This window comes from Oncorhynchus clarkii, chromosome 12, assembly GCF_045791955.1.
Source record: "Oncorhynchus clarkii lewisi isolate Uvic-CL-2024 chromosome 12, UVic_Ocla_1.0, whole genome shotgun sequence".
Lineage (NCBI taxonomy): Eukaryota > Metazoa > Chordata > Actinopteri > Salmoniformes > Salmonidae > Oncorhynchus > Oncorhynchus clarkii.
The window spans coordinates 82,213,809-82,328,200 of record NC_092158.1 but is presented as its reverse complement, the minus strand read 5'-3'; the positions used below and the strand labels follow the sequence as shown (position 1 = coordinate 82,328,200).

General features: G+C 45.7%; 3 protein-coding genes across 7 annotated transcripts in view; all 3 read left to right on the top strand.

The window, feature by feature from the left end:
- LOC139422312 (synaptotagmin-C-like) overlaps nucleotides 1-20,655 on the top strand; it is a 52,077-nt gene extending 31,422 nt beyond the window's left edge. Inside the window, exons 6-13 of the mRNA XM_071173506.1 lie at nucleotides 6,178-6,360; nucleotides 8,910-9,036; nucleotides 9,615-9,833; nucleotides 13,183-13,303; nucleotides 14,497-14,668; nucleotides 17,162-17,291; nucleotides 17,771-17,861; nucleotides 18,332-20,655. Coding sequence (XP_071029607.1) covers nucleotides 6,178-6,360; nucleotides 8,910-9,036; nucleotides 9,615-9,833; nucleotides 13,183-13,303; nucleotides 14,497-14,668; nucleotides 17,162-17,291; nucleotides 17,771-17,857 — 1,039 coding nt within the window. The 3' untranslated portion in view covers nucleotides 17,858-17,861; nucleotides 18,332-20,655. The remainder of the gene's footprint in view (nucleotides 1-6,177; nucleotides 6,361-8,909; nucleotides 9,037-9,614; nucleotides 9,834-13,182; nucleotides 13,304-14,496; nucleotides 14,669-17,161; nucleotides 17,292-17,770; nucleotides 17,862-18,331) is intronic.
- Nucleotides 20,656-25,591: 4,936 nt separating this feature from the next.
- Nucleotides 25,592-41,247, top strand: LOC139421474 (mediator of RNA polymerase II transcription subunit 25-like). 5 transcript variants are annotated; one of them, XM_071172418.1, is made up of 20 exons: nucleotides 25,592-25,756; nucleotides 26,591-26,718; nucleotides 26,811-26,856; nucleotides 26,968-27,092; nucleotides 27,171-27,269; nucleotides 28,730-28,850; nucleotides 28,970-29,126; nucleotides 29,217-29,344; nucleotides 29,481-29,529; nucleotides 29,834-30,111; nucleotides 30,241-30,339; nucleotides 31,305-31,390; nucleotides 31,557-31,614; nucleotides 31,756-31,863; nucleotides 32,251-32,424; nucleotides 35,365-35,478; nucleotides 35,664-35,735; nucleotides 39,670-39,840; nucleotides 40,058-40,178; nucleotides 40,708-41,247. In XM_071172418.1, the coding sequence occupies exons 2-20, from the start codon at nucleotides 26,594-26,596 to the stop codon at nucleotides 40,812-40,814; spliced, it is 2,238 nt and encodes a 745-aa protein (XP_071028519.1). In that variant the 5' UTR covers nucleotides 25,592-25,756; nucleotides 26,591-26,593; the 3' UTR covers nucleotides 40,815-41,247. The 5 variants fall into 5 exon arrangements, with proteins under 5 accessions (XP_071028519.1, XP_071028520.1, XP_071028518.1 ...); XM_071172419.1 differs by having other exon boundaries at nucleotides 31,308-31,390; nucleotides 40,708-41,242; XM_071172417.1 differs by having other exon boundaries at nucleotides 29,454-29,529; nucleotides 31,308-31,390; nucleotides 40,708-41,242.
- Nucleotides 41,248-49,817: 8,570 nt separating this feature from the next.
- On the top strand, nucleotides 49,818-112,601 carry LOC139421509 (leucine-rich repeat-containing protein 4B-like). The gene is made up of 4 exons (XM_071172470.1): nucleotides 49,818-49,933; nucleotides 62,123-62,279; nucleotides 107,655-108,161; nucleotides 109,806-112,601. The coding sequence occupies exons 3-4, from the start codon at nucleotides 107,916-107,918 to the stop codon at nucleotides 111,753-111,755; spliced, it is 2,196 nt and encodes a 731-aa protein (XP_071028571.1). The 5' UTR covers nucleotides 49,818-49,933; nucleotides 62,123-62,279; nucleotides 107,655-107,915; the 3' UTR covers nucleotides 111,756-112,601.
- Nucleotides 112,602-114,392: the final 1,791 nt, after the last annotated feature.

Below are 114,392 nucleotides of genomic sequence, written 5' to 3'. Positions count from 1 at the left end.
AAAACCGCGACTCGTCAGTGAAGAGCACTTTTAGCCAGTCCTCTCTGGTCCAGCGACGGTGGGTTTGTGCCCATAGTTGTTTCCGGTGATGTCTGGTGAGGACCTGCCTTACAACAGCCCCCTGCCTACAAGCCCTCAGTCCAGCCTCTCTCAGCCTATTGTGGACAGTCTGAGGCCTGATGGAGGGATTGTGCGTTCCTGGTGTAACTTGGGCAGTTGCTGTTGCCATCCTGTACCTGTCCTGCAGGTGTGATGTTCGGATGTACCGATCCTGTGCAGGTGTTGTTACATGTGGTCTGCCACTGTGAGGACGATCAGCTGTCCGTCCTGTCTCCCTGTAGCGCTTAGGCAGTACGGATGTTGCAATTTATTGTCCTGGCCACATCTTCAGTCCTCATGCCTTCTTGCAGCATGCCTAAGGCACATTCACGCAGATGAGCAGGGACCCTGGGCATCTTTCTTTTGGTGTTTTTCAGTAGAGTCAGTAGAAAGGCGTCTTTAGTGTCCTAAGTTTTCAGAACTGTGACCTTAATTGCCTACCGTCTGTAAGCTGTAGTGTCTTAATGACCCTTCCACAGGTGCATGTTCATGAATTGTTTATGGTTCATTGAACAAGCATGGGAAACAGTGTTTAAACCCTTTACAATGAAGATCTGTGAAGTCATTTGGATTTAAGAATTATCTTTGAAAGACAGGGTCCTGAAAAAGGGACGTTTTTTTTCTGAGTTTATATCTATATCTATGGAAAGTATTCAGACCCCTTGACTTTTTCCACATTTTGTTATGTTACATCCTTATTCTAAAATGTATTAATAATTTTTTTGCCCTCATAAATCCTAACACAATACCTCATAATGACAAAGCGAAAACAGGTTTTTAGAAATGTTTGCAAATGTATTCAAAATAATAAACAGAAATACCTTATTTGCATAAGTATTCAGACCCTTTGCTATGAGACTCAAAATTGAGATCAGATGCATCCTGATTCCATTGATCATCCTTAAGATGTTTCTACAACTTGATTAGAGTCCACCTGTGGTAAATTCAATTGATTGGACATGATTAGGAAAGGCACACACCTGTCTATATAAGGTCCCACAGTTGACAGTGCATGTCAGAGTAAAAACCAAACCATCAGGTCGAAGGAATTGTCTGTAGAGCTCCGAGAGCTCCGTGTCCAGGCACAGATCTGAGGAATGGTACAAAATAATTTCTTCAGCATTGAAGGTCCTCAAGAACACAGTTTCCACCATTTTTAAATGGAAGAAGTTTGGAACCACCAAGACTCTTCCTAGAGCTGGCCTCCTTTCCAAACTGAGCAATTGGGGAAGATGGGCCTTGGTCAGGGAGGTGACTAAGAACCCGATGGTCACTTTGATAGAGCTCCAGAGTTATCCTTTGGAGATGGGAGAACCTTTCAGAAGGAAAACCATCTCTGCAGCACTCCACCAATCCAAGTGGCCAGACGGAAGCCACTCCTCAGTAAAAGGCACATAACACTTGGCGTTTGCCAAAAGACACCTAAAGACTCACAGACCATGAGAAACAAGACTCTCTGGTCTGATGAAACCAAGATTTAACTCTTTGGCCTGAATGCCAAGCATCACGTCTAGAAGAAACCTGGCACCATCCCTACTGTGAAGCATGGTGGTGGCAGCATTATGCTGTGGGAATGTTTTTCAGCAGCAGGGACTGGGAGACTAGTCAGGATCGAGGAAAAGATGAACGGAGCAAAGTACAGAAGTACAGAGAGATCCTTGATGAAAACCTGGGGCGATGGTTCACCTTCCAACCTTAAGCACACAGTCAAGACAATGCACGAGTGGCTTCGGGACAAGTCTTTGAATGTCCTTGAGTGGCCCAGTCAGAGCCCAGACTTGAACTCGATCGAACATCTCTGGAGAGACCTGAAAATAGCTGTGCAGCGATGCTCCCCATCCAACCCGACAGAGCTTGAGGATCTGCAGAGAAGAATGGGAGAAACTCACCAAATACAGATGTGCCAAGCTTGTAGTATCATACCTAGGAAGACTTGAGGCTGTAATCTCTGCCAAAGATGCTTCAACAGAGTACTGAGTAAAGGGTCTGAATACTAGTTTTTATTTTTTATATATAAATTTGAAAAAATGTCTAAACCTGTTTTTGCTTTGGAATTATGGGGTAGTGTGTGTAGATTGATGAGGGGAAAAAACAATTTAATCCATTTTAGAATAAGGCTGTAAAGTAACAGAATGTGGGGAAAAATCAGGGGGTCTAAATACTTTCCGAATGCACTGTGTATACAGTACCAGTCAAATGTTTGGACACACCTACTCATTCCAGGGTTTCTCTTTATTTTTACTATTTTCTACATTGTAGAATAATAGTGAAGGCATCAAAACTATGAAATAACACATATGGAATCATGTAGTAACCATAAAGTGTTAAACAAATCAAAATATATTTGATATTTGATATTCGTTAAAGTAGCCACCATTTGCCTTTGCACACTCTTGGCATTCTCTCAACCAGCTTCATGAGGTAGTCACCTGCATTTCAATTAAAAGGTGTGTCTTCTTAAAAGTTAATTTGTGGAATTTCTTTCCTTCTGAATGCGTTTGAGCCAAATCAGTTGTGTTGTGACAAGGTAGGGGTAGTATACAGAATTTAGCCCTATTTGGTAAAAGACCAAGTCCATATTATGGCAAGAACAGCTCTAATAAGCAAAGGGAAATGACAGCACATCATTACTTTAGGACATGAAGGTCAGTCAATGCGGAAAATTTCAAGGACTTTGAAAGTTTCTTCAAGTGCATTTGCACTATGATGAAACTGGCTCTCATGAGGACTGTCACAGGAAAGGAAGACGCAGAGTTACCTCTGCTGCAAAGGATAAGTTCATTGGAGTTACCAGCCTCAGAAATTGCAGCCCAAATAAATGCTTCAGAGTTCAAGTAACAGGCGCATCTCAACATCAACTGTTCAGAGGAGACTGTGTGAATTAGGCCTTCATGGTTGAATTGCTGCACAGAAACCACTACTCAAGGACACCAATAAGAAGAAGAGATTTATGAACATTTGAACATCTTGACCATGTTCTGTTATCTCCACCCGGCACAGCCAGAAGAGGACTGGCCACCCCACATAGCCTGGTTCCTCTCTAGGTTTCTTCCTAGGTTTTGGCCTTTCTAGGGAGTTTTTCCTAGCCGCCGTGCTTCTACACCTGCATTGCTTGCTGTTTGGGGTTTTAGGCTGGGTTTCTGTACAGCACTTTGAGATATCAGCTGATGTACGAAGGGCTATATAAATAAATTTGATTTGATTTGATTTGAAGAGACTTGCTTGGGCCAAGAAACATGAGCAATGGACAATTGGAAATCTGTCCTTTGGTCTGATGAGACCAAATTTGAGATTTTTGGTTCCAACCGCCATGTCTTTGTGAGAGTCAAAGTAGGTGAACAGATGATCTCCACATGTGTGGTTCCCAACGTGAAGTATGGAGGAGGAGGTGTGATGGTGTGGCGGTGCTTTGCAGGTGACACTTGTCTGTGATTTATTTAGAATTCAAGGAACACTTAACAATGGCATGGCTACCACAGCATTCTGCAGCGAAATGCCATCCCATCTGGTTTGCGCTTAGTGGGACTATCATTTATTTTTCATCAGGACAATGACCCAACACAGCTCCAGGCTGTGTAAGGGCTATTTGACCAATAAGGAGTGATGGAGTGCTGCATCAGATGACCTGGCCTCCACAATCACCCGATCTCAACCCACTTGAGATGGTTTGGGATGAGTTGGACCGCAGAGTGAAGGAAAAGCAGCCAACAAGTGCTAGGCTTATGTGTGAACTCCTTCAAGACTGTTGGAAAAGCATTCCTCATGAAGCTGGTTGAGAGAATGCTAAAAGTGTACAAAGCTGTCATCAAGGCAAAGGGTGGCTACTTTGAAGAATCTTAAATCTAAAATATATTTTGATTTGTTAACTCTTTTTTGGTTACTACATGATTCCCTATGTGTTATTTCATAGTTGTGATGTCTTCACTATTATTCTACAACGTAGAAAATAGTACAAATAAAGAAAACCCCTTGAATGAGTAGGTGTGTCCAAATGTTCAACTGGTACTGTATATATTATTAAGTATGTGATAATTATACTATAGATTATATTATATTATTTAAAGGTCATCACATTTCTGTGATTGGTTGTCTAGTATATACATTTTCTGAGTGTTATTCTGAGTATTAACCCTGTCTGTCTCTCCAGTGAATGTATGTCTGTGAATTAACCCCATCAATCTTTTTGTGTGTGTTAGTTTTTTACCACCCTGTTTCTATTTTTGATGTAAATGCCATGTTATAGAAGGGTCCAGACACCTTTTTTGTGATTTCACTTGTTTTTGGGAAATTTACCCCAAACATGCAAATCCATCCTGGTTGTGCAGTACGGGGGCCCTGAAAAAAGATGAAAAAAGGCTTGAAAAACACCCAAATACTAATAAGCTCTCAGTATAGTGATGCAGGTCTTTAGATGTGGTACACATGAAAATGTGTCATTACGAACATTATCCATAACGTTATATTCCATTTTGTTGCGACTCGAGCGATACTACGTCCATTCTACAGGCAACTGACAAAATAAAGGAAACACTTGAGTAAATGAGGGATACAAGGTATATTGAAAGCATGATTCCATATGTGTTATTTCATAGTTTTGATGTCTTCACTATTATTCTGCAATGTACTTCCACACAGTAGGTTCCAGGCATTTGTAGAACCATTGAAGCTGTTCTGGCGGCTCGTGGAAGTCCAGCGCCCTATTAAGACACTTTATTATGGAGTTTCCTTTAAATCAAATCAAATCAAATGTATTTATATAGCCCTTCGTACATCAGCTGATATATCAGTGCTGTACAGAAACCCAGCCTAAAACCCCAAACAGCAAGCAATGCAGGTGTATAAGCACGGTGACTAGGAAAAACTACCTAGAAAGGCCAAAACCTAGGAAGAAGCCTAGAGAGGAACCAGGCTATGAGGGGTGGCCAGTTCTCTTCTGGCTGTGCCGGGTGGAGATTATAACAGAACATGGCCAAGATGTTCAAATGTTCATAAATGACCAGCATGGTCAGATAATAATAATCACAGTAGTTGTCGAGGGTGCAACAAGTCAGCACCTCAGGGGTAAATGTCAGCTGGCTTTTCATAGCCGATCATTGAGAGTATCTCTACTGCTCCTGCTGTCTCTAGAGAGTTGAAAACAGCAGGTCTGGGACAGGTAGCACGTCCGGTGAACAGGTCAGGGTTCCATAGCCGCAGGCAGAACAGTGGAAGCTAGAGCAGCAGCACGGCCAGGTAGACTGGGGACAGCAAGGAGTCATCATGCCAGGTAGTCCTAGGGTTCAGGTCCTCTGAGAGAGAGAAAGAAAGAAAGAGAGAAAGATAGAATTAGAGAGAACATACTTAAATTCACACAGGACACTGGATAAGACAGGAGAAATACTCCAGATATAACAGACTGACCCTAGCCCCCCGACACCTAAACTACTGCAGCATAAATACTGGAGGCTGAGACAGGAGGGGTAGAGGCAGGGCCAAACAGGAAGGATATAACCCCAGCCACTTTGCCAAAGTACAGCCCCCACACCACTAGAGGGATATCTTCAACCACCAACTTACCATCCTGAGACAAGGCCGAGTATAGCTCACAAAGATCTCCGCCACGGCACAACCCAAGGGGGGGCGCCAACCCATTTAATTTGGCAGTTACCTATAGCAGCAGTCTAAACAGAGAATGGAACAGGTGGCTTGGGGAAATGGCTCGAGTAGCACAAAATGGAATATAACATTGCCGATAAAATTCGTAATGACACAATTTCATATGTACAACATCGAAAGACCTGCATCACTATACTGAGAACGTTTCCGTTTCTAAAAGGACGTATTTGGGTGTTTTTGGGGCCTTTGTTCATGTTTTATCAGGGACCCCCGTACTGCACAACGAGGATAATGAAGGGTTTTTCTGTTTGTGGTAAATCTCAAAAACAACTGAAATCACAAAAAAGGTGTCTGGACCCTTCTATAACATGCCATTTACTTCAAAAATTTAGATTTGGTTGTAAAAAAGAGAACTTCTCCTTTAACCCTGTCTGTCTCTTCAGTGAGTGTTAATGTGTCTATTAAGCCCTTCTCTCTCCCCAGGCCCAAGCCCATGACTCACCAGTTGTCCAGCCCTGATTTCCATGGTGAGGAGAAGAGCGAGCAGGTGACCAGCATTGGCCAAATCAAACCGGAACTCTACAGACTGCGTGGGGGCGACCAGGGGGAAGGGAAACCAGGGGACAATTGCGGCAAGATCAGCTTCCTCCTGCGCTACGCCTTCAAGTGAGTGAACCGATTCACTTAATTAATCCTCTTCACACCTCGGTCTGAGTGCACTGTTAAATATACATTACATTAAGGCTTAGACAGAGGATCAACAGCTGCTCTGTCATCACAGCTGAGATAAGGTACTTGCCCTAGAAACTCTATCATTGCAGTGTCAAGTATCACACAGTGGGCAGTTTTTATCACCAATATATACTTTTACATTATGGACTAAATAGTGTACACAAGATAGATAGATAGACATTGTTATTGTAATTGTCTAATTTTCCATACCTTGAGTGCATTATTCATGCATGCCCCCGTTGTAGGTTTTCTGCAGCACTGGCTCTGTTTATGTAAATGGTGGACTTGCCCCCCTCCGGAGGGTTGAAGATGGGAAGATGGAGGGAGAGATCAGGGGCACTGTAGTACAGTCTGCTAGGTCAATCTCAGTCTCAGTCTGTGGCACTGTGGCTGCCTGGTGGGGTCCTTTCTTTCTGCCGTCACACAAAGAAACATTACAATGGAGAAAGAAAGTGCTGATGTTTGAAAAACAAGGGAGAGAGAGGCAGTTAGGGTCATGAATTATATATGGTGAGCTACTTTAAACAGCAGACCCTGTCAACACATAATAACACCAGACTGTTATAGCACGAATTACAGACACACAGAATTAGAGGGAGAGGGAACGAGGGAGGGAGGGAGGGAGGGAGGGAGGGAGGGAGGGAGGGAGGGAGGGAGGGAGGGAGGGAGGGAGGGAGGGAGGGAGCTGTTGGTGTATCTGTACCTGTACCTACATGAATTTCTACCTCACGTCACAAGATCATTTGTTCTGCTCTGCTTTCTGACACACTGTGAATCCTTTTTAGAAAATCTAGAGAGAGAGGAGACAGACAGAGAGAGGGAGAGAGATAATGTGTCACCTTCTCTTCACACTGTTAGCACTGTGTGGGATAATTGTAATGTATTTACCATACATCAATGTTAACGTGCTAGACCCGAGCACATTTGGGGAATAGCAGTCAGGATAACAATGTCAATTTTCCCTCGGCCCTTTGGGAAATGTATTTTCTATTGACACTGTAGTTAAAAGCTGACACTAGTGCTGTGGGAATAGGGCGGTTTCCAGCCATTGAGGAATAGTATAGCGAATTTCCCTCTGACACATCAGTAATAGGTGTATTTTCTGCCGAGTGCTTCTGGGACCGTGTTAGTAGGCCGCCATTGTAACTAAGAATTTGTTCTTAACTGACTTGCCTAGTTAAATAAAGGTTAAATATATATATATATATATATATATATATATATATATATATATATATATATATATATATATATATATATTTTTTTTTTAAAGGTTGTCTTTTGTTCCTGCTCTTTGTTGTCTTGATGTTAAAACGGACATGTGAGAGTAGGAACACTACAGTGTTTGTTGTTGTAATGTGGTAATGTTGTTGAATGTGACATGCCATCAGGGCCAGCTTTTATACAGGACTCACCTGGCATTTTCAATTATGCTTTATAAAACTACACTGCTCATAGTCATAAGGACTACAGTTCCCAACACGTACTGACAGTGTGTATCGACTTCTAAGCGGAAATGATACTGGACTTAAAGTAAGTAGATAGACTTAAGAAATACTAATTGGACATGTTTCTCTGATTAACGTGTTTATCCAATTTAAATATAACTTCCTAATTTACTAATGACGGTATTAATCTTATCCCTGATTTGATGTGATTGTAGGATTGGCATGTTTACCTGATTTCCTTAATTGGACGTGATTGCATGATAAACATGAAATCTGATTGGATGCAATCGTGTCGTCAACAGGCTTATCTCAGTCCTGATTGGGCCAGATGATTAAACAGTGTGTTCGTCTGAGCTGCTATTGGCTATAGCCTGGTGGTGCTCTCTTCCCCAGAGTTCACGCTGTGCGCCTAAAGGCCCGTAATGAAGTGGTGACACGCTCGTTAACGCAGAAAGACAGGGTATAATGAGGTCTGATTAAAGGCCTGCCAGCCATCTTCACTCTCTTAATTAAATCCCTCATAAGTAGTTCTGCAGACAGACCACTGGACGTAGGCGGTTTAAATGTGTGTGTGCATGTGTATGTGCATGTGTATATGTGCAAGACTGTGTATGTGTGTGTGCGGGCGTGTGTGACCCAGACTGACCATAACACAGTGGAATAGCCTACTATGAGGAGTATTAATGGCTTGGCTTCTCTCCCTGGAACTGCTGGAGCCAATCTGTAGCTATGTAGCAATGGATTATGCTACTTGTAGAAGTTGCTCTCATTCACAGATCTACCTTCCTCACATTCCCCATTAGTAGGGAGTAAACCTTTAAATCAGTGTCACGGGCTGCTTCATCCTAGACCTCAATGGATCCCCATCGACCCACTCCATAGATACAACATACTCTCCTAACCACTAAACTGTCTCTCTATCTACTCTGTCGCCCTATGTCTGTCCAGCTAAGTTTGACATATAGATTGTGTTGTGTGTGTGTGTCCCAGACGGTGAGTCTAACATAGATTGTATATGTGTGTCCCCGTCTGCAGTACAGAGCAGCTAGTGGTGAAGATCCTGAAGGCTGTAGACCTGGCTGCCAAGGACGCCAACGGCTTCTCAGACCCCTATGTCAAGATCTACCTTCTGCCAGACAGGAAGAAGAAGTTCCAGACCAAGGTAACACATTTATCAAGCCTGATCCCAGATCTGTTTGTGCTGTCTTGCCAATGACCATAAATACCTTGGAAGAGTGCAAACAGATCTGGGATCAGGCTGTCATTTATTACACTTGTCAGTTTTCACACAAATTGAAGGCACAGTAAAATACTAACCCGACAAATGTGTAGTTTCACTCTGATGCCAATTGAGAAATGTGTTCAACTTGGAGTTCTGTGTGAATCATCCATTGATGTCACTCAGAGATTTGTGTATGCATTACCACAAGAGATTTGTGCGGAGTTTCATTGCCGTTTCTCAAGTTGGGATTTTATTCTAAATTACTGTCAGTAATTTATTATAATTTATAAATGCGTAGTCTCCTCCCTTACTCATTGGAATTATCTGATATTTCGTTCAGCCTAATATGAATAAATATGTTAGACTGTCTAGCAGACTCTCTTGCAGACTCTCTTGTTGACTCTTGTCCTCTCTCTCACTCTCTCCCCCTCTCCCTCTCCTTCCCCTTTCGCCCCCTTCACCTCTTTACCTCTATACCGCTCTCCCTCCTCAATTCCCCCCTCTCCTTTGACCCACAGGTCCACAGAAAGACCCTAAACCCTATCTTCAACGAGACGTTCCAGTTCGGTGTCCCCCTGGCAGAGCTGCACTCCCGGAAGCTACACTTCTCTGTCTACGACTTTGACCGCTTCTCCAGACACGACCTGATTGGCCAGGTGGTTGTGGACAACCTTCTGGACTTCAGCGAGGGCACAGGGGAAAAGCCTGTCTGGAGGGACATCGTGGAGGGCACTGCGGTGAGAGAGAGAGCCCATGCCTGACACCATAATGCCAATGCAATGCCACCACTATGTTACCATGATGACACCACTATACCACTATAATATCACCACCATGCCACTATAATGCCACCACTATGGCACTATAATGCCACCACTATGCCACTATAATGCCACTACAATGCCAACACTATGCCACTATAATGCTACCACAATACCACCACTATGCCACTATTATGCTACCACAATATTACCACTATGCCACTATAATGATACCACTATACCACCACTATGCCACTATAATGCCACTATAATGTCACCACTATACCACCACTATGCCACCAATATACCACTATAATGCTACCACTATGCCACCAATATACCACTCTAATGCTACCACTATACCACCACTATGCCACTACAATGCCAACACTATGTCACTATAATGCTACCACAATACCACCACTATGCCACTATAATGCCACCACTGTACAACCACTATGCCACTATAATGCTACCACTATACCACCACTATGCCACTATAATGCTACCACAATACCACCACTATGCCACTATAATGCTACCCCTATACCACCACTATGCCACTATAATGCTACCACTATACCACCACTATGCCACTATAATGCCACTATAATGCCACCACTGTACCACCACTATAATGCTACCACTATACCACCACTATGTCACTATAATGCTACCACAATACCACCACTATGCCACTATAATGCCACCCCTATACCACCACTATGCCACTATAATGCTACCACTATACCACCACTATGCCACTATAATGCCACTATAATGTCACCACTATACCACCACTATGCCACCAATATACCACTATAATGCTACCACTATGCCACCAATATACCACTCTAATGCTACCACTATACCACCACTATGCCACTACAATGCCAACACTATGTCACTATAATGCTACCACAATACCACCACTATGCCACTATAATGCCACCACTGTACCACCACTATGCCATTATAATGCCACCACTATACCACCACTATGTCACTATAATGTCACCACTATACCACCACTATGCCACTATAATGCTACCACTATACTACCACTATACCACTATAATGCCACCACTATGCCACTATAATGCCACCACTATACCACCACTATGCCACCAATATACCACTATAATACTAACACACTACCACCAATATGCCACTATAATGCCACCACTGTACCACCACTATACCACTATAATGCCACCGCTATGCCACTATAATTATACCACCACTATAATGCCACTATAATGCAGCCGCTGTGCCACTATAATGCCACCGCTATGCCACTATAATGACACTATAATGTCACCAGTATACTACCACTATGCCACCAATATACCACTATAATGCTACCACTATACCACCAATATGCCACTATAATGCCACCACTATGCAATTATAATGCCACCTCTATGCCCCTATAATGCCACCACTATTCCATTATAATGCTACCACAATACCACCACTATGCCACTATAATGCTACCACTATACCACCACTATGCCACTATAATGCCACTATAATGTCACCACTATACCACCACTATGCCACCAATATACCACTATAATGCTACCACTATACCACCAATATGCCACTATAATGCCACCACTATACCACCACTATGCCACTACAATGCCAACACTATGCCACTATAATGCTACCACTATACTACCACTATGCCACTATAATGCCGCCACTATAATGTCACCACTATACCACCACTATAACACCAATATACCATTATAATGCTACCACTATACCACCAATATGCCACTATAATGCCACCACTATATCACCACTATGCCACTATAATGCTACCACTATACTACCACTATGCCACTATAATGCCACCACTATACCACTATAATGCCACTATAATGTCACCACTATACCACCACTATGCCACTATAATGTCACCACTATACCACCACTATGCCACTATAATGTCACCACTATGCCACTATAATGCCACCACTGTGCCACCAGTATGCCACTATAATGCCACCGCTATGCCACTATAATTATAATGCCACTATAATACCACCACTATAATGCCACTATAATGTCACCACTATGCCACCAATATGCCACTATAATGCCACCACTGTACCACCACTATGCCACTATAATGCCACCGCTATGCCACTATAATGCCACCACTGTACCACCAGTATGCCACTATAATGCCACCGCTATGCCACTTTATTATAATGCCACTATAATACCACCACTATAATGCCACTATAATGTCACCACTATACCACCACGATGCCACCAATATGCCACTATAATGCCACCACTGTACCACCACTATGCCACTATAATGCCACCGCTATGCCACTATAATTATAATGCCACTATAATACCACCACTATAATGCCACCGCTATGCCACTATAATGTCACCGCTATGCCACTATAATGTCACCGCTATGCCACTATAATTATAATGGGACTATAATACCACCACTATAATGCCGCCGCTATGCCACTATAATGCCACCGCTATGCCACTATAATGCCGCTGCTATGCCACTATAATGCCATTGCTATGCCACTATAATGCCACCTCTATGCCACTATAATGCCACCTCTATGCCACTATAATGATGCCGCTATGCCACTATAATGCCACTGCTAAGCCACTATAATGCCACCTCTATGCCACTATAATGCCACCGCTATGCCACTATAATGCCATTGCTATGCCACCGCTATGCCACTATAATGCCATTGCTATGCCACCGCTATGCCACTATAATGCCACCGCTATGCCACTATAATGCCACCGCTATGTCACTATACTGCCACCGCTGTGCCACTATAATGCCACCTCTATGCCACTATAATGCCATTGCTATGCCACTATAATGCCACCGCTATGCCACTATAATGCCACCGCTATGCCACTATAATGCCACCGCTATGCCACTATACTGCCACTGCTATGCCACTATGCCACCACCATGACCACTGGCTGTGCCGAGTTAGGAGGAAGCAGGGGAGAGTGTTTAAATAGCGCAATTTAACTTTTATCTTCTCGGGGACATTTCATTAATGTACTGTGATGACAGTTGCCTTCAGTTTGAATATGCTGCCTGATTAGATTGTGACACCTGTCATGTCTCTGTGACAATTATCAATGATGCCTGCTTCATGGTTTAGCAAACCAAATGCAAGATGGTGGTCTCTTTTACAGACCCTCTGCTCTCAGCCTGTGGCTCTTTGGGTATTACTGGCTGAGTGTTTACCACACGTTTGCTGGGATCCCTGTTTGAACCCTGACCTCTGACCTCTGTGTGTGTGTTGTACAGGAGAAGGCTGACCTGGGGGAGCTGAACTTCTCTCTGTGTTACCTGCCCACGGCAGGTCGGCTCACTGCGACTGTCATCAAGGCCACCAACCTCAAAGCCATGGACCTCACCGGCTTCTCAGGTGACTTACCTACTGACCACAGCACACTGACCGCAGCACACTGACCGCAGCACACTGACCGCAGCACACTGACAACAGCACACTGACAACAGCACACTGACAACAGCACACTGTTCACAGCACTGGGGGTTGTGTCTTCTGTTAGAAACAGCCTGACAAGACTCACATCACACATTTTGTATTTCAACTATTATTTGAATGCAATTAGGCCTGCATAAACAGATGGAGCAAACACATCAATTGACTGAATTAATGAATATTTGAATATTGATGTTACATTCTGCAAATATTGCCCAAATAAATACTGTTCAACTGTTCCAAACACAACGAAGTGCCAAAAATCTGTTTTGTGGCAATGTTGGAAACACAAGCGGGCGGCAGGGTAGCCTAGTGGTTAGAGCATTGGACTAGTAACCCGAAGGTTGCAAGTTCAAACCCCCAAGCTGACAAGGTACAAATCTGTCGTTCTGCCCCTGAACAGGCAGTTAACCCACTGATCCTAGGCCATCATTGAAAATAAAAATTTGTTCTTAACTGACTTGCCTAGTTAAATAAAGGTAAAATAAAAAAATAAACAAGCAAATAGCAAAAGTCATAAACGTTGGAGTGCTGAAAACCGCAGCCAACAAACAACCAAACGCTTTAAACACAATCATGTCCTGGCCTGATTGATGGCTGGGACTCAGGTAGCTGGTGATGATTTAATTAATGAACGCCTAACTAAAGTAATTGAGTTATTAATCCTGCCTGTGAGGATGTGGTGATCCTGCATTACCACGGTTACTAGACTGACGAAATGACACGCTAAATTATGAGGCCACACCGTTATTATTGCTTTTAGGATTAGGAGATTATTAGAATGCCTAACGAAGGTATAAAACAATCCACCATAAAATCAAATGGTAACTCTCAGTGTTCTGTAAGTGCTACAATGGACTAGAGCGGCAGTTTGCATTCTGTGGTAATTGACGTGAATCCACCCGTTTTACTTTGGCCTTAATCCGCCTCGTCCAAGGGGCCTTGATTTGGATGTCTTTTATGTGCTAAAGACAGATGCCTGGACGTGGGAGTATAATTTGTTAATAGCCTGCTCAAGGGTTGTCTCTTATCTTTGTCCCTCTTTTCTTTCTTCCATTCTCTTCCTCTATTTCTTTCTCTCTCTCTCTCTCCCTCCCTCTTTCTCCTTCTCTCAGACCCATACGTGAAGGCTTCTCTGATATGTGACGGCCGCAGGCTAAAGAAGAGGAAGACCTCCATTAAGAAGAATACGTTGAACCCCACCTACAACGAGGCTCTAGTCTTTGACATCCCTCATGAGGACATCGACAGGGTGTCCATCATCATCGCTGTCATGGACTATGACTGGTAAGAAGAGACCTGGGCTGTTATTACTGGACAATGGGAGTTTTATAAGTTTGTGTGGGATGTGGATGTAATTGATACCATTATAATACTGACTATGTATTTGGATGGTTGCTGTTGTTAATTGTTATATGAGGGTAGGTCTGTTGTTAATTGTTAGATAAGGGTATGTCTGTTGTTAATTGTTAGATAAGGGTATGTCTGTTGTTAATTGTTAGAAGGGTATGTCTGTTGTTAATTGTTATATAAGGGTAGGTCTGTTAATTGTTAGATAAGGGTATGTCTGTTGTTAATTGTTAGATAAGGGTAGGTCTGTTAATTGTTAGATAAGGGTATGTCTGTTGTTAATTGTTAGATAAGGGTAGGTCTGTTAATTGTTAGATAAGGGTATGTCTGTTGTTAATTGTTAGATAAGGGTATGTCTGTTGTTGTTAGTTATTATTTTTATGGTGTGTAGCAAAGTTATTATAGCAAACTAAAACTAAAACAAAAACTAATTAAGACTAATCATCACTCAAAACCATTTAGTAAATTGAATTAAAATAATTAACAAACCCGTTTGAAAAATTAAAACTGTACTGCCTCCAAAACTAAATAGAATAAAAAACATCATGAATAATGTTTTTGGGGGGCAAAAATCGAACAGGGTTTTCAAGCTAAACTAATGATTGGTTGACAATAGAGCCTCCCACAATGCAGGTGATGACTGCAGGATGAAGTTGGTGAAGAGCAACTGCAGAAAGTTGCAGTCGACTGCAGTCCAAACTTCATGACCTTTGATCATATGATTTTTGTAAAGTTACATTGACATGTAGGCTCCTGTCTGACAGTTTTTATCACCAGAATGCAACACCTTAAAAGGCGGTGACCAACGATGGAGCTTCAACGCTCCTGGTTGTTGTGGAAATTGACCCACCACTACTGTTTACTTTGTGCATCTACGTCATCTCCCTGATTCTACCTTTTAAACCTAACCTAACCTATGACCTGACCCATCACCTTATGCATTACTGCCCCACAGTGGCAAGAAGTGACATTCCAAAAAACACAAAAACTTTATGCTTGTTTTTTATATAAAGTAAATAAAAAATAAGGTAAAGTAGATCTGAAAACTAACTGAAACAAAACTGAATTTCGAATAAAAATCTTAAAACTAATAGGAATATAAACAATAATAACCTTGTAGTTAGCACTCTGTTACATTGATAGACATTGTTATTGGGTTGGTATGTATTTAGTACTGGATCATGTGTAACGTAGGTTGATGGTGGTTATTATTTGGTTGGTGTGTAGTTAGCACTGTGTGGGTCTATTACGTTGATAGATGTTGGTGTGTAGTAGGATGGGTCATTCTGTTACCTTCAAATAACTGTCCAGTGTTAAATATGACCTATTATTAGTGAAAATATGAGTGAAATAGTTTTCATTCCAATTTTTAAAAAAAATATGTATGTTAAGAAGCTTTTCTGTGTTGGAATAGTGTGGGCGTACCCCAACAGAATGATGTGGGCGTATACCGGTCGTTAAAAATATCCTCCTCTAGACCGCTGATTGGCCAGCTCATCCTCCTCAGGGGTATGACACCATACTGTATGAGGAAGTAGCATGCATTTTGAAACGGTCTGTATGAGATACAAGTTTGAGGCGTTTTTTCTCAATTCATGCTTTGGCCACTAATACGAGTATAAGATGAATAAACACAATTATTTGGGTATGAGTTAGCAGAATATGAACTTTGAAAAGTGTGATTCTCACTGGACAGTTACTTTAATAGACATTGTTGTGTACTAGCATGGGTCAGTCTAAAACATTGCTAGACGTTATTTGGTTGGTGTGTAGTTAGTACTATGTGGGTCTGTACCGTTGATAGACGTTGTTATTTGGTTGGTGTGTAGCAGTGGTCTGATGAACACATAGCTGATTGTCCCTGTGAGTCAGACTCCTGGTGGATTCCTCCTGTTTTACATGAGGATGGGCGCCTCATGAATAAACATGGTTTATGCTAATGCTAATGGAAATAGTGTCTGGTGGTGAGACACTGTGTAACCATGCCAGTGTTTCTCTATCTGGCACTCACACCCTCCATCATCACACCATCGCCTGGCTGGTGTGTGTTTGTGTTTTCTTTATCTATTATTAAACCCATGTTGTAGGTTATAGTATCTCTATAGTTCTGTGTGTTTGTTTGTGTGTGTGTTATCTTTTATGCATTTAAAACCCAGGTTATAGCATCTCTATAGTTCTATGCTTGTGTATGTGTGTATGTTTATGTAGGATATGAATGTGCTCTCCATTTGTATTGAAACCTTTGTAATAGTCTCTGTATATTGTGCGCTCACTATAGAATATCCAACCTCTGTGGCCGCATTCATTTTCCCAGCATTCAAGGTTGATAAATGAGGCCTACTTTGCCTGTTCATCAGTCTCTCTCCCTCTCCGTCTCCCACCCCCCCTCCCCCCTCTCTCTCTCTCTGTACCTGGCTGTGTGTTGGTCAGTATTGGTCATAATGAGGTCATAGGAATGTGTCGTGTGGGCAGTGACGCTGAGGGTCCTGGGAGGGAGCACTGGACTGCCATGCTGGCCAACCCCCGCAAGCCCATAGACCACTGGCACCAGCTCGTCGAGGTAATTATGTGCATGATGTGATGTGTGTGTGTGTGTGTGTGTGTGTGTGTGTGTGAGTGAGTGCGTGACTACAGTGCTTTTTTGTGCAGGCCTGTGCTCTCATTCTATTTTCCTACTTCATGTATGTAATTGTACTTGGCCTTCTTTTCCCCTGTTCTAACTAGTCTTTGTTTTTCTATTCAGTCATTGTAAGTGACCACACAGTAGTCTGGGGGCCGTATGTATCAAGCGTCTCAGAGTAGGAGTGCTGATCAGTTTTTCCTTTTAGATCACATTGAATAAGATGAAACGGACAGGGGGGACCTGATCCTAGATCAGCACTCCTACTTTGAGATGCTTGAACAACAACTGGTCTGTCTATTCAACCACTCACCATATTTTTTATTAGTAATGAAATATCTATTTTAGCAGACATTTACCATTGTTATCTACAGTGTCTGTGTTGGTGATACTAACTCTGCTTTAATATATTTCTCCAGGAAAAACTTGTGGCCTCATTTGTGTCAAAGAGTCCCGCAGCCTCTCCCAAGCCTCACATCGTGGTGGACAGTCCTCACTCTGAGTAGAACTGTGAGTAGAACTCTTAGTTCAATGCTCTCACATGCAGTGCCAGGACCAGTGTTGGAGTCCTTTCCATTTCAATTCAGATAAATTAGTTGTATGATTTAGAAAACATCGTCATTATAAAGGACGGGCAATTTCTGCTTCATGAATTAGATTGAATTGATTTCCTGCATTGCCTTTATTGAAGTGGACCCCAACCCTGACACACAATTTTTCAATATTCCATAGCTTTCTGTGGAGGGACCTATATAACCACAGCTTTGTGATTATAACCTTGGTGAATGTGATCCAGCTGAGACTCAGAGGCTGTTAGATTAACGAGCTGTGAGGCAAGAGTATCTGTACCATCTAGATGTTATGTACCTCACCCCCTGACTTACTGTACTCTAAGGCTCTGTTCTCTGTTTATGAATCTTCTCATCCGCACTGTCTCTCCTGCTTTATCTCTCTCTCTCTCTTTTTCCTCTTCTCCCCAGGATATTATCATCTTTCCAGTTCCAGACTTTCCTTTCTTTCTGCTCATCTGTGAATAATTCTCTCCATCAAACAAAGAGAGATAAGGAGATACATCGACTGCTACTGCTGTTCTACTGCTACTGCTGAATATTCTAACTCCTGTCCTGTCGCAACGAAGCACAGGAATACAGAATCTACACTCTATACAAGCAACACTTAGAACTCTGACACACGCACGCACGCACGCGCACACACACACACACACACACACACACACACACACACACACACACACACACACACACACACACACACACAGTGCTTCAGGTTAGTGCCAGTAATTCATCCAGGAGGAGTGTGATGATGCACATTTCTCCCTCCAATCAAACCTGGTCCTAAGGTTTCTGCTCTGTATGGACTTCAAAAGACAAACTGTGTCAATGCTTTACTTTAGGCCATTACTATACAAGTGTAGGAGTTAGGAAACATCCATGTAGTGTTTCCAGCAGGACAAACATCAGTTGTGGAGACTCTAGTGGTTTGGGCCTACCTTCTGGATCTGGGCTTTTCTGGCTTCTTTTAGCTGGAGGAAGGAACCTTTGCCGGTCGTTATTATTGATGTCAGGGGAGGGAGAAATGTGGATGAACCCATCTGCTAAAGCATGTTACGTAACCTTGAAATGTGTCCCTTCGCCTCATTATTTTGTCACCTTCTTCATGGTGCTCATTAATGTGAATTTGCTTTTATTTTTCTATTTGTTTGGTTTTGGGGGTTTGTGTAATATAATCATCCAGAAAGGAATTTATCCATAGCATTTTTTTACGATCCACTAAGGATGTGATCGTGAGTACTTGAAGACCTGAACTATTTAAGCGCCTTGGGATGTTACAGGAATAGTGTTCCCTTGTTTGGACATACTGGCAGACTTTACCCCAGAGGACTCTACGGGGGAACTGTGATGAGGACGGACCTGCTCGGCTTGGAGTGCACTTACTGGAAATGTATCCTACAGGGAAGGATTTCACCATTATATCGAATTTTTCTATCATTCCAAGATTTTGTTTTTCGGAAAGACATTATTTAATTTGAAAAGATAAGAATTGTCTGCAGTCCATCATGTCTCCAACTGGACGACAACGTTAGAAGGACACACGCATTTGTGTTGCTTTGATTTGTGTGTATTTCTGTGTTTGTGTGTGTGTGTTTTGTATTCGTGTGCATCTGTGTGTGTGTATGCCTGTGTGTTTGTGTGTGTCACTGTGACCTTCTGTGTGACACGTTTCTGTGCTCATGACGTCCCTATCTTCTACCTGTCCTCATGGCCCCACACCATTCCTAGCATCCACAGACTGAAACTCCTGTCTTTGAACAAAATGTGTCTTCTGTCCTGTGTGTCTTAGAGGAACCATTTGTTGTAGGACCCATTGCACTTGGTGGGGAGTGGGATACTTATGATCCCTGAAGAACAGTCGGTCTCTCACAGAGATTAGAGTGTATTGTGTGTGTTGTTTCCCAGATCAGCTGTCCGTCACTCAAAAGTGCCCCCCCCCTGCCTGATCTAAGTAACTGTGTTGGTTGTGTACTACTTTTAGTAAATGTGTACTGTGTGTCTGAGGGGAACCAGTTGGCACCGTGATGTTAGATACGTTTTGATTACTTGAGGTAGAACTTTTGGGCTGAGTAATGACTCTTTTATGTCCCCTAGCAGTCCCTCCAAATGGGGAGACAGAGAGGGGGTAGCCATGTCCTTTATATTTTGTGAAATACGATGACCCCCTGTTTACGCTCTGCACTTCCTCTTTAAGCACCATGTGGCTACTGCCATGGGAGAACCATGTCTACCACCACTTCTGCTACTATAACCTCAACTAACAGTTAGCACTACTAATGCTATGGCTGCCATTTCCCCTTAAACGCATTCAGGGGGATCCAGTTACTATTCCAACTTCAGACCAAGGAAGTGCAGGGATGCTTACTGGTATGCTTGGAATGTACACTGATTAAAGCCGTATATCCCATATCATAGCCAGAAGTTTTCCATCTGGAACTGTATGTCTGCTCAGGTTGTTCTGGGAGGTCATTGATCTGCGTGTATAAGTAGATACTATAGTATTGATCCATTGGCCTATCTCCAGGCTCTATCTCTATCCCTCACAGTCCACATGATCCTCTGCCCCATAACACTGTGGTGTTAGCACTCACTCAGCACTGGAGGTTGCTAGTGTGCTCTCAGTATTACCCTCCACCTCTCTCTCTCTCTCTCTAAATATACCTTTCTCTTGCCCCTTTATCTCTTTCTATACCTCTCTCTCTCTCTCTAAATATACCTTTCTCTTGCCCCTTTATCTCTTTCTATACCTCTCTCTCTTTTTTTCTCTCTCTCTAAATATACCTTTCTCTTGCCCCTTTATCTCTTTCTATACCTCTCTCTCTTTTTCTCTCTCTCTCTCTCTCTCTCTCTCTCTCTCTCTCTAAATATACCTTTCTCTTGCCCCTTTATCTCTTTCTATGCCTGCCTGCAGCTCTCTGCCCCACTCTCTCTCTCTCTAAATATACCTTTCTCTTGCCCCTTTATCTCGTTCTATGCCTGCCTGCAGCTCTCTGCCTCTCTCTCTCTCTCTCTCTCTCTAAATATACCTTTCTCTTGCCCCTTTATCTCTTTCTATGCCTGCCTGCAGCTCTCTGCCCACTCTCTCTCTCTCTAAATATACCTTTCTCTTGCCCCTTTATCTCGTTCTATGCCTGCCTGCAGCTCTCTGCCTCTCTCTCTCTCTCTCTCTCTCTCTCTAAATATACCTTTCTCTTGCCCCTTTATCTCTTTCTATGCCTGCCTGCAGCTCTCTGCCTCTCTCTCTCTCTCTCTCTAAATATACCTTTCTCTTGCCCCTTTATCTCTTTCTATGCCTGCCTGCAGCTCTCTGCCCCTCTCTCTCTCTCTCAATATACCTTTCTCTTGCCCCTTTATCTCTTTCTATGCCTGCCTGCCTGCCGCTCTCTATCTCTCTCTCTCTCTCTCTCTCTCTCTCTCTCTCTCAATATACCTTTCTCTTTTCCCTTTATCTCTTTCTATGCCTGCCTGCAGCTCTCTGCCTCTCTCTCTCTCAATATACCTTTCTCTTGCCCCTTTATCTCTTTCTATGCCTGCCTGCCTGCCGCTCTCTCTCTCTCTCTCTCTCTCTCTCTCTCCCCTCTCTCTCTCTCAATATACCTTTCTCTTGCCCTATTATCTCTTTCTATGCCTGCCTGCCTGCCTCTCTCTCTCTCTCTCTCTCTCAATATACCTTTCTCTTTCCCCCTTTATCTCTTTCTATACCTGTCTCTCGGTCTCTTTGATTGCTTGTTCTCCCACTCTATTTCTGAAAACTCCCTTTTCCCCACTTCCCGCTCTCTCCACACAGCCATTCACCCCCTCTCTCCGCCTCCCTCCATCTTGCCCGCTCTCTCTGTGTGTAGGACTCCTCTCTCCTCTGTCTCTCTCAGTGTTAGTGCAGTTCTGAATGGACATTGGGAAACATGTGTGCATGCTTATATTAACATGAATGATGTCAACTTGATGCAATGAAAATTAAATAAGTGATGCTTTAAGCAAAACCTGACAATGAACTTGATATTAATACTACTAATGATGAAAATGGAGACCTAGCAATCGTTATCTCTGTAATCAAAACAATGATGATAAATAACATTGTTTATCCTGTATGTCTTCATTAAATAGTTATTCCTGATTTAATTTTAGATTCTTTAAAACAAATATAATTTCTTTAGAAGTTTCCTTTTTATATGGGTTAAACGGATAAATAGACATTTGAACAGAAGTGAGACATTCAGTCAGGATGCTTGTTTCAGCCAGAGAACTAGGGGGAGGAGGGTGAAGTGGAAGATGATGTAGGTGAATGTGTGGGAGATGGTGTGGCTGAAGCAATGATCATGGAAATAAAGGATATGTATCATCCAGCCTCATTCTGTGTGTGTTTGTTTATTAATCACTGTGTGTGAAGTAGTTGTGTGTGCGTGCATGCCTTGTGTATTATGTACGTATACAGTAGCCTACACACACACTGGACCTATATATATAGTGGGGCAAAAAAGTATTTAGTCAGCCACCAATTGTGCAAGTTCTCCCACTTAAAAATATGAGAGAGGCCTGTAATTTTCATCATAGGTACACTTCAACTATGACAGACAAAATTATTGCAGATTCAGTCTTCCCAGCCTGGTGCAGGTCTACAATTTTGTTTCTGGTGTCCTTTGACAGCTCTTTGGTCTTGGCCATAGTGGAGTTTGGAGTGTGACTGTTTGAGGTTGTGGACAGGTGTCTTTTATACTGATAACAAGTTCAAACAGGTGCCATTAATACAGGTAACGAGTGGAGGACAAGAAGCCTCTTAAAGAAGAAGTTACAGGTCTGTGAGAGCCAGAAATCTTGCTTGTTTGTAGATGACCAAATACTTATTTTCCACCATAATTTGCAAATAAATTCATTACAAATCCTACAATGTGATTTTCTGGATTTGTTCCCCTCATTTTGTCTGTCATAGTTGAAGTGTACCTATGATGAAAATTACAGGCCTCTTTCATATTTTTAAGTGGGAAAACTTGCACAATTGGTGGCTGACTAAAGACTTTTTTTCCCCATTGTATATATCTGTATCCATACTGTATTGAATCTTCTTTGAACCTATAGGACCTTCCTCTCTCTCTTTCCTACCGTGCATTATCGTCGTGTGTAATTATTTAGTCACTTTGTCATGAATTCTTTATTGTGTCCTCACTTTATCTAAATGCAAAGTGGAGTGCTGCTGCCTGCCTTGAGTGTGTCTTTCTCTGGTCTGCCACCTACTGTTGCTTTGTGAGTCTTTTCTAGTAGTCATATAAATGCCAGGGAAGTCATGCAGTGATTATACCCTTATGAACTGAGCATTATAGTCATGCCCACTATCAGCACACTGAAACTCTGCTACACCAACCAAGGGGGAAGTGTGTGTGTGCGCTTGCATGCACGTGTGTGTGTGACACAAAGAGAGAGGAGTAGGAAAGGATTAAGAGAGTGAGGGGGAATGACACAGAGAAAGGGGAAGGCAGGGAGTGGATGAGGAGATGAATTAAAAAGACAAGGAATGGAAGCGAAAGAGTGTGTGTGTGAGAGTGAGTGTGTTTGTGTGTGAGGGAGAGGCGGAGGAGAACAGGTCTGTATATAGACACACTTGTCTAGGGGCGAACGGGGCACCTGCAGCACTTTGACAGTGTGAGCAGCATGATAAAAGTTCAGAACAACACACACACATACACACAGAAGTGCAGAAGCACCAGTTAGCACTGCTACAACACCATGAACTGCTGAGAGGAGAGGGGGGTGGGGGCTGGAGGTGGGTGAAGGGGCCGGGGGAACTGCTGTCTCCATGGCAACGTTCCCACCGTGCAAAAAAAATAATTTAGTCGGAAAGACATTTCACTCAGTTCAGTGAGCTGAAAGAAGCAGAGAGGGAGGGGAGAGAGACTGGGGGAGGTGTGTGCAATACAATACATAGAACTGTTTCTATCACACTGGAGGGATTTATTAGGAAGCTGTCAGCTGCGCATTATTGCTAATATATTACTCATTACTATATATAATGGTAATGTATTCTGTTATCTCATTAAATATACATGTCATTGCTGTGGGTGAGCCTTTGGTGTTTTTGAATTTAGCAATGAAAGAAAGCAACGACACCATATAGATAAAGGGAATGTAAACCTCATATCTATGTGACAAAAATATAAATATTCACTGTGCGGTGTAAGACTCATCATATGCAATATATATAATATATATAATATGACTACACTTTTCAGTCCACTTTTATGCCTCCATAAACGTTCATAAATGTCACCCCAGAATTAGAAATAACCTCTGTGTGTGTGTGTGTGTGTGTGTTTATTTGTGTTTTGACCTAATACTGTTTTCCAAAATCAGTGTCAGTTATTTGTCATAACCCAGTTCTGTCTGTATGTCAGGTGTATCAGTGTGTTGGTGGTGATTACCTGTTGAGAACCAGATGGTCCCCTCTCTCCCAGCTGGAGGAGCCGGTCAAAAGAGGGATCGTCTATACTACACTCCCCCTGGAACAACCAGACAGGACAATCAAAGCACCTGATAGAGAAAAATGATCAAACCCCACAGAACAGTCCCCTAAAGCAATATGCCATTTCTCATCACCAAGAGGAAGTCAAAATACAACAGTGACTACATTTGTTTTCTGTCCACATCAGGAGTTGTAAGCTTTGCTAATTGCAGGAGAACTGCCAGTTCTGCCAATTGAATTTCAAAAGCAGTGACAAACTGCACTTCCCTCAGAGCTACAAAATACATCAAAGTCCCCTAGAAAGGGATGGACACCCGGTCCCTTATACCGGAATTCATTTGGCCACTGTGCTTAAGTCAGAATGAAAGGCTGCGTGGGTTTAATGAGTTTGGGACCCAAGGATAGCCTTGGGCACACTCCTGGCCCCGCACAAACCCTGCTAAGGTCACTGGGAGCCAGCGCCCATGATGTGGCCCTCACTTGCTGTTTGCCCATGGCCTAAATAGAACCGCTGCCTCTTTACCACGCCTTGCACTGCTTTAAATTGGCTTAAATGGATTCAGAACATTGTTTCTGTGGGATTGAGTTTGATGAGCTCTGATGCGGTTTGCTGTTCGCTGGGCTGTGCTGACTGGCTCACAGTGCCACAGGGGAATAGATTATATTGAAGGACGAGAGAAACACAGTGCCTGTTGCGTTCCGTTCACAGGTTTCGCTCGTGGCGCATTGTGTTGATTTGACAACAGGTTAGCTCGCTGAAGGCCGCCCCAGTAATTAGGAGCCGGGGTTAGGCAGAACCTGTAGGCCCATTTCACAACCTATGTAAACGTACAGGACGTATAGGTTTATGCTTGATGTAGTGGATACATGGACAAGGGGGGCTATAATCACTGATGTATCACTTCCTTGCCTGTTGTCTCTCAAATCATGCAGCTCACTGCCTTCAAGGCCTAGTCATTTTCTAAGACTGGCAGACTGTGCTGACATCTAGTGTAACAAGGCGGTATGGCATATATGGCAAATAAATAATATCTCATATATATTATATGTCTCTGTAATTTTACTGTAAATGTCATCAATTTGGTATACATGATAAGACTGTCACTGACTGTCAGTTACCGCTTAGGTTCCTAATGACAGCTAGAGAGGTCAATCAGTTCTTGATCAATTGCTCGGTTGTTGATTGAGCATCCCTTATGGTCCATTTTCAAGCCCAACCAGGCCTTAGATGTCGATAACAGAACGTTTGACTAGTAGTTTGTTTTCGGCACGGCCTACTTTGTGTGTCAAAATGACAATGGTTTCGTTTTATTAACTGTACAATTTAAGTATTTGGTCTCGTCTAAAACACAATTATTTGGCTAACGGCTAAATACCGCCAGGTGAGTAGCCCTCTAGCTAGCTGAACGCAATTAATGATTTGCTGATGGAAATCCGTTGGCTAGCATTGGCTTATGGCCACCTCGCTAATGCTATAATATCTACATGCCCACGGTTAATGGAATTTCTACTTCGCTTACTAAAGCTTTTATATTAGTCTATTAAAATGTTTGACATGTTAACCACTACCGTTAGCTGTATAACTTTATAGTGAATGGTAGAGTTGCTGGTCATTGATGTACAAAAGTTAGCGGGAGCTAAGCTAACGTTGGCTGACTGGGGGTGTGTGTTCATTACGCCGATTCTACCTTTTACTCCAAACGGAAAACGTTTTGCCACGAACAATAGTTTCTATTAGGTGAATTCAGTTAGGACCCTTCCCATTATTATTTTTTTGCTCCCGTTTGGTTCTTAAACGGTTTCCGTTGCAAGACGTAATGAACACACACACACACGTAACTAGGATGCTTTGACTGAGCATGATCAGTAGCCGTGTTCCATCAGTATACGTTTATTTATTGTTGTCCAGCTAAAAACGACAAAAGGAGTGTAGCTAATTATGCATTTTACGCCTGTCTAGTTCTAATCTTCTGCCTAATGCACTATGCCTGATTTGGTTATTTTTCAATATGGACAACTGATTCTGGACTGATGGACAACTTTCCATCTGCTATTCCATGCATATTGTTAAATAGTTAGCTATCATAACGTAAACCTAGGTAACATATCACACACAGTATGTTATGCATACCTGTCACAACCGGTAATCACAGGGAGAGCAACTTTTATTATGGCCCAGTAACTGATTCAACTAGTCAACTTTTTTCTCCATCTAGATCATGGACCTGCCCATTAAACCTGGCGCCAATCAAGTGGCAGACGTGGTGTTCGTCATCGAAGGAACTGCAAACCTCGGCCCCTATTTTGAATCCCTCAGAAAACATTACATACTACCTGCAATCGAGTAAGTGGACTTCAAATATACTTTTTGCTTCATTGGGTATGTACAATATCGCTCTGTGGAGTCCTGACTTGGTCCCTGTCCCATCATCACAGGTACTTCAATGGAGGCCCTCCAGCAGAGACAGACTTTGGAGGAGATGTGAGTCTTAATTCAACTTTGTTTTCTCCTTACGGTTATTACTATTTATTTAGTCTTTATTTAAGAAGGTATGAGAACAACAATGCCAATTCTCTTCTCCTCTTCTCTCAGTATGGAGGCACACAGTATGGTCTTGTTGTGTTCAACACAGTGGACTGTGCTCCTGAATCCTACGTCCAGTGTCACGCACCAACCAGCTCGGCCTTTGAGTTTGTCTCGTGGATTGACAGCATCCAGTAAGATTTGTTTTTGTAATGCCATTTAGAAGGACATGTTAATCTTCCTTGATCAATGTGTAACTTTGTCTCTGTCAGGTTCATGGGAGGAGGAGCAGAGAGCTGTAGTCTCATCGCAGAGGGTCTGTCTGTGGCCTTGCAGCTCTTTGATGACTTCAAAAAGATGAGGGAGCAAATGTGAGTTATTTTTTTATTACTAAACTCAGCAAAAAAAATAAACGTCCTCACTGTCAACTGTGTTTATTTTTAGCGAACTTAACATGTTATGTTCATACAAATATTTACACAAGATTCAACCACTGAGACATAAACTGAACAAGTTCCACAGACGGAAACAGAAATGGAATAACGTGTCCCTGAACAAAGGGGGGTCAAAACCAAATGTAACAGTCAGTATCTGGTGTGGCCACCAGCTGCATTAAGTACTGCAGTGCATCTCCTCATGGACTGCACCAATTGTGCTACTTCTTGCTGTGAGATGTTACCCCACTCTTTCACCAAGGCACCTGCAGGTTCCCTGACATTTCTGGGGGGAATAACCCTAGCCCTCACCCTCTGATCCCAGGTCCTCTCTTCGCTGGCCATGGCAGAACACTGACATTCCTGTCTTGCAGGAAATCACGCACAAAATGAGCAGTATGGCTGGCGTCATTTTCATGCTGGAGGGTCATGTCAGGATGAGCCTGCAGGAAGGGAGGAGGATGTCTTCCCTGTAACACACAGCGTTGAGATTGCCTGCAATGACAACAAACTCAGTCCGATGATGCTGTGACACACTGTCCCAGACCATGACGGACCCTCTCCCTCCAAATCGATCCCGCTCCAGAGTACAGGCCTCGGTGTAACGCTCATTCCTTCGACAACAAACGCGAATCCGACCATCACCCCTGGTGAGACAAAACCGTGACTCGTCAGTGAAGAGCACTTTTTGCCAGTCCTGTCTGGTCCAGCGACGGTGGGTTTGTGCCCATAGTTGTTGCCTATTATGGACAGTCTGAGCACTGATGGAGGGATTGTGCGTTCCTGGTGTAACTCGGGCAGTTGTTGCCATCCTGTATCTGTCCCGCAGGTGTGGTGATCGGATGTACCGATCCTGTGCAGGTGTTGTTACACGTGGTCTGCCACCGTGGCGATCAGCTGTCCGTCCTGTCTCCCTGTAGCGCTGTCTTAGGCATCTCACAGTACGGACATTGCAATTTATTGCCCTGGCCACATCTGCAGTCCTCATGCCTCCTTGCAGCATGCCTAAGGCACATTCACGCAGATGAGCAGAGACCCTGGGCATCTTTCTTTTGGTGTTTTTCAGAGTCAGTAGAAAGGCCTCTTTAGTGTCCTAACTTTTCAGAACTATGACCTTAATTGCCTACCGTCTGTAAGCTGTTAGTGTCTTAACGACCGTTCCACAGGTGCATGTTCATGAATTGTAAATGGTTCATTGAACAAGCATGGGAAACAGTGTTTAAACCCTTTACAATGAAGATTGTGAAGTTATTTGGATTTTTACGAATTATCTTTGAAAGACAGGGTCCTGAAAAAGGGACGTTTCTTTTGTTGCTGAGTTTAGTAGACACACACACACACACGCACACACACACACACACACACACTAGCATATGTCTCTTGTCTCTATTAATCAGAGGTCAGACACACAAAGTCTGTGTGCTGCTGTGTAACTCTCCGCCATACCTGCTCCCTGCCGTGGAGAGTGTCAGCTATACGGGCTGCACTGCAGACAATCTGGTCAAGATCATCAGAGATGTAAGTAACATAGCACCTCTCAGATAGACTACCCGCTGGGCCATTTTGGGGAATGATGTGACTTCTGTACTTATTAATGGCTGCTGATACCCCATAATAACCTTGTGCCTCTTCCTCAGAGAGGGATTCATTTTTCTGTGGTGTCGCCACGGAAACTGCCAGCGTTACGGGCGCTGTTCGACAGGGCGTCACCAGTCGGGGGACAGGTCGACCCCCACCCAGACTACAGCCAAGACCCCTTCCACATGATCCTGGTTAGGGGTATCTCACTTCCTGGTGAGGAGCAGCACTCAAAATACTTGACAGAGAACAGATTGATTGAAGTCAGTATCGGCCCATCAAATTCTAAAATGTTTCTTTCTCCAGTGTCATCAGGGGGAGGATCGGGCCCTCTCAAACCAATTCTACCCCCTCAACCCCTGCCTGTCAGTCAGCCTCCTCTTGGTCCCGCCTCGCAGGCTCCTCCACCAATAAGTACGGCCCATCCATATCAGGTACTGAAGATATGTTTTAACTTGGTAGCTTTTACCAGCCCATCAACATTGGATTGACAGGCTCTTAGCTGACACAGTGTTCTCTCTCCCTCTCTTGCTGCCCTGTCAGCCCCCACCTTCCCTTAACGCGGCCCAGGCAGCTGCACAGATGGCTGTAGAGGCAGCCAACAACCAGAAGAGTCGCTGTGAGTACCAATAGCCTGCATTCTTCTATCCTCTGTCACCAGTATGGTTGATCATCAGCCCAGGTTGATTGTTAGTCTATTACAGGTAGTCTATTACAGGGGTGTTCACCTCTTACCCTACGAGGTCCGGAGCCTGCAGGTTTTCTGTTCTACCTGATAATTAAATGCACCGGGTCAAAATCAGTCCCTGATTAGAGGGTTAGAATGGGGGGTGGACAGTACTGAACTGGCTTCGAAGTCCAGAGTTGAATATGAGGGGTCTATTATGTCTGTTACCTTTTCTTTTTTGGCATCCCCCATCCAGTCCCAGGCATGGTCAATCCTGGTCCCCCATTCAGCGGTCAGTCAACTCTCCCATCTGTAGCAGGAGTGAAGTTGGCTCCCTCCAGTCAGCCCAGCCTATCCACAGTCACCATAGTTTCCACACCCATGTTGCCTCAGCAACAAGCCCCTCCCCCGCAGCAGCAACAAGTCCAGCCGCCAGGACAATCACAGCCCAATCAGCAGCAGCCGGTGCCCCCTCAGCAGCAGCAGCAACCCCCAGCCAATCAGCAGACGCCCCCATCCTCACAGCCTGGCATGGTGAGGCCTGTCCATATGTTGCATCATCTTCCCACAATACTCCACATCAATATTAAACTTCTCTGCCTCCAGTCAAGTTGTCTTTCTCTCCATCTAACGCTTTCTCTTTCTCTCATTTTCTTCTGATAGCCTGGTGTGTCTGCAGCCCAGGCAAATCCGATTGGGGGACAGCAGCAAGGCGTTGCCAATAAGATTGTAGCATGGAGTGGGGTACTGGAGTGGCAAGAGGTGAGGGAAACTAGAACTTGGTGTAAACATGTTGCTGAAGAGGTCTATACGTCTTCTATTTGTGTGTTCAAGTCATCCTCTGACCTTGTAAAGGAATGTCATAAGGTCTGCAACAAAGCTATGCTTGGAACTGATTGAATCAACTGTCATTGATTATGACGTGAATAATCATACTATACCTTTGTGATGGATTTCACCTCAGGTCAAAGTGATGGAGTTACTTGACATGGTTGAACCTGTTGTAGGGGAACATGCATGTTAATGATCTAAAATACTAATCAACTCTGGAGATGTTTGTGTTTCCAAGCCATTTGAAAACCTGACTTGGTCAATAATCACTAAGTATTGACTGATTTGCACTACTACTTCTGTGATACCTGTTGACCATGAAACTCTATCACACAACAATGTGCAGCAAGCCTACACACTGTAACCAACACACAGTTAGACCACAACATCCCCAAACACATAGACAATAGACATAGTATTGCCACAGGTCACTAAAGTGCATCTGAAGTCACGTATCAATAGATGCAGCATTCAGGTTAGATTTGTATATCTTCCTTGTTCAGGTCTGGATATTGCTGGATCATATCTTAGTCTCCTCTAATCCACAAGAGTCCTCCCAAATGCTGTACAGTACACATATAAAGAACCCATACATCTGGTCTTTAATCCCAACACAATGCAGTAGTAATGGTCAACAGGGACTGCAGCAGAGCGGACCAATCTGGGATTGATCCCCTGAAGATGAACGCTGCTGCTTATTTTCCCGTAGGATTGGCGCCATCCATCCTCTTCACAATGTTCCACTGGCAGCACTGTTTTGCATGTTGGGTCATTTCTAACATGGAGGTTTTTATTCAAACGCTGTATGCTAACTTCCAAACCTCTCCTTCCATTTCTCCAAACATTCCTCTCCTCCCTCCCTACCTCCCCCACCCTCTCTCCATCCATCACTTCAGAAGCCCAAAGCCTCGTCTATGGATTCCAATACCAAACTCACTCGCTCCCTGCCCTGCCAGGTGCAAGTCAACCAAGGAGAGAACCTGTGAGTGTTTCACTGAAACTATCTTTGATATCATGCCAGTGTCAGCTGCACTGATTGGTCATTGTGTGTGTATTGCTATATGTATGGAGAGTTCTGATTGGCCATTGTGTGTATTGCTATATGTATGGAGACTTCTGATTGGTTTGTTCCCTGTTCTTCATGACAGAAATGCCGACCAGTGGCCACAGAAGCTCATCATGCAATTGATCCCACAACAGCTACTGGTGAGAGAACCCTCTCTGTGTGTGTGTGTGTGTGTGTGTGTGTGTGTGTGTGTGTGTGTGTGTGTGTGGTGTGTGTGTTCAGAAATTACTTGATGACATTGAGAATACAGACATCTAAATAAAGTCTTTCTCCCTCCCCAGACGACACTCGGCCCCCTCTTTAGAAACTCTAGAATGGTTCAGTTTCTCTTCACCAACAAAGATGTGGAGTCACTAAAAGGTCTTTATCGTATCATGGCCACTGGATTTGTAAGTCCAGCTCTTCTGCTTCACATGCTCTATTTTTGCTGCCATTTGTCCCTGTCCTTTTCTGTCTCAATATTCAATACAGTGGAGTCTCAACAATAGACATCAGCAGTTCCCTCCATTGTGCACTAGATGGACTAGGCAGATATAAATAGTCTGCAGTAACACTCTGAGAACACTAGAGGGGGCACCATGTTCATCATTTAGTAAAGGGCTACAGAGATTTTCAACGCTGTCAGGCGTCATAGAAAAACTGCATGCAGCCTGTGAGATTTACCCAGGTCCGATTGAATTCAGGTCAGGTTGACTGGTTTTGTGTCACTTGAACTATGACAAGGGCTGTGACAGACTGACAGACAGTTCTGACCTATGTCCCCCCTCTGGCTGCAGGCGGGGTGCGTCCACTTCCCCCACAGCGCCCCCTGTGAGGTGCGGGTGCTCATGCTGCTCTACTCCTCCAAGAAGAGGATTTTCATGGGCCTCATCCCCAACGACCAGAGTGGCTTCGTCAACGGCATCCGACAGGTCATCACCAACCACAAACAGGTCCAGCAGCACCGCTCGGTGAGTCATACAGACACGGGTCATCAACAACCACAAACAGGTCCAGCAGCACCGCTCGGTGCGTCAGACAGACAGGTCCAGCAGCACCGCTCGGTGAGTCATACAGACACGGGTCATCAACAACCACAAACACTGCTCGGTGCGTCAGACAGACAGGTCCAGCAGCACCGCTCGGTGAGTCATACAGACACGGGTCATCAACAACCACAAACACTGCTCGGTGCGTCAGACAGACAGGTCCAGCAGCACCGCTCGGTGCGTCAGACAAACAGGTCCAGCAGCACCGCTCGGTGCGTCAGACAGACAGGTCCAGCAGCACCGCTCGGTGAGGCATACAGACACGGGTCATCAACAACCACAAACACTGCTCGGTACGTCAGACAGACAGGTCCAGCAGCACCGCTCGGTGAGTCATACAGACACGGGTCATCAACAACCACAAACACTGCTCGGTGCGTCAGACAGACAGGTCTAGCAGCACCACTGTGAGTTAGGAGGGAATGAAGGGATTTAACCTGGAGAAAAGGGGGTAGTATACGCGCTAGTAACTGGAGCTATACTAGCCAGCACAGTGGAAGGGCTTCCCAAGAGCAGTCTTGGGCCAATGAGGTGGTCAATTTATATTTGTACCTTTTTAACTAGGCAAGTCAGTTAAGAACAAATTCTTATTTTCAATGATGGCCTAGGAACAGTTGGTTAACTGCCGTGTTCATGGGCAGAACAACAGATTTTCACCTTGTCAGCTCGGGAATTCGATCTTGCAACCTTTCGGTTACTAGTCCAACACTCTAACCACACCTGCGGAAAATGTTTTCCAGTTTGAGAGCACCGCCCCTTGTCATTTCTGGTTTGATCTCGATTACAGTCAACACAATTCTAACAACCGTTAGGATACCGTGTTTTCCTTCAGGTTAACATTTAGCGTGCAGATTTTGTGACAGAGAAACGGAATGCCTCAGTTACAAATCCAACCTGCCTGTGGTCTACATGACTTTATATCCTCACAGCCTTTCTGCTCCCATTATAGTTGATGCCGCCTGTCTACTCATGCTGCAAATTTAAGTGAAAAACATGTTAGACCGTGTGTATTTAGAGAAGACGGAGACCTTGTGTCCCATTACATATTCAAAGCTTCATTGCTAATGGAGAATTGCTATGGCAATCTCAACACAATTAAAATGTAAATTATTTGATCATTGTTTGGGGTATTTTTTTTCCAGACGTGGCTCTGGAATAGTGTTACTGGTGATTAGATATGATTTTATAACCGTGAAAGACCCAAATTGAATATTTTCCCTGAACCATACAGATAACTTGATGTTGAAGGTCCAATGCAGCTGTTTTTCTCTCAATATCAAATCATTTCTGGGTAACAATTAAGTACCTTACTGTGATTGTATTCAATTATAATTATGGATGGGGTTAGAAATAATTTCACTATAGTAGTATCATATATAGTATTCAATAGTATCATGAATATTTGTCAGATATCTGGATATTCTAAATGCATGTGGTTTTTAAACTTTAACCTGAGCAGTGCTGCCTGAAGGAGAGAGGCTGGTGCACTATGCTGCAGAGGGGGCAGTGTATGTGAGATGGGACCGGAGGGAGAGAGAGAGACGGTTATAGTTAGCTAGGCTAACAACAACCTACTTGTTGGATGCTCGCTGTAGCCTACCCCTTCTCATTTCGCGAACTTGTAATTACATAATTTTATTCCATCTCACATGTATTAGTAAACTCACTCCACTTTCTACACATTGAGACTCTTCGCAGCTTTGATTAGCCAACATAAATAACAAGCTACACAAGAAGGATACCTCTTTTTTTCCTTCTTCTGGGGAGCACGTCATAACTACATTGTAAAGTTTGTTTCATTAAACTGTACAGAAAATGTTTTATTCATTATTTGAAATGTCACATTTAATTTGTAAAAGGCTTTTTCAGTGTTAAAATAGGCCTATATTGTTTTTTGTTGATAAAATTAATACTCACAAGTATTTGAATACATGCACATCCCTAGTTAAAATTATCAAAAAATAGCTTCTTAGCAAAGAGCATTTTCTTAAGCTGTCTGAGTGGAGAGGGGGAAACTTAACTAGCTGTTATTGGCAGAGAGGTTTGGAACTCTCTTATTGGTCTATTATCTAATTTACTGCCTGGTGATATCACCAGGCCAAAACACCAACCCACCAAAACAATATTTCAGATGGTCTTTTAAAACAGCTCTGACACTAAAAGAAAGAGCATTATCATAATTTTCATAGTACTATTCCAACCTCGGTGTGTAAAACAGTAAAATCACATTTTGACTGCACTGGGCCTTTTAATGTGTGCTCTGGGTGTTTTTAGGCAGGCTGCTGAGTTAAATAGGAAGTCCACAGGGAAGAGAGGGGAGAAAATAGAGGAGAGGAGACGGACAGCTTTTATCCTGAGAGACTGCAGATCCTAGATCAGGGGTGTCAAACTAATTTACCCCGCGGGCCACATTCTGTCTTCACTGGGGGCTGCACTTCAAATGGGTAATATTTCCTCGCCGTCAAAATGTGCAAAAATATTCCCCCATCACTTTTGGAATTTTCGATGCTGTCTAGCTTTCGTTGACTGTTAGCAAACTGGACAGAGTGAAGAGACTAAATGTAGGTCAATTATAATTTCTACACAGTTTTGATTTGGTTTTAGTCATTGCAATGTAAATTGAGATTGGTTTTCCCCCGAAAAAATATTATAGATTAAAAAAAACTGCAGGCAGGATTGAATCGTCTTGTGGCCTTGATTTTGACACGTCTTAGATGGTGCTGTTGTCTCATTCAGTGCCAGGATTAGACAGGTTAGGATATGCAGGAATACCATTATAAGTATGTGTCACAGTTATAGGGATGTTGGTTACACATGTAAACCTTACATTAGAAAAGTAACCTTGTTGGTTCTCTTCTCCAGTTAGGTTCAGGAGGGCCGATGTCAGGGCCACCTGGCCAGGTTCAACCCAATCAGAACTTCCTCAACCGGCCGCAGGGGCCCATCCCTGTCTCCCATGGCAACGTGCAGCAGCAGGTACTGTGATTAATCCTGTGGTGTCTCAGCTTGTGCACTCCTCATTTCCTCCCTCTCCCCTCACACACTCCTCCTGTCTGCATCTCCTGTTTCTATTGTCCCGCAATGACTGCATGTCCCGCAATGACTTTCATCTCCTCCCCTTCTGCACCTTCTCTTCCTCCTCTTCTCTCTCCTTTGTTCAGTCTGTGGTGGTGGGCATGCCCTCTGTTAGTCAGGTCACTCTGATGGAGGAACAGCAGAGACAGGCCAACCTGGTGAGACTCACACACATATACACAAAAACTCTCACCCAAAATACATGTTAAAAAATGCACTGAACTTTACCAGGCACAAACTCTCCCTGTGCTCGTTTTGGCACCTGCCTGGTTGGTGAGCAGCTCCTCTCCACTCTGCATGTGTTGGCTACTCTCTCACACTGTCTCGATGGGTGCTCACTGCTACCAATATAGCCAGCCCAGCATGTTCTGGGTTCAGCGAGTTACATTGTTACATTCGGCCTGGCTCTTTTCAAAGTGAACCCGGTACACCGTTCCAATGAATCATATGTACAGTGCCTTCAGAAAGTATTCATACCCCTGAACTTATTTCACATTGTTTTGTTACTGCCTGAATTCAAAATGGATTCAATGCTTTTTTTCTCACCCATCTACACACAAATACCCCATAACGACAATGTGAAAATGTGTTTAAAAATGTTAGCAAATTTATTGAAAATGAACTACAGAAATATCTCTAACCTAAGTATTCACACCCCTGATTAATACTTTGCCAAAGGTGCTTCTACAATGATTACAGCTGTGAGTCTTTCTGGGGAAGTTTCTGGACTGTACTATATTTGCCCATTATTCTTGTTAAAATTCTTCAAACTCTGCCAAGTTGATTGTTGATCATTGATAGACAGCCATTTTCAAGTCTTGCCATAGATTTTCAAGCCAATTTAAGTAAAAACTGTATCCGGGCCACTCAGGAACATTCATTGTCGTCTTGGTAAGCAACTCCAGCGTAGATTTGGCCTTGTGTTTTAGGTTATTGTCCTGCTGAAAGATGAATTCCTCACCCAGTATCTGTTGGAAAGAAGACAACCAGGTTTTCCTTTATGATTTTGACTGTGCTTATAGCTGTATTCAATTTATTTTTATCCCAAAAAATTCCATAGTCCTTGCCGATGACAGGCATACACATAACATGATGCAGCCACCACCATGCTGTAAAATATGAAGAATGGTACTCAGTTGTTGTATTTTCCCCAAACATAACACTTTGTTTTCAGAACAAAATGTTCATTTTCTTTGTCACATTTTAAGTGCCTTGTTGCAAACAAGATTCATGTTTTGGAATATATTATGTTGGACATAAGACTGAAAAAACACCAGCAAATCAGCTCCAAGTGTTTTTAATTTTTGAAATCTCCAAAGTATTCCAATGTATAATAGAGAGATACAGTGCCTTGCGAAAGTATTCGGCCCCCTTGAACTTTGCGACCTTTTGCCACATTTCAGGCTTCACAAAAAAATACAGTTTTATATCTTTATGTTTGAAGAATCAACAACAAGTGGGACACAATCATGAAGTGGAATGACATTTATTGGATATTTCAAACTTTTTTTAACAAATCAAAAACTGAAAAATTGGGCGTGCAAAATTATTCAGCCCCCTTAAGTTAATACTTTGTAGCGCCACCTTTTGCTGCGATTACAGCTGTAAGTCGCTTGGGGTATGTCTCTATCAGTTTTGCACATCGAGAGACTGAAATTTTCCCCCATTCCTCCCTGCAAAACAGCTCGAGCTCAGTGAGGTTGGATGGAGAGCATTTGTGAACAGCACTTTTCAGTTCTTTCCACAGATTCTCGATTGGATTCAGGTCTGGACTTTGACTTGGCCATTCTAACACCTGGATATGTTTATTTTTGAACCATTCCATTGTAGATTTTGCTTTATGTTTTGGATCATTGTCTTGTTGGAAGACAAATCTCCGTCCCAGTCTCAGGTCTTTTGCAGACTCCATCAGGTTTTCTTCTAGAATGGTCCTGTATTTGGCTCCATCCATCTTCCCATCAATTTTAACCATCTTCCCTGTCCCTGCTGAAGAAAAGCAGGCCCAAACCATGATGCTGCCACCACCATGTTTGACAGTGGGGATGGTGTGTTCAGGGTGATGAGCTGTGTTGCTTTTACGCCAAACATAACGTTTTGCATTGTTGCCAAAAAGTTCAATTTTGGTTTCATCTGACCAGAGCACCTTCTTCCACATGTTTGGTGTGTCTCCCAGGTGGCTTGTGGCAAACTTTAAACAACACTTTTTATGGATATCTTTAAGAAATGGCTTTCTTCTTGCCACTCTTCTATAAAGGCCAGATTTGTGCAATATACAACTGATTGTTGTCCTATGGACAGAGTCTCCCACCTCAGCTGTAGTAGATCTCTGCAGTTCATCCAGAGTGATCATGGGCCTCTTGGCTGCATCTCTGATCAGTCTTCTCCTTGTATGAGCTGAAAGTTTAGAGGGACGGCCAGGTCTTGGTAGATTTGCAGTGGTCTGATACTCCTTCCATTTCAATATTATCGCTTGCACAGTGCTCCTTGGGATGTTTAAAGCTTGGGAAATCTTTTTGTATCCAAATCCGGCTTTAAACTTCTTCACAACAGTATCTCGGACCTGCCTGGTGTGTTCCTTGTTCTTCATGATGCTCTTTGCGCTTTTAACGGACCTCTGAGACTATCACAGTGCAGGTGCATTTATATGGAGACTTGATTACACACAGGTGGATTGTATTTATCATCATTAGTAATTTAGGTCAACATTGGATCATTCAGAGATCCTCACTGAACTTCTGGAGAGAGTTTGCTGCACTGAAAGTAAAGGGGCTGAATAATTTTGCACGCCCATTTTTCAGTTTTTGATTTGTTAAAAAAGTTTAAAATATCCAATAAATGTCGTTCCACTTCATGATTGTGTGCCACTTGTTGTTGATTCTTCACAAAAAAATACAGTTTTATATCTTTGTTTGAAGCCTGAAATGTGGCAAAAGGTCGCAAAGTTCAAGGGGGCCGAATACTTTCGCAAGGCACTGTATATGTGATTGTGTATAAATGTAAGCAAGGTTTGAAATGATAATATTTTAGTCAAATATTATATCTGTTCGTGCTTCTTGCGGTCAATTTGAAGTCTACAAATTATTTGTTATTATGTTCTGGCCACTGAAGAAAAAATCGTTCCGCGGCTGAATGTAGTTTATGATCCCTGCTGTACAGGTTTCTGTTCTCCTATCACAACCATTCAACTTTTTAACTGTTTTAAAGTCACAGTTGGCCTCATGGTGAAATCCCTGAGCAGTTTCCTTCCTCTCCGGCTACTGAGTTTGAGGAAGGACGCCTCTATCTTCGTAGTGACGGGGTGTGTTGATACACCTTCCAAAGCCTATTTAATTGGGGCGGCAGGGTAGCCTAGTGGTTAGAGCGTTGGACTAGTAACCGAAAGGTTGCAAGTTCAATCCCCAAGCTGACAAGGTACAAATCTGTCGTTCTGCCCCTGAACAGGCAGTTAACCCACTGTTCCTAGGCCGTCATACATTCTTGCCTAGTTAAATAAAGGTAAAATAAAAAATAACTTCACCATGGATATTCAGCGTCTGCTTTTTAATATTTATTTTATTATTATTATTATTATTATTATTTTTTACAGATCTACTAATCGGTGCCCTTCTTTGCGAGGCATTGAACAACCTCCTTGGTCTTTGTGGTTGAATCTGTGCTTGAAATTCACTCCTCGATTGAGGGACCTTACAGATGGTTGTACTGTATGTGTGGGGTACAGAGATGGTCTAGTAATTCATAAATCATGTTAAACACGATTATTGCACACAGTGAGTGCATGCAACTTATTATGTGATTTGTTAAGCCAAGTTTTACTCCTGAACTTATTTAGGCTTGCCATAAAAAAGGGATTGAATACTTATTGATTCAAGACTTTATTTATTTATTTATTTTCTAAAAAATGTATAGAAACAAAATTCAATTGTGTGTAGATCAGTGACACAAAATCTAAATTCAGGCTGTAACACAACAAAATATGGAAAAGGGGAAGGGGTGTGAATACTTTTTGAAGGCACTGTATTTAAAGTCTCTCTACTTAGTGCTCTTATCTCTCCAACCTTCTTCTAAACCTCTGACTCTCTGCTTCTCATCCAGATGACGATGAGAGCATCCGGCGCACCTAATCAGCAGCCGCCTGTCACAGGAGCTCCGCCCAACCAGGTCGCTCAGGGTGGACAGGCCCCACCCCAGGGTGCCATGCTCCGCCTTCCAAACCCAGGAGCCAATCCGCAGCTGCGCAGTCTCCTCCTCAGCCAACAGCAGCCAGTAAGAACACAACAGTTAACTCTACCAGCCTTGACCGTCATTCATGAAATACATTTGTTTTTATAGTGCATCGTCTTGTAGCCAGGGCTAGATCACCACTGCACACTCTAGAAAGGCTTCTAAATATGTAATACTCGTCTCTATTAGTTAATGATAATGAAGGCCCTACCTACTGTATGATTGATGGTAACCTAGGTGTTGTGTTCCTGTCTCTCAGCAGGGTGGTGTTGGTCACATGCAGGGCATGATGCCTCACCAGGGGCTGGGAGGGCAGCTGGTCCACCCTACTCCAGGAGCGGGCCCCCAAATGCAGGCCCAGTGGAGACAGCCCCTGGCAGGTTAGCTACAGCCATGGACCCTTTCACTCACATCACACACTGTAAAGACAGTTTGGAGCTAGACATCAGTGCAAGGATTGGCTTTAGAATGCAATCTGTCATTAGGAAGCAATTGTTTCCTAATGATTGAGCTTTTGTGTGTAAACTGCTATATTCAAAAGGGAGGGTGATTGAACATATCTCTCCCATCCGTGCCTATGGTTATCAGACTGAGACTGGGCTATATGGCGTTGACACCAGCAGCAGGATGAATTGAGGATGTCACAGATTAGAGTGATGCCTTCTCATAGAGTATGTGCATGGTGCCTTTCACTTTGCTGCAACCTGATAGCTGAACAGTTTAGACTCGCACTTCACATTCTTGGTTTTTGCTCAAGTCTGCTCGATAATGCTGTTTACTTCGTGCGTCGCTGACTCTACCTGTAACTCAACAGTAGTTAGTCTGTAGTTTATTACCACTGTGTTTATGATGATGTAATCAATGCACATGTTGCTGTCCCAGGTTAACTCTCTCCTCTCTCTCTCTCAGGTCAGATGATGATGGCTGCTGGTCAGAGGGGCCCTGGAGCCCAGCCCCCCGGGATGCCCCAGGTGTCTTCCGTCATGGAGGACGAGATTCTCATGGACCTTATTTGAGTTTGGACCCAAAAAGACTACATCCCCCAGCAACCAGCATTTTCAGTTTCATCATGGGGGCAGACTGGGAGATGTAGTTTTCCTAGTTTCTACTCTGGCTTTTTTTTATTATTATTATTATTTTTTTATATATCAAAAGTTTGTACTGTAGAGTTATTGGAGGGGATGAGGGGAGGACATGCAAGCACCCACTCTCATGCATATGCAGACACACAAACACACACCCTATCACACACCTAATGAAGCCAACCCAATGGGAGGACAGTGTTCATTACACTATTGTGTGCTTGTATGGAAACCTGTTTTGCATTAATTTAATTGTTTATATGAAATGTATTTTTTATTGAGATTTAACTTTTTCTGAAGTTGTGTTTTTGAGCTATATTACGTTGTTTTATTGAGATGAAATACATACATTTTGTCAAGGAGCCAACCGATGTGTAGAGTCCTTTTTAAAAGCGAGTATACACATAGACCAGGGCTCTCCAACCCTGTTCCTGGAGAGCTACTGTCCTGTAGGTTTTCACTACAGTCCTGTTCATGGAGAGCTACCGTCCTGTAGGTTTTCACTACAGTCCTGTTCCTGGAGAGCTACTGTCCTGTAGGTTTTCACTACAGTCCTGTTCCTGGAGAGCTACTGTCCTGTAGGTTTTCACTACAGTCCTGTTCCTGGAGAGCTACCGTCCTGTAGGTTTTCACTACAGTCCTGTTCCTGGAGAGCTACTGTCCTGTAGGTTTTCACTACAGTCCTGTTCCTGGAGAGCTACTGTCCTGTAGATTTTCACTACAGTCCTGTTCCTGGAGAGCTACTGTCCTGTAGGTTTTCACTACAGTCCTGTTCCTGGAGAGCTACTGTCCTGTAGGTTTTCACTACAGTCCTGTTCCTGGAGAGCTACTGTCCTGTAGGTTTTCACTACAGTCCTGTTCCTGGAGAGCTACTGTCCTGTAGGTTTTCACTACAGTCCTGTTCCTGGAGAGCTACCGTCCTGTAGGTTTTCACTACAGTCCTGTTCCTGGAGAGCTACCGTCCTGTAGGTTTTCACTACAGTCCTGTTCATGGAGAGCTACTGTCCTGTAGGTTTTCACTACAGTCCTGTTCCTGGAGAGCTACTGTCCTGTAGGTTTTCACTACAGTCCTGTTCCTGGAGAGCTACTGTCCTGTAGATTTTCACTACAGTCCTGTAGGTTTTCACTACAGTCCTGTTCCTGGAGAGCTACTGTCCTGTAGATTTTCACTACAGTCCTGTTCCTGGAGAGCTACTGTCCTGTAGGTTTTCACTACAGTCCTGTTCCTGGAGAGCTACTGTCCTGTAGGTTTTCACTACAGTCCTGTAGGTTTTCACTACAGTCCTGTTCCTGGAGAGCTACCGTCCTGTAGGTTTTCACTACAGTCCTGTTCATGGAGAGCTACTGTCCTGTAGGTTTTCACTACAGTCCTGTTCCTGGAGAGCTACTGTCCTGTAGGTTTTCACTACAGTCCTGTTCCTGGAGAGCTACCGTCCTGTAGATTTTCACTACAGTCCTGTAGGTTTTCACTACAGTCCTGTTCCTGGAGAGCTACTGTCCTGTAGATTTTCACCACAGTCCTGTTCCTGGAGAGCTACTGTCCTGTAGATTTTCACTACAGTCCTGTTCCTGGAGAGTTACTGTCCTGTAGATTTTCACTACAGTCCTGTTCCTGGAGAGCTACTGTCCTGTAGGTTTTCACTACAGTCCTGTTCATGGAGAGCTACTGTCCTGTAGGTTTTCACTACAGTCCTGTTCATGGAGAGCTACTGTCCTGTAGATTTTCACTACAGTCCTGTTCCTGGAGAGTTACTGTCCTGTAGATTTTCACTACAGTCCTAATCTAGCGCACCTGATTCTAATAATTAGCTGGAGCAAAAACTTGCAAGATTGTAGCTCTCCAGTAACAGGGTTGGAGAGCCCTGACATAGATTGATCTGTGCCTGAATGCCTGTTATCCAACTCTTTCTGATAGTAGTCTGTCTGAATGTGTGTATTAACACTACAGCAGTGTGTGAGAATGACTAAAATAGACACACCGATATATAGTTTAAAGTGTGTTTCTGCCAAATGATGTCAGTGTTAATTCTAACTACTCCAATATGTTGTGGAACCATACCGAGGCCTCCTGTGCCAAGTAGTTATACCAGATGGCGTCGCTTGGCCATGTTTTCCCTGGCATAATGCACAATCAGGCTGACCGCATGCGCACATGGCAGTGTCCACATATGTGCCCAAAATGAGCTTCACACGGCTAAAAACAGACTAAACACACACACATTGCAGACACTCGCATAACTCAACTCCATTAAATATTGTTGGCAATTAATCTTGTAGCGTGTATTATACACAGACACCTGTACTAACTGCACACAGTCCAGTGAGCTGTATACACATGCTGCAAAACGAAACATTATGTACACTTGAACCTTATTACCCCACAAACCAACACATTGTTAGCCCTGTGCAGATGCACAGACGGGAAGTGATGTCAGTCCCTGTCACCAGGGAGACGGAGATGGTTGCTTAGATACCATGACACTGGGTTCTTGTTTCTAAGCTTTTTTCTCCACCTCTCCCTCACGTACTCACACAGACGGAAAGACAGAGACACTGACTAGTCCCCCAGTGGCTGGCGTTCATCTCTCATCTGCCTCACTCCTTCCATCACTGGTCGACCCTGTGAGCTGACATTCTCTCTCTTTCTCCCTTTCTCTTCTGTCTTTCTAATGGGCTGAGTTAATCTCTCTGTATTTCGACATCACTGCGTGTCCTTTAATGCCAGCTACACGTCTCTGAAATGTTGCTTCTACCATATGAGCAGGGAGTAGCGGAATAGGACGCATGAGACTAAAAGTAAAGTATGATGATTTTGTTGTGATATATATTGAGTTGATATGTTATTGAATGGGATTGTTGACGCTGTTTTTCTAGCTGTGGTTTGTCCGTCCTGGTTGTCAAGGGGACAGTGGGCCATTGTGTGAGCCTGGGTGTTTATAGGGCCTGGAGATGGAGTTTATTGGCCTGGTGGCAGAAGTAGTGTTGGGCCTGATGGGGTTTATGGGCCTGGGGGCAGAGTTTGTTTTATGGCATGCTGGAGGAGAGGAGGAGTGTTATCAGGTCTAGCGGTGAGTGGATGTGTTTTTACTGCCTTCTGGTACAGCTACATTTAGCCTGGAGAGGGGATCATATCATGCCTAAAATTGGATTGGTCTTTACTTTTTAGGGCCTGGTGGTAGAGGTACACTGGGCCTGGTGGTGGAGCTACACTGGGCCTGATCGTGGACCTACACTGGGCCTGGTGGTGGAGCTACACTGGGCCTGGTGGTGGAGCTACACTGGGCCTGGTCGTGGACCTACACTGGAACTGGTGGTCAAGGTACACTGGGCCTGGTGGTGGAGGTCAATGCTGCCTAATGGATGTGGGTTGCCAGATGGTGTTTGTGATGGAGGAGGTCTATCGACACAGTGGTGAAGATGCAGGCTTGGTTAACTCTGTGTCAGAGTGCAGCTCCTCTTTCAGAGTGTAAAGCTAAGCATCAGAGCATGGATGGATCCTAGCCTGGCTACTCACAAAAGATGAATGTTGAATTTGGTATGTATCACAGGTTGTTGTCTACTGCTGGGGTCCATGCTGTTAACCCATCAGATAAAGACCAAAGGTCTCCCAAGGCCTCCCAAGGCCGCCGGTGTGTCTGGCTCACTTCATACCCTACAGTCCCTGGTGTCCACTCAATCAGTCATTTATAGGCGGCCGTGACGGCCAGAACAGAACCCAGCGCCGGAGAGAGGGGGTCACTCCTGATCATACAGCCTGAGCAGACACTGCGGTACAGGGACACAAACGGGGAGGGAGAAAGAGAGAGTTGGATGGAGGAGTGGACGTGTGTGTGGCTCTTTTAAATGATGAGGGTGGAGAGATGAAGAGATTGGAGGTGAAAAGAGAGCGGTCTATATCAATGGTGAGAGAGATTGAGAGGTTCAAAGTGGAGAAAGAACAGTCAATATCAAGAGGCAGTGATAGAGATCCAGGCAGACAGACAACAGCTCTGTGTGTGAGAGAGAGAGAAGAAGAGAGGGAGAGGAGGAGGGAGGGATGTGGTGTGTGTGAGTTAGAGAGAGGGAGGGATATCCACTGCACTGTTGTGTGACTGGAAATTTAATAGAGAAAGGGATGGAGGGAGGCATGCAGGGGAGGGGAGGAGGGGAGAGCGATGCAATGCAAAAGCACTGCACATTGGTATGGAATTCCAGGGGACATCTATAGGCTGTGAACAATGGCACACCGTTACTGCAGAGAGATGGAGGGGGTAGGGGACAGGAAGGAGAGGAAGAGGGAGAAAAAAAAGCTAATCGTATAGATATGTCAGTGGAGTGAGTGCTCTATTGTGTACTGCAGCGAGTGGGACTGGTGGGGTAAACGGAAGAGAGACGGTGGGGGGTAAGGGGTTGGGGGGGGCAGCTTAGGCCATGTACATAATGGGGGTATTAAGTGGGCACCATTCCAAACACAGACCTTAGAGGGAGCCCCAATCACATGTAACATACTGACTTTCATGAAATGGACAGGTTACTCACATGGAATGACAAGGAAGGTATAGGGAGATAGGACATGACGGTGAAGCAGGCTGCATTCGCACAAACAGAAGTTCTGTGTGTGTGTGTGTGTGTGTGTGTGTGTGTGTGTGTCAGAGAGAGAAGAGTGGCTGTGAAAAAGACTGATTCACCATGTCTGAATATAGAACGTTATCAATTCACCACTAATCGCCCATCTGATTATCCCCTGCCCCCCTTCTCTCCCTCTCTCTCGCTCTATTGCATAGACACAGTCTCTCATTGCATTGACCTCTCCTTCCTCTCTGTCCCCCAATCGCTGTTTCCCACTGACACGCCCCCATGAGTATTACAATATTGATCTCATATTTGAGAGAAATCATACTAAATGGAGAGAACACAGACCCGCTCTGAAAGATTCATAGCAATAAGTGAATGTGTGTGCTGGGGGGTGGGGCTCTAGGTACTGTATGTGCTTGATCGTTGCCAAGGGAACCTGTCAGAGCCAAACAGCAGAGAACGTTCCCTAATAAAAGCACTCTCTCTATCCGTCTCTCTCTCACACACACTCGTTCTCTCTCTCCCAATCTCGCTATCCCCTCCTCTCTCTCACACACACATACACCCAAACACTCTTTTTCTCTCTATCCCCCTCACTTTCTCTCTCTCTCACACACACACTCATATGCTCTCTCTCTATGTATATCCCTTTCACTCGATCTCTCTCCCTCTCTTCCCTCCCTCTCCCACCCTCTCTTCCCCCGTCCCTCTCTCTCTCTCTCTCTCTCTCTCTCCCCCTCTCTCTCTATCTCTACCTACTCAACTTCAAACCCTGAGTATAACCTGTAGAGTAACAACTAAAAACACACAGATGCACATTTATCTTCATCAGCTTTCTGGCAGGATTATATGTATTTCACTGGAGGCTGCTGAGGGGAGGACGGCTCATAATAATGGCTGGAATGGAGTCAATGAAGTGGTATCAACCACATGGAAACCATGCATTTGATACCATTCCATTGACTCCATTCCAGCCATTACTATAAGCCTTCCTCCCCTTAGCAGCCTCCACCGTTCACAACAGTACATGCTTTTTGATCTAAATCAAATCAAAGTAAATTGTATTTGTCACATGCACACAATACAACAGGTGTAGTAGACCTTACAGTGAAATGCTTACTTATAAGCACTTAACCAACAATTCAGTTTTAAGAAAATACAAAAAGAAAGTAAGAGATAAGAATAACAAATGATTAAAGAGCAGCAGTAAATAACAATAGCAGGGCTATATACAGGGGGTACTGGTACAGAGTCAATGTGGAGGCTACATACAGGGGGGCACCGGTACAGAGTCAATGTGGAGGCTATATACAGGGGGCACCGGTACAGAGTCAATGTGGAGGCTACATACAGGGGGTACCGGTACAGAGTCAATGTGGAGGCTATATACAGGGGGCACCGGTACAGAGTCAATGTGGAGGCTACATACAGGGGGCACCGGTACAGAGTCAATGTGGAGGCTATATACAGGGGGCACCGGTACAGAGTCAATGTGTGGGTTCACTGGTATCAAGGTAATTGAGGTAATATGTTGTACATGTAGGTAGAGTTATTAAAGTGACTATGCATAGATATAACAGACAGTAGCAGCAGCATTCCAGTGGGGAGGGCAATGCAAATAGTCTGGGTAGCCATTTGATTAGCTGTTCAGGAGTCTCATGGCTTGGGGGTAGAAGCTATTTAGGAGCCTCTTGGACCTAGACTTGGTGCTCCGGTACCGCTTGCCATGAGGTAGCAGAGAGAACAGTCTATGACTAGGGTGGCTGGAGTCTTTGACAATTTTTATGGTCTTCCTCTGACACCGCCTGGTATAGAGGTCCTGGATGGCAGGAAGCTTGGCCCCGGTGATGTACTAGGCCGTACGCACTACCCACTGTAGTACCTTGCGGTCGGAGCCGAAGCAGTTGCCATACCAGGCAACCCATCAGGATGCTCTTGATGGTGCAGGTGTAAAACCTTTTGAGGATCGGAGGACCCATGCCAAATCTTTTCAGTCTCCTGAGGGGGATAGGTTTTGTTGTGCCCTCTTCACGGCTGTCTTGGTGTGCTTGGACCATGTTAGTTTGTTGGTGATGTGGACGCCAAGGAACTTGAAGCTCTCAACCTGCTCCACTACAGCCCCGTTGATGAGAATGGGGGACTGCTCGGTTCTCCTTTTCCTGTAGTCCACAATCATCTCCTTTGTCTTTGATGCAGAGGTTGTTGTCCTTGCACCACACAGTCAGGTCTCTGACCTCCTCCCTATAGGCTGTCTCATTGTTGTCTGTGATTAGGCCTACCACTGTTGTGTCATCAGCAAACTTAATGATGGTGTTGGAGTTGTGCCTGGCCGTGCAGTCATGAGTGAACAGGGAGTACAGGAGGGGACTGAGCACGGACCCCTGAGGGGCCCCCGTGTTGAGGATCAGCGTGGCGGATGTGTTGTAACCTACCCTTACCACCTGCGGGTGGCCCGTCAGGAAGTCCAAGATCCAGTTGCAGAGGGAGGAGTTTAGTTCCAGGGACCTTAGCTTAACTGCACTATGATGTTTTGTCCAGGTGTGAAAGAGCCAAACAGCAGAGAACGTTCCCTAATAAAAGCACTCTCTCTATCCGTCTCTCTCTCACACACACTCGTTCTCTCTCTCCCAATCTCTCTATCCCCTCCTCTCTCTCACACACACATACACCCAAACACTCTTTTTCTCTATCCCCCTCACTTTCTCTCTCTCTCACACACACACTCATATGCTCTCTCTCTATGTATATCCCTTTCACTCTATCTCTCTCCCCCCTCCCTCTCTCTCTCTCTCTCTCCCCCCCTCTCTCTCTATCTCTACCTACTCAACTTCAAACCCTGAGTATAACCTGTAGATTAACAACTACAGGTTATAGACAAAACATCATAGTGCAGTTAAGCTAAGGTCCCTGGAACTAAACTGGATCAGTGTGGAAAACAATTTCATCATCTGTGGATTTGTTGGTGCGGTATGCAAATTGGAGTGGGTCTAGGGTTTAAGGGAGGTGTTGAGCTATGTCCAGCCTTTCAAAGCATTTCATGGCTACAGACGTGAGTGCTGCAGGTTGGTAGTCATTTAGGCAGGTTATGTCAGTTGGTCAGCTCATGCTCGGAGTACCTTTATTTAACAAGGCAAGTCAGTTAAGAACAAATTCTTATTTTCAATGAAGGCCTGTTCAGGGGCAGAACAACAGCTCGGGGATTTGAACTTGAAATCTTCCGGTTACTAGTCCAACGCTCTAACCCTGCCACCCTGTAAATCAGCGGTGGAGAGCATGATCACACAGTCCTCAGGAACTGCTGATTCTCTTATGCTCTGATTTACAGTGTTACTTGCCTGGAAGCAAGCATAGAAGTTATTTAGCTTGTCTGGTAGGCTCTGTCACTGGGCAGCTCTTGGTTGTGCTTCCCTTTGTAGTCTGTAATAGTTTGCAGGCCCTGCCACATCGGAACCGGTCGTCCATTAAACCCAGTGAAGCAGTGAGAATATGTGTCTGGCATGATCTGCTATTTGTGACATGTGACAAATGTGTGTTCACCTTCACACACCTGCACCATAAAGCTTGGGTAATATGGCCACCTTTTCAAATACTCAATTTGTTGCGTCTTGGAGTGTGTGACATTCATTTGCGCAACAACTTTGGCATTAATTTAATTATAGTGATTGATATTGTTGCCCCAACTTTGAGAAACTAAACTATTTAGTACAATAGCAACGTGTTTAGGACGCTGCTGGTGTATGAATCTATATAGCAAAAGTCATTGCGTCCTCGTTACATCGCAATGAGAGGAGTGGGATGTGCACCACCAAAGCGCAATAGGGACAATAGTAAACACCTACGCGTTGGATACAGGGAATGTCAAGGTGCATCTACACAAGAGAGGTGCAGTACTTAATTGTATAAGAAATATATATATATAATATATATATATATATATATATATATAATAAGAAAGACTAGCCTACATATTTAATACAGTTATTTAAGTTATTAATCGTCCTGCCTGTCCTGACTCCGAGACAAGGGAAAATAATCCTATTCAACCAGACTGGTCTAAATCAATGGGAGAAGGTTCATTTTCTGTTGTCGTTTGTTGTAAATTCTCATCCCTTCCAGCCGTGCGCGCGTGTTTATTAGTGGCCTACGCATGCCTGGAGAAACGGACATGTTTCTATTAGATATCTATATTTATCCTCAACGATTCGTATTTACACGAAATAGTTTACTAGGCCTATGTTTCGTCGTGATTTTTCAATCACCCACTTTCGGTGGTTGTATTTTTCCATCTGGCCATGTAAAATGAACGGGCTCTGCTTTCTTAGGTCGGGAAAACACGGCACTGTGGTACAAGCGCCGAAAAAGGGTGAATAAATTTGAGAGAGAGAGAGAGGGCGGGTTGGAGAGCGAGAGAAAGGACGATAGTGAGAGAGGGAGAGGGGAGAGAAGACGTTGACTATAGGCTACGCCTCTGCAGTTTAAGGAATATATTAAAAGGAAAGGTAAGATTCATTAAATGGTATCAGAGTATAAAGGACGTTATTCGTGTGTCGCATGTTAAACAAATCCCGTGGTTTGACTTTGGATTCTCAGCTTTCATAAGGCGGCGTTGGGGTATGACAAGCCTACTCTTTATCTGCTGAATAGTTTTCGCTGTTCCAATATATTTAATTTGCGGTTGTCGTTAACGAAATGAATGCGGTGGTGTCTGTATGTGTGGGTTTGTGCGCTCGTTCGTCTGTGCGTGCACGCACAGTAAACTGATACATGTTAAGGCTATTGCTTTAATAAGGACCGCGTTTCAGAGTTGATAGGACGGAATATCAACCATGTTTATGGAAAGAAACAAGCGGATAGCCTACATTACCATGAATTGTGGCGAGACGATACATTTAATTTGGTGAGAGTGCGTACGAATGAAACAGGAAAGTCAAGTGATTCGTGTACTTCATACTTAATTCATAAGAAGACATATGCGCGTCTCGTTAAATTGCCTGTTTCTGACATTGGTGTCGTGTCTTTGGCAAATGGCATTGATAACAATTGATAAATGCACAGGACAGTAGCCTAATTTAAAATAAATAAATAATTGCCTATAATTAAAATCATTGTATTGTTATGGCTCGTATTTCACAGTTCTGCTGAGTAGCCGAATGTGTGGCTTATTAAATATTTCCTATTCAATAGGCCAATAGTTCCGAGAAAAAGTTATTAGGCTATACCCACTGGGTACAGACGTCTATTCCACGTTGGTTCATCGTAATTTCACTGAAATAACGTGGAAGCAACGTTGAGTCAACCAGTGTGTGCACAGTGGGTACTATTAAGCCACATTATTTGCGGTCATCTGTTTCGTTTGGTTATTCTCTCTTGACTATGATTAGTGTCCCCAAATAGTGTGAATAATGCGGAGGCACCTTACGCGGCACATGACTGAGGCATGCAGGTTAAGCCACTATAACTGTGGCCCACAGAGGAGCCCCTCTGATTGAGAACAAGGAGCAGATAGATTAGGGTTGATGAATGAAGATCTACCGCCTCTATCTGCAACACAACGATACGGTTACGAGCGGATTGAAATGCTGATGTGCAGCAGTGTGTTTTGGGTGGGCAGTCTGGCAGAATGAGATTGCTGCCTGGCACAGCAGTCAGTGGGCACAGTTTGATTTCGTGAGTTTATGATAGGGGCTAAGTTATTAATGGGGCGTTAGGGGGCAAAGTGGAGCACTGGGCAGGATTAGATTGAGGGTGAAGTGTGTTGTGCGATGGGTGGTTAGGTTGGAATGGGGAGAGGAGAGTACTTTAAAAGAGGCCCTTCAGGCACTGGTCCTGGGCCAGTTCTGCCTCAGCTGGTGGTGGATGGCTGAAGTTGGATTTCAGCCCCAAGCTAATTTTGGAGCAGTGCTCAGAGGCATTTCTGTTTGAGATATGACTGGGGAAAAGCTGCCATTCTGAGAATGAAAAGTTATTTAATTGTGTAGTTGGACTTAAGGGTTAAATATATGAAATAGAGAGCAATGGACAGAACAAGTTAATAAACCAATAAATACACAACTTTAGAGAGAATATTTTCCCCAAGAAACCCCAAGTAGTGGGCAAAACAAACATTTTTTAAAAACATTTTCTACATGTGTCTGACTTTACACTCATCTCTGGTCCACTCAATCGTCCAAACCTCATCCACTGCTGGTCTTAAACATAGACCCCATAAACCAGTCTCACTGCTCTTACATCTGTGGAGATAGTGGAACTTGTTTTCATTAAACATTGGCGCCATGTCAGATTTGATACTTGTTAGTACCTAGTGTATCACTGCTTCACTCTTAATTGCTCAGTGAATGACTGTGATGTATGCCATTATAACTACAAGCCTCTGTGCTTATTCTTAACCATTTGGCTTGTAACTACAGATGTAAAAATTTAAGATGACGTTAAGTTTTTAATGTTTCTCTTATAGCAGATTTGTGCTCAGATCAAACGGGGCCTGTTAGTACATGTGAGGTGGAGCTGTGTGGGTAATCAAAGTGCACATCCCTCTCCTTTCCACTCATAGGACCAGTACAAGTCACAGAGTGGCCCTGGGAGGAGGAGAAGAATGTTACTTTAAATATCAGATTAGAGACAGGGCCTTTTAGCCAAGGGCAGGGTTTTAAAAAGATCAAGACATCTCGTAGCTGTAAAGACAAGAATAAATCTAGCTCTTCAAACACAAACAAGTGGTTCTTTCCCTTCCTTCATTCATTCCTTCCCTCCCATCCCCCCACCAAAGATATTCCCTAAAAATGTCCTTGAGATGAATTGAAATGGATTAAAACCAGACTGGGTCAAAAGGTGACCAATAGCAAGTGGTGGACAGTCAGAGGTAAACAAGAACATTATTTATTAAGCATTGTCCTCTATGGATTGAAGGGTTTAGACATAATTTCCCCGGGCTTCACACTCCAAGCAAATCCAGAAGCCTGCTACACTGAATTAGTAAAGGCCTTGGAACTGTTAGGGATCTGTCATGTAGCTGTGCCCAGGCTGCCCCATAATCCTTTTCAGTCTTGACAGTGCACAACCATTGTCACCTCTTTACCTAATATGCGTGTTATTAAAATTAAACAATGTCATGATTCACAAGGAAAGGTTAACTCAGATTACTTAATAGCGTGCAAGTGGAATATTTTATTCAAGACATAGTTGACCTGCTGTAGGACATCCCATGAATTTGAACTCTTACCCCATTCACCCAAACTGAGTTGTTGTTGTTAAGGAGCACTGCTCAGAATTGATATAATTTTGTTTTGAATAAGATCTCACTAGATTTTAATATAGAGCTCACTAGATTTGAATATAGAGCTCACTAGATTTGAATATAGAGCTCACTAGATTTTAATGTAGAGCTCGCTAGATTTTTATGTAGAGCTCGCTAGATTTTAATATGGAGCTTGCTAGATTTTGATATAGAGCTTGCTAGATTTTAATATAGGGCTCAGCTAGATTTTAATATAGATTTGAATATAGAGCTTGCTAGATTTTAATACAGAGTTCACAAGATTTTGATATAGAGCTCACTAGATTCCAATATAGAGCTCAATAGATTTGAATATAGAACTCACTAGACTTTAATATAGAGCTCACTAGATTTTGATATAGAGCTCGCAAGATTTTAATATAGAGCTCACAAGCTTTTAATATAGATCTCACAAGCTTTTAATATAGAGCTCACTAGATTTCAATGTAGAGCACTAGATTTTAATATAGAGCTTGCTAGATTTTTATATAGAGCTTGCTAGATTTTAAGATAAAGCTTGCTAGAATTTAATATAGAGCTTTCTAGATTTTAATATAGAGCTTGCTAGATTTTAATATAGAGCTTGCTAGATTTTAATATAGAGCTCCATAGATTTTAATATAAATCTCACTAGATTTTAACATAGAGCTCACTAGATTTTAACAAAGAGCTGACTAGATTTTAAAAGAGAGCTCACAAGATTTTAACATAGAGCTCACGAGATTTTAACATAGAGCTCACAAGATTTTAACATAGAGCTCACTAGATTTTAACGTAGAGCTCACTAGATTTTAATGTAGAGCTTGCTAGATTTTTATATAAAGCTTGCTAGAATTGAATATAGATCTCACTAGATTTTAATATAGATCTCACTAGATTTTAGTATAGAGATCGCTAGATTTTAAAAAAAGAGATCGCTAGATTTTAATTAAGTGGCTCAGCTAGATTTTACTATATAGCTCACTAGATTGTAATATACAGATTGCTAGATTGTAATATAGATTTTTAATATAGAGCTTGCTAGATTTTAATACAGTTTACAAGATTTTATTATAGAGCACACTAGATTTTGATATAGAGCTCAATAGATTTTCATATAGAACTAACTAGATTTAAATATAGAGCTTGCTAGATTTGAGTATAGAGCTCACTAGATTTGAATATAGAGCTCACTAGATTTGAATATAGAGCTCGCTAGATTTTAATTTAGAGCTCGCTAGCTTTTAATATAGAGCTCGTTAGCTTTCAATATAAATCTCACTAGATTTTAATGTAGAGCTCACTAGATTTTAATATAGAGCTCGCTAGATTTCAATATAGAGCTTGCTAGATTTCAATATAGAGCTTGCTAGATTTAATATAGAGCTTGCTAGATTTTAAAATAGAGGTCGCTAGATTTTAATATAGAGGTCGCTAGATTTTAATATAGGGCTCAGCTAGATTTTAATATAGATTTGAATATAGAGTTTGCTAGATTTTAATACAGACTTCAGAAGATTTCATTATAGAGCTCACTAGATTTTGATGTAGAGCTCACTAGACTTTAATATAGAGCTCACTAGACATTAATATAGAGCTCACTAGACTTTAATATAGAGCTCACTAGACTTTAATATAGAGCTCACAAAATTTGAATATAGAGCTCACTAGATTTGAATATTGAACATGATATATTTTGATATCGAGCTCACTAGATTTTGATATAGAGCTCACAAGATTTTAATATAGATCTCAGTAGATTTGAATATAGAGCTCACTAAATTTGAATATAGAGCTCGCTAGATTTTAATATAGAGCTCACTAGATTTTAATATAGAGCTCCATAGATTTTAATATAAATCTAACTAGATTTTAACATAGAGCTCACTAGATTTTAACAAAGAGCTCACTAGATTTTAACAGAGAGCTCACGAAATTTTAACATAGAGCTCACTAGATTTTAATATAGAGCTCACTAGATTTTAGTATAGAGATCGCTAGATTTTAAAATAGAGATCGCTAGATTTTAATATAGGGCTCAGCTAGATTTGACTATATATCTCACTAGATTGTAATATACAGATTGCTAGATTGTAATATAGATTTTAATATAGAGCTTGCTAGATTTTAATACAGTTTACAAGATTTTATTATAGAGCTCACTAGATTTTGAAATAGAGCTCAATAGATTTTCACATAGAACTAACTAGATTTGAATATAGAGCTCGCTAGATTTGAATATAGAGCTCACTAGATTTGAATATAGAGCTCGCTAGATTTTAATTTAGAGCTCGCTAGCTTTCAATATAAATCTCACTAGATTTTGATGTAGAGCTCACTAGATTCTAATATATAGCTCACTAGATTCTAATATAGAGCTTGCTAGATTTCAATATAGAGCTTGCTAGTTTTAATATAGAGCTTGCTAGATTTTAAAACAGAGGTCGCTAGATTTTAATATAGAGCTCTCTAGATTTTAATATCGGGCTCAGCTAGATTTTACTGTAGAGGTCACTAGATTTTAATATACAGATTGCTAGATTTTAATATAGGGCTCAGCTAGATTTGAATATAGATTTGAATATAGAGCTTGCTAGATTTGAATACAGACTTCAGAAGATTTCATTATAGAGTTCACTAGATTTTGATGTAGAGCTCAATAGATTTTAATATAGAACTCACTAAATTTGAATATAGAGCTCGCTAGATTTTAATATAGAGCTCACTAGATTTTAATATACAGATTGCTAGATTTTAATATGACACTCATCTAGATTTTAATGTAGAGCTCGCTAGATTTTAATATGGAGCTTGCTAGATTTTTATAATACAGTTTACAAGATTTTATTATAGAGCTCACTAGATTTTCACGAAATTTTAAATAGAGCTCAATATAGATTTAGAGATCTAGATTTTAATATAGGGCTCAGCTAGATTTTACTATATATCTCACTAGATTGTAATATACAGATTGCTAGATTTAGATTTTAATATAGAGCTTGCTAGATTTTAATACAGTTTACAAGATTTTATTTAGAGCTCACTAGATTTTATAGAGCTCACTAGATTTAGAGCTCACTATAGAGCTCACTAGATTTGAATATAGAGCTTGCTAGATTTTAATTTAGAGCTCGCTAGCTTTCAATATAAATCTCACTAGATTGTAATATACAGATTGCTAGATTGTAATATAGATTTTAATATAGAGGTTGCTAGATTTTAATACAGTTTACAAGATTTTATTATAGAGCTCACTAGATTTTGAAATAGAGCTCAATATATTTTCACATAGAACTAACTAGATTTGAATATAGAGCTCGCTAGATTTGAATATAAAGCTCACTAGATTTGAATATAGAGCTCACTAGATTTGAATATAGAGCTCGCTAGATTTTAATTTAGAGCTCGCTAGCTTTCAATATAAATCTCACTAGATTGTAATATACAGATTGCTAGATTGTAATATAGATTTTAATATAGAGCTTGCTAGATTTTAATACAGTTTACAAGATTTTATTATAGAGCTCACTAGATTTTGAAATAGAGCTCAATATATTTTCACATAGAACTAACTAGATTTGAATATAGAGCTCGCTAGATTTTGATGTAGAGCTCACTAGATTCTAATATAGAGCTCACTAGATTCTAATATAGAGCTTGCTAGATTTCAATATAGAGCTTGCTAGTTTTAATATAGAGCTTGCTAGATTTCATTATAGAGCTTGCTAGTTTTAATATAGAGCTTGCTAGATTTTAAAACAGAGGTCGCTAGATTTTAATATAGAGCTCTCTAGATTTTAATATCGGGCTCAGCTAGATTTTACTGTAGAGGTCACTAGATTTTAATATACAGATTGCTAGATTTTAATATAGGGCTCAGCTAGATTTTTAATATAGATTTGAATATAGAGCTTGCTAGATTTTAATACAGACTTCAGAAGATTTCATTATAGAGCTCACTAGATTTTGATGTAGAGCTCAATAGATTTTAATATAGAACTCACTAGACTTTAATATAGAGCTCACTAGACTTTAATACAGAGCTCACTAGACTTTAATATAGAGCTCACTAGACTTTAATATAGAGCTCACTAAATTTGAATATAGAGCTCACTAGATTTTAATATTGAACTTGATATATTTTGATATCGAGCTCACTAGATTTTAATATAGAGCTCATAAGATTTTAATATAGATCTCAGTAGATTTTAATATAGAGCTCACTAAATTTGAATATAGAGCTCGCTAGATGTTAATATAGAGCTCACTAGATTTTAATATACAGATTGCTAGATTTTAATATGACACTCATCTAGATTTTAATATACATGTAAATATAGAGCTTGCTAGATTTTAATACAGAGTTCACAAGATTTGATTATAGAGCTCACTAGATTTTGATATAGAGCTCAATAGATTTTAATATAGAACTTGCTAGATTTGAATACAGACTACACAAGATTGTATTATAGCGTTCACAATATTTGATTATAGAGCTCACTAGATTTTAATATAGAACTCACTAGATTTGAATATAGGGCTTGCTAGATTTTAATATAGAGCTCACTAGATTTGAATATTGAACTTGATAGATTTGGATATAGAGCTCACTAGATTTTGATATAGAGCTCACTAGATTTTAATATAGATCTCAGTAGATTTTAATATAGTGCTCACTAAATTTGAATATAGAGCTCACGAGATTGTAATATAGATCTCAACAGATTTTAATATAGTGCTCACTAAATTTGAATATAGAGCTCGCTATATTTGAATATAGAGCTCACTAGATTGTAATATACAGATTGCTATATTTAATATAGGGCTCAGCTAGATTTGAATATAGATTTTAATATAGAGCTTGCTAGATTTTAATACAGAGTTCACAAGATTTGATTATAGAGCTCACTAGATTTTGATATAGAGCTCAATAGATTTTAATATAGAACTTGCTAGATTTGAATACAGACTTCACAAGATTGTATTATAGCGTTCATAAGATTTGATTATAGAATTCACTAGATTTTGATATAGAGCTCAGCTAGATTTTAATATTGAACTTGCTAGACTTGAATATTGAACTCGATAGATTTTGATATAGAGCTCACTAGATTTTGATATAGAGCTCACTAGATTTTAATATAGAGCTCACTAGATTGTAATATAGATCTCAGTAGATGTTAATATAGTGCTCACTAAATTTGAATGTAGAGCTCGCTAGATTTTAATATAGAGCTCACTAGATTTTAATATTGAACTTGCTAGACTTGAATGTAGAGCTCGCTAGATTTTAATATACAGATTGCTAGATTTTAATATAGATTTGAATATAGAGCTTCCTAGATTTTAATAGAGTTCACAAGATTTTATTATAGAGCTCACTAGATTTTATTATAGAGCTCACTAGATTTTATTATAGAGCTCACTAGATTTTAATATAGATCACAGTGGATTTTAATATGGAGCTCGCTAGATTTTTATATAGAGCTTGTTAGATTTGAAAATAGAGCTTGCTAGATATGTATATAGAGCTCGCTAGATTTTAATATAGTGCTCTCTAGATTTTAATATATAGCTTGGTAGATTTTAATATACAGCTTGGTAGATTTTAATATACAGCTCGCTAGATTTTAATGCAGAGCTCAATCGATTTTAATATTGAGCTCACTTGATTTTAATATAGAGCTCACTAGATTTTGATATGGAGCTAACTAGATTTTAATATATAGCTCGCTAGATTTTTAGTTATACAGTAAAGAATAAAGGAACATCACTGTGTTAGCAAGCCCACAGATTCCACACAAGCCCCTGGTTGGCTGTTTGCTCCAGGAAGAGAAGAGCGGACAGGTCAACTATGCCCAGTTGGCAGACTAATTTGAACTGCCAAAACTAAGCTGAGAGTCATAACTTTGTTTTGGTTCACAAATTAAGTGTGGGATGGGTGATCTCAGTCATATGAGAAGTCAGGCCAGCCTGCACTTTCATTTCAGAGTCACATCACTGCATAACTGATGAGGCAGATGAAAACAAGCAAACAGGAACAGGGGAGATTACACCTGCACACCTTGCCAAGAGCAAAGCTGTCTGGGACTGGGAGATAATGCCTTAACCTCTCAGGGCTCTTGTCACCTGAATCAAGGGCTTTCAGACTTGAGCATTGTCAATCAGCACAGTTCTGTTCACCATTTTGGAATGTTATGTTAGAGAGACAATACCACAGTAAGATGTGTGTATTTTACTGTATAAATGTGGTTGTGTGTATGTGTGTGGGTGGATGTGGTTGTGTGTGTGTGAGAGAGAGAAACTTTTGACTTTTTAAAAGAAAATATCCCCCTCTTTTAAAAGAAAATAGGGGGATATAGATGAGACTGGCACTATTCTCAATAGGGCAAGAAGTTGGCTGATCTCTATGTAGGCTGGGATTGTCATTGATTGATAGCAGCCCAACTTGCTGGTGTCGACAGGATGGAGGTTGAAGTTGACTGCTAGCATGCTGGAGATACTTGCTGATCAGCTATGATAGGCTGAATTTGTGGGAACAACCTAGGGCTGTCCCTGAATAATGCAGTGTGATGAACCGCATGGCATTACAGCCTCTGTTATCATGTCACACATATCAGCGTTTGTCTTCTCATGTGCCTATACATTGTCCTAACCACAGGAGGGAAGAACAAAGATCTAGGTTTCCTTTTGCATGATCTGGCATCACTTCAATCTTAATAACCAGAGTCTGGATATTGCATGAGCACTGACTGACCCATTCTCAGCAGAGCTGCTAAGCCGTCTGCCACTGATGACAGAGCAGATATAATTAGCTGTGATTGGTTTGATTGAGTGTCCAGCCTTGGCCTGGGTGTCGGCCCTTCTGGGGCCATGATGACTGGCATTAATAATTGAATAATAGTTGGGGAGAATGACAATGGTTAATGATATCAAATGAATACCATAATCCATTGAGTTGACATCATTAGAAATAGTGGAATTTCCCCTGGGGGGATGTGCTCATGTCTATGTCCCTTACAGCAGGGGAGTCTGGGTAGAGACTGGGAGCCATAAATGGGTTACCTTCTTGTGTTAATGAAAGGTACTGTGGGAGTGACAGTGGTCGGCTCTACTAGACCGCTGGGTAGGGACCACTGGGTAGGGACCGCTGGGTTGGGACCGCTAGGTAGGGACCGCTGGGTAGGGACCGCTGGGTTGGGACCGCTAGGTAGGGACCGCTGGGTAGGGACCGCTAGATTGGGACCGCTGGGTTGGGACCGCTGGGTTGGGACTGCTAGGTAGGGACCGCTGGGTAGGGACCGCTGGGTTGGGACCGCTGTGTAGGGACCGCTGGGTAGGGACCGCTAGATTGGGACCGCTGGGTTGGGACCGCTGGGTTGGGACTGCTAGGTAGGGACCGCTGGGTAGGGACCGCTGGGTAGGGAACGCTGGGTAGGGACCGCTGGGTAGGGACCGCTGGGTAGGGATTGAGGGCCATAGATGGTTTTCCTTCATCTGCTCCATGGGAGTGACAGTGGTCGGCTCTATTGGACCGCTGGGTAGGGACTGCCGGGTAGTGACCGCCGGGTAGGGACCGCCGGGTAGGGACCGCTGGGTAGGGACCGCTGGGTAGGGACCGCTGGGTAGGGACAGCTGGGTAGGGACTGCTGGGTAGGGATTGGGGGCCATAGATGGTTTTCCTTCATCTGCTCCATGGGAGTGACAGTGGTCGGCTCTATTAGACCGCCGGGTTGGGACCGCTAGGTAGGGAATCCTGGGTAAGGACCGCTGGGTAGGGACCGCTGGGTAGGGACCGCTGGGTAGGGAACGCTGGGTAGGGACCGCTGGGTAGGGACCGCTGGGTAGGGATTGGGGGCCATAGATGGTTTTCCTTCATCTGCTCCATGGGAGTGACAGTGGTCGGCTCTATTAGACCGCTGGGTAGGGACTGCCGGGTAGGGACCGCCGGGTAGGGACCGCTGGGCAGGGACAGCTGGGTAGGGACTGCTGGGTAGGGATTGGGGGCCATAGATGGTTTTCCTTCATCTGCTCTATGGGAGTGACAGTGGTCGGCTCTATTAGACCGCCGGGTAGGGACCGCCGGGTAGGGACAGCTGGGTAGGGACCGCTGGGTAGGGACCGCTGGGTAGGGACAGCTGGGTAGGGACAGCTGGGTAGGGACCGCTGGGTAGGGATTGGGAGCCATAGATGGTTTTCCTTCATGTGCTCCATGGGAGTGAGAGTGGTCGGCTATACTATAAGGTTCATCCATGTGTTAGTAAAGCCGGTCGCATAATGGAACGCGATCATGCTGCTGCTCACTCATGTGTCACATGGGTGACTGGAAGCGGGAGGGTTACGGTTGGATCGTGTTATTAAAAATTGGTTGGGTAATGAAAGCAGTCAGTTTTACATGGTTTGGTCGTATATTGGCTAAGCCGGTTGGGTGATGGTAGTGGGGTGGGGGACTTTGGTTAGGTCACGTGTTAGTAAATGTGGTGGGTAATGAAAGTGGTCAAGCTTTCAGTGACCATTCTTCTTTGGAGCTATGGCAGCTTGGCTGCATCAAGGCACAATACCTTGAGGGAGTTTTTTTTCGGGTCAGTGGCAACATAAGAGCTCAATACAGCCATGCAAAGTCAGACAAACTGAGGCTAGGGGCTTTTCCTCTGTCTGCTTGACTGGCTGTGTGTGATCAGAGAGCACTACAGTTAGCGCCTGCATGCCTGTGAGGATGATGTTTATTACAGTGTAATGGTGATGATGATAATGGTAGTAATGCAGCAACTAGACATTGCAATGATCTTGCCATGATTATGATGACCACAAAGCATCATGGAGTGGCAGGTAGCCTAACGGTCAACAGCATTGGGCCAGTAACCGAAAGGTCGCCAACTAGTTGAAAAATCTGTTGATGTGCTCTTGAGCAAGGCACTTAACCCTAATTGCTCTGGATAAGAGAATCTGCTAAATGACTAAAATGTGTGGTATTTTACCAAGTGGTATTTTTGGTTGACCGTTTGATAAGGTCACTGTTTGGTGAGGTCACTGTTTGGTGAGGTCACTCCAACAATGCTCAACAAGCTGAGTGGGAACATGACTGAGAAGGACACATAGGCAGAGGGCTACACATCCAGGCTGGTGATGTCACAGGGAGAATGTGACAGTGGGGGAGAGCAGCCCCCAGTGTCTCCTAGTAGAGCTCTCTGAAGGCCAGAGAGGAGCAGGCAGGCTGCAGTTAGTGACGTCATACATGATTACTGCGATAAATCACTGATTCTGCCCTATGGTTAGGAAGGATGATTATTCTGAGTGCCATGGTGAACAACGCGCACGCCTTTATTATTTTATCTCTTCTCAGAGGTCTGCTGGATGGGGTTATACGGAGACTGTTGACTCAGTTGTACTCATTTATTTATATATTTTGCTACTCTTGCATTTTTTTCTCTCCTAGTTTTTTACTGGGTGCAGCAGCACCAGTGAGTGAGTGCCCCAGCCCCCAGGCCAGGCACCAGTCCTCAGTGTGAAGTGATGGAGCTGCCCCGTGTTGGGAACTGCAGAGCCAGGCGACGGACACCCCTGCTGCTGATGTGACGGAGACACGCAAGATGGTGAGTGAGCAGGTTACCATGGCAACCCGAGTCTGCGCGAGCGCAGCGAGCGCTTCTATTTCGCACAGCGTGGGAGAGAGGGGTGGAGAGAGATCGTGGAGAGGGGAATGGTGTAGAAACCAGCGGAGGAGAGAGGAGAGGTGTGGAAAGAGCAGTCGGACTGAAAGGGGTGAGGAGAGAGAGACACAAGCATTATACGAAGAGAGGATTGAAAGATCAGAGGAAAAGAAGAGGGATGATAGAGGGAGTGGATGGAGTAAAACTAAGTGAGATGTGAATGATGGGGTGAGATCAAGAAGGCATGATAGTACAGTAAAGCAGAAGGAAGGGATGACAGGGACGTGTCCTGTGATAAAGAGGTGCCCTGCTGTCAGGTATTACAAGCTTGTTTCTTTCCTGTTTACTCCTCCATATTCTCAGCCAATACCTTTTTCACTCCATATAAAGTACGTTTTCCATGTTTCTCTCTCTCACTGTCCCTCAATTCATCCATCTATCCCTCCATCTCTCTCTCTCTGTATCTGTCTCTAACTCTCGTAATGATTTGGTTGGCACGGCACTCTGCTGTGATAAAGACTGACATGGTGTCAGTCTTGGTGACTGGTCTCCATGGAGACGTCCATCTGTCAGTCTGTGTCAGTGTTTCCTAGGCGAATCCTTATCGTGTTTCTCAGTGAGGGTGTTTATCTGTCTGTGTATTAGTCAGTGTGTCAGTCATAGAGCATGCTGGGGCAAGGCCTGGATGGATGGGGGAGTGTTACTTATCACACAAAACATATACACACACAAATACACACACACACACTATGCTTATTCGTCCAAAAATTCACACAATCTCACACAGCACTGTAGGATCTTAACGCACACACATATGAAATGTGTTATGATACATACACAAACATTCACATGCCACACACTCCCAAACACACACACTATGCCGTCACACATAAGGACATACATTTAAAAATGCACATATAGCACTGTAGACACACAGAATGTTACACACATAGAATGTATACACACACAGAATGTTACACACACAGAATGTAGACACACACAGAATGTTACACACACAGAACAAGTGAGGATAAATGCACAAACACTCACACAAGCACATTCTATGCATTCTGTAAAGCACATCATATTTTAACCCCACAAAAACAATCCTACACGCATGCTTGCGTGCTTTTCCCCTGCAGTGGAAAAGGCAACTTGAAAAACAAGGTTTGACGGAAAAAATGCTGAAGCAAGTTCTCACAAAAATAGCTTGGAGCAGCTCTGCTGTGTGCGGAGGGGGCTTTGAACAGAGCCGGTGAAAGGGTGCCGTTTACATGGCTCTGTAAATGGCTGAGAGACATTTTGATTAACGGCTGACTCCGGCTTCCCCCTCAGTGCACAGGAATTGAGTGTATCAACATGCTTAACACCCTTAAATACGGATTAATTGTTCACAAAATCGGCATCTCGCAACTAAGGCTCCGGAACAGAGCGGACAGTGATCATTTGAAGAGGAACGTTGGTTCACCTACAGTGCCTTCAGAAAGTATTCATACCTCTTGATTTATTCCACATTTAGTTGTGTTACAGCCTGAATTCAAAATTGATTAAATAGATTTATTTCTCATCCATCTACACACAATACCCCATAATGACAAAATGAAAACATGTTTTTAGAAATGTAAGCAAATTTATTGAAAATGAAATACCGAAATATCTCATTTCAAGCATTCACATCCCTTTGCTATGACACTCCAAATTGAGTTCAGGTGCATCCAATGTCCTTTGATCATCCTTGAGATGTCACGACAACTTGGAGCCCACCTGTGGCCAATTCAATTGTTTGGACATGATTTATAAAGAAACACACCACTCTAAGGTCCCACAGTTGACAGTGCATGTCAGAGCAGAATAAATACCAGAAAGTCCAAGGAACTGTCTGTACATCTCCAAGATTGTGATGAGGCACATATCTGGGGAAGGGTATACCACAATTTGTAGAGTGTTGAAAGTTTCCAAGAGCACAGTGGTCTCCATCATTGGGTGGGTGGGGGGACTTCTTATAGCTGGCCGTCTGACCAAACTGAGCAACCGGACCAGAAGGACCTCTCTGACAGAACTACAGAGTTCCTTGGCTGAGATGACAGAACCTGCCAGAAGGACAACAGTCTTTACAGCACTTCACCAATCTGGGCTTTATGGGAGAGTGGCCAGACGGAAGCCACTTCTGAGAGAAAGGCACATGACAGCATGCCTGGATTTACAAAAAGGCACGTGAAACACTGATGACATAAGGCAAAAGATTGTGTGGTCTAATAAGAGAAAAACGTAACTCTTTGGCCTGAATGCAAAGCGCTATGACTGGAGAAAGCCAGGCACTGCTCATATAACACCATTCCTACCTTGACGCATGGTGGTGGCAGCATCATGCTATGGGGATGCTTTTCATCGCCAGGGAGACTGGTACGGATAGAGGGGGAAATGAATGGAGCCAAATACAGGCCAATCCTTAACACCATGAAGTTCAAGGAACTGTCCATACTACTCCAAAATAGAATTGTGATGAGGTATATATCTGGGGAAGGGTATAAAACAATTTCTAGTGTGCTTCAGAGTGCAAACGACCATATCAAATCAAATCAAATCAAATGTATTTATATAGCCCTTCGTACATCAGCTGATATCTCAAAGTGCTGTACAGAAACCCAGCCTAAAACCATAGACTGGGGCAAAGATTTATGTTCCAACAGGAGAAGGACTCCAAGCATACAGCCAAAGCAACGCTGGAATGGCTTCAGAACAAGAATCTGAAAGTCCTTGAGTGGCCCAGCCAAAGCCCAGACTTGAATCCCATTGAACATCTGTGGAAAGACATCTGCAAGGAAGAATGGGAGAAAATCCCCAAATCCAGATGACTCAAAACTGATACAGACATACCCAAGATGACTCAAAGCTGATACAGACATACCCAAGATGACTCAAAGCTGAGACAGACATACCTAAGATGACTCAAAGCTGATACAGACATACCTAAGATGACTCAAAGCTGAGACAGACATACCTAAGATGACTCAAAGCTGAGACAGACATACCCAAGAAGACTCAAAGCTGAGACAGACATACCCAAGATGACTCAAAGCTGAGACAGACATACCCAAGATGACTCAAAGCTGAGACAGACATACCTAAGATGACTCAAAGCTGAGACAGACATACCCAAGAAGACTCAAAGCTGAGACAGACATACCCAAGATGACTCAAAGCTGATACAGACATACCCAAGATGACTCAAAGCTGATACAGACATACCTAAGATGACTCAAAGCTGAGACAGACATACCCAAGATGACTCAAAGCTGATACAGACATACCCAAGATGACTCAAAGCTGAGACAGACATACCCAAGAAGATTCAAAGCTGATGCAGACATACCCAAGATGACTCAAAGCTGATACAGACATACCTAAGATGACTCAAAGCTGAGACAGACATACCTAAGATGACTCAAAGCTGAGACAGACATACCCAAGATGACTCGAAGCTTTAATTGCCAAAGGTGCTTCTACATTGACTCAGGGGTATGAACACTTTTGTAAATTAGATATGTCTGTATTTCATTTTCAATACATTTGCAAAAATTTCTAAAAACATGTTTTTACTTTGTCATTATGGATTAGTGTGTGTAGGTGAATTTTTGAATTCAGGCAGTAACACAACAGAATGTGGAAAAAAATAAGGGGTATGAATACTTTTTGAAGGCATCTAGTGAATGTTTGTCACGATCGTCGTATGAGTGAGACCAAGGTGCAGCGTAGTATGCGTACATTCTCTTTTAATGAATGAAACACTTAACAAAAAACAATAAAACCAACGAACGAAACGTGAAGCTATACAACTTAGTGCAGACAGGCAACTCAACATAGTCAAGATCCCACAACACAAATGAGGCAAATGGCTACCTAAATATGATCCCCTATCAGAGACAACGTTAAACAGCTGTCTCTGATTGGGAAACATACATATCAGGCCAACATAGACATACAAAAACCCCTAGACATACAAAAACCTTAGACATACAAAAAGTAGAGTACCCACCCTAGTCACACCCTGACCTAACCAAAATATATAGAAAAACAGAGATATCTAAGGCCAGGGCGTGACAATGTTAGAGTTAAGATGTTAACATTGAAAGGTCTTTCATCCCGGCATGCAATGATGAGTCGTATGAAGCTTGCAGTGAGGGATTTGAACATGTGGGGAAGGTAATGTAATGTGTGCTAATGGGAGTGCTTTAGAAGGGTGATGAACACATTGACTTTTAATCTGCTGCTCATGGCCCTCTCTCTGAAGGAGAGGAGGGCTCTCTCTCTCTCTCTCTCTGTCTCTCTCTCTCTTTGTCTGTCTCTCTCTCTCTGTCTCTCTCTGTCTCTGTCTCTCTCTGAAGGAGAGGAGGGCTCTCTCTCTCTCTCTCTCTCTCTCTCTCTCTCTCTCTCTCTCTCTCTCTCTCTCTCTCTCTCTCTGTCTCTCTCTCTCTCTCTCTCTCTGTCTCTCTCTCTCTCTCTCTCTCTGTCTCTCTCTGTCTCTGTCTTTGTCCTGTATGAGCAATTCTGAATAGATCAGGCCTTCACTTTGCATCCTGAATTCTAATGAAGCCCACAGACTGTGTGTGCATTGAGAGAGACTGCTTGATGTGGCTACGTATAGAGTAAATGTGTGTGTAGAGTCCAGTGAATGTGTAGTGCTAAGTCTCAACAAATAAAGTATTGCTTTACAATTTATCCCGGCTATTTTGAAAGTGTTAAGGTTTGTCTCATCATTTATAAATCGAGATCTCTGCAATATTTATTCAATGACTTATGATACATTATGTTGTATCATAATTTGCATAAATATGGATTACCAACCGTCAAAAACGGATGTTGCCTCTGACATACAAAAATGTGCTTTATAGAAACCTGTGTGTGTAAAAAATGCGGGATGATGGTTGAAATCAATATGCAGCACAATAGTAGTGTTTTCAGCTGAATCTGGTAGCTGACCTCCTGTGCCTTTAGCCCAGGTAGGGTATTGACTGCCACCATTGATTTACCTGTACTAACATCCCCACTCGAACCCTGTGCACAATATTTCAATAACCTGGGGGCTTCCTCCCCTGAGATCCACATAAATCAGGTATTACTGAGCCAACTCAAAGCAGGAAGTTAGCACACTGTTATTCACACTGCTTATAGCACACCCTGAATTGTGTGTGCGTGTGTGTGTGTGCGTGTGTGCGTGTGTGTGTGTGTGGGCATGTGATGTCAGCTGTCATTCAACAACAAGGGTGGAGGTGTATCAGGGTAGGGGTGGAGGTGCATCAGGGTAGGGGTGGAGGTGCATCAGGGTAGGGGTGGAGGTGCATCAGGGTAGGGGTGGAGGTGTATCAGGCTATGGATGAAGGAGAGTTGGGGTGGAGGTGTATCAGGGTAGGGTGGAGGTGTATCAGGGTAGGGTGGAGGTGTATCAGGGTAGGGATGGAGGTTTATCAGGGTAGGGATGGAGGTTTATCAGGGTAGGGGTGGAGGTGTATCAGGGTAGGGGTGGAGGTGTATCAGGGTAGGGGTGGAGATGTATCAGGGTAGGGGTGGAGGTGTATCAGGGTAGGGGTGGAGATGTATCAGGGTAGGGGTGGAGGTGTATCAGGGTAGGAATGGAGGTGTATCAGGGTAGTGGTGGAGTTGTATCAGGGTAGGGATGGAGGTGTATCAGGGTAGGGGTGAAGCTGGAGGAGGCTTCCTATAGGCTTCCTCTCAGTGTACCTCGGTCAGCAAGGCAGTGGCATACAAGTGTAGCTTTGTTTTGCCTATTGAAAAGGTGTTCAGTCACACAGACTGTGTGTGTGTGTGGTGTGTGGTGTGTGGTGTGTGTCTGTGTCTGTGTCTGTGTCTGAATGTGTGTTTATTTCCAAGTTTGAAGTTGTATTAGTCAGACAGTATGTACAGGATACACATGTACACCGTCTAACAAAATGCTGACTTGCAGGTTCCTTCTGGACAATGCAACAACAATAATAAATAATAATAGATAGGAATGTGATCATAGAGCTTAGTAGAAAATAATAGACGTGTGTGTGTGTTTTCCGTTGGTTTCCCTCCACTAGTCTGTGCGTGACTGTGTTCCTCCTGCAGAATAAAACCATGTTTTTGTTTTCCATTAAATCGGGGACTGTGTCATGATGCAGTATTCTCCTTTTCATTTATGTAAAAGCTCCTGGTCTTTGGTCCCAGAGTAAATTTCACTTGGCTGTTATTCAAATGCTTTAAACATTTACAAGTGGCTCTGTATAGAGTATGCTTGGGGTCTGGTAGACTACCCAGTGAGTTGTCGAATGTGAGAGTAAAATGAAGTAGGATGAGTACATCAGCCCAACATTTTAGGCTAGATTGTGTGTAGTCGTTCTATTGGATTACACAGAAGTTTAATATGTAGAATAACGTGAACCAAGCACCTCTATGGCTGTGAACTACTGTAAGAACAACACAAGAAGACTGCTGCTAATATCTGCCAACAAATCAGTAAAACTTAAAGTTACCGCATTTAAAATGTTCTCTACATAGTTGTTTCAAATAAATACTGTATCAAGGGATTTAGTTTTTCTTCGGTGGCATGGTTTTATTTTGGGGTTGGCTTCTGAGTATTATCCTGCATGAGCTGCTTTTCCACTAGAAGGGATAAACAGAGAGAGATTGTGGGTTGGGGAGAGTAAAAAACAGCCAACGTTCCCCAGCAGACACACAGGGTAATCACATTAGTGCTGATTTATCATATCTTACACTTCTCCGCTGTGAGCTGTTCAGTGTAGATCACATGATAACAGAGAGCGGGCTCACTGTGGAAGTTAGGCGGGGAAATGATAGACCTCTCTGCAGTAACTTTCAACAGTTTCATGACACTCGAGCTCTTGAAAATGAGTTTGTAAACATTGTCAATTAACTTATTGTTGGTAACAGGAGAGGTCAAGAAGAAGAGGTCAAGAATATTATCTGTCACCATCTTGGGTGTTATGTTCTAAGCCTGGCCAGGGACTCAATCTGTATCACGGACAGCGTTACAGCGTGATTGAAATGTAAAGGCAATGTTCCCGCGTTAACGGAGACTGCATTCATGGTAAACACTGCATGTGTCGGCTCAATCAAAATGGCCTTAACATTTCTATGGCACAATCTGTAACGCTTCAGTGATCCAAATTGAACAGAGCCCTAGGTGTCAGTCTGATCACATATGTCAGGGGTCTCCTCTCTACATACAGATAGTAGAATAGATAGGAGCTCTGTCTGTCTACTGGGTGCCTGGGCTCTGTCTACTGAGCTGACATTGTGGTGTCTGCACACTCATTATTGATGACTGGCTCCCAGTTCCAAACTGTTAGGATGGCAGAGCACCACTGGAGATGTCTGTCCTGTCTGTCCTGTCTGTCCTGTCTGTCCTGTCTGTCCTGTCTGTCCTGTCTGTCCTGTCTGTCTGTCTGTCTGTCTGTCTGTCTGTCTGTCTGTCTGTCTGTCTGTCTGTCTGTCTGTCTGTCTGTCTGTCTGTCTGTCTGTCTGTCTGTCTGTCTGTCTGTCTGTCTGTCTGTCTGTCTGTCTGTCTGTCTGTCTGTCTGTCTGTCTGTCTGTCTGTCTGTCTGTCTGTCTGTCTGTCTGTCTGTCTGTCTGTCTGTCTGTCTGTCTGTCTGTCTGTCTGTCTGTCTGTCTGTCTGTCTGTCTGTCTGTCTGTCTGTCTGTCTGTCTGTCTGTCTGTCTGTCTGTCTGTCTGTCTGTCTGTCTGTCTGTCTGTCTGTCTGTCTGTCTGTCTGTCTGTCTGTCTGTCTGTCTGTCTGTCTGTCTGTCTGTTAGTATCTTTCTTTGTGAATATGTGATTATGGGTGTGCCTGTGTATACCTTCAAAAACATTGTTGCTTTTTAATGAGTGGCAGAGGGGAGGGGCATGTGGAAAGGGTGGGATACAGCTGAAGAGAAAGAGGGAGAAAGGGGCAGAGTGTGGTGAATAGGTAACCATGGCTACTCTCTTGGCTAAGATTTGAATTGAGAGAAAGTGAGAAAACAGGGGAACGATTGAAGCGACAGTGATCTCCTGCGAGGCAGACTGAGAACCGAGATCAAAGGGTTAATATGTGTCACTGTAGCAGGTTAATCTTTCATCAAACTGAGAGGTCAATGCAGTATTTCCACAGCCACTGGACACAGCAGCAACACATGGGGAGAGAGAAGAGAAAAATAGGATTGGAGGAGAGAGAGAGAGCGAGCAGAAAGAGAGTGAAGCAAACGCCAACTCCAACTACTTCCAGTTCCTCGATGGATTCCACTCCACTCCCCACTAACCAACCAAACTATCTCAGCCTGCATCTCTCTCTCAGCCTCACATCTCATCCCATCTCCCTCGGCTCCCTTTGATTTGGATCAGCTGTCGTCTCCCCAAAATAACTGCCGTACTTACACATCAGTCCTAATGGTGGCTAAAATTAAACATAGAGGTGGCTGTCATTTCAAGGGTAATGCCCTGCAGTCTGTTGTTATGTTACATATGCTGGGATGCACATAATAGCCACGATAGAGAAGAGAAACACCGGGGATTCGTTTTTCAGAACATTAAATGCAGATTTAAATGATTCTTTCCCCCTGTGAGATTGGCACTGAAAGACAATATTTAAATGAAACTGTCATGGGGATGATGTATATGATGATGTCACAGCGATGATGTATATGATGATGTCACAGCATATGATGTGGAGGTATGCTTCTAAGAGATTTGCCTCAAAGTTTCACGCAAACGCAGGGAGGTACCAAATCTGAGGTAGCCTGGGTATATATCATTCTGTTTGCGCTAACATCCCACTCCTTGCCATTCCTTGTCTTGACAAAAATGTTTTTGTCATGACAAGGAGTGTCGTTTTATCTGTATTTAACATTGTGAGAAGCTTGCCGTATAAGGGTCCAGTGTTATGTGCATAGTGACTACTGGTTCTGGTGTAGAGATGTGACTGTCCCAGTATCCTACTGGTTTTGGTCTAGAGCTGTGTGTGACGGTCCCAGTACCCCAGTACCCTACTGGTTCTGGTCTAGAACTGTGACTGTCCCAGTACCCTACTGGTTCTGATCTAGAGCTGTGTGTGGCGGTCCCAGTACCCTACTGGTTCTGGTCTAGAGCTGTGTGTGACGGTCCCAGTACCCCAGTACCCTACTGGTTCTGGTCTAGAACTGTGACTGTCCCAGTACCCTACTGGTTCTGGTCTAGAGCTGTGTGTGGCGGTCCCAGTACCCTACTGGTTCTGGTCTAGAGCTGTGACTGTCCCAATACCCTACTGGTTCTGGTCTAGAGCTGTGATGGAACTGGTCCCAGTATCCTACTGGTTCTGGTCTAGAGCTGTGAGTGACTGTCCGAGTATCCTACTGGTTCTGGTCTAGACATGTGAGTGACTGTCCCAGTATCCTACTGGTTCTGGTCTAGAGCTGTGAGTGTCCCAGTATCCTACTAATTCTGGTCTAGAGCTGTGACTGTCCCAGTACCCTACTGGTTCTGGTCTAGAGCTGTGACTGTCCCGGTATCCTACTGGTTCTGGTCTAGAACTGTGACTGTCCCAGTACCCTACTGGTTCTGGTCTAGAACTGTGACTGTCCTGGTATCCTACTGGTTCTGGTCTAGAACTGTGACTGTCCCAGTACCCTACTGGTTCTGGTCTAGAGCTGTGACTGTCCCAGTATCCTACTGGTTCTGGTCTAGAGTTGTGACTGTCCCAGTACCCTACTGGTTTTGGTGTAGAGTTGTGACTGTCCCAGTACCCTACTGGTTCTAGTCTAGAGCTGTGAGTGACTGTCCCAGTACCCTACTGGTTCTGGTGTAGAGCTGTGTGTGACGGTCCCAGTACCCTACTGGTTCTGGTCTAGAACTGTGACTGTCCCAGTACCCTACTGGTTCTGGTCTAGAGCTGTGAGTGACTGTCCCAGTACCCTACTGGTTCTGGTCTAGAGCTGTGTGTGACGGTCCCAGTACCCTACTGGTTCTGGTCTAGAGCTGTGACTGTCCCAGTACCCTACTGGTTCTGGTCTAGAGCTGTGATGGTCCCAGTATCCTACTGGTTCTGGTCTAGAGCTATGAATGACTGTCCCAGTATCCTACTGGTTCTGGTCTAGAGCTGTGAGTGACTGTCCCAGTATCCTACTGGTTCTGGTCTAGTAGGTAACAGCTCTAGAACCAGATACTGTGTACTGGAACCAGTACCCTACTGGTTCTGGTCTAGAGCTGTCATGGTCCCAGTATCCTACTGGTTCTGTCTAGAGCTGTGACTGTCCCAGTACCCTACTGGTTCTGGTCTAGAGTTTTGACACTCCCAGTACCCTGGTTCTGGTCTAGAGCTGTGAGTGACAGTCCCAGTACCCCACTGGTTCTGGTCTAGAGCTGTGACTGTCCCAGTATCCTACTGGTTCTGGTCTAGAGCTGTGACTGACGGTTCCAGTACACAGTATCTGGTTCTAGAGCTGTGACTGTCCCAGTATCCTACTGGTTCTGGTCTAGAGCTGTGACTGACGGTTCCAGTACACAGTATCTGGTTCTAGAGCTGTTACTGTCCCAGTACCCTACTGGTTCTGGTCTAGAGCTGTGACTGTCCCAGTATCCTACTGGTTCTGGTCTAGAGCTGTGACTGACGGTTCCAGTCCACAGTATCTGGTTCTAGAGCTGTGACTGTCCCAGTATCCTACTGGTTCTGGTCTAGAGCTGTGACTGACGGTTCCAGTCCACAGTATCTGGTTCTAGAGCTGTGACTGTCCCAGTATTCTACTGGTTCTGGTGTAGAGCTGTGTGTGACGGTCCCAGTACCCTACTGGATCTGGTCTAGAACTGTGACTGTCCCAGTACCCTACTGGTTCTGGTCTAGAGCTGTGATGGTCCCAGTATCCTACTGGTTCTGGTCTAGAGCTATGAATGACTGTCCCAGTATCCTACTGGTTCTGGTCTAGAGCTGTGAGTGACTGTCCCAGTATCCTACTGGTTCTGGTCTAGAGGGTAACAGCTCTAGAACCAGATACTGTGTACTGGAACCAGTACCCTACTGGTTCTGGTCTAGAGCTGTGATGGTCCCAGTATTCTACTGGTTCTGTCTAGAGCTGTGACTGTCCGAGTACCCTACTGTTTCTGGTCTAGAGTTTTGACACTCCCAGTACCCTTGTTCTGGTCTAGAGCTGTGAGTGACAATCCCAGTACCCTACTGGTTTTGGTCTAGAGCTGTGATGGTCCCAGTATTCTACTGGTTCTGTCTAGAGCTGTGACTGTCCCAGTACCCTACTGGTTCTGGTCTAGAGTTCTGACACTCCCAGTACCCTTGTTCTGGTCTAGAGCTGTGAGTGACAATCCCAGTACCCCACTGGTTCTGGTCTAGAGCTGTGAGTGATGGTCCCAGTACCCTACTGGTTCTGGTCTAGAACTGTGACTGTCCCAGTATCCTACTGGTTCTGGTCTAGAGCAGTGAGTGACGGTCCCAGTACCCCACTGGTTCTGGTCTAGAACTGTGACTGTCCTAGTACCCTACTGGTTCTGGTCTAGAGCTGTGACTGTCCCAGTATCCTACTGGTTCTGGTCTAGAGCTGTGACTGACGGTTCCAGTACACAGTATCTGGTTCTAGAGCTGTTACTGTCCCAGTACCCTACTGGTTCTGGTCTAGAGCTGTGACTGTCCCAGTATCCTACTGGTTCTGGTCTAGAGCTGTAACTGACGGTTCCAGTACACAGTATCTGGTTCTAGAGCTGTGACTGTCCCAGTATCCTACTGGTTCTGGTCTAGAGCTGTGACTGACGGTTCCAGCACACAGTATCTGGATCTAGAGCTGTGACTGTCCCAGTATCCTACTGGTTCTGGTCTAGAGCTGTGACTGACGGTTCCAGTACACAGTATCTGGTTCTAGAGCTGTGACTGTCCCAGTATCCTACTGGTTCTGTCTAGAGCTGTGACAGTCCCAGTACCCAACTGGTTCTGGTCTAGAGCTGTGACTGTCCCAGTATCCTACTGGTTCTGGTCTAGAGCTGTGAGTGACGGTCCCAGTACCCTACTGGTTCTGGTCTAGAACTGTGACTGTCCCAGTACCCCACTGGTTCTGGTCTAGAACTGTGACTGTCCCAGTACCCTACTGGTTCTGGTCTAGAGCTGTGACTGTCCCAGTATCCTACTGGTTCTGTCTAGAGCTGTGACTGACGGTTCCAGTACACAGTATCTGGTTCTAGAGCTGTGACTGTCCCAGTATCCTACTGGTTCTGGTCTAGAGCTGTGACTGACGGTTCCAGTGCACAGTATCTGGTTCTAGTGCTGTTACTGTCCCAGTACCCTACTGGTTCTGGTCTAGAGCTGTGACTGTCCCGGTATCCTACTGGTTCTGGTCTAGAGCTGTGACTGACGGTTCCAGTCCACAGTATCTGGTTCTAGAGCTGTGACTGTCCCAGTATCCTACTGGTTCTGGTGTAGAGCTGTGTGTGACGGTCCCAGTACCCTACTGGTTCAGGTCTAGAACTGTGACTGTCCTAGGACCCTACTGGTTCTGGTCTAGAGCTGTGAGTGACTGTCCCAGTACCCTACTGGTTCTGGTCTAGAGCTGTGTGTGACGGTCCCAGTACACCGTATCTGGTTCTGGTCTAGAGCTGTGACTGTCCCAGTACCCTACTGGTTCTGGTCTAGAGCTGTGATGGTCCCAGTATCCTACTGGTTCTGGTCTAGAGCTATGAATGACTGTCCCAGTATCCTACTGGTTCTGGTCTAGAGCTGTGAGTGACTGTCCCAGTATCCTACTGGTTCTGGTCTAGAGGGTAACAGCTCTAGAACCAGATACTGTGTACTGGAACCAGTACCCTACTGGTTCTGGTCTAGAGCTGTGATGGTCCCAGTATTCTACTGGTTCTGTCTAGAGCTGTGACTGTCCCAGTACCCTACTGGTTCTGGTCTAGAGTTTTGACACTCCCAGTACCCTGGTTCTGGTCTAGAGCTGTGAGTGACAGTCCCAGTACCCCACTGGTTCTGGTCTAGAGCTGTGACTGTCCCAGTATCCTACTGGTTCTGGTCTAGAGCTGTGAGTGACGGTCCCAGTACCCGACTGGTTCTGGTCTAGAACTGTGACTGTCCCAGTATCCTACTGGTTCTGGTCTAGAGCTGTGAGTGACGGTCCCAGTACCCCACTGGTTCTGGTCTAGAACTGTGACTGTCCCAGTACCCTACTGGTTCTGGTCTAGAGCTGTGACTGTCCCAGTATCCTACTGGTTCTGTCTAGAGCTGTGACTGACGGTTCCAGTACACAGTATCTGGTTCTAGAGCTGTGACTGTCCCAGTATCCTACTGGTTCTGGTCTAGAGCTGTGACTGACGGTTCCAGTGCACAGTATCTGGTTCTAGTGCTGTTACTGTCCCAGTACCCTACTGGTTCTGGTCTAGAGCTGTGACTGTCCCGGTATCCTACTGGTTCTGGTCTAGAGCTGTGACTGACGGTTCCAGTCCACAGTATCTGGTTCTAGAGCTGTGACTGTCCCAGTATCCTACTGGTTCTGGTGTAGAGCTGTGTGTGACGGTCCCAGTACCCTACTGGTTCAGGTCTAGAACTGTGACTGTCCTAGGACCCTACTGGTTCTGGTCTAGAGCTGTGAGTGACTGTCCCAGTACCCTACTGGTTCTGGTCTAGAGCTGTGTGTGACGGTCCCAGTACACCGTATCTGGTTCTGGTCTAGAGCTGTGACTGTCCCAGTACCCTACTGGTTCTGGTCTAGAGCTGTGATGGTCCCAGTATCCTACTGGTTCTGGTCTAGAGCTATGAATGACTGTCCCAGTATCCTACTGGTTCTGGTCTAGAGCTGTGAGTGACTGTCCCAGTATCCTACTGGTTCTGGTCTAGAGGGTAACAGCTCTAGAACCAGATACTGTGTACTGGAACCAGTACCCTACTGGTTCTGGTCTAGAGCTGTGATGGTCCCAGTATTCTACTGGTTCTGTCTAGAGCTGTGACTGTCCCAGTACCCTACTGGTTCTGGTCTAGAGTTTTGACACTCCCAGTACCCTGGTTCTGGTCTAGAGCTGTGAGTGACAGTCCCAGTACCCTACTGGTTCTGGTCTAGAGCTGTGACTGTCCCAGTATCCTACTGGTTCTGGTCTAGAGCTGTGAGTGACGGTCCCAGTACCCTACTGGTTCTGGTCTAGAACTGTGACTGTCCCAGTATCCTACTGGTTCTGGTCTAGAGCTGTGAGTGACGGTCCCAGTACCCCACTGGTTCTGGTCTAGAACTGTGACTGTCCCAGTACCCTACTGGTTCTGGTCTAGAGCTGTGACTGTCCCAGTATCCTACTGGTTCTCTCTAGAGCTGTGACTGACGGTTCCAGTACACAGTATCTGGTTCTAGAGCTGTGACTGTCCCAGTATCCTACTGGTTCTGGTCTAGAGCTGTGACTGACGGTTCCAGTACACAGTATCTGGTTCTAGAGCTGTTACTGTCCCAGTACCCTACTGGTTCTGGTCTAGAGCTGTGACTGTCCCAGTATCCTACTGGTTCTGGTCTCGAGCTGTGACTGACGGTTCCAGTCCACAGTATCTGGTTCTAGAGCTGTGACTGTCCCAGTATCCTACTGGTTCTGGTGTAGAGCTGTGTGACGGTCCCAGTACCCTACTGGTTATGGTCTAGAACTGTGACTGTCCCAGTACCCTACTGGTTCTGGTCTAGAGCTGTGAGTGACTGTCCCAGTACCCTACTGGTTCTGGTCTAGAGCTGTGAGTGACGGTCCCAGTACCCGACTGGTTCTGGTCTAGAACTGTGACTGTCCCAGTATCCTACTGGTTCTGGTCTAGAGCTGTGAGTGACGGTCCCAGTACCCCACTGGTTCTGGTCTAGAACTGTGACTGTCCCAGTACCCTACTGGTTCTGGTCTAGAGCTGTGACTGTCCCAGTATCCTACTGGTTCTGTCTAGAGCTGTGACTGACGGTTCCAGTACACAGTATCTGGTTCTAGAGCTGTGACTGTCCCAGTATCCTACTGGTTCTGGTCTAGAGCTGTGACTGACGGTTCCAGTGCACAGTATCTGGTTCTAGTGCTGTTACTGTCCCAGTACCCTACTGGTTCTGGTCTAGAGCTGTGACTGTCCCGGTATCCTACTGGTTCTGGTCTAGAGCTGTGACTGACGGTTCCAGTCCACAGTATCTGGTTCTAGAGCTGTGACTGTCCCAGTATCCTACTGGTTCTGGTGTAGAGCTGTGTGTGACGGTCCCAGTACCCTACTGGTTCAGGTCTAGAACTGTGACTGTCCTAGGACCCTACTGGTTCTGGTCTAGAGCTGTGAGTGACTGTCCCAGTACCCTACTGGTTCTGGTCTAGAGCTGTGTGTGACGGTCCCAGTACACCGTATCTGGTTCTGGTCTAGAGCTGTGACTGTCCCAGTACCCTACTGGTTCTGGTCTAGAGCTGTGATGGTCCCAGTATCCTACTGGTTCTGGTCTAGAGCTATGAATGACTGTCCCAGTATCCTACTGGTTCTGGTCTAGAGCTGTGAGTGACTGTCCCAGTATCCTACTGGTTCTGGTCTAGAGGGTAACAGCTCTAGAACCAGATACTGTGTACTGGAACCAGTACCCTACTGGTTCTGGTCTAGAGCTGTGATGGTCCCAGTATTCTACTGGTTCTGTCTAGAGCTGTGACTGTCCCAGTACCCTACTGGTTCTGGTCTAGAGTTTTGACACTCCCAGTACCCTGGTTCTGGTCTAGAGCTGTGAGTGACAGTCCCAGTACCCTACTGGTTCTGGTCTAGAGCTGTGACTGTCCCAGTATCCTACTGGTTCTGGTCTAGAGCTGTGAGTGACGGTCCCAGTACCCTACTGGTTCTGGTCTAGAACTGTGACTGTCCCAGTATCCTACTGGTTCTGGTCTAGAGCTGTGAGTGACGGTCCCAGTACCCCACTGGTTCTGGTCTAGAACTGTGACTGTCCCAGTACCCTACTGGTTCTGGTCTAGAGCTGTGACTGTCCCAGTATCCTACTGGTTCTCTCTAGAGCTGTGACTGACGGTTCCAGTACACAGTATCTGGTTCTAGAGCTGTGACTGTCCCAGTATCCTACTGGTTCTGGTCTAGAGCTGTGACTGACGGTTCCAGTACACAGTATCTGGTTCTAGAGCTGTTACTGTCCCAGTACCCTACTGGTTCTGGTCTAGAGCTGTGACTGTCCCAGTATCCTACTGGTTCTGGTCTCGAGCTGTGACTGACGGTTCCAGTCCACAGTATCTGGTTCTAGAGCTGTGACTGTCCCAGTATCCTACTGGTTCTGGTGTAGAGCTGTGTGACGGTCCCAGTACCCTACTGGTTATGGTCTAGAACTGTGACTGTCCCAGTACCCTACTGGTTCTGGTCTAGAGCTGTGAGTGACTGTCCCAGTACCCTACTGGTTCTGGTCTAGAGCTGTGTGTGACGGTCCCAGTACCCTACTGGTTCTGGTCTAGAGCTGTGACTGTCCCAATATCCTACTGGTTCTGGTCTAGAGCTGTGATGGAACTGGTCCCAGTATCCTACTGGTTCTGGTCTAGAGCTGTGAGTGACTGTCCGAGTATCCTACTGGTTCTGGTCTAGAAATGTGAGTGACTGTCCCAGTATCCTACTGGTTCTGGTCTAGAGCTGTGAGTGTCCCAGTATCCTACTGGTTCTGGTCTAGAGCTGTGACTGTCCCGGTATCCTACTGGTTCTGGTCTAGAACTGTGACTGTCCTGGTATCCTACTGGTTCTGGTCTAGAACTGTGACTGTCCCAGTACCCTACTGGTTCTGGTCTAGAGCTGTGACTGTCCCAGTATCCTACTGGTTCTGGTCTAGAGTTGTGACTGTCCCAGTACCCTACTGGTTTTGGTGTAGAGTTGTGACTGTCCCAGTACCCTACTGGTTCTAGTCTAGAGCTGTGAGTGACTGTCCCAGTACCCTACTGGTTCTGGTGTAGAGCTGTGTGTGACGGTCCCAGTACCCTACTGGTTCTGGTCTAGAACTGTGACTGTCCCAGTACCCTACTGGTTCTGGTCCAGAGCTGTGAGTGACTGTCCCAGTACCCTACTGGTTCTGGTCTAGAGCTGTGTGTGACGGTCCCAGTACCCTACTGGTTCTGGTCTAGAGCTGTGACTGTCCCAGTACCCTACTGGTTCTGGTCTAGAGCTGTGATGGTCCCAGTATCCTACTGGTTCTGGTCTAGAGGGTAACAGCTCTAGAACCAGATACTGTGTACTGGAACCAGTACCCTACTGGTTCTGGTCTAGAGCTGTGATGGTCCCAGTATTCTACTGGTTCTGTCTAGAGCTGTGACTGTCCCAGTACCCTACTGGTTCTGGTCTAGAGTTTTGACACTCCCAGTACCCTGGTTCTGGTCTAGAGCTGTGAGTGACAGTCCCAGTACCCTACTGGTTCTGGTCTAGAGCTGTGACTGTCCCAGTATCCTACTGGTTCTGGTCTAGAGCTGTGAGTGACGGTCCCAGTACCCTACTGGTTCTGGTCTAGAACTGTGACTGTCCCAGTATCCTACTGGTTCTGGTCTAGAGCTGTGAGTGACGGTCCCAGTACCCCACTGGTTCTGGTCTAGAACTGTGACTGTCCCAGTACCCTACTGGTTCTGGTCTAGAGCTGTGACTGTCCCAGTATCCTACTGGTTCTCTCTAGAGCTGTGACTGACGGTTCCAGTACACAGTATCTGGTTCTAGAGCTGTGACTGTCCCAGTATCCTACTGGTTCTGGTCTAGAGCTGTGACTGACGGTTCCAGTACACAGTATCTGGTTCTAGAGCTGTTACTGTCCCAGTACCCTACTGGTTCTGGTCTAGAGCTGTGACTGTCCCAGTATCCTACTGGTTCTGGTCTCGAGCTGTGACTGACGGTTCCAGTCCACAGTATCTGGTTCTAGAGCTGTGACTGTCCCAGTATCCTACTGGTTCTGGTGTAGAGCTGTGTGACGGTCCCAGTACCCTACTGGTTATGGTCTAGAACTGTGACTGTCCCAGTACCCTACTGGTTCTGGTCTAGAGCTGTGAGTGACTGTCCCAGTACCCTACTGGTTCTGGTCTAGAGCTGTGTGTGACGGTCCCAGTACCCTACTGGTTCTGGTCTAGAGCTGTGACTGTCCCAATATCCTACTGGTTCTGGTCTAGAGCTGTGATGGAACTGGTCCCAGTATCCTACTGGTTCTGGTCTAGAGCTGTGAGTGACTGTCCGAGTATCCTACTGGTTCTGGTCTAGAAATGTGAGTGACTGTCCCAGTATCCTACTGGTTCTGGTCTAGAGCTGTGAGTGTCCCAGTATCCTACTGGTTCTGGTCTAGAGCTGTGACTGTCCCGGTATCCTACTGGTTCTGGTCTAGAACTGTGACTGTCCTGGTATCCTACTGGTTCTGGTCTAGAACTGTGACTGTCCCAGTACCCTACTGGTTCTGGTCTAGAGCTGTGACTGTCCCAGTATCCTACTGGTTCTGGTCTAGAGTTGTGACTGTCCCAGTACCCTACTGGTTTTGGTGTAGAGTTGTGACTGTCCCAGTACCCTACTGGTTCTAGTCTAGAGCTGTGAGTGACTGTCCCAGTACCCTACTGGTTCTGGTGTAGAGCTGTGTGTGACGGTCCCAGTACCCTACTGGTTCTGGTCTAGAACTGTGACTGTCCCAGTACCCTACTGGTTCTGGTCCAGAGCTGTGAGTGACTGTCCCAGTACCCTACTGGTTCTGGTCTAGAGCTGTGTGTGACGGTCCCAGTACCCTACTGGTTCTGGTCTAGAGCTGTGACTGTCCCAGTACCCTACTGGTTCTGGTCTAGAGCTGTGATGGTCCCAGTATCCTACTGGTTCTGGTCTAGAGCTATGAATGACTGTCCCAGTATCCTACTGGTTCTGGTCTAGAGCTGTGAGTGACTGTCCCAGTATCCTACTGGTTCTGGTCTAGTAGGTAACAGCTCTAGAACCAGATACTGTGTACTGGAACCAGTACCCTACTGGTTCTTGTCTAGAGCTGTGATGGTCCTACTGGTTCTGTCCTACTGGTTCTGTCTAGAGCTGTGACTGTCCCAGTACCCTACTGGTTCTGGTCTAGAGTTTTGACACTTCCAGTACCCTGGTTCTGGTCTAGAGCTGTGAGTGACAGTCCCAGTACCCCACTGGTTCTGGTCTAGAGCTGTGACTGTCCCAGTATCCTACTGGTTCTGGTCTAGAGCTGTGACTGACGGTTCCAGTACACAGTATCTGGTTCTAGAGCTGTGACTGTCCCAGTATCCTACTGGTTCTGGTCTAGAGCTGTGACTGACGGTTCCAGTACACAGTATCTGGTTCTAGAGCTGTTACTGTCCCAGTACCCTACTGGTTCTGGTCTAGAGCTGTGACTGTCCCAGTATCCTACTGGTTCTGGTCTAGAGCTGTGACTGACGGTTCCAGTCCACAGTATCTGGTTCTAGAGCTGTGACTGTCCCAGTATCCTACTGGTTCTGGTGTAGAGCTGTGTGTGACGGTCCCAGTACCCTACTGGTTCTGGTCTAGATCTGTGACTGTCCCAGTAGCCTACTGGTTCTGGTCCAGAGCTGTGAGTGACTGTCCCAGTACCCTACTGGTTCTGGTCTAGAGCTGTGTGTGACGGTCCCAGTACCCTACTGGTTCTGGTCTAGAGCTGTGACTGTCCCAGTACCCTACTGGTTCTGGTCTAGAGCTGTGATGGTCCCAGTATCCTACTGGTTCTGGTCTAGAGCTATGAATGACTGTCCCAGTATCCTACTGGTTCTGGTCTAGAGCTGTGAGTGACTGTCCCAGTATTCTACTGGTTCTGGTCTAGAGGGTAACAGCTCTAGAACCAGATACTGTGTACTGGAACCAGTACCCTACTGGTTCTGGTCTAGAGCTGTGATGGTCCCAGTATCCTACTGGTTCTGTCTAGAGCTGTGACTGTCCCAGTACCCTACTGGTTCTGGTCTAGAGTTTTGACACTCCCAGTACCCTGGTTCTGGTCTAGAGCTGTGAGTGACAGTCCCAGTACCCCACTGGTTCTGGTCTAGAGCTGTGACTGTCCCAGTATCCTACTGGTTCTGGTCTAGAGCTGTGAGTGACGGTCCCAGTACCCGACTGGTTCTGGTCTAGAACTGTGACTGTCCCAGTATCCTACTGGTTCTGGTCTAGAGCTGTGAGTGACGGTCCCAGTACCCCACTGGTTCTGGTCTAGAACTGTGACTGTCCCAGTACCCTACTGGTTCTGGTCTAGAGCTGTGACTGTCCCAGTATCCTACTGGTTCTGTCTAGAGCTGTGACTGACGGTTCCAGTACACAGTATCTGGTTCTAGAGCTGTGACTGTCCCAGTATCCTACTGGTTCTGGTCTAGAGCTGTGACTGACGGTTCCAGTGCACAGTATCTGGTTCTAGTGCTGTTACTGTCCCAGTACCCTACTGGTTCTGGTCTAGAGCTGTGACTGTCCCGGTATCCTACTGGTTCTGGTCTAGAGCTGTGACTGACGGTTCCAGTCCACAGTATCTGGTTCTAGAGCTGTGACTGTCCCAGTATCCTACTGGTTCTGGTGTAGAGCTGTGTGTGACGGTCCCAGTACCCTACTGGTTCAGGTCTAGAACTGTGACTGTCCTAGGACCCTACTGGTTCTGGTCTAGAGCTGTGAGTGACTGTCCCAGTACCCTACTGGTTCTGGTCTAGAGCTGTGTGTGACGGTCCCAGTACACCGTATCTGGTTCTGGTCTAGAGCTGTGACTGTCCCAGTACCCTACTGGTTCTGGTCTAGAGCTGTGATGGTCCCAGTATCCTACTGGTTCTGGTCTAGAGCTATGAATGACTGTCCCAGTATCCTACTGGTTCTGGTCTAGAGCTGTGAGTGACTGTCCCAGTATCCTACTGGTTCTGGTCTAGAGGGTAACAGCTCTAGAACCAGATACTGTGTACTGGAACCAGTACCCTACTGGTTCTGGTCTAGAGCTGTGATGGTCCCAGTATTCTACTGGTTCTGTCTAGAGCTGTGACTGTCCCAGTACCCTACTGGTTCTGGTCTAGAGTTTTGACACTCCCAGTACCCTGGTTCTGGTCTAGAGCTGTGAGTGACAGTCCCAGTACCCCACTGGTTCTGGTCTAGAGCTGTGACTGTCCCAGTATCCTACTGGTTCTGGTCTAGAGCTGTGAGTGACGGTCCCAGTACCCGACTGGTTCTGGTCTAGAACTGTGACTGTCCCAGTATCCTACTGGTTCTGGTCTAGAGCTGTGAGTGACGGTCCCAGTACCCCACTGGTTCTGGTCTAGAACTGTGACTGTCCCAGTACCCTACTGGTTCTGGTCTAGAGCTGTGACTGTCCCAGTATCCTACTGGTTCTGTCTAGAGCTGTGACTGACGGTTCCAGTACACAGTATCTGGTTCTAGAGCTGTGACTGTCCCAGTATCCTACTGGTTCTGGTCTAGAGCTGTGACTGACGGTTCCAGTGCACAGTATCTGGTTCTAGTGCTGTTACTGTCCCAGTACCCTACTGGTTCTGGTCTAGAGCTGTGACTGTCCCGGTATCCTACTGGTTCTGGTCTAGAGCTGTGACTGACGGTTCCAGTCCACAGTATCTGGTTCTAGAGCTGTGACTGTCCCAGTATCCTACTGGTTCTGGTGTAGAGCTGTGTGTGACGGTCCCAGTACCCTACTGGTTCAGGTCTAGAACTGTGACTGTCCTAGGACCCTACTGGTTCTGGTCTAGAGCTGTGAGTGACTGTCCCAGTACCCTACTGGTTCTGGTCTAGAGCTGTGTGTGACGGTCCCAGTACACCGTATCTGGTTCTGGTCTAGAGCTGTGACTGTCCCAGTACCCTACTGGTTCTGGTCTAGAGCTGTGATGGTCCCAGTATCCTACTGGTTCTGGTCTAGAGCTATGAATGACTGTCCCAGTATCCTACTGGTTCTGGTCTAGAGCTGTGAGTGACTGTCCCAGTATCCTACTGGTTCTGGTCTAGAGGGTAACAGCTCTAGAACCAGATACTGTGTACTGGAACCAGTACCCTACTGGTTCTGGTCTAGAGCTGTGATGGTCCCAGTATTCTACTGGTTCTGTCTAGAGCTGTGACTGTCCCAGTACCCTACTGGTTCTGGTCTAGAGTTTTGACACTCCCAGTACCCTGGTTCTGGTCTAGAGCTGTGAGTGACAGTCCCAGTACCCTACTGGTTCTGGTCTAGAGCTGTGACTGTCCCAGTATCCTACTGGTTCTGGTCTAGAGCTGTGAGTGACGGTCCCAGTACCCTACTGGTTCTGGTCTAGAACTGTGACTGTCCCAGTATCCTACTGGTTCTGGTCTAGAGCTGTGAGTGACGGTCCCAGTACCCCACTGGTTCTGGTCTAGAACTGTGACTGTCCCAGTACCCTACTGGTTCTGGTCTAGAGCTGTGACTGTCCCAGTATCCTACTGGTTCTCTCTAGAGCTGTGACTGACGGTTCCAGTACACAGTATCTGGTTCTAGAGCTGTGACTGTCCCAGTATCCTACTGGTTCTGGTCTAGAGCTGTGACTGACGGTTCCAGTACACAGTATCTGGTTCTAGAGCTGTTACTGTCCCAGTACCCTACTGGTTCTGGTCTAGAGCTGTGACTGTCCCAGTATCCTACTGGTTCTGGTCTCGAGCTGTGACTGACGGTTCCAGTCCACAGTATCTGGTTCTAGAGCTGTGACTGTCCCAGTATCCTACTGGTTCTGGTGTAGAGCTGTGTGACGGTCCCAGTACCCTACTGGTTATGGTCTAGAACTGTGACTGTCCCAGTACCCTACTGGTTCTGGTCTAGAGCTGTGAGTGACTGTCCCAGTACCCTACTGGTTCTGGTCTAGAGCTGTGAGTGACGGTCCCAGTACCCGACTGGTTCTGGTCTAGAACTGTGACTGTCCCAGTATCCTACTGGTTCTGGTCTAGAGCTGTGAGTGACGGTCCCAGTACCCCACTGGTTCTGGTCTAGAACTGTGACTGTCCCAGTACCCTACTGGTTCTGGTCTAGAGCTGTGACTGTCCCAGTATCCTACTGGTTCTGTCTAGAGCTGTGACTGACGGTTCCAGTACACAGTATCTGGTTCTAGAGCTGTGACTGTCCCAGTATCCTACTGGTTCTGGTCTAGAGCTGTGACTGACGGTTCCAGTGCACAGTATCTGGTTCTAGTGCTGTTACTGTCCCAGTACCCTACTGGTTCTGGTCTAGAGCTGTGACTGTCCCGGTATCCTACTGGTTCTGGTCTAGAGCTGTGACTGACGGTTCCAGTCCACAGTATCTGGTTCTAGAGCTGTGACTGTCCCAGTATCCTACTGGTTCTGGTGTAGAGCTGTGTGTGACGGTCCCAGTACCCTACTGGTTCAGGTCTAGAACTGTGACTGTCCTAGGACCCTACTGGTTCTGGTCTAGAGCTGTGAGTGACTGTCCCAGTACCCTACTGGTTCTGGTCTAGAGCTGTGTGTGACGGTCCCAGTACACCGTATCTGGTTCTGGTCTAGAGCTGTGACTGTCCCAGTACCCTACTGGTTCTGGTCTAGAGCTGTGATGGTCCCAGTATCCTACTGGTTCTGGTCTAGAGCTATGAATGACTGTCCCAGTATCCTACTGGTTCTGGTCTAGAGCTGTGAGTGACTGTCCCAGTATCCTACTGGTTCTGGTCTAGAGGGTAACAGCTCTAGAACCAGATACTGTGTACTGGAACCAGTACCCTACTGGTTCTGGTCTAGAGCTGTGATGGTCCCAGTATTCTACTGGTTCTGTCTAGAGCTGTGACTGTCCCAGTACCCTACTGGTTCTGGTCTAGAGTTTTGACACTCCCAGTACCCTGGTTCTGGTCTAGAGCTGTGAGTGACAGTCCCAGTACCCTACTGGTTCTGGTCTAGAGCTGTGACTGTCCCAGTATCCTACTGGTTCTGGTCTAGAGCTGTGAGTGACGGTCCCAGTACCCTACTGGTTCTGGTCTAGAACTGTGACTGTCCCAGTATCCTACTGGTTCTGGTCTAGAGCTGTGAGTGACGGTCCCAGTACCCCACTGGTTCTGGTCTAGAACTGTGACTGTCCCAGTACCCTACTGGTTCTGGTCTAGAGCTGTGACTGTCCCAGTATCCTACTGGTTCTCTCTAGAGCTGTGACTGACGGTTCCAGTACACAGTATCTGGTTCTAGAGCTGTGACTGTCCCAGTATCCTACTGGTTCTGGTCTAGAGCTGTGACTGACGGTTCCAGTACACAGTATCTGGTTCTAGAGCTGTTACTGTCCCAGTACCCTACTGGTTCTGGTCTAGAGCTGTGACTGTCCCAGTATCCTACTGGTTCTGGTCTCGAGCTGTGACTGACGGTTCCAGTCCACAGTATCTGGTTCTAGAGCTGTGACTGTCCCAGTATCCTACTGGTTCTGGTGTAGAGCTGTGTGACGGTCCCAGTACCCTACTGGTTATGGTCTAGAACTGTGACTGTCCCAGTACCCTACTGGTTCTGGTCTAGAGCTGTGAGTGACTGTCCCAGTACCCTACTGGTTCTGGTCTAGAGCTGTGTGTGACGGTCCCAGTACCCTACTGGTTCTGGTCTAGAGCTGTGACTGTCCCAATATCCTACTGGTTCTGGTCTAGAGCTGTGATGGAACTGGTCCCAGTATCCTACTGGTTCTGGTCTAGAGCTGTGAGTGACTGTCCGAGTATCCTACTGGTTCTGGTCTAGAAATGTGAGTGACTGTCCCAGTATCCTACTGGTTCTGGTCTAGAGCTGTGAGTGTCCCAGTATCCTACTGGTTCTGGTCTAGAGCTGTGACTGTCCCGGTATCCTACTGGTTCTGGTCTAGAACTGTGACTGTCCTGGTATCCTACTGGTTCTGGTCTAGAACTGTGACTGTCCCAGTACCCTACTGGTTCTGGTCTAGAGCTGTGACTGTCCCAGTATCCTACTGGTTCTGGTCTAGAGTTGTGACTGTCCCAGTACCCTACTGGTTTTGGTGTAGAGTTGTGACTGTCCCAGTACCCTACTGGTTCTAGTCTAGAGCTGTGAGTGACTGTCCCAGTACCCTACTGGTTCTGGTGTAGAGCTGTGTGTGACGGTCCCAGTACCCTACTGGTTCTGGTCTAGAACTGTGACTGTCCCAGTACCCTACTGGTTCTGGTCCAGAGCTGTGAGTGACTGTCCCAGTACCCTACTGGTTCTGGTCTAGAGCTGTGTGTGACGGTCCCAGTACCCTACTGGTTCTGGTCTAGAGCTGTGACTGTCCCAGTACCCTACTGGTTCTGGTCTAGAGCTGTGATGGTCCCAGTATCCTACTGGTTCTGGTCTAGAGCTATGAATGACTGTCCCAGTATCCTACTGGTTCTGGTCTAGAGCTGTGAGTGACTGTCCCAGTATCCTACTGGTTCTGGTCTAGTAGGTAACAGCTCTAGAACCAGATACTGTGTACTGGAACCAGTACCCTACTGGTTCTTGTCTAGAGCTGTGATGGTCCCAGTATCCTACTGGTTCTGTCTAGAGCTGTGACTGTCCCAGTACCCTACTGGTTCTGGTCTAGAGTTTTGACACTTCCAGTACCCTGGTTCTGGTCTAGAGCTGTGAGTGACAGTCCCAGTACCCCACTGGTTCTGGTCTAGAGCTGTGACTGTCCCAGTATCCTACTGGTTCTGGTCTAGAGCTGTGACTGACGGTTCCAGTACACAGTATCTGGTTCTAGAGCTGTGACTGTCCCAGTATCCTACTGGTTCTGGTCTAGAGCTGTGACTGACGGTTCCAGTACACAGTATCTGGTTCTAGAGCTGTTACTGTCCCAGTACCCTACTGGTTCTGGTCTAGAGCTGTGACTGTCCCAGTATCCTACTGGTTCTGGTCTAGAGCTGTGACTGACGGTTCCAGTCCACAGTATCTGGTTCTAGAGCTGTGACTGTCCCAGTATCCTACTGGTTCTGGTGTAGAGCTGTGTGTGACGGTCCCAGTACCCTACTGGTTCTGGTGTAGAACTGTGACTGTCCCAGTACCCTACTGGTTCTGGTCCAGAGCTGTGAGTGACTGTCCCAGTACCCTACTGGTTCTGGTCTAGAGCTGTGTGTGACGGTCCCAGTACCCTACTGGTTCTGGTCTAGAGCTGTGACTGTCCCAGTACCCTACTGGTTCTGGTCTAGAGCTGTGATGGTCCCAGTATCCTACTGGTTCTGGTCTAGAGCTATGAATGACTGTCCCAGTATCCTACTGGTTCTGGTCTAGAGCTGTGAGTGACTGTCCCAGTATTCTACTGGTTCTGGTCTAGAGGGTAACAGCTCTAGAACCAGATACTGTGTACTGGAACCAGTACCCTACTGGTTCTGGTCTAGAGCTGTGATGGTCCCAGTATCCTACTGGTTCTGTCTAGAGCTGTGACTGTCCCAGTACCCTACTGGTTCTGGTCTAGAGTTTTGACACTCCCAGTACCCTGGTTCTGGTCTAGAGCTGTGAGTGACAGTCCCAGTACCCCACTGGTTCTGGTCTAGAGCTGTGACTGTCCCAGTATCCTACTGGTTCTGGTCTAGAGCTGTGAGTGATGGTCCCAGTACCCTACTGGTTCTGGTCTAGAACTGTGACTGTCCCAGTACCCTACTGGTTCTGGTCTAGAGTTTTGACTGTCCCAGTATCCTACTGGTTCTGGTCTAGAGCTGTGAGTGACGGTCCCAGTACCCCACTGGTTCTGGTCTAGAACTGTGACTGTCCTAGTACCCTACTGGTTCTGGTCTAGAGCTGTGACTGTCCCAGTATCCTACTGGTTCTGGTCTAGAGCTGTGACTGACGGTTCCAGTACACAGTATCTGGTTCTAGAGCTCTTACTGTCCCAGTACCCTACTGGTTCTGGTCTAGAGCTGTGACTGTCCCAGTATCCTACTGGTTCTGGTCTAGAGCTGTAACTGACGGTTCCAGTACACAGTATCTGGTTCTAGAGCTGTGACTGTCCCAGTATCCTACTGGTTCTGGTCTAGAGCTGTGACTGATGGTTCCAGCACACAGTATCTGGTTCTAGAGCTGTGACTGTCCCAGTATCCTACTGGTTCTGGTCTAGAGCTGTGACTGACGGTTCCAGTACACAGTATCTGGTTCTAGAACTGTGACTGTCCTGGTATCCTACTGGTTCTGGTCTAGAACTGTGACTGTCCCAGTACCCTACTGGTTCTGGTCTAGAGCTGTGACTGTCCCAGTATCCTACTGGTTCTGGTCTAGAGTTGTGACTGTCCCAGTACCCTACTGGTTTTGGTGTAGAGTTGTGACTGTCCCAGTACCCTACTGGTTCTAGTCTAGAGCTGTGAGTGACTGTCCCAGTACCCTACTGGTTCTGGTGTAGAGCTGTGTGTGACGGTCCCAGTACCCTACTGGTTCTGGTCTAGAACTGTGACTGTCCCAGTACCCTACTGGTTCTGGTCCAGAGCTGTGAGTGACTGTCCCAGTACCCTACTGGTTCTGGTCTAGAGCTGTGTGTGACGGTCCCAGTACCCTACTGGTTCTGGTCTAGAGCTGTGACTGTCCCAGTACCCTACTGGTTCTGGTCTAGAGCTGTGATGGTCCCAGTATCCTACTGGTTCTGGTCTAGAGCTATGAATGACTGTCCCAGTATCCTACTGGTTCTGGTCTAGAGCTGTGAGTGACTGTCCCAGTATCCTACTGGTTCTGGTCTAGTAGGTAACAGCTCTAGAACCAGATACTGTGTACTGGAACCAGTACCCTACTGGTTCTTGTCTAGAGCTGTGATGGTCCCAGTATCCTACTGGTTCTGTCTAGAGCTGTGACTGTCCCAGTACCCTACTGGTTCTGGTCTAGAGTTTTGACACTTCCAGTACCCTGGTTCTGGTCTAGAGCTGTGAGTGACAGTCCCAGTACCCCACTGGTTCTGGTCTAGAGCTGTGACTGTCCCAGTATCCTACTGGTTCTGGTCTAGAGCTGTGACTGACGGTTCCAGTACACAGTATCTGGTTCTAGAGCTGTGACTGTCCCAGTATCCTACTGGTTCTGGTCTAGAGCTGTGACTGACGGTTCCAGTACACAGTATCTGGTTCTAGAGCTGTTACTGTCCCAGTACCCTACTGGTTCTGGTCTAGAGCTGTGACTGTCCCAGTATCCTACTGGTTCTGGTCTAGAGCTGTGACTGACGGTTCCAGTCCACAGTATCTGGTTCTAGAGCTGTGACTGTCCCAGTATCCTACTGGTTCTGGTGTAGAGCTGTGTGTGACGGTCCCAGTACCCTACTGGTTCTGGTCTAGAACTGTGACTGTCCCAGTACCCTACTGGTTCTGGTCCAGAGCTGTGAGTGACTGTCCCAGTACCCTACTGGTTCTGGTCTAGAGCTGTGTGTGACGGTCCCAGTACCCTACTGGTTCTGGTCTAGAGCTGTGACTGTCCCAGTACCCTACTGGTTCTGGTCTAGAGCTGTGATGGTCCCAGTATCCTACTGGTTCTGGTCTAGAGCTATGAATGACTGTCCCAGTATCCTACTGGTTCTGGTCTAGAGCTGTGAGTGACTGTCCCAGTATTCTACTGGTTCTGGTCTAGAGGGTAACAGCTCTAGAACCAGATACTGTGTACTGGAACCAGTACCCTACTGGTTCTGGTCTAGAGCTGTGATGGTCCCAGTATCCTACTGGTTCTGTCTAGAGCTGTGACTGTCCCAGTACCCTACTGGTTCTGGTCTAGAGTTTTGACACTCCCAGTACCCTGGTTCTGGTCTAGAGCTGTGAGTGACAGTCCCAGTACCCCACTGGTTCTGGTCTAGAGCTGTGACTGTCCCAGTATCCTACTGGTTCTGGTCTAGAGCTGTGAGTGATGGTCCCAGTACCCTACTGGTTCTGGTCTAGAACTGTGACTGTCCCAGTACCCTACTGGTTCTGGTCTAGAGTTTTGACTGTCCCAGTATCCTACTGGTTCTGGTCTAGAGCTGTGAGTGACGGTCCCAGTACCCCACTGGTTCTGGTCTAGAACTGTGACTGTCCTAGTACCCTACTGGTTCTGGTCTAGAGCTGTGACTGTCCCAGTATCCTACTGGTTCTGGTCTAGAGCTGTGACTGACGGTTCCAGTACACAGTATCTGGTTCTAGAGCTCTTACTGTCCCAGTACCCTACTGGTTCTGGTCTAGAGCTGTGACTGTCCCAGTATCCTACTGGTTCTGGTCTAGAGCTGTAACTGACGGTTCCAGTACACAGTATCTGGTTCTAGAGCTGTGACTGTCCCAGTATCCTACTGGTTCTGGTTTAGAGCTGTGACTGATGGTTCCAGCACACAGTATCTGGTTCTAGAGCTGTGACTGTCCCAGTATCCTACTGGTTCTGGTCTAGAGCTGTGACTGACGGTTCCAGTACACAGTATCTGGTTCTAGAGCTGTGACTGTCCCAGTATCCTACTGGTTCTGTCTAGAGCTGTGACAGTCCCAGTACCCAACTGGTTCTGGTCTAGAGCTGTGACTGTCCCAGTATCCTACTGGTTCTGGTCTAGAGCTGTGAGTGACAGTCCCAGTACCCTACTGGTTCTGGTCTAGAACTGTGACTGTCCCAGTACCCCACTGGTTCTGGTCTAGAACTGTGACTGTCCCAGTACCCTACTGGTTCTGGTCTAGAGCTGTGACTGTCCCAGTATCCTACTGGTTCTGGTCTAGAGCTGTGACTGACGGTTCCAGTCCACAGTATCTGGTTCTAGAGCTGTGACTGTCCCAGTATCCTACTGGTTCTGGTGTAGAGCTGTGTGTGACGGTCCCAGTACCCTACTGGTTCTGGTCTAGAACTGTGACTGTCCCAGTACCCTACTGGTTCTGGTCTAGAGCTGTGAGTGACTGTCCCAGTACCCTACTGGTTCTGGTCTAGAGCTGTGTGTGACGGTCCCAGTACCCTACTGGTTCTGGTCTAGAGCTGTGACTGTCCCAGTACCCTACTGGTTCTGGTCTAGAGCTGTGATGGTCCCAGTATCCTACTGGTTCTGGTCTAGAGCTATGAATGACTGTCCCAGTATCCTACTGGTTCTGGTCTAGAGCTGTGAGTGACTGTCCCAGTATCCTACTGGTTCTGGTCTAGTAGGTAACAGCTCTAGAACCAGATACTGTGTACTGGAACCAGTACCCTACTGGTTCTGGTCTAGAGCTGTGATGGTCCCAGTATCCTACTGGTTCTGTCTAGAGCTGTGACTGTCCCAGTACCCTACTGGTTCTGGTCTAGAGTTTTGACACTTCCAGTACCCTGGTTCTGGTCTAGAGCTGTGAGTGACAGTCCCAGTACCCCACTGGTTCTGGTCTAGAGCTGTGACTGTCCCAGTATCCTACTGGTTCTGGTCTAGAGCTGTGACTGACGGTTCCAGTACACAGTATCTGGTTCTAGAGCTGTGACTGTCCCAGTATCCTACTGGTTCTGGTCTAGAGCTGTGACTGACGGTTCCAGTACACAGTATCTGGTTCTAGAGCTGTTACTGTCCCAGTACCCTACTGGTTCTGGTCTAGAGCTGTGACTGTCCCAGTATCCTACTGGTTCTGGTCTAGAGCTGTGACTGACGGTTCCAGTCCACAGTATCTGGTTCTAGAGCTGTGACTGTCCCAGTATCCTACTGGTTCTGGTGTAGAGCTGTGTGTGACGGTCCCAGTACCCTACTGGTTCTGGTCTAGAACTGTGACTGTCCCAGTACCCTACTGGTTCTGGTCCAGAGCTGTGAGTGACTGTCCCAGTACCCTACTGGTTCTGGTCTAGAGCTGTGTGTGACGGTCCCAGTACCCTACTGGTTCTGGTCTAGAGCTGTGACTGTCCCAGTACCCTACTGGTTCTGGTCTAGAGCTGTGATGGTCCCAGTATCCTACTGGTTCTGGTCTAGAGCTTTGAATGACTGTCCCAGTATCCTACTGGTTCTGGTCTAGAGCTGTGAGTGACTGTCCCAGTATTCTACTGGTTCTGGTCTAGAGGGTAACAGCTCTAGAACCAGATACTGTGTACTGGAACCAGTACCCTACTGGTTCTGGTCTAGAGCTGTGATGGTCCCAGTATCCTACTGGTTCTGTCTAGAGCTGTGACTGTCCCAGTACCCTACTGGTTCTGGTCTAGAGTTTTGACACTCCCAGTACCCTGGTTCTGGTCTAGAGCTGTGAGTGACAGTCCCAGTACCCCACTGGTTCTGGTCTAGAGCTGTGACTGTCCCAGTATCCTACTGGTTCTGGTCTAGAGCTGTGAGTGATGGTCCCAGTACCCTACTGGTTCTGGTCTAGAACTGTGACTGTCCCAGTACCCTACTGGTTCTGGTCTAGAGTTTTGACTGTCCCAGTATCCTACTGGTTCTGGTCTAGAGCTGTGAGTGACGGTCCCAGTACCCCACTGGTTCTGGTCTAGAACTGTGACTGTCCTAGTACCCTACTGGTTCTGGTCTAGAGCTGTGACTGTCCCAGTATCCTACTGGTTCTGGTCTAGAGCTGTAACTGACGGTTCCAGTACACAGTATCTGGTTCTAGAGCTGTGACTGTCCCAGTATCCTACTGGTTCTGGTCTAGAGCTGTGACTGATGGTTCCAGCACACAGTATCTGGTTCTAGAGCTGTGACTGTCCCAGTATCCTACTGGTTCTGGTCTAGAGCTGTGACTGACGGTTCCAGTACACAGTATCTGGTTCTAGAGCTGTGACTGTCCCAGTATCCTACTGGTTCTGTCTAGAGCTGTGACAGTCCCAGTACCCAACTGGTTCTGGTCTAGAGCTGTGACTGTCCCAGTATCCTACTGGTTCTGGTCTAGAGCTGTGAGTGACGGTCCCAGTACCCTACTGGTTCTGGTCTAGAACTGTGACTGTCCCAGTACCCCACTGGTTCTGGTCTAGAACTGTGACTGTCCCAGTACCCTACTGGTTCTGGTCTAGAGCTGTGACTGTCCCAGTATCCTACTGGTTCTGGTCTAGAGCTGTGACTGACGGTTCCAGTCCACAGTATCTGGTTCTAGAGCTGTGACTGTCCCAGTATCCTACTGGTTCTGGTGTAGAGCTGTGTGTGACGGTCCCAGTACCCTACTGGTTCTGGTCTAGAACTGTGACTGTCCCAGTACCCTACTGGTTCTGGTCTAGAGCTGTGAGTGACTGTCCCAGTACCCTACTGGTTCTGGTCTAGAGCTGTGTGTGACGGTCCCAGTACACCGTATCTGGTTCTGGTCTAGAGCTGTGACTGTCCCAGTACCCTACTGGTTCTGGTCTAGAGCTGTGATGGTCCCAGTATCCTACTGGTTCTGGTCTAGAGCTATGAATGACTGTCCCAGTATCCTACTGGTTCTGGTCTAGAGCTGTGAGTGACTGTCCCAGTATCCTACTGGTTCTGGTCTAGAGGGTAACAGCTCTAGAACCAGATACTGTGTACTGGAACCAGTACCCTACTGGTTCTGGTCTAGAGCTGTGATGGTCCCAGTATTCTACTGGTTCTGTCTAGAGCTGTGACTGTCCAAGTACCCTACTGGTTCTGGTCTAGAGTTTTGACACTCCCAGTACCCTGGTTCTGGTCTAGAGCTGTGAGTGACAGTCCCAGTACCCCACTGGTTCTGGTCTAGAGCTGTGACTGTCCCAGTATCCTACTGGTTCTGGTCTAGAGCTGTGACTGACGGTTCCAGTACACAGTATCTGGTTCTAGAGCTGTTACTGTCCCAGTACCCTACTGGTTCTGGTCTAGAGCTGTGACTGTCCCAGTATCCTACTGGTTCTGGTCTAGAGCTGTGACTGACGGTTCCAGTCCACAGTATCTGGTTCTAGAGCTGTGACTGTCCCAGTATCCTACTGGTTCTGGTGTAGAGCTGTGTGTGACGGTCCCAGTACCCTACTGGTTCTGGTCTAGAACTGTGACTGTCCCAGTACCCTACTGGTTCTGGTCCAGAGCTGTGAGTGACTGTCCCAGTACCCTACTGGTTCTGGTCTAGAGCTGTGTGTGACGGTCCCAGTACCCTACTGGTTCTGGTCTAGAGCTGTGACTGTCCCAGTACCCTACTGGTTCTGGTCTAGAGCTGTGATGGTCCCAGTATCCTACTGGTTCTGGTCTAGAGCTATGAATGACTGTCCCAGTATCCTACTGGTTCTGGTCTAGAGCTGTGAGTGACTGTCCCAGTATTCTACTGGTTCTGGTCTAGAGGGTAACAGCTCTAGAACCAGATACTGTGTACTGGAACCAGTACCCTACTGGTTCTGGTCTAGAGCTGTGATGGTCCCAGTATCCTACTGGTTCTGTCTAGAGCTGTGACTGTCCCAGTACCCTACTGGTTCTGGTCTAGAGTTTTGACACTCCCAGTACCCTGGTTCTGGTCTAGAGCTGTGAGTGACAGTCCCAGTACCCCACTGGTTCTGGTCTAGAGCTGTGACTGTCCCAGTATCCTACTGGTTCTGGTCTAGAGCTGTGAGTGATGGTCCCAGTACCCTACTGGTTCTGGTCTAGAACTGTGACTGTCCCAGTACCCTACTGGTTCTGGTCTAGAGTTTTGACTGTCCCAGTATCCTACTGGTTCTGGTCTAGAGCTGTGAGTGACGGTCCCAGTACCCCACTGGTTCTGGTCTAGAACTGTGACTGTCCTAGTACCCTACTGGTTCTGGTCTAGAGCTGTGACTGTCCCAGTATCCTACTGGTTCTGGTCTAGAGCTGTGACTGACGGTTCCAGTACACAGTATCTGGTTCTAGAGCTCTTACTGTCCCAGTACCCTACTGGTTCTGGTCTAGAGCTGTGACTGTCCCAGTATCCTACTGGTTCTGGTCTAGAGCTGTAACGGACGGTTCCAGTACACAGTATCTGGTTCTAGAGCTGTGACTGTCCCAGTATCCTACTGGTTCTGGTCTAGAGCTGTGACTGATGGTTCCAGCACACAGTATCTGGTTCTAGAGCTGTGACTGTCCCAGTATCCTACTGGTTCTGGTCTAGAGCTGTGACTGACGGTTCCAGTACACAGTATCTGGTTCTAGAGCTGTGACTGTCCCAGTATCCTACTGGTTCTGTCTAGAGCTGTGACAGTCCCAGTACCCAACTGGTTCTGGTCTAGAGCTGTGACTGTCCCAGTATCCTACTGGTTCTGGTCTAGAGCTGTGAGTGACGGTCCCAGTACCCTACTGGTTCTGGTCTAGAACTGTGACTGTCCCAGTACCCCACTGGTTCTGGTCTAGAACTGTGACTGTCCCAGTACCCTACTGGTTCTGGTCTAGAGCTGTGACTGTCCCAGTATCCTACTGGTTCTGGTCTAGAGCTGTGACTGACGGTTCCAGTACACAGTATCTGGTTCTAGAGCTGTGACTGTCCCAGTATCCTACTGGTTCTGGTCTAGAGCTGTGACTGACGGTTCCAGTACACAGTATCTGGTTCTAGAGCTGTTACTGTCCCAGTACCCTACTGGTTCTGGTCTAGAGCTGTGACTGTCCCAGTATCCTACTGGTTCTGGTCTAGAGCTGTGACTGACGGTTCCAGTCCACAGTATCTGGTTCTAGAGCTGTGACTGTCCCAGTATCCTACTGGTTCTGGTGTAGAGCTGTGTGTGACGGTCCCAGTACCCTACTGGTTCTGGTCTAGAACTGTGACTGTCCCAGTACCCTACTGGTTCTGGTCCAGAGCTGTGAGTGACTGTCCCAGTACCCTACTGGTTCTGGTCTAGAGCTGTGTGTGACGGTCCCAGTACCCTACTGGTTCTGGTCTAGAGCTGTGACTGTCCCAGTACCCTACTGGTTCTGGTCTAGAGCTGTGATGGTCCCAGTATCCTACTGGTTCTGGTCTAGAGCTATGAATGACTGTCCCAGTATCCTACTGGTTCTGGTCTAGAGCTGTGAGTGACTGTCCCAGTATTCTACTGGTTCTGGTCTAGAGGGTAACAGCTCTAGAACCAGATACTGTGTACTGGAACCAGTACCCTACTGGTTCTGGTCTAGAGCTGTGATGGTCCCAGTATCCTACTGGTTCTGTCTAGAGCTGTGACTGTCCCAGTACCCTACTGGTTCTGGTCTAGAGTTTTGACACTCCCAGTACCCTGGTTCTGGTCTAGAGCTGTGAGTGACAGTCCCAGTACCCCACTGGTTCTGGTCTAGAGCTGTGACTGTCCCAGTATCCTACTGGTTCTGGTCTAGAGCTGTGAGTGATGGTCCCAGTACCCTACTGGTTCTGGTCTAGAACTGTGACTGTCCCAGTACCCTACTGGTTCTGGTCTAGAGTTTTGACTGTCCCAGTATCCTACTGGTTCTGGTCTAGAGCTGTGAGTGACTGTCCCAGTACCCCACTGGTTCTGGTCTAGAACTGTGACTGTCCTAGTACCCTACTGGTTCTGGTCTAGAGCTGTGACTGTCCCAGTATCCTACTGGTTCTGGTCTAGAGCTGTGACTGACGGTTCCAGTACACAGTATCTGGTTCTAGAGCTCTTACTGTCCCAGTACCCTACTGGTTCTGGTCTAGAGCTGTGACTGTCCCAGTATCCTACTGGTTCTGGTCTAGAGCTGTAACTGACGGTTCCAGTACACAGTATCTGGTTCTAGAGCTGTGACTGTCCCAGTATCCTACTGGTTCTGGTCTAGAGCTGTGACTGATGGTTCCAGCACACAGTATCTGGTTCTAGAGCTGTGACTGTCCCAGTATCCTACTGGTTCTGGTCTAGAGCTGTGACTGACGGTTCCAGTACACAGTATCTGGTTCTAGAGCTGTGACTGTCCCAGTATCCTACTGGTTCTGTCTAGAGCTGTGACAGTCCCAGTACCCAACTGGTTCTGGTCTAGAGCTGTGACTGTCCCAGTATCCTACTGGTTCTGGTCTAGAGCTGTGAGTGACGGTCCCAGTACCCTACTGGTTCTGGTCTAGAACTGTGACTGTCCCAGTACCCCACTGGTTCTGGTCTAGAACTGTGACTGTCCCAGTACCCTACTGGTTCTGGTCTAGAGCTGTGACTGTCCCAGTATCCTACTGGTTCTGGTCTAGAGCTGTGACTGACGGTTCCAGTCCACAGTATCTGGTTCTAGAGCTGTGACTGTCCCAGTATCCTACTGGTTCTGGTGTAGAGCTGTGTGTGACGGTCCCAGTACCCTACTGGTTCTGGTCTAGAACTGTGACTGTCCCAGTACCCTACTGGTTCTGGTCTAGAGCTGTGAGTGACTGTCCCAGTACCCTACTGGTTCTGGTCTAGAGCTGTGTGTGACGGTCCCAGTACACCGTATCTGGTTCTGGTCTAGAGCTGTGACTGTCCCAGTACCCTACTGGTTCTGGTCTAGAGCTGTGATGGTCCCAGTATCCTACTGGTTCTGGTCTAGAGCTATGAATGACTGTCCCAGTATCCTACTGGTTCTGGTCTAGAGCTGTGAGTGACTGTCCCAGTATCCTACTGGTTCTGGTCTAGAGGGTAACAGCTCTAGAACCAGATACTGTGTACTGGAACCAGTACCCTACTGGTTCTGGTCTAGAGCTGTGATGGTCCCAGTATTCTACTGGTTCTGTCTAGAGCTGTGACTGTCCAAGTACCCTACTGGTTCTGGTCTAGAGTTTTGACACTCCCAGTACCCTGGTTCTGGTCTAGAGCTGTGAGTGACAGTCCCAGTACCCCACTGGTTCTGGTCTAGAGCTGTGACTGTCCCAGTATCCTACTGGTTCTGGTCTAGAGCTGTGACTGACGGTTCCAGTACACAGTATCTGGTTCTAGAGCTGTTACTGTCCCAGTACCCTACTGGTTCTGGTCTAGAGCTGTGACTGTCCCAGTATCCTACTGGTTCTGGTCTAGAGCTGTGACTGACGGTTCCAGTCCACAGTATCTGGTTCTAGAGCTGTGACTGTCCCAGTATCCTACTGGTTCTGGTGTAGAGCTGTGTGTGACGGTCCCAGTACCCTACTGGTTCTGGTCTAGAACTGTGACTGTCCCAGTACCCTACTGGTTCTGGTCCAGAGCTGTGAGTGACTGTCCCAGTACCCTACTGGTTCTGGTCTAGAGCTGTGTGTGACGGTCCCAGTACCCTACTGGTTCTGGTCTAGAGCTGTGACTGTCCCAGTACCCTACTGGTTCTGGTCTAGAGCTGTGATGGTCCCAGTATCCTACTGGTTCTGGTCTAGAGCTATGAATGACTGTCCCAGTATCCTACTGGTTCTGGTCTAGAGCTGTGAGTGACTGTCCCAGTATTCTACTGGTTCTGGTCTAGAGGGTAACAGCTCTAGAACCAGATACTGTGTACTGGAACCAGTACCCTACTGGTTCTGGTCTAGAGCTGTGATGGTCCCAGTATCCTACTGGTTCTGTCTAGAGCTGTGACTGTCCCAGTACCCTACTGGTTCTGGTCTAGAGTTTTGACACTCCCAGTACCCTGGTTCTGGTCTAGAGCTGTGAGTGACAGTCCCAGTACCCCACTGGTTCTGGTCTAGAGCTGTGACTGTCCCAGTATCCTACTGGTTCTGGTCTAGAGCTGTGAGTGATGGTCCCAGTACCCTACTGGTTCTGGTCTAGAACTGTGACTGTCCCAGTACCCTACTGGTTCTGGTCTAGAGTTTTGACTGTCCCAGTATCCTACTGGTTCTGGTCTAGAGCTGTGAGTGACGGTCCCAGTACCCCACTGGTTCTGGTCTAGAACTGTGACTGTCCTAGTACCCTACTGGTTCTGGTCTAGAGCTGTGACTGTCCCAGTATCCTACTGGTTCTGGTCTAGAGCTGTGACTGACGGTTCCAGTACACAGTATCTGGTTCTAGAGCTCTTACTGTCCCAGTACCCTACTGGTTCTGGTCTAGAGCTGTGACTGTCCCAGTATCCTACTGGTTCTGGTCTAGAGCTGTAACGGACGGTTCCAGTACACAGTATCTGGTTCTAGAGCTGTGACTGTCCCAGTATCCTACTGGTTCTGGTCTAGAGCTGTGACTGATGGTTCCAGCACACAGTATCTGGTTCTAGAGCTGTGACTGTCCCAGTATCCTACTGGTTCTGGTCTAGAGCTGTGACTGACGGTTCCAGTACACAGTATCTGGTTCTAGAGCTGTGACTGTCCCAGTATCCTACTGGTTCTGTCTAGAGCTGTGACAGTCCCAGTACCCAACTGGTTCTGGTCTAGAGCTGTGACTGTCCCAGTATCCTACTGGTTCTGGTCTAGAGCTGTGAGTGACGGTCCCAGTACCCTACTGGTTCTGGTCTAGAACTGTGACTGTCCCAGTACCCCACTGGTTCTGGTCTAGAACTGTGACTGTCCCAGTACCCTACTGGTTCTGGTCTAGAGCTGTGACTGTCCCAGTATCCTACTGGTTCTGGTCTAGAGCTGTGACTGACGGTTCCAGTCCACAGTATCTGGTTCTAGAGCTGTGACTGTCCCAGTATCCTACTGGTTCTGGTGTAGAGCTGTGTGTGACGGTCCCAGTACCCTACTGGTTCTGGTCTAGAACTGTGACTGTCCCAGTACCCTACTGGTTCTGGTCTAGAGCTGTGAGTGACTGTCCCAGTACCCTACTGGTTCTGGTCTAGAGCTGTGTGTGACGGTCCCAGTACACCGTATCTGGTTCTGGTCTAGAGCTGTGACTGTCCCAGTACCCTACTGGTTCTGGTCTAGAGCTGTGATGGTCCCAGTATCCTACTGGTTCTGGTCTAGAGCTATGAATGACTGTCCCAGTATCCTACTGGTTCTGGTCTAGAGCTGTGAGTGACTGTCCCAGTATCCTACTGGTTCTGGTCTAGAGGGTAACAGCTCTAGAACCAGATACTGTGTACTGGAACCAGTACCCTACTGGTTCTGGTCTAGAGCTGTGATGGTCCCAGTATTCTACTGGTTCTGTCTAGAGCTGTGACTGTCCAAGTACCCTACTGGTTCTGGTCTAGAGTTTTGACCCTCCCAGTACCCTGGTTCTGGTCTAGAGCTGTGAGTGACAGTCCCAGTACCCCACTGGTTCTGGTCTAGAGCTGTGACTGTCCCAGTATCCTACTGGTTCTGGTCTAGAGCTGTGACTGACGGTTCCAGTACACAGTATCTGGTTCTAGAGCTGTTACTGTCCCAGTACCCTACTGGTTCTGGTCTAGAGCTGTGACTGTCCCAGTATCCTACTGGTTCTGGTCTAGAGCTGTGACTGACGGTTCCAGTCCACAGTATCTGGTTCTAGAGCTGTGACTGTCCCAGTATCCTACTGGTTCTGGTGTAGAGCTGTGTGTGACGGTCCCAGTACCCTACTGGTTCTGGTCTAGAACTGTGACTGTCCCAGTACCCTACTGGTTCTGGTCCAGAGCTGTGAGTGACTGTCCCAGTACCCTACTGGTTCTGGTCTAGAGCTGTGTGTGACGGTCCCAGTACCCTACTGGTTCTGGTCTAGAGCTGTGACTGTCCCAGTACCCTACTGGTTCTGGTCTAGAGCTGTGATGGTCCCAGTATCCTACTGGTTCTGGTCTAGAGCTATGAATGACTGTCCCAGTATCCTACTGGTTCTGGTCTAGAGCTGTGAGTGACTGTCCCAGTATTCTACTGGTTCTGGTCTAGAGGGTAACAGCTCTAGAACCAGATACTGTGTACTGGAACCAGTACCCTACTGGTTCTGGTCTAGAGCTGTGATGGTCCCAGTATCCTACTGGTTCTGTCTAGAGCTGTGACTGTCCCAGTACCCTACTGGTTCTGGTCTAGAGTTTTGACACTCCCAGTACCCTGGTTCTGGTCTAGAGCTGTGAGTGACAGTCCCAGTACCCCACTGGTTCTGGTCTAGAGCTGTGACTGTCCCAGTATCCTACTGGTTCTGGTCTAGAGCTGTGAGTGATGGTCCCAGTACCCTACTGGTTCTGGTCTAGAACTGTGACTGTCCCAGTACCCTACTGGTTCTGGTCTAGAGTTTTGACTGTCCCAGTATCCTACTGGTTCTGGTCTAGAGCTGTGAGTGACGGTCCCAGTACCCCACTGGTTCTGGTCTAGAACTGTGACTGTCCTAGTACCCTACTGGTTCTGGTCTAGAGCTGTGACTGTCCCAGTATCCTACTGGTTCTGGTCTAGAGCTGTGACTGACGGTTCCAGTACACAGTATCTGGTTCTAGAGCTCTTACTGTCCCAGTACCCTACTGGTTCTGGTCTAGAGCTGTGACTGTCCCAGTATCCTACTGGTTCTGGTCTAGAGCTGTAACGGACGGTTCCAGTACACAGTATCTGGTTCTAGAGCTGTGACTGTCCCAGTATCCTACTGGTTCTGGTCTAGAGCTGTGACTGATGGTTCCAGCACACAGTATCTGGTTCTAGAGCTGTGACTGTCCCAGTATCCTACTGGTTCTGGTCTAGAGCTGTGACTGACGGTTCCAGTACACAGTATCTGGTTCTAGAGCTGTGACTGTCCCAGTATCCTACTGGTTCTGTCTAGAGCTGTGACAGTCCCAGTACCCAACTGGTTCTGGTCTAGAGCTGTGACTGTCCCAGTATCCTACTGGTTCTGGTCTAGAGCTGTGAGTGACGGTCCCAGTACCCTACTGGTTCTGGTCTAGAACTGTGACTGTCCCAGTACCCCACTGGTTCTGGTCTAGAACTGTGACTGTCCCAGTACCCTACTGGTTCTGGTCTAGAGCTGTGACTGTCCCAGTATCCTACTGGTTCTGGTCTAGAGCTGTGACTGACGGTTCCAGTCCACAGTATCTGGTTCTAGAGCTGTGACTGTCCCAGTATCCTACTGGTTCTGGTGTAGAGCTGTGTGTGACGGTCCCAGTACCCTACTGGTTCTGGTCTAGAACTGTGACTGTCCCAGTACCCTACTGGTTCTGGTCTAGAGCTGTGAGTGACTGTCCCAGTACCCTACTGGTTCTGGTCTAGAGCTGTGTGTGACGGTCCCAGTACACCGTATCTGGTTCTGGTCTAGAGCTGTGACTGTCCCAGTACCCTACTGGTTCTGGTCTAGAGCTGTGATGGTCCCAGTATCCTACTGGTTCTGGTCTAGAGCTATGAATGACTGTCCCAGTATCCTACTGGTTCTGGTCTAGAGCTGTGAGTGACTGTCCCAGTATCCTACTGGTTCTGGTCTAGAGGGTAACAGCTCTAGAACCAGATACTGTCTACTGGAACCAGTACCCTACTGGTTCTGGTCTAGAGCTGTGATGGTCCCAGTATTCTACTGGTTCTGTCTAGAGCTGTGACTGTCCAAGTACCCTACTGGTTCTGGTCTAGAGTTTTGACACTCCCAGTACCCTGGTTCTGGTCTAGAGCTGTGAGTGACAGTCCCAGTACCCCACTGGTTCTGGTCTAGAGCTGTGACTGTCCCAGTATCCTACTGGTTCTGGTCTAGAGCTGCGAGTGACGGTCCCAGTACCCTACTGGTTCTGGTCTAGAACTGTGACTGTCCCAGTACCCTATTGGTTCTGGTCTAGAGTTTTGACTGTCCCAGTATCCTACTGGTTCTGGTCTAGAGCTGTGACTGTCCCAGTACCCTACTGGTTCTGGTCTAGAGCTGTGATGGTCCTAGTATCCTACTGGTTCTGGTCTAGTGCTATGAATGACTTTCCCAGTATCCTACTGGTTCTGGTCTAGAGCTGTGAGTGACTGTCCCAGTATCCTACTGGTTCTGGTCTAGAGGGTAACAGCTCTAGAACCAGATACTGTGTACTGGAACCAGTACCCTACTGGTTCTGGTCTAGAGCTGTGATGGTCCCAGTATCCTACTGGTTCTGTCTAGAGCTGTGACTGTCCCAGTACCCTACTGGTTCTGGTCTAGAGTTTTGACACTCCCAGTACCCTGGTTCTGGTCTAGAGCTGTGAGTGACAGTCCCAGTACCCCACTGGTTCTGGTCTAGAGCTGTGACTGTCCCAGTATCCTACTGGTTCTGGTCTAGAGCTGTGAGTGACGGTCCCAGTACCCTACTGGTTCTGGTCTAGAACTGTGACTGTCCCAGTACCCTACTGGTTCTGGTCTAGAGCTGTGAGTGACTGTCCCAGTACCCTACTGGTTCTGGTCTAGAGCTGTGTGTGACGGTCCCAGTACCCTACTGGTTCTGGTCTAGAGCTGTGACTGTCCCAGTACCCTACTGGTTCTGGTCTAGAGCTGTGATGGTCCCAGTATCCTACTGGTTCTGGTCTAGAGCTATGAATGACTGTCCCAGTATCCTACTGGTTCTGGTCTAGAGCTGTGAGTGACTGTCCCAGTATCCTACTGGTTCTGGTCTAGAGGGTAACAGCTCTAGAACCAGATACTGTGTACTGGAACCAGTACCCTACTGGTTCTAGTCTAGAGCTGTGATGGTCCCAGTATCCTACTGGTTCTGGTCTAGAGTTTTGACACTCCCAGTACCCTGGTTCTGGTCTAGAGCTGTGAGTGACAGTCCCAGTACCCCACTGGTTCTGGTCTAGAGCTGTGACTGTCCCAGTATCCTACTGTTTCTGGTCTAGAGCTGTGAGTGACGGTCCCAGTACCCTACTGGTTCTGGTCTAGAACTGTGACTGTCCCAGTACCCTACTGGTTCTGGTCTAGAGTTTTGACTGTCCCAGTATCCTACTGGTTCTGGTCTAGAGCTGTGAGTGACGGTCCCAGTACCCCACTGGTTCTGGTCTAGAACTGTGACTGTCCCAGTACCCTACTGGTTCTGGTCTAGAGCTGTGACTGTCCCAGTATCCTACTGGTTCTGGTCTAGAGCTGTGACTGACGGTTCCAGTACACAGTATCTGGTTCTAGACCTGTGACTGTCCCAGTATCCTACTGGATCTGGTCTAGAGCTGTGACTGACGGTTCCAGTACACCGTATCTGGTTCTAGAGCTGTGACTGTCCCAGCAGCAGCAGGTCAGGACCGGACCTGTGTCCTGTTCACTTCTATCACACAGAGATGGTGCTGGAGATATGATTTATCACGGTGTCCTTGTTTGTGTTTTAATGTCATTGCACTCTGCGTACAAATTATTGATCAATCTCACCCCTCTTTTGCTCCCTCTTTCTTTCTCCTTCTCTCTTTCCCTACTCATCTCCGTTCAGTGAGAGAAATCTCTTCTGTGCACCCATATCCATCTTTTTAAATGAATTATTCTGTATTGTCTTTCCCCTCCATCTCTCCATTACTCTCTCTGTTTTATATGCATCTCTGTGTTGTTGTTCCCCTCCCTCCATCTCTGTCTACTTTATATTAATCTCTCTATTGAGTCTTTTCCCTCCCTCCCTCCCTCCCTCCCTCCCTCCCTCCCTCCCTCCCTCTATCTATCTATCTATCTATCTATCTATCTATCTATCTATCTATCTATCTATCTATCTATCTATCTATCTATCTATCTATCTATCTATCTATCTATCTATCTATCTATCTATCTATCTATCTATCTATCTATCTATCTATCTAATCTTCTCCCCCCCCTCTCTCTGAGGTTATTCATATTAATGCCTCTCTCTCTATTTTTTCCTCCTACTTTTTAATCTTTAGTTTTTTCTTACTCCATCTTTTCCTCTCTCTACGACCATTATCGTTTTCATTCCCTCAACTATTTCTCTCTCTCCTCTGCTTCTGCCCCTCTAGCATCCCTCTCACTCCCTCTACTCCATCCATCTATCTTTATCTCCCTCTATCCCCAATATCTTGTTCTTTCTCTACCCCCCCTCTCTCCTCTGCTTCTGCCCCTCTAGCCCCTCTCACTCCCTCTACTCCATCCATCTATCTTTATCTCCCTCTCTTTCTCCCTCTATCCCCAATATCTTGCTCTCTCTCTCTCTCTCTCTCGTGCTCTCTCTCACTCTCTCTTGCCTTCTCTCCCTCTATCCCCAATCTCTTTCTTTCTCTCTCTCTCTCTCTCTCTCTCTCTCTCTCTCTCTCTCTCTCTCTCTCTCTCTCGCTCTCTCTTGCCTTCTCTCCCTCTCTCCCCAATATCTTGTTCTTTCTCTACCCCTCTCTCATCTCTCTCTCTGTTTCACTATCTCTCTCTCCCACTTTGCCCAACCTCTTGTTCTTTCTCTCTCTCCCTCTCTCTCTTCTCTCTCTTTCGCTCTTTCACTTCCCCCCCTCCTTCGCTCTCCCATTGCCTCTCTGCAACTGTTCAGTTTTCATCTATTACTGTAGTGTTGATAATTCCCTTCTCTTCATTCAGCTGTACAGTCATCTATCAGATTAATAATTCCTCTCTCTCCCTTTCTCTCTCTCAATCTCTCCTCTTGTTTTTTTCCCTGAGCCAAGTGTGAATGCCAAGTGTGTGAAATGTATTTGCGTGTCAGAGTCCCATCATTACAGCCATCATCATTAATAATAGTGGACTCTGTATGCCCTTATTTAAGGTTATTCAGGTTTAAGTGACCTGCAGAGGGAGAGCAATTCTCCTTCGCTGGCTCCAGGAGCCTGGGTAGAGTTAACCATCTATCAGTGTTAAGGAAGACTGCACCCTTCACCACCATTCTGTGGCCCCTAGAGCATGTAATATAGAGCCAGTATGGAAATAGAATTAGTACTGTCAATCCAATACCCGTGCAATGCTAATAGAGAGAGGATTTGGGTTGAAGTCACAACTCAGTGTTTGGACACTGGGATTTAAAGACATGCTCTGGAACTTTTTTAAATCTCCCGCTTTGGGCTTGATGTGTCAATGTGTAGTTCATATATGCATAATATATGAGCAGAATTACTGTCTTACCTCAATTAGCGACAAAATCCCTAGTTTGAAGGCTGTACTGCGCCATTTCCCTACATTTTCCCCCTTTTGGGCCAGCCCCCTAGCAATTTGAGTTCTAACCAATGAGCTTCAGCCCCTCGCCATTTGAGTGACAGCTAGCAAGAGGCACACACACAGAGAGAGAGAGCGCAATGACATGGTGCACATATCTACTCAAACAGTATGTGACGTAGTACGCAATTTTCGGGGACCACTTTTGGATCGTGAGCTTTACTTTCAGAACTACTGGCTAAAAAGTATACAAAAGTACCAGAGAATCTCTTTAAACAATATTATTGGTATTGTACTGTCATCCTGAGAACTGTTGTCTTGAACGCGTGAGTGCATATACTGTAGAACCAATTCATGAATAACATAGTCATGAGTGTTAGGATTACAATATTACTTTTCATTCCAAGGGCGGACAGTAACCTGAAATGCATGATCCAGAGTTGCAATATTGTAAAGATGTCTATTGTTTGATGACACTGCTGTTCACTACAGTGATTTGCTGTAAAACTTGACCTTCACTAATGAGCAATGACACGCACCTTTTAAGGCTTCTCAAGTTATGCACAGGATCCACAGTCCTTTCAGAATAACTTATACCTGGAAGAATATTGAATTTTCCATCAGTTCTGCTCAGTGTAAATGTTTCTAAACAATTGGACGAGCATAATATACTGTACTATTTCTAATGTATGTGTTCTCTCTCTCTGTCTCTCTCTCTCTGTCTCTCTCTCTCTGTCTCTCTCTCTCTCTCTCTCTCTCTCTCTCTCTCTCTGTGTGTCTCTCTCTCTCTCTCTCTCTCTCTCTCTCTCTCTGTCTCTCTCTCTCTCTCTCTCTCTCTCTCTCTCTCTCTCTCTCTCTATGTCTCTCTCTCTCTCTCTCTCTCTCTCTCACACAGTAACTCGTGGATTCTTCTCAAAGGCCCCACTCAAATCCCTAGACGACAGAAAAAAAGGAGTAACATCTGTTTATGCACATATTTCTGTTAAACCCCCCTGGAAAAAACAGAGATAGACAGAAGATAAAACACCTTTAAAAATGAAACATTAAAAGGAACAAATTGCCACTGGAGAAACTAAGCAAAGTCAACCTGGTTGAGGAATCCATCATCTTGGGATCAACATCTTCGGAGAAAGGACAGGGTCATGTCCCAGTTGCCATGCGCATCACCACGGTGACCTGCCTTCCCTGCCCCTCTCCCCTCCTCCTCCTATTGGTCCAGCTGCTACTGCGGCTCCTCCTCTCTGGGCCAGAATTTGTAGAGGCCGCCTCCCCCTGCCCCACCCATTGCAGCTGCTCCAATCAGGCCAGTCGAGTCATCTGTACAAGACAGAGTCTGGATGGGGTGCCTGAGAGCATATCAGTCAACACACGATACCTCAACCTGCAGGAGAATTCAATAGAGGTAAATATGGACTGTGCTGAGCATTATCCACTATGTTAATTTCTTTTGTTTGACTGTGTGTGTGTGTGTGTTTGTGTGCGTGCATGCCCATGCATGAGTGTGTGCGTGTGCATGTACTGTATGTTGGTAAGCATTATGTAAATGCCTGTTTTTATATACTTGTTTCAATGTAATTACCTGTCATTCACTCATAATTACCATGGAATAATGCCTATGTTCTACAAGTGTTCCCCAACCGTTTTGCAATTGAAATGGAGGTCATGTTAATATGTAAATCAAACAGTAACACAGCAAACAGCAAAAAAACAGGAACACATGTGTTAGCAGATTGTATGTCAGAACCCCAAGGTAGTTGTTGTGGTTTTACAGCTGCACTGGGACTCTCCATTTAACCCCAGCTTCCCAATGTGAATGTCCTCAGCATGTCAGCCGTGTAATAGAAGACATATTCCCGCTGTTTTCAGTTTATGTATTTAGGAACTTTGCGCTCAGAAATGTGCTGCACTCCAGAAATGTCCAGACAACTTCACAGACACGAGGTTACTGAATACGCTAAGTCCATTTGTGAATTTGGATACAGAGTGTTTTAGGCCAATGCTCATTTAGTTTTGGCAAAGTTTGTGGCAAATCAGTAAAGTGACTGCAGAGAGAGGAAGTGGACAAACAGCCATTCTATCTCACTCAGAAAGGCAGATGATTGAACTGTATATGATGGCTACAGAAGGAAAAGGGAACATCAACCCTCATGGTTTGGTCTTATGAGTTAAAGAGATGCAGCTTGTTAAAATATGAAATAAAGAAATAATAACACTATTCATTACACTTCCCTCTTAGCCAACGGATTCTGATTGGATTTGTTGTATCCCGAAGCCCCACTTGAAATGATTAAAAATCTAAAAATATTGTAACACCTGGAGGCATCCTAGATTCTCTGGTTTATTTTTTCTCTTCTCTCCCCCAAGTACCCTGAGAGTAAAGCTTTGACAGCTCCCACTCCCCTCTTAAACACCCCCACCCTCCCTATCACCCTCCCCCTCCTGCTCCACATAAGGAGGATGCAGTGGCCTGGCTCCAGGAGCTTCTCACTGCCTCCCTCACTGAGAGCATTGCCCACACATATATCACACAGCCATAGATGACTTGCCTAGTTAAATAAAGGTTAAATAAAACAATTAAAATAGATTTAAAGGGATTTTAGTCCTGCTCACTAGCTGTGTGTCTGATGCCTGGCCAAATGAGCTCCGTTTGGACAGCCCAGATCCAGGGGCCCACCCAGTCCAAGTGCACCAGCAAACATCTTCTCTCTGAGAAAAACAACCATGTCTGTTGTCTGTTCATTTACCAAAACACCACAATTAATAATTTCAGCCTCTGTGTTCATAATTTTTTTGAAGTGTTGTGAATTTTAATTTGGCTCATATCAGTGATTTGAAGTTTTTGTTTTCTCTCGCTGTAAGATTTGAGTTGATGTTCATGTTTATAAAACATTATTGTAATGTTCCGATAGTGTCCCTGCATTCACACCTGTGCTATTGCTTTCACACTCTACCCAGCTGTCACAGCCACTGGAGCTGCACCCTGTTTACACAGTCTAGTCACTCTTCATGTTGTGAGATATTAACATTCTCCCTCTCTCCCCACCAGGTTATCAAGTCAGACACCTTCAAGCACTTGAGGCACCTTGAGATCCTGCAGCTGTCTAAGAACAAAATCAGTCAGATTGAGGTGGGAGCATTCAATGGCCTGCCCAACCTCAATACGCTGGAGCTGTTCGACAACCGCCTCACCCTGGTCCCCTCACAGGCCTTCGAGTACCTCAGCAAGCTGCGGGAGCTGTGGTTACGGAACAACCCCATCGAGACGCTGCCGGGCTACGCCTTCCACCGCGTGCCCTCGCTGCGTCGGCTGGACCTGGGAGAGCTCAAGAAGCTGGACTACATCTCAGACGCCGCCTTCGTGGGCCTGGTCAACCTGCGCTACCTGAACCTGGGCATGTGTGGTCTGAAGGACATCCCCAACCTGACGGCCCTGGTGCGTCTGGAGGAGCTGGAGCTGTCTGGGAACCGTCTGGAGATCATCCGGCCTGGCTCCTTCCAGGGCCTGGTGTCGCTCCGTAAGCTGTGGCTCATGCACTCGCAAGTGAAGGTCATCGAGCGCAACGCCTTCGACGACCTGAAGAACCTGGAGGAGCTCAACCTTTCCCACAACTCCCTGCACTCGCTGCCCCATGACCTCTTCACCCCACTGCACCAGCTGGAGCGGGTGCACCTCAACCACAACCCCTGGGTGTGCAACTGTGACGTGCTGTGGCTCAGCTGGTGGCTGAAGGAGACGGTGCCCAGTAACACTACGTGTTGCGCCCGCTGCCACGCTCCCCCCGGCCTGAAGGGCAGGTACATCGGGGAGCTGGACCAGAGCCACTTCACCTGCTACGCTCCCGTCATCGTGGAGCCGCCCACCGACCTCAACGTTACCGAGGGCATGGCTGCAGAGCTGAAGTGTCGCACGGGCACCACCATGACCTCGGTCAACTGGCTCACGCCCAACGGCACCCTGATGACCCACGGCTCCTACCGTGTCCGGATCTCTGTGCTGCACGATGGTACGCTCAACTTTACCAACGTCACGCTGAGGGATACGGGTCAGTACACCTGCATGGTGACCAATTCAGCTGGCAACACCACGGCAACCGCCGTGCTTAATGTCACTGCCGCCGACGTTGGCGTCAGCTACTTCACTACTGTCACCGTGGAGACGGTGGAGCCCAACGAGGGCCCGACAGTCTACGCTGGCGTCATGAACAGCCACAACGAGTCATACGTCATTACCCCGTCTGGCCACCAGTGGAGGGGGGGGCTCCCTACCACCGCCTCCTCCCTGTCAGCCTGGTCCTTGTCCTCATCCCGGGCCACCCGGCCCACCTTTACTGTGCCCATCACTGCCGAGACGGGCTATTCTGGCCTAGATGACGTGATGAAGACCACCAAGATCATCATTGGCTGCTTTGTGGCCATTACCTTCATGGCAGCCGTGATGCTGGTGGTCTTCTACAAGCTGAGGAAGCAGCACCAGCTGCACAAGCACCACGGCCCCGCCCGCGCCATCGAGATCATCAACGTGGAGGACGAGATTGGCGCCGGTGCCGGTGGACGCGGGAGCGGCATCTCAGGGGGCGGCACCGTCTCTCGGGATGGAGGCGGAGGGGGAGGAGTAGGAGGAGGGCAGAGCCTGAGGATGCATCACCCGGAGATGGTCAACCTGCCCAACCTGGCCAGACAGGAGCACCTCAACCACTACTTCAAGGCCCATCACTTCAACAACAACATGATGGGCCTGGGCATGGGCCTCAACAACAACAACAACCCCTCCCTCTCCCCCTGTTCCCAGAGCACCCCCAACTCCTGCGCACAGGGACCCACCTCCACCAGCGGTGGCACCCCCACGGGTGGCTTGCTGCCCTCCCCTGTGCCCCTGCCCCAGCTGGGCATCCATAGCTCTCTGAAGGGGCTCATGGGGAAAGGCCAGAACCCTCAGATCGAGCCTCTGCTCTTCAAGAGTGGCTCCAAGGAGAATGTGCAAGAGACTCAGATCTGAGAGAAAGAGAGAGAGAGAGAGATGGAAAAAGAGAGAGAGATGAAGAGACAGAAAACAGGGAGATGGAGGGAGAGAGAGGAGTCTGATTGTACTATCCCCATGGCCATATTTCGATAGAAAGTGTAGGCAGGCAGAATATGAAATATTACATAGACATTGCTTTGTATGGTTAGTGCATAGAGAGAGAGAGAGCGAGAGGAGAGATTGTTCTCACACCTCTACTGTGTCTGCTCAACACCCGTCCAAGCATTAACATCTTCTGAGACACTCCAAGACACACACAGACACACACAGCCCGACACAAGGACAGGAACATTCTATCAGCTAACACATACACAGTGCATTATGAGATTGACAACTATGTGCCAAACTTGCGCATGTCTGTGCCAAAGTAAAAGCCCTCGCAATCTATATATCCATCCGCAGCATTCCCAGACTGAATCAGGTGACCAGGTTCAATACCCAGACACAATAAGAATCACCACGGTTATAACTAAATACAGATGACCTCGTATATTACCAGATACAATCCAAGTCACCGTGTATATATAGAGATAAGATCTGAGTCACTATGTTGAAGTAGGCGGATAAGTGTTTGGGACTGTGTCAGAGCAGTACAGGGCTACCCAGACGCACTCTGTGGAACAGGACAGAAAGTAAACCATTGAGCAGAACACAGTTTAGTGTCGGACAACAAGCAATGTGTAGGAAGAGGAAACAACATCAACAACAGTTGTGTTTTACTTAGTGGGCTCAATCTCACTTTCTCCCCTCTTTCACACCTGACTGGCTACTCTCTTTAAAGGAGAGGAAGGTATATGGAGTGAATCGTGGTAAAAAAAAAAATGTAATAGCAAAAAGGACTACGAAAGATACAAATAAACTGTGAAAGTACATATTATATATAAATATATTTTCATTCGAATAAATAAATTATGAAGAATCTTTACCAAGTTTCTGACTAAATAGCCACAGCTTCTGAAGAATATATGAACTGCTGTCATAGCGGTCATCACCATGAAAACTTTGTTTTGCTAGAAACAAGATGGCCGACATTCTGTGCTGGAAAGGGACATATTGTAGTGGAGGCTGTGGATGAGCAAGAGCTAAAATTGGAAACTGGCACAGTATTTGATTGAATTTATTTTGGCTTCATTTTTTGTAGCATCACAAAGCGTTCCCTCTCATGCCACATTTACATAAACAGGGTCATTGGAGAAGGGGGATCTTTACTCTCCATTTAATGAGAACATATGAAATATGATTACAAAACTTCACCCTTTGATACAAACAATATGGATATTGTAATGATGATAATGATGATAATTATAATAATTCAGTAAATGCTTATCAACCGTATACTGTAGATAGCTCTTAAAAGCAGATATAGGTTTAGAATTTTCTCTGATTCAAGTGGTAATATCAAAAATTGCAATGTGATTGGTTTCAACTTCATGCATTCAGTATATCTGTATGCAATATATCATGATATTGAGAACAAATGATTATTATAATTATCATCATTATTACTATTATTATTACTATTGATTATTATTGTTATTATTATCATACACTGAGTGTACAAAACATTAGGAACACCTTCCTAATATTGTGTTGAAGCCCATTTTGCCCTCAGAACAGCCTCAATTGGTCGGGGAATGGACTGCAAGGTGTTAAAAGCGTTCCACAGGGATGCTGGCCCATGTTGACTCCAATGCATCCCACAGTTGTCAAGTTGGCTGGATGTCCTTTGGGTGGTGGACCATTCTTGATACACACAGGAAACTGTTGAGCTTGAAAAACCCGGCAGTGTTGCAGCTATTGACACACTCCAACCTGTGCGCCTGGCACCTACTACCATACCCCATTCAAATTCACCCTCTGAATGGCACACATACACAATCCATGTCTCAATTGTCTCGAGGCTTAAAAATCTGTCTTTAACCTGTCTCCTCCTCTTCATCTATACTGATTGAAGTGGATTTAACAGGTGACATCAATAAGGGATCATAGTCTTCACATGGTCAGTCTATGTCATGGAAAGAGCAGGTGTTCCTAATGTTTTGTACAGTCAGTGTATAGGTGGCAGAGCAGTCTAGTACATCCATATGAAAGTTATGTTCATAATTGATTCAGTGGGGAATGATTTGATTACACATGGAACGATGACGATCCTTTCAACCACCATATTGACTCCCAACAACAGGGGATGGACTGTGTTCCACCAAACACCAACCTGCAGAAACAGGAAATACATGGTCCTCAAAATGGCTGCTCCCACATGGCATCCTCACAGCCCATGCCTCCTCAGAAACTCCTCTGTTTTGTACAACAAAACCAGTCTCAGCCGATCAGGACCCCTCGTTTTATTCTGCTGTGTAAAAGACAGGACATGAACCTTTGACGAAGACTGCTCGTTTGCAGAGGATTATATCAGAACTCAGTGTTCTCATGTGTGAATGGAATTCATGGCAGCAGGGAACTAAAGGAGGACAGCATTTTGAAGCGTTTGAAAGGTAAGAGAAACCTATTCAATGAAAGAGACAGAAAGCCTAGATGAATCATGTGGTGATGGGTGATTTTTTTTTTTTTAAGGAAAAGGACAAATAAATGAAAAATATAGAAACGTATAGATCT

Excerpts from the sequence above, each read along its gene's own strand:
- LOC139421474 (XM_071172416.1), top strand. The coding sequence starts at position 26,594 with ATGGACCTGCCCATTAAACCTGGCGCCAATCAAGTGGCAGACGTGGTG. Across the intron at positions 26,857-26,967 it reads AGACAGACTTTGGAGGAGAT|TATGGAGGCACACAGTATGG; the intron begins GTGAGTCTTAAT and ends CTCTTCTCTCAG. Across the intron at positions 30,112-30,240 it reads CATCCTCACAGCCTGGCATG|CCTGGTGTGTCTGCAGCCCA; the intron begins GTGAGGCCTGTC and ends TTCTTCTGATAG.
- LOC139421509 (XM_071172470.1), top strand. The coding sequence starts at position 107,916 with ATGCGCATCACCACGGTGACCTGCCTTCCCTGCCCCTCTCCCCTCCTC. Across the intron at positions 108,162-109,805 it reads TGCAGGAGAATTCAATAGAG|GTTATCAAGTCAGACACCTT; the intron begins GTAAATATGGAC and ends TCTCCCCACCAG.